Source organism: Dermacentor variabilis, chromosome 1 (assembly GCF_050947875.1).
Source record: "Dermacentor variabilis isolate Ectoservices chromosome 1, ASM5094787v1, whole genome shotgun sequence".
NCBI classification, from domain to species: Eukaryota; Metazoa; Arthropoda; class Arachnida; order Ixodida; family Ixodidae; genus Dermacentor; species Dermacentor variabilis.
In genome coordinates, this window is record NC_134568.1 from 133,238,121 (window position 1) to 133,382,299 (window position 144,179).

At 47.9% G+C, this 144,179-nt stretch overlaps 1 protein-coding gene across 1 annotated transcript; it reads left to right on the forward strand.

The window, feature by feature from the left end:
- Nucleotides 1-21,910: 21,910 nt before the first annotated feature.
- LOC142584828 (LIM/homeobox protein Lhx9-like) lies at nucleotides 21,911-92,574 on the forward strand. Its single transcript, XM_075695114.1, has 5 exons — nucleotides 21,911-22,264; nucleotides 68,573-68,868; nucleotides 85,379-85,785; nucleotides 87,443-87,654; nucleotides 88,589-92,574. Exons 2-5 carry the CDS (start codon nucleotides 68,639-68,641, stop codon nucleotides 88,799-88,801), a joined length of 1,062 nt encoding a protein of 353 aa, XP_075551229.1. The 5' UTR covers nucleotides 21,911-22,264; nucleotides 68,573-68,638; the 3' UTR covers nucleotides 88,802-92,574.
- The last annotated feature ends 51,605 nt before the right edge of the window (nucleotides 92,575-144,179 follow it).

Sequence of the window (144,179 nt, forward strand, 5' to 3'; positions counted from 1 at the left end):
TGGTAAAACAACTGCAGTTTTTAGGCATTCCGAAATGTCGTCATCTTCCAAAAAACTATTTAGTATATGAAGGGTAATACCTGGTAGAGTATTGAAATTCCTTCGGGTGATGTGTAATGATATCCCCTCATATCCAGGTGGCTTATTAGGATGGAAACTGAAAAGAATTCCTTCCAGATCACACGTCAAAATTCTCGGAAGCAAACCTGACGCAGATATGGATTGCACTAGCGACTGAGTACTTGTGAATAGAGATACAGCTCTTTGGGACGCTCCTACAAAGTGCCTGTTGAAAGCAACAGCCACTGCTGCGAGAGGTTGTTGAAAAGAATCGAAAACAGACCGTTTACTCGAACTCACCGCTCCGAGATGATTTACCAAAGATCCCGTTTTTGTTACATTATTTGAAGATTGCCGGAATTTAGGGAAAAAATTAACGACGTTTGGAGCCACGCAGATGAGCAACAACTCTATTTCTTGCCAACTTGTATTCTAATCGCTCTGCTTGGTTTCTCGGATTTCTTTCGCAGCGTTTGCACAGGCTATCTCGGCACGAAATGGCGGCAAGAATTTCCGTGCTCATCCAGCAGTGGCGCTTTCTTATCGGCTTAGCTACCAGAGGAGTGCATAATTCAAATTTTTACATTTGCATACAGAACCTTTCATACTCTTTGCCCGACGAATTTTCTTTGGTTAGGGATGCCCAGTGAAACGAAACTATGAGATTATTAAGCTTGGATTGATTAACTATAGGGCCAAGGCATTTGCGCTGCCCAGATGCAGTTCCGACCAACGGCGTTCCCGTGTCGGGTAACACAAGACGGCATGCTACAAAGTCGTGCATGGTCAGCCAACCCATGTAGAATAGTACATGCCCTAAATGAACAGTTGGGAGCTATGACCGCTTTGTGATCTAAGCAGGATAGCACTAATTCCGCTGTAGTAGGAGCAAAGGCTATAATAATAATAATAATAATAATAATAATAATAATAATAATAATAATAATAATAATAATAATAATAATAATAATAATAATAATAATAATAATAACAACATTTTTAACCGCTTTGAAAAGTTTCGCGTCATCAACATATAACAAAACTGATTAGTTTTGAGTGACTGCGAAAAACAGCGAAAAAAGAAGAGGGCCCAGGACAGACCCTTGAGGAACTCCACTCGTGACCGCATAAAGTTCTGACGACTGACCATTTACGCTGACATGGCAGTACCGGCCACGTGGGCAGTTTCTCATCAGCGCTATGACAAAGTGGTGCAGATCAAGTTGTTTCAACTTTTGAAGGAACATTTTGTGGCATACATCATCAAAAGCATTACTGAGGTCAAAATAAATGACATCGAGTTGTCCTTTCTTATAGACTGCTTGAGAGGCATGCATCATGAATTTAACGAGGTTGGTAGTTGTGGCGCGTCCCAATACGAGACCATGCTGCTGAGGAATGATAGTATTTTCAATGGAGGATGAAAAAGTGAGTGCAGAGTCGACTCGAATAATTTATATGCTGCACACGGGAGAGAAATATGCCTGTAGTTACTTGCAGCACTTTTTACCCCTGACCTAAAGACGTGAATGACCCGCGTTGTTTTCCAAGCCTTTGGGAATATGTTCGTCTTTAAAGCGGAATGAAAAATACAAGTAAGCACTGGAACAAGCAAGGCCCCGCACCTCTTAATCAAAGCAGGTAGAATTTCATCAGGATCACACGAAAAAGACGGTTTTAAGCGTTTGATGTTCTTAAAAACAATTTCCTCTGAGAGCTACAGACTTGAGTCCAGGGAAGGGTGATTTGAGAGCTCACTAACTCCGTCAAGGTACCCTTCACCGTACACACAAACCCGAAGTGTAGCGCGAAGGCACCCGCGACATCTGGAACAGGTTGGTTTTCGCCACTAAGTAGAGAGATATCTTGCTTCGTGTTGTTGGGGGACTGTTCACGAACGTGTCTACAGAAAGATTTTGAATTTTTAGAAGTACTAGCCTCCACATGTGCTATATAGATGGAATGATCACGCTTATAAAGACGCTTAGAGAGTGCCCTGCACATTTTAAAATCTACATACCAGTGTTCCTGATTTGCACGCTGTGCCTCCTTGTGAGCATGGTCTTTAAGCTTTAAAGCTGCTTTCAGTTCAACAGAAAACCAGTGGGGAAGTTCAGGGCGTTTAGCACTTTTTAGTGGTATAAGCTTCTTCATTCCATCGTGAAGAATATTCGTGAATGCCGTGACTTCGTCATTGACATCTCTTAGTTCTACGACTGAGTGCCAGTCCGTATTATTGATATATCGCTAAAGACACGCGTAATCTCGGCTTGAGAAATTAAAAGGCCGAGGTGTCGCTGTATCCTTTAATCTCCTGCTACGAAGTATCGCGAATTGTAATGTACCATGAAGCGGGGATGATATTTATCCTACTTGACAAGGGGAAAATCGCCACTGGACACATTCGCATCTTCTGCGTTACTAAGGCGCAGATCTAGTACATTGCCACAAGAGTTCCCGATATGTTTAAATTGGCACACAGATGTAAAAGATATAAAATCAAGTAACGAGTTGCGCTTGGCAGATAAGTAAAAATAACGGGTTTAAATTTTACCAGTCTTCCAGGAAATACCGGACGTAATGAAATCAGCAATTTTGAGCATCTTATGGTTAGCATGGGGGGGCCGATATAACATGTTCAACATTTGCTAGAATACTTATGTACATTTACTGTGACAGTAGCAGGTTCTAACAGCTGAAACAGTCATCAACTTTTCGAGAACTTGCGATTCCCACAATATCACCTTAGTGCGCTGCTAAATTCTCACCGTCGGCCTCCGAAATAGACGCTACAACTCTCAGAGTCTGGGTGCTGCACAAAAGCCCGAACAAATAACTGCACGTTGAAGCTGAGCAGTAGCGCGGCGCTTGGCACTTGAAGCTTTCAAATGCGCGCTACCGCGGGCTCACGAGTTCGGTACTCAGCGTGGGTGGTTGGCAAAGTTTTCGTTTTCTTCGACATATGGCGAGGGTGAAGCTGAGGATGAAGAAATATATGCTGATGTCGGTGCCTTGAATTATTTTTACTTTACGGTTATGGTAGACTTCTCAGTTTCATAAAATCATGCAGGCTCTACAATCTCCATTTTTCGATTATAGCTTACCTATTATAAAATTTTGATCTGTTTTACACTTATCTGTAACCTACCCAATTCTTGGCCAACCCCTAGAGTGGATACGTGCCAGTAGATCACAAGGATCTACATATATATCTACATCTACGATGTTGGCGCGACGGAAATTAAGGACAGCAAACCTTCTTTCGAGCAATCGCAATCACGGTCGCACACTGAGCCACAACGTAAGCACAGATTTAGGGGCCGAATTCACAAAGTTTTTCGTTCTTGACTGCCCTTTCCTATCGTCCACGGCTTCCTTCGCTAATAATATATGTACGACACCGCGATTGGTTGACGTCTACCCTCACGAAAAGGTCTATAGCGTAAGAATTTTTTTTTTTATGAACACGGGCCAAGAGTCTGATAACGCATCTGGGATGCCAGCCCCGAAAGCACTATTCAGTGCTTAGGTAAGGGACCCCCGCACGAACATATCGGAAGAAGCGTGAACGGACAATTTCATATTCAGTATCAATAGCAGCACCCACAGTCCCACGAAATCCGAAAAAAAAGAAAGCACAGAATGGACGCAGCATGACGAGAAGAAGACAGAAAAAAAAAACGAAGTAACTGCATAGGTCAAGTGAATTGGTGCTCAGGGCCAGCCCATGGCACTGCTGCCCATCCTGCAGAGACTACAAGGAGTAGGAACTGCTGTGTGAGGCTAAACTTTCATCTATGAAAAAGAGGAGGGTGTTAGGGAGTTTTTGCAAAGTGCTGAGGTGAAGAGCTCATTGAGTGCGTCTGTAATTCACTGAAGTGAGGGTGGGAGACACAGAGGCACGATAATTGCAATGGCATCACCTGCACCTTCACATCGCATGGGTCGACAATCGCACAAAATTCGGCACCGCAACACGCGAGCAGCTGCGATCGTAGCGCATTACACAAGGCAGGTCGCGGCCAACGCCGTTTAATTGGTGTACATATACTCAAACACTATTAAAAATTTAATTATAGAGTTTTACGTGCCAAAACCACTTTCTGATTATGAGGCACGCCGTAGTGGAGGACTCCGGAAATTTCGACCTCCTGGGGTTCTTTAACGTGCACCTAAATCTAAGTACACGGGTGTTTTCGCACTTCGCCCCCATCGAAATGAGGCCGCCGTGGCACTCAAACACTATGAAAAGGTTATTTAAAACGCTATTATTTGTATTTGCACCGTGTAGTGGCGAGGAAAACACTGCTAGACAGCTGCGAAACACGCTCTGTTGCAGCTCATACATTTACTCTTGGAGCAAATGTAAACGAACAACACGTCTTTACTTCCTGGTGGCGAAGGTGGCGAAGCCACACGTAGACCATGATGTAGCAAAACTCCACTTTTTAAAACCTTCAATCTCATGAAGAAAATGTGATCCCCACGATGCATGAGGAATATTGAAATGACGAAAAATATTGAGCTGTATCTCGATTAAAGAATATTTTAAAGTAAATGACGTGGAAAGAAGTAACTGCGCAGATGAGTTTTCTAATTCCTTTAGAACGCACAAATGACTTACATGTCACTGCACACATTGAGGCACTGATGCAAACGAAGGACGCAGGGAAAGTGGAAGTTGCCGGAGCTTGTGTGCAAACACGACTCCGCATGTCGGACGTCATCGCACTCGTGAGTCGATTTATTGATGACTATTCGGGTGCCAAGGAGGCGCCACATGCGCGTTGGAAGGCCTATAGACGCGATCTGTTGTTGATGCTTTCGCAGGTAAAAGCTACAGGCTTATTCCTTCCTCCGCAGTTAACTTTTCCTTGTCATGAGTTTTTCGTTTTTTTTAATCTATAAAAGCCGCTGACTGAACAAAGTAATTCTAAACACCCTCACCTCACTATACCACTTCGTAACTGCACTTGGCTCACGCCTGCAGAGTCACCATGTGTGTACGTAAAGGGCTCCACATACATACGCATGTGGTTCATGCAACGTGCATTTAAGGGTGATGCACCATGCATGCATTTGGTTTCACGGAGTCACAAGAGCGTTCCTGCAACGTAGCCAGCGTCACATACATCTGTTGAGGCTTCTTAGTGCTCTTTTTTCTGCGGTATGTATGGAACAATACTATTTTCTTTTAGCTGTGTAGTAGAGAACCACGCTGCTATTTGCCTACCTTCTTCTTCTTATAGAACAAAACGGTATACCCTGTAAATGAGGTTACTGAATGATCAAATGTCCTCCTTCCGAAGAAAACCAAGGTTTTAACAAGAACTTTAGTAGCACAGAAAAAAAAACGTGGAGGGCGATGGAGACCAAAGGCTAAGTGTTTATTTGGGTCAAGCGATGTATAGCTACCTTACCATGCGAAGCCACCTATACTGTTGTATACGTAGCGCCTAATACCAAACACTTTCATAGTTCTGCACTGACAGCTGTGTGAATCGATATCCGACATCGCTGCCTTCAGTCGAGCACTTGGTCCTGTTTCATTTGCCGGAATGTCACGCCTTCAAAATCCAAAGGTTGGCGGCATTCGTTGCACACCTTTAGCACCATTGAGCGTCAACTTCGCAGGCAACGAACACGATCTGTATACTACAGAGCTCTTATTAGGTGTAGCTTCCTACCTTCCTTTCAATCCTTAAAAAAAAGATGAAGGTATGAAATCCTAGTGCTGCTGTAATACCACAGCCAGACTCACTATTGGACACTAATTCTTTTGTGTGACGCTGCTCCCTCATTTTAGTGCTCCTTAGATTGATGCCTCGATCACGCGAGCGAGCGCAGCTTTGTGTAAACGGCTTATGCCTACGAGTGCGTATGAACACACAGGCCCCTCATTGGGCAATTAGTGACGCATCTGCTTACCCTTGCACTGTTTACCTCCTCAGCAGGACAGCCACCGTTGGTGCTCCTGTTCGGCCTGGATATGCATGGCCTTCCATATCATAGCGCTTGTCAGATAACCTAAGAACAACGTATACAAAATGCAGGCTGAAAAGAAAGAATAATGCGATCTATGCTAATAGACTATCCTTGGCATCTTTGCTGCGCATTTCCTAGGCTGGAATTGTTTGCTTATTAAATCAGAAAAATGAAGAGCGATCTTATTTCTTGCTTTCGCGCTCAAACTCAAGCCCTCATGATTCAGCGTACAGATTTCAGCGCACTTTCCAATGTTTAGCTAATTATGTGTATACTACCAGGGTTGGAGCAAAAACTGCAAGCAATTACCAAAACGTGCGCAGTAGAGGCCAAGGGACGCGAAAGTTGGCCTGAGTGTAACACGAAGCGTAGAAGCTATGAAAATTATTTTTCCAGCGTCGTATGGCTGTTATTTGTACACGTGACTCTAGGAATTTTATTTCTTTCTCTTGTATTCGCAGAATAAATCATGGGAGATAAATCGAAAGCAAACACTCGCTATGTTGAGATTACATGCCCGTTAAATTCAAGCGGGACCATACTCATCGCCTGCTGAAGCCCACCCAGTGCAGTGATGACGCAGTCCAAATTTACGGCATTTACGGCAGATGCAAAACGAGACAAGGAATTGGGGTGTTGCAAGGTGAAAATGCCAAATGAACCGTATACAGTTAGCCCGTAAGGAAGAGAGCTTTGTTATAATTTCATCTGAGATAAAGAAGGGTGCATGGACTCTGGCTCAGCGACACAGCACACGAAAAAATATATACTTTTGACAATTGATCCAATGATTAAAGGACGCTTAACTACTGGCACCACCACATACAGACACAAAAGTGTATAGTCATTGTGGAAAAAAGTAAAAAGAATTAAATTACGGGGTTTTACGCACCATAACGCAATCGGATAATGAGGCACGCCGAAGTGGGGGGACTCCAGAATAATTTCGAACCCCTGGGGACCTTCGACATGCACCCTAAGGATGGCGCACGAGCGTTTTCGGATTTCGCTCTCAACGAAATGCTGCCGCAGGGGCTGGCAATTGAATCCGTGGCCCCATTCTTAGCAGCACAACGCGAGAACTACCAAGCCACCACGCAGGGTACAAAAGGCACTGTGATTGATATGCTTTATCTGGTTTGATGCGCAGTGCATGCAACAGGCAAATCGGAGCGGTCGTACATGCCCTAGCCCTGTACGTGGCAAAAGAAATCCTGCGTGCGCAGCTCAAGTTAACCTGTAACCTCTGCTACCTTGTTTTGACGGAGAGTGCGTACACATTATTTACATGAAGCATTGCTTCTTCTGCTTACAAGGTTAATTGCGCTTCCTACAGCGAAAAAGGCGTAAGCAAACATTAGTGCCTCACGCCGAAATAAAAAAAAAAGAATGGCCAAGAAGTGTAACAAACAGCTTATAGATGTGATGTTGTGGAAAAGGGAAAAGTACGCCTAAATGTTAGCGACTGCGCCACTCTCATAAAGCAAAATAAAAACAAATGCGTGCAAACTGACTCCGAAAGAGGGACCAGCCAAAATCAACACAGACATAGCGGCGTGTGGTCCCGCCAGGGCAGGACCAACTGTTGCGGCCGGTCGGTCCCCACGGATGCACCGATAAAACCGAGCGACGGGGTATCACACGCCGCCCATTTGTCTGTGACGAGTCGGCTTGGCCGACCCATTATGCATTTCGGCGGCGCGCGAGGAGGCAGAGGGCACGAGTGGCGCGCTGTGCAGAACAGCGTCCGCGCGGGAGAAAAGAAAAAAAAAAGCGAAAGAAGAGACAAAAACAAAAGCTGCGCAGCTCGACGCTCAGGTACCGAAAACTAACTTCCGTAAAATAAAGAAAGGAAAGCGGACAGCGCGCGTCGCACAACTGGCCTCGAAACGCACTCGCCAGGTGAACGGCGCGCGCGCGGCCGTGAAACCGCAATGCATGCAGCCTCCCTTTCTCTCCGCTACGCGCTCTTTCTTCCTCCGTGCCGCAGAACAACCTGAAAGCGCCGTCGAATGTGCCGCGATAAGCAACCACGCGCCGCCGCGTCGTCGCCGACACTGATACATAAAAAAAAAGGGGGGGGGGGAGCGTGGATGAGGGGGAAAGGCAAAACAAAAGGAGACCTGACAGGAAGGTGCTAAATGAAAAGAAGGCTTCGAAAGGAAAGGCCGGAGGTTGCGGGCGCAGTTTGACGCAGGCTTTTCTTTTCTCTTTCTTTTCTTTTTTTTCTCGCCACGGTCGTCATACACCGGTGCACTCTTCCCGTTTGCCGCTGTTTATTTCCTTTAGTAATCGTTCACGGTTTCCATCGTTTTGGCGGCTGCAACAGCCATCTCCCGGAGAGGAGCGCGACGCGCCGGTGGCGCTCTTCCGAGTGGTGCCGCTTCGCGCACACACACCGGGGGTCTGGTGATTCAGTTCGCCCCTCTCGTATTTGGATTCAGCGTAACGTGGAGAGGAGGCGTGTGGCTGCACCGGCACTCGCAGCGGTCGCTTTCGTGAACTAGCTCATGGTGTTGGTAGCAGACGCTGGACAGGTGGTTTTCTCTCTGGATTTTTTTCTCTTTTCTTCTTTTTTTTTTTTTTTACTGCGCGTCACGTACGCCAACTGCTCGTCTCTAGCTCCTTCTTTGTTATTATTTTAATCGTCTGAGTTTCACGGTTGCTGCGGTATGCTCTCCCTCGCGTTTCCGGCCCTCAAACCAGACCCCCGTGCGGTTGCTTGAACCAGAAGTGTTACTTCGCTCACTGGCTTAGTCTCCCGCACATGCACTGTAGTCGTGAACTGTCCGTGATCAGCTGTGGAGCCGTTCGGGACCGTACGCCCTGCGGATGGCCGGTGGATTAGGCGAGGAAGGAGACGGACCGAGCCGCTTGTCTCTTACAGAAACCGCGCGAACCGGGAACAGACTCGACGCTGCGAGCTTCTGGACAGGGCGCGTACCCGCTTCCCCGCCCCCGCCACGCAGTGTCAGGGCAGAGAGGTTAACGAGACATGACTTCCGGCCCACGCTCGTGGGAGCCAGCGCTGTGCTCTCCCGCAACGGGTCAGCTTCAGGCGCTACTAGCACGCCGCTGCCGGTGCGCCTTCTCGCGCACCGTCTCGCAGTGCCGCCAGGGGAGACAGACGCGGCGGCCCAGTCCTCCGCGCGTCAGGCGCGCCCGCAATAACATAGCCGTGTGCACGCACACTTTGAGGGCCACTAGCCACCGAATATTCATTCATCTTCACAAAGACTTTCAAAAATCGCACCCTGGAGCTTCCGGGGAACGCTCTATAGCATAATTATACTATACCACTGAGGCCAAGGTTTATCAATTTCACGCTGAAAGTATGCTGCTATTCAACACTGAGATATCGGAGGAGAAGCACAGAATGATTCTGAAACAATAGGAGAAATCAGAGTGGGATATTTCAAGGGTGACGATTCAGCGGAGTCGGTTGGAAACACTAGCAGGGGGCATTCGTATTTTCGCAGTGGTTTTAACGAAAGTACCAATGATGATAGCATAATGACGATCTGCAGGAAGATAAATGAGATGAGGGGTATATACACTCGACTAACTACTGCTTGCTGTAAATGAAAAACTGCCCCCCCCCCCATATGTTCCTTCTACATTTACCAGAACGGCTCCTCGACTTCGTATTAATGGGTTGGCATATGCATCAGGTCCGTAGATGTTATGACTGACGCGGTAACTTTCAAGCAGAGCAGACAACAAGCGAACATGCTTCCACGCGCGCGCGAGCGGGCGTGCATGGTGATAGTAAAATTTTGGTTGCAGCAATGGTGATTATTCGAGTGACAATGATAATCTATTTGTGCCATAGATACTGCGCAGAACAGTGCGATTCATACTGCACCTGATAACTTGCTCTCTGTGGTTGTCGTTGCTGTGTATTTTTGGCTCACCAAGTGCAACTTTTAATAATTGCTAATACGACCTGGAAGTGTACCGCAACAGCTGCCACCATGCATGATGGATTTCAAGAAAGTAAAAATGTAAAGAGCGCAAGCTGCAGGACAACATTCAATCTTTATACGCGGCTTCGAATACTGTGCTATAAATTATTTCCCAAGCACTATCAAGTTTCGCTTCCACATCATAAACCTTGTGGCCGCCTACATAGCTCTGGAATAGGTGTCGCTCGTTACGTAGTAAGGTAGAAAAACAATATCATATGCTGTCTCTCTTCCTTAAAATAAGGCCGGTCATTCAGGCTACTGCAGCACGTACGTTAAATATTTTTACAGCGAAGCTGTCTACGGCTAGGATCTGGCGGATCCCCTCCGCACGTAGACCAACAATTATTCATCCGTGGGCCGATCCCGAAGATAGTGCAACACCGGGCCGCCCCGCGGCAGAGGTGAAGCAGGCTTAAGCACTCCCCATGCGTGGGCCGATCCCGAAGATAGATGTGCAATCCCAGGCCAACCCGCGGCGGAAGTGAAGCAGGCTTTAAGCAATCCCCATACGTGGGCCGATCCCGAAGATAGTGCAATACAGGCGGACCCGCGGCGGAGGTGAAGTTCGCCATTAAGGGGCCCACATGCACAGCTTCGCTGGTCATCCTTCTTCACAGAGTGGAAGGGCACTGAGGTTTTCTTTTTCTTTTTACCGTGATGCGTGCAAAGCTATAAAAAATGAAGTGACCAAATAAATAAGAACTCTAACAAACACGGCAAGAAAACCCAGTCCATACGCTATGTTATGTCGGTTCATATTGTGTTTACCAGTTCTTAAATTCACGATGAACGTTTCATGGCACGTGAAACGACATACACCGATGGCAACATATGTGCTGTGCTGTCTTTGGGAGCGCGTTTTTCTAGTTTTTGGGCTCTGTACTCCTCTCTTCCTACTCTGCACATGAAAGAGACGGCACATGCAGTGTATACGCATCTAAAATGTTTATGTGCTCGATTTCAGATCTTGTGTGTGCTTTTCTGTAATGCTCATTGGCAATGCGGGGAAACTGAAGATGTGGGAAATTGCGGCCTGGGTAAAACCGAGACCAAGCCGGATTGCAATGTGCGGGACTCAGAAGCATTCGGCTCACAAGTATAACGTCATATTTATAACACACTGTGCTTCCAGCTAGAAAATTGGACGTTTACATGTTTCGTACACTTATGTGCCCATCACCTGCCATCCTCCAAAGTGCTTCAAGCGCAAGGTTATCAAGTGCTACGGCGACATTTTCCCCACTGGCTTCTGATTTAAACGAGCGAATACATTAAAGGCCACCCATAGAGAGGGCAAGTTACTGAAGGGCTGAGCGCAAGCACGGACCTATGCAGGAACGAAAAGGACAACACAGATGCTGACTATTGTTGCGACGCCTGGTTCTTCAACCTCGACCGGCGTTACTGTTGGGTAGCGTGGCGGTGTCGGCGGGCTGGAGGCGTCCGGTAGACCATGGCGATCAGGCAGGGACGAGACGACTTCTAGTGCGAAATTTGCACGGTTTATTCAATGATTGGTGAAAGATAAGAAGAGAATGAAGTGAAAAAGTACATTGCGGGGCCCTTTAAATAGGTCCACTAAAGTCGTAGGCGGGATCTTGTTCACGTCAACATCACGTGACAGGCACTGAGTCTGGTTGTGAATGGGCAGCTGATCCCTCCTCCCTGATGAGCTTGCACTGCCCCACCTCTGCAGGTGGCAACCCTGGTGCCTGGTCGGGGATGGGGCTGCTGATCCATGCTCCCAGGTGAGGTGATACGGGCTTGCTTCCACAGGGGGGCAACCTGCGGGGCCTGTTTGGTCCGCGGGAAGTGTTGACAGTTCGTAGAAAAGAGGTCTGGTTGTGGATGGGTAATTGATCCATTCTCCCAGTTGACGTTGTAAGTACTCGTCGTGGCTTGATCCTTTCTTCTAGCCGACTTTGGTTCGCGGAAATTCTCCTGTATAACTTGACAGTTCGAGGAAAGGGTCCCTCTAAAGTCCCACACACACAAAGTGGCCTGTAAGCACTGCGGGGTTCAAGCCAGACGGCAACTCCTCGAGACAACCACAACAAATATGGAATTCACCCTTCGTTTCGATGAGGCATGGTGGTCGAGCATCCTTTTTGCACGGGGTGCTACACGCAAACCGTAACACTATTAACTGAAATAGTCGCGCGGTGGCGGGAAAGGAAGGAAGGCACAAAACTTACCTGCGCATGCTCAAGGAAAGGCAGCGCGAGCTCGTCATTCATGAGAACATGCGGGCACTCGCAGAAGATTCCTGTTTGTCCAAGATAATCGAGGGCTGACTTCCACGTGTGCCACCGCAACTAAAATGATGCGCCATGATTCGGCCATAAGGCGCGCCTCTTTGTGCTTCTGAACAGAACTCTTTGGTCTACAATATTGGCAGTTGGCTCATTATGAATGAAAAGAGCGCAAGAAGGAAAACGAGGACAGGATTGTAGGCCAGACGAGCCCTATTCCGGTCTCAAATATTGTCCTATTTCCACCTTTGGCACTCGTTGCATTCATTCACCAACTCTGTAATTGATGGTCGGCGTTTTCGCGGTGCTTTGCGTTACTACTTGTGTCCGTGTTAGTCGACGGCCTTGAGTAACCTAAATTCCCACTAACTTGTTGAACCTTTAGTCGTACTGTAGGAGAGACCAGGGTCAATCAACTGCAGTGATCAGGCTCTTACTGACACAGTTGTGGAAGAAATCGAGGGCGTTAATGTAAAGAATGAGGTGAGTGATGCAAGCCGTGATGTAAAGGAGAACTAGACAATGTAGTCGCTCTACGAAGAGAATACGGATCATAGTACTCTTTCTTCCGATGTTCTGTATAGATTTTAGTGAAATTTCGGGTTACCTTTTAAAGAATTCTTGCAGATATCGCCGAATTTTTGCGGTGGCTCTCCACAGTTGTCATGTTCCTGAAATAATCATCAGCAGCAGCAGCATGAAGATGAAGGCATCATAGATCAAAACGTAGCGTTTCAATGCATCCGTCCTTCCCAATTCACCAATATGAAAGAACTTTAAGATCCAATGATTGTCTCAGGAAATTATCATGGCGTTAGATCTTATGTCACGGATATGTATTCACAAATGGCGATGCAAACGTCCCTGTATCTGAAGCTCAATGCAGAGGATTTGAAAGAGAGAATGAACAAACAATATAAGATAATATTCCTCACGACTGATCCCACCGCTGTCTTCTCAAGGCTTCCTCTTTCTCTTCGTCCATTCTACAGAATTGTCCGGTGTGGCCTTCGAAATACGCGCGCAGACATCCCGCTTTCCGATTCAGCGTGACGCGCAAACCGCCGCATAACTTATAGGTCGCAAAGGATGCTCAGTGGTGAGCGCGTCCGAACCCCGGGGCACACGTTACATCAGAGGCAGGAGTCCGAAAACGAGTCGCATAAGCGAATGTCGCTTTTATATATACTATAGCGCGCTGAGAAAGTCATACTGCAGCGATGCGACAGCGGTCTTGGTTGTTCTCGCTTGTACTGCGGTATGCAATAGGGGTGGCAGTTAATGACAGCGATTAGCAGATTGACAAAACCAAAACCCTCATTGCCCATCACGCCATTATAACGAACAAGTATGAACGAACAGCGTCAAAACCGCTGTCACTCGGCACGCTTTAGAGCATTACGGTTCCGCACAAACGGGTATAGTAATACAGAGCTTTAGTTTAGGGGAGGCAAGGCGTTGAGACCCGTAGCGATTGGGTGCGTTTGCGTTTGGGTACGTAAGCAGAAACAGGTTATATGTTAGTGGCCCCAAACGCAAGCCGCACTGAGGTCGCATGCACTCGCAGCGCCATCAACGTCTGATAGTTCCTGCGTTATTTTTTGAAATATGAAATCAAGCATATGAAGTAAAGTAAAATGAACTATTTTTATTAAAAGCAGTTAATATATGTATAAAAATGACGTCTGTCGACACTAGGCAAAAGATTTATAAGATAGTTGTAGTTTGGCATCTCGTGCAGCATAATCAGTTGTGGTCTGTGTTTTGTTTATTTAGAGCCTCCTGCGAATTTTGACATGCCGCCGTTGCGGCGACAGTGTGCCGGTGTGCTCTGCGACCAGCTTCTTTACCACGTCGGCCGAGAAATGCACACGTGCACACGTCCTCGCCTGCGCAGCCGTGTTCACCGTCTGTGTAGCGGGACGGGCGGCTTGACTTGGCTGCTCTCGCTTCTCGTAAGTTCTCGTACACCGCGAGAGTCACGTGGGTAACGAGATCTCTTAGGGGCAGCGATGTTTTAGGCCGCCCCAACAACCCAAGGACGCAAGTAGACGTAGCGGTCTTCACATGCGCAGTACCGTCGCCCCTATAGTTCTTGCGTACGCAAGCCACTTGCGTCCCCTTAACTAAAACTCTCTAATATGCGTTCGTGCTCGCGCGCGTGCGTGCGTGCGTGCGTGCGTGCGTGCGTGTGTGTGTGTGTGTGTGTGTGTGTGTGTGTGTGTGTGTGTGTGTGTGTGTGTGTGTGTGTGTGTGCGTGCGTGCGTGCGTGCGTGCGTGTGTGTGTGCGTGTGTGTGCGTGTGTGTGTGTGTGTGTGTGTGTGTGTGTGTGTGCGTGTGTGTGTGCGTGTGTGTGCGTGTGTGTGTGTGTGTGTGTGTGTGTGTGTGTGTGTGTGTGTGTGTGTGTGTGTGTGTGTGTGTGTGTGTGTGTGTGTGTGTGTGTGTGTGTGTGTGTGTGTGTGTGTGTGTGTGTGTGTGTGTGTGTGTGTGTGTGTGTGTGTGTGTGTGTGTGTGTGTGTGTGTGTGTGTGTGTGTGTTTTATATCCCGGGCTCTTTCAGGGCTCTTGGGGCAAAATAGAAATTTTGCCCCAAGTGAAGCCTGGAGTAGTTGCTAATTCATTTGCACTAAATACGCAGTTACACAGCCTACACAAAGGAGGCTGATATGCTCTATGTAGGCGTTTACAACCACATGCTTTTAGCAGCGTTCTATTATTGTGTACTGGCATATTTTAAATACTTGGCTCAGGTTAGCTGCATAGGCACCTTGCGTACGTTTATTTTCTTTCGTCGTGTCGCGACAAAAAGAAAAGAATAATAGAATAAGACGCTAGGAAAATGCTTGAAAGTGATCATTCGACCAACTATATATAGTTCACCATAACACGACCAAGGAGTAGCCGTTAATTTGCGGCTCGGCAATCAATGTTGTTTCTTTGAGCCAATCAACGACTAGCTGAAGGCTCACTATAGGCCTACGGAGAATTTCCAAAGCCGCACGGGCTTTGTTAGCCTTGGCTTCACGAGCTGATTCTAATGTGCGGTGGAGCTTTGCACGTCACTACTCGGATCACTTTTGGAGGACTGCTATGGGCACCTAAAATACTCTTGGGCACTGTTAGATGCTCGTTTAACGTTCGGCTGACTTTATAGCTGCTGCTACGGTTCACTTTGTGCGGCCATGAATAGAACGGATGCCAAACGCCTGAGACACGGCGTGCCTAATCGTCACGCTCGTCAATATGAAAGGGCTTGTCCGTCGGGTGCGTGCCACGGGATCATGCACCAGTGCAAATCCTACTCTCCTCTGTCCTCCATTCACCACCTCTGCGCTAAGGATTGGTCTCCTTCCCATGCACCTCTGTGTCAGCTGACCCGATGTGACCTACGCTCACCACCTGTGCGCCATGGAGTGGATTCTCTCCGTATTCCTCTCTGTGCGCTGACCCGGCGTGAACCACGTTCACCACCTCTACGCCAGGGAGTGGTTTCTCTTCTTATTCGTATGTGTGGGTTAACCAGTGTGCTAACAAGGCCCTCTACCAGGGTGCAAGAAAGAATGAGGTTGCCCGGTTGGTGTAGGTATAGAAGGCCAGCGAGACGCCACAGACACATCTTCTCTGACCTTGCGTGCAGGACCACGAACGCCGAGCGTTTATGTACTTTTTTTCTTGGAGCGCACCGCTGACCTGTAATGATGTATTAAACTTCTGTTATCTCTTTTTACATCACCTCGTCTTCACTACCGAACCTTTTCCGATGGTCGACCTGGCTCGAGCTCCAAGCAGACGCTGTTGAAAGTCGCCGAAACCCGTCCCCGTAACAACTATAGTGGCAGCCTTATTACTGCGAAATAAAAGTTTAGTGTAAGTCCTTTCCGGTGAAACGTTAGGACCCGCAGTCAGAGGAGCCCACTTACTGAATTCAACCCGATGTACGCTAAGTTAATATGTCACTTTAGATTTCTGATGACTTGCAATATTTCAAACTGATTTCGATGGAACCACAGCGGCAACAAAGTTGAGGTCGTCCACAGCATAAAGGCCATGCCTGCCTGTTCTACACGGCAAGCACCCTTACACGCAAAACAACCTCACACCGAAATTATATGACTCTGTGAAAAAAAAAATATGAGCCATTCAAGTGGATGACCAGCGAAGCTGTTTAGCACAGGACACGGAGGCGACATAAAATTTTGAACAAAGTTACGAACATATATTTATTGTCCTGGTGGGTGGTCATCGTAATGATAGGTATGTACACACATTCACGCATCACCTCTGTTATTAAAAGTCTCCGTCACGTAACACAATGAATGGCTCATACCCCATTAAGCAATGGTTCATACCACCGTAAATAAAAAAAATTAATGCGGCCTCTCCATTACGACGACAGAAGAGAGATGAACTCCAACGCTGGAATTATGAGCGCCAACGGAGCCAGGTGTGAAAGAAAACGACGATGTTCGAGCCATTGCTGCTGCTGCTGCTGCTGCTGCTGCTGCTGCTGCTGCTGCTGATGATGATGATGATGGTGGTGGTGGTGGTGGTGGTTTCCTCTTGCCGCTGAATGGCTCATACCCCCTTAAGCAATCAGTGGCAACGGAGCCAGCTCTGGAAGGAGACGACGAACGCTTGAGCAGTGGCACTAGCGCGTTCGCGCAGTTGCGCCGAGGGGCGCCAACGAACTAGTTCACGGGTTTTTCGCAGAGGACGGATGACGGAAATACCCTAGGCATATACAACTTCGCTGCAAAAACAAACAAATAAAATACCGTCCATCTTGTGCCGAATACATCTCTAGCTTTTCCATCCACTCAGGCAACTGAGTTCATTGACCTTTTGATAACACTCATTAGAGTTCATATACACTAATATGTTCCCAATCATTGCGATATGTGAGCTTAACGTTTCAAAACCAGTCAGACTAGCGGGATATGAAGCTTTTATGTCCAAAACATTTGGCTCATGCAGCAAAGTCATCCTTTGTATTCGTCGTGAACTCAGCTACCGCCTCTACGATGACAATCAATATGTTTGCCTAACAGTTAAAAAGGGCAAAGTCATGTTTATACTTGCAGGTGTTTATATATCGGCTTAAAGCAATTTTGATTCCAAAACATTAACAAACATCTTGATGGTGTGTCCTGCTCCATGGGTCATCACTGAAAATTTTAATGCGCGCAATATGGCATGGGAAGCACAAGGACAAATTCAAGAGGACAAAGACTAGCAAAATTCGCCTCCAGCCATGGCCTTTCACCGCTGAATGACAGCAGCCCAACATTCCTACGAGGCATGAATTATGGCAGCTGTCTTGACCTAGCTTTCGCATCTAACTCTTTCACAAGACGTTTGAAATGGTTTTTGGGTAACGAGACCCACGGGAGTGACTACATTCCCACGTACCTTATCAAAGGGATGCCCAGGTTCTTCCCACGGAACACCACTCAATTGACTGGACTACTTTTTCCTCTCCTATGGAAGATCCTTGCCGAGAAGGCGTGTCCTCTGTACTAGAGGAAGCAATCAAGCGTGCAATGCGAGAATCCACGCTCACGCTCACGGTTTCGTCTAAGCACACGTATTTGTATATAGAGTTGGAGCGGCTTCGTGCACTGCCTCGCCGCCGTGAGGAGCGGCGATACCGGCGTACGAAATCCATCCATGAGCTTAGAACAGCCAGGCGAATACAAAAAAAAGTCAAGTGTCGCATGGATAGATTAGCTCTCTACGTCGGACAATGTTTTGCCAGTCACTAGACCCCAGGAAGTCACTTTCCCCCATCTGGAGAACCGTACGCGGTCTGCGTTCCTTCCCTGAACAACGCTTCCCATTCAAAGCACTGGCGCTCTTCCAGAGGTGGCTGGATGTTGAGGCTGCAGAAGACTTTTGAGCAAGGATCGCTGGCCAAGCAACCGGTCCAGGCTCTCTTGCCCCTACAGTGACACCCCTACTTCACGTGCTTGCCGCATGGACCTTCTTTTCAATATGGAGGAACTTGAGGCGACTTTTGCTCTATGTAGGCGTTCTTCATCCCCAGGCCCAGAGGAAATATCATAGCGCGCTTTGTGCAACCTGAGTGAATGCGCTGGACAGAACTGTTAGATCTCTAAAACGTATCCTGGCAAGGTGGCATGGTTCCACAAGAATGGAAGACAAGCCGCTTGGTCCCTCTCCTGAAGCACGGCAAGTCTCCGCATGAACTTACCCCATACCGCCCAATAGCGCTTGCCAGGTGTGTGGGGAAAATAATGGAAAAATTATCCTTGCCTGCTTAGAGTGCTACCTTGAACACTACAACATGTTCCCAAATTACAGCTGATATTCGTCGAGATCGCTCGTGAATAGCCAGTGTGGTAGATTTCGTTACTTTTGTCCAGCGTCAAAAGTAAAGTAAAGTATTATCTGCAGTTTGTTCTTAGAAGTCAAAAGGGCATACGATAACGTATCTCACGAGGCTATTCTCGATGATCTTGATATGGTAGGCCTTGGGGGCCGAGTTTTTCGATGAATCTCTAATTACGTATTTATAAGATCGTTATTTGTGTGTACCGGGGATGGTAAAAGATCATGACACTACACCTACCGAGGCCTTTCTCAAGGCGGAGGGCAAAGCCTCACCTTATTACACCTCACACTCATTGCTATCGTTGAACATCTGACAGCAGCGATCAAGATATCAATGTACGCAGACGACATATGTGTACAGTATACTTCAGGTGTGACACGTCCTCAGATACGTGCAAGACTTCATAAAGCTGCAACTCTGACAGCTGTAGACCTCCGTCACCAAGGCCTCGAAATCTCGTCAGTAAAATGTGCACTAGTGGCATTCACTCGCAAACCATTGACACCCTATGCCATTTCAGATCATTTCTTATGAGAAGACTCACAGATTTCTTGGTATAATCTGTGACAGAGATCGCTCATGGAGCCCGCACCTGACCTACTTGAAACAGTGCCTGACAGTTTACCGTCTTTTCAAGTTTCTGGGCGCGAAGACTTGGGGAATGTCAGTGCACGAGATGTTGCAGTTGTACAGGGCTCTCTGTCTGGGCTTCATGAGATACAGTTTGACCGTACTGACCAACACTTGCAGGACGTGCTCGTGCTCTACAGGCTATTCAAGCTCGGGTTCTCAGAGCTTATCTTGGTTTGAGCTTGTTCTGGTATGCCGACATTAGGCACTTTGCCAGAGCCCCCGTTCCCATCATCTTGAAACACTACCGTCAGAAAGGCCGGAGGCATTATTTTGTATTACGATTTCGGATTATTGCGCCCGACTTCCATCAGGCTTCACCCCCGCAACTAAGTCATCGATTCCTCCATGGTGTTTGGCTTGACCTGCCGTGCACCTAACCCCCATACCAGGAATCAGAAAAAACTCTGAGCTATCATGACCTCCTCTTAAGCAACTAACTCTGCTCCTTTTGCACGAGAAGTACGCCGACCACGTACATATTTATACAGACGGATCAGCAACTTTCCGGTGTTCCTCTGGAGCCGTGGTTTTCCCAGTGAGAGCCACCGCCATCAGTTTCAAGACCTGTCACCCAACGACATCGACGGCTGCGAAACTTGCAGCTCTCCCCGCTGCACTTCGTCTTGTCAGCCAAGAACAACGTTGAAGATGGTCAATATTCGCTGACTCGAAGGCAGCACTGCCGTCTTTACTATCATCCCTGCGGCACGGACCACATGGACAACTGGTATTCAAGATTAGAAAACTAACATATACCTTGATCGAGATAGGCCACCATGCGATATTTCAGTGGCTTCCAAGTCACTGCGGCCTCATAGGTAACGAACACGCCGATAACGCTGCTCGGTCGGATCTTCAATGTGACGAAGAGGAGTCGATACCGTTACCAAGAACAGATGCCGTTAGAAAATTTAAAATGCTCATCCGGGATATCGCGTTCTCCACTTGGAACACACGAAGTTTTCAAGGTAACCAGCTGCACCACAAAGCTTCTTCTCTTCGCCTTCGCATCCCAGCTGGACTGTGCGGATGCTAAGCTACCCTGCTTTGTCAAACATGACTAGGAGTAGCCTTTACGAAGTCCTTTGCTTTCCGAATCGGTTGGGCAGACAACGCCTCGTGTGATGACTGTTGTAGCGAGGAGTCTTTTCAACACCGTCTTTGTGACCGTCATCGCTACCATATACAGCGGCGATCACTCGCAGTCGCGATAGCGCGCTTGGACCAAAAAACATTAAAAGAGAGAACCATTTTAGAATGCCGACATCACAAGCCATCGCAGCTGAGGCCGACGAGGGCTCTGTTGCAGTTTTTAAAGGCAACAGAATTCGACAAGCGTCTGTAGCCTGAACTGATGTTTACAGTGCTACAAGTGCTACTTTGCTGTGCGGTGATTGTATGCAGGGACAGGGACCGACTGTGACTGTGTATCTGTGCTCGCTTTATTTCTGTATCTCTTCTTTCTTGTCACTTTACCACACCCTCCCATGTCTCCCAAGCATAACGTAGCAAACGGGACCTTCCCTTCTGGTTAACCTCCCTGTCTTTCCTCTTTCTTCTCTCTCTCTTTTCTGATTACTGGTACATCTAAGCTCCTTACTCCTGGACATAATTGGAATCCTTCCAAAACACGGCTCCAGGGGCGTTACTGTATATACCACTAAAAATCGCGATCCCAAGAACTGGAGGTAAACACAAGGAACTAATTTCGGCTATATTATTTCTTGGGCTGAAAACGTGCAGGATCATGAATGGTAGATTTGCTTAAATACGATGGAGTCTGATACAGAAGAGTCCGGCAGATATAGCGCTGTTGGGCACCAAAGAAACATTATTCTTGCTTTTGTTTTCTCTAATAAAAAGAAACAATAAAAAACTAATGGTACTTTTTCCATTTTTTTAGGTATGTGCGGCTTCATAGAATCAATAAGCGATTGGCAAGGTGTAATCTGGCGAATGACGACCAAGACTTGCAATGACTTTAATCTTCAGATGAACTTTTTGAGAGCTCGGCATAGTTCCTTCGACGCGTGAACAGAAGACCATGTTGCTTCCTTCCGGAGCCAGTTAAAGTACGCAAATCAATACAAATAGAGAAATAGAGAACGCGCCCATTTTGCAAATGGTCACCAACGCATCCCAGTGTTTGAATCAATTTGAAATAGCGTTATTCGATGCAACGAAACCGGGACGGCCGTGTCAACCAGCGGTGCAGAGGAAGAAGTGCCGACGGGCCTGAAAGTACACTGACACGGACGTGCCAGAGGAGGGAGATAAACATAACCACAGTCGGGCTTTGTGCACGCAAAAAAGGCCGTGTACTAACAGACAGGCAGGCACGCACACGCGCGCGCGCGCCGAGAAATGAAGTGGTGGCATATGCAGTCTGCACCCTCCCCATCCGAGTGCAGGGTAAAGAGGGCCTCCCCCTCGGCCCTGCAAGTCGGGTGGGGGTGCAGCAGCAAGCAAGCAGCCGCAGGAGCAGAAAAGCAGCGGCGGGCGCAAGAACCTCGAAAAGCGGCAGCGCGCGCACAGAGCCGCTCTCCGCGCGCCAAGTGGGCGGGGGCCCCGTGGCGAGAGTCCCTCCTTCGCGGCTCCCGCGGCCCCACCGGCAGGCGGTGCTTGGGCCGAGCGCGCCGGCGGGATTTTATTCGCGACCAGGGCGCTGCCGCGGCCGCTTCTCCCGACTCGCGCGGCCGCCTTGCTGGATCCGCCGCTGCTGCCGTCTGCTGCTGCTGCCTCCGCCAGCGCTCGCTCTCCCGTTCCGCCGTGTAACTGCTGGTAGTGTGGGACTCGCCTCTCATCTTGCCTACCCATCCCCTCCGCGCAGCTGACACCCATCATCGGCATCGATCGCCAAGCGTTCTTCTCTCCGCCGCGGACTTTCGCCGGACAGGCCTCGGTGTCGTCGTGTGCCGCGCGGTGCGCGTACGGAGACTGCGACGAGCGCATCGTCGGCCCCGACGTTCGCTGTGCCGCGACGCAAGGGGGAAGCGCTGGATACTTCGCCCCAAGGTGGGCACTGCATTGGATATTCATTGCGATGCTCGGATGTTGTCACTGTGCTTGGTTTCGCGCCGCTCGAGGGACAAACGAGGCAAGCACGGAGGCACGGGCGTTCATCAACGATGTCTCGTCGCTGCGCGCTTTGTCGGGTCGCTTGTCTCTTTTGTTCCTCGCTTTTCGTCATCTCTTTCATCCCCGCCGACGTTGCACCAAGTGCTATAAATCCGCGAAGTTGAGATGTGCGCAAGCGCTCACTAACAGCTGTTACAGAGCGCTTGTCTTTCTCACCTTTCAAATGCTTCACGACCGAACGATGTAGCTGTAAGTCAAGGTAAGCTTTCCCTTCCGTATTTAGTTTTATTTATTCAGTTTTCTTCTTATTTAAGTTTATTTTTTCCGCAACCTCCCATATCCCCCCCCCCCTCCCCGCCGCTTTTATACAGACGGAGCAAAACGGTATTGCGGCTACCGAAGCCTTTCAACTGCGCTCTCTACTGAAGTTTGGTAGAGGGCGAACATTCGTACTCGTACTTGCTCGGCATTGAACATTTACGCGCTCTTTTCACGAGCGTGGTGTAGGCGTACGCTGTTAAGGGGCGAGCGCATAGAGGACGCAACCATACATCGTAGAAGGCATCAAGCGTTCAGTTCTGCAAAAAGACAAAAGCTTTGTGCGCTTATATAGATGAATTAAGAGTTGGAGTTTCACTGCTTTCGACACCCCGACGAAACGCTATAGCCTTCCCTGCGAATCAGGATGTTTTTTTAATGCTCCTCCGAATTCATGTATTTTTCGAGAACCGAACGCTCGCCCAAAACAACACGACGCACTGTTGACGTTATAAAGCCGACTAACAACGAACATTCATTCGTTGCGAAGTTGGAATTTCACATGTGTATGATGACGACAGGGCCAAATCACTGTCCCCGAAACTATACATGTGCCCTTTAGGTGTCATTTCAAAATGAATATATATTTTTTCGTCGATGACATCAATGTCACTAACGCACAGGATCATGCTTGCCCCCGTTGCGCTCTATAGGCACATGTTTAGCCCTATTACAACGCGCACGTAAGGCGTGCATGCTAAAGTGCATGCTCATGCACGCTGTGAGCGCCATGTATCAAACAGCGCGCTCTGCATGGTATAGGTGTCTGGAAGCTTTGGGTTAAATGATCTTGCAGTGTCCGGGCTTCAGCTCTGGTGTGCACGACGAAGAGCAGTTGCCGCGCCTTCTTGCGTACATACGCTCCAATCCGTCAACTTAAACACCCGTCGTCGTACGAGACATTTTAGCCGTAATGCGCTCAACGGATAGCTAAACGCACATAGCGTCCGCGCAGCAATGACCTTATCGTGCATAATAGACATACATAATAGACTATTTGGTAAAAGCGTTTGTACAAGTTTATGTCTCACTTTTACCTAATTCGCACCTGTCAGTCAGACAGGGATGGCCTTTGTTGCTCATTCATTACTTTTCAGGGCATCGCGCGTGATGACCGAACCGGAAATCTGTGCTAGTCGCAAAGGACTTTGCTGTATGATTACTGTCTGTCTTAGACCGGTACCTTGGTTGCCATCTCAGTGGCTATCATGACCGGTGACTAGACCCTACACGAGGGAACAGTCACTTGCATGCGAAACCAGCTTTGCGCGCATCCGCGCCCATCCGGGCATATGCGTGCGCCCGTTGGTATCGTAATTTTCATGGCATCTGTACATTTATGATGTATTTATGCGAGGCGAAAATGGCGTAACTGTAATTATAATTAGAGCTCTGAAAAATGTAGTGCATTCGGCCCTCTGCTACGGTGTTTCCATGCGGGCGGCTCTTCATTTCCGTTACCATGTTGCAACGTCTCATAAAGCGTGTGAGCATCAACGGAGACCCCTGTACAAAGCACGACTGTGGGACGGAACCAAGCGCCAAAATTTACAAAGCTTTGGGATCATAAGATCGTTTGCTGGCTGGTCGGCCGCATTCATTAATAATATGCTGGCTGTCAGTATTGGTTCTTACGAAATTAACTAACATATGAACTTTTCGCGAACACGGACCCAGTTTTCCATTATATTTAGCAGCGGTCGCACACGGGCCTCCCTCTTCGCTTTCGCATGGTTTCTCTTCAAGAATAAGATGTTTGTTCTGAACTGGGAGCACAGTAACTGACGAGGGCGCATGCAATAGAGGGAATACAGTATATTTGTAGATTTGATGTAGCATGCCCGGCTGCGACAGATATCGGTGATCAGGAAGACGTGACCTGTGCAATCCGTTGACATCTACGCGGCAAGAATAAGCAAGAAGGTAAAGGGTGAAAACAAGCAAAAAAGATAAATTGGTTACTGACACTGGGCTTTTCATAAATTAGGTAGTGATACAAAATTACAAAGTGATCCTTCGCACTCTTCCCCTAAACAAAAGAACGCTTCAATCATTTTTGCGCCTTTCACGTCTAGTCTGCAACATCTTATTTCGTATTGTTAGGGATAACCGGAAATGGCACGCATTAGAAATATTGAAGTCGGAACAGACTACAGCCGTGCGGCGTTTCACTGGGATGGAAAAAAAAAGAATAATGACTGCTGCCAAATTTACGCGCTTTCTTCATCTCTAGTCGCGCTTATACGTACTTCTCTATCTCGTGATGCATCAACAGCTGCATGCTTACCAAAGTGTGAGGTGAAAGGCTTTTATCCGTTGCCCTCTTCCTGCTCCACATTACAACGTTTAAACCCTGCGGCTTTTAGTTAAGGTACAGTCAGAAAAACCACTCAGCATGTACCGTTACCACCCTATGGCAATCTTGGTGCCACCCTTTCCGTACGTTAGCGGTACACATGCGCACGCACAAACTGCGTGTATATGTGCCGTGCAAGCACGGTAGCAGTTTAGCGGTACTGTGGTAATCAAGGTAACTTAATTGCGGAGTTTAGCGTCCGGAAACTGCACAGCGTGCTATGAGGCCTGGACGCCGCATATTGGAGGACTCTGGATTAACTTGGCGGTCCAGTTACTCTTTTAAGAAACCGCTGTTTTATGCCTTGAAGCACGAAAGTAGCTGGAACGCCAATGCATTTCGTCGGACACTTCGAAAATTAATATCGCGCAACTGGTACTGTCGAGAGAATTCGTTCCAAGTGAATGCGCCGTGCGAACTCAGCGGCTACAATTCGTAGATTGAAAGATGTGGCGTAAAGTAATTAATTGAAAAGTCAATTAGCGTAATTATGCTAATCATTCAATTGAATATTTTGATTTCTCGTAGAAGTAACGGTTGCCTCATCGAGTAATTTAGATCAAGGGTTAGCATTGCGCTATCTGCCATAGGCAAGCTTTAGGAAATTCGGCGCAGCTAAAAAAAAAAAAAAAGAAAAAGACACCTGTGTACACACACACGCCCGTTTCTGCATTGCGCCCCCACCGGAATTGCCCGGAATCGAACCGGCGACTTCGTGCTGCAGAGCAGCGGCGCGCCTTCACCCCTGAGCCACAGCGGCGGGTAAAGGTAGGAATGGTTCGCAAAATATTTACATGAAAAAGCATATTTAACAAATGATAAAAGGAAGCTTTGGTACAGCGCACGCCTCTTGCTCAGCGGAATGACGAGATATGACGAGCCTCCATGGAGGCGACTGCGCTGCCTATATATCCCACATGGGCGCTCCTGACTCGTTGATGAAGGCTGTTGGGCTTTATAGATTGGCCATCTTCGAAGGGGTGAGACAAAATTAAGAGGCAAAAAAAAAAAAAAGCAACGGCCGAAAATAAGAAAACGAGGGCTCTTTATTGTCTGTTTCTCCTCGTACGCTGTCTTTTACTGCGCTTAATTTCGTCTCAGCTCCGGCCTCGGTCTTTTTTTTTTCTTTTTTCGCTCTAACAAAAACTACGGCACTGGTACCACGCATTCGAAGGTTGTCGATAATTTGGCCGACGAGGCTGTACAACAGTGCGCTGCTAATAAGGAGTTTTATTAAGAGGAGCGCGAGAGCATAGAACATGCTTTAAATGTGGGCGCAAGGAAGACCACGCGGAAAGAAGGGACAGAAAGCGAGTTGCGGCTCTCAGAGTTGTCGTCCGCTTAGTTTTTCTTGCGCCAGAACCACATTTCAAACATGGATCAACTAGCCCAACATCGCATCCTGCTTATAACATGTGCTGAGGGCCACGGCTGCCAGCATGCGCCGGACGTTAACCACTAAGGGGCATAAAGCTCTAGAACAGCATTTCTCCTTCACGTTCCAACCGCAAAGGTTTAGTGACCGAAGCGCGCCAAGCCATATTTTGTCAAGTTCGCAATGCCATATACGCTGGCCTTATAAGGAAGAAAAGAAGAATGTCATGTTGCCATGACACATTTATTACTGCTTTATTGTATACATGGTGCTAGCATTTGTCGCTCTTGATATTTCCCTCCGAGTCGGGATCGCGTACGTCCAATTGTTTGAACCAAGGCTATCTACTATATTGGAAATTGCTGTCGAGTTTTTTGTGAAAATAGGTCCCCTTAAACTTGGGAACGGCCAGAATCGTTGAACGATTCAGGCCACACCTAATTGATGAACTTTGAGCAACTTGAGTGCAATCGTCGATTGATTCTCTCTGCTCGTACATTGTTAGCCAGCGGAGATGAGTTCAAGTCAGAGGCTCGATGCAGCGTATGCATCAGTTGCGCCGCTGAACGCACCTTACACTGGAATATTCAAGGCCATATTTCCACGTTTCGATATGAAGAATCATTCGAAAGAGCTGAGTTACGTATAAGTATGTCCAACTGGGCGCTTTTTATGTTTTTTTTTTTCTCGCGAGAGTTTATCTTCAGCGGCCGGCACCTCCTCTGTTGTCTCCGTCACTGCCCGACTGACTGGCCGGCGTCGGCTCTTCAGCGGCAGTCACATGGAACCTGGAAACCGTGTTCTGTGTGTTTGCCGTTTCGAGCACGACAATATCATATTTAGGGCGGCGCCACCAAGCGAAGATTGCGTCGTCAGTATACATGAACGTGGTTAGACGCCCTAACGTGCTTGCCGCATTGTGAACACTCCTCGCGCACGAAGGACATATAGTCAGTATGCGTGCTCCTTTGCGCAGCGATGCACTGTGAGCCCACTCAGAATCCAAACAAAGTCAGTGAAGTCCAGCGCAAGTCTTGCATTCTGAAGCCGCACTTGTGGGTCGGCACCTGGGGTCGAACGCATGTCCCATAATCTATACGCGCAGATCGGCAACCCTCTATGTGCATTGCGCGATGTGGAGCGCGAGAAAAAAAAAAAAGAAAAAAAGCATCCTCGTTTGCGCATTGCATTTCGGGAGCAACAGCAAACACTGCGCTCATACAGAAATAGCTGACGCTTTCCAAATGTTGGGAAATCAGAGTGACTGCTGTCTGCGCAGTCAACGACGAGCAGGTGAATGTTCACTGTGAAGTGGCGGACAGATAAGTACTCAATAGTTCCGCGAAAAGAACAGCGATCATCGGAGTTCTCACAGGACCCCGACAGTCGACAAGTCTCTCTCATCACTGCATCCTTATAATGACTACAGCGGAGGTGACATCTAGGGAATCGGCGTGAGTCCCGTAGCCTGCCGCATGCCACGGCCTCCCGGAAGTTTATGTTTGCAGTTCCAGCTGGCTGTTTTCCCGCGTAATCGCAATGCTTCCAAGTCACCTTGACGCGCAGATGTATGGAAACCGTCACGTAGTGTATGGTTCACATACATGAAATAAAGAAGCATTTTGACGCTTAGGCCTACTTCCGTATGTGAGATAGACCTACAGTTTTTGTCAATTTGCTCCCCTCGTGTGACTACTTACGAGGCTTTGCATGGATATGGACCGCTGCAAGACATACTTATAGATCGTATTTTGATGTAGCTTGCCATGGGGGAGCTATTGAGAATATGTTCGGGAAATTATCTCTATCTTCTTTCTTTCATCAATTCTCTCTCTCTCTCTCTGTATATATATATATATATATATATATATATATATATATATATATATATATATGTGTGTGTGTGTGTGTGTGTGTGTGTGTGTGTGTGTGTGTGTGTGTGTGTGTGTGTGTGTGTGTGTGTGTGTGTGTGTGTGTGTGTGTGTGTGTGTGTGTGTGTGTGTGTGTGTGTATAAACGAGAAGAAAGGGGGTTAGCAGAGGGGTCCGATTTTTATTAGTCATATCATCAGAAGCCAACAAACACTGAAACCAAGGACAACATAGGGGAAATTACTTCTGCTTAATAAATGAAATAAAGAAACGATAAATTAATGCAAATTAAAGTGGATGAAAAAACTACTTGCCGCAGGTGGGAACCGAACCCACATGCGAAGGTTGTGGGTTTGTTTATTCTGGTTTATCCTGGTTTGTTTTATTCTTTTTAGTTCTGACGCTTTAAAGGCCACCTGCTCTTCAAGCTTACACTATATTATTTTACTTAATTGTGCATTTATGTGACCACCTTCATTTTGTTGTAGCACTGAAGCTCACCTGTGGAGCGTTGTAAAACTTGCACGGGATGCTTTAGTTCGCTTTTATTACGTTATCTGAGCAAAAAAAAAAAATGCAAGAAAAATGCAATATACAGATGTGCCACAAGGTATATTGGTGGTTCTCAAACATATTAAAGCAGCGATGTGAACTAATGCGCAGCGTTGAAGCTGTTCAGGAAACTCAAGATAATGTGACATTCTGTGTGCTTGTATACAGGGTGTTTCACGTACCTTGTGCCAAGGGATATAAAAAAGGAAGAAAAGAGTGGTTAGCCGCAGCTGAATGAAACTATTGGCATATGGTTTACCGTCACGTAGCGCTCCTTAGAGTACTTATTTTATATTTCGCCTAATTAGTGAATTATCTAAGATGAGTTACGCAAAATTTTTATTATTCACTTAAGGGCAAAGTGAATTGCGTTGTGTTGTTGAGGGGGTTCGGAAACGACCGATCCAATTTTTTTGTGGCAATCTACATGCTGTGTGACGATCTTTTTCGGCGTTTAAAGAAAGCCAACGAAATATGAAATAAAACCACGTGACTGCGCTAGTGCGCTATCGTATTGCAGCGATATCAACTGTGGGTCGAGCCTATCGCTTATAAGGGACGACGGCGCTTCCTTTTCCGTGTGCCACCGTCAAAGATGCTGACGCACGGTGAAGCCGATGGCTAGACTCGCGGCAGCTCACTTCTCCACGGACCGCGCGCGAGCGGTTCTTTCGCAGGAATCACGATTGAGGGCGCTGCAATACGATAGCGCACGAGCGCAGTCACGTGGTTTTATTTCATATTTCGCGGGCTTTCTTTAAACGCCGTAAAAAAAAAATGGCCACGCAGCATGTACACCCGTGAGCAAAAGTACACGGACCACAGGGTCGCCACAAAAACTAAATTTCTTTGTAACTAACATGCATAAACTGAAATTGTCGACTACACTGGAAAGTTGACGACGTCAAATTTCGACTGCAGTGCTCAATTCGAAGCTGCATTCACAGACAGAGGAAAAAATCGGCCTTATCAGGCAATGCCTGCTCCGTATACTTTAGCTAACGGCTGTACGTTGCGACAAAAAAAAATGAATGATCGCTTCTGGACCCCCTCTACAGAGAGAGAGAGAGAGAGAGAGAGAGAGAGAGAGAGAGAAGGGATGAAGGAAAGGCAGAGGGTTTAACCAGATAGAGTCTAGTTTGCTATCCTACACGTGAGGAGGGTAATGAGGGAGTGAAAACTCCTCTACAACGCAACGATACGCACTTCGGCCCAAAGGGAACATTAAAAATTTTGCATAATTCACCTTAGTTAATTACCTAATTAAGCGGAATGTAAAAGATACTCTAAGGAGTGCCACATGACGGCAAACCATATGCCGTTGGTTTCTTTCAGCTGCGGCTAACGACATCTTTCTTTAAATCCTTGGCACAAGTTACGTGAAACACCCTGTATAGTCAGAGTAAGCGATTGGCGCACATTGGACCTCAAACGCCTTATAAGATACAAAATCACTCAGCCCGCATGAAAGAATCCAGCATAATGCCTCTGAAGACCAGTGTCAGAGGAATGGTCAGTATGGCGGGAGAAAGAGGAAGACAGGAACAGTGAACGTTGTGGAGTTCTTCATCATCATCATCATCATCATCATCATCATCATCATCATCATCATCATCATCATCATCATCATCATTATTATTATTATTATTTTTTTATTAATTTTGCTTAGTTTTCACCCTTCTCTACAGCTACACCAGCACTGTGTATGAATTCAGGGACCTAAGGGGCTGAGTCGTGCTCCTCAAAAAGGCCGGAGGAAATAGCGACTGTTTGCCGCCGCAGTGTCCCTCTTTCACATTAATAAACTTGAATTCGCTGCCGCCGTTTCGATTCCCTGGTGAACAGATGTCTCGAGAACGGTGGTCGATCGCAGAGATAAGACGTAGCGGTGGGCATATCTTGTACGCAACAGGGCATATCTTGTACAGACACGCGCGCACCCGACGCGTGGGCGACTCGCGAAGCGTGAACTTTGACGACGAATATCGCGTCGCAAGACTCGAGAAGCCGCATTACGTCAAGCGCTCTTCCGCGAATTGTACGCCCCAATCAAAATTGAATCGAAAGCTGTTCTCGCACGATGTATGCGGTGCCAGCCAACTACGACGTTCCGCGCGCCAGAAGCCAGCGGCCACGTGTACATGCGCAAACCGCGGGGCCGGGTGAGCTCCGAAAGGTCATTTCATCCAGATGAAGACAACTTCCACCCGGAACACTTCGTGTTACGAAAGCCTCGGGGGCCAAGTGTTTACTTGCCAGATTCTGACGTGATTATTCATTTCAACAATTCGAGCGCAAGCAACAGCTTCCTTTCGTGCGATAGTGAAAGCGCACCGGCCGCATGCATGTGTCACCGCGGCGGTTGACACGATGTCTTCAGCAGATGTTTCAATTCCGGTACCGGCTGCAATTCTGCAACATGTTCACGCGGCATCATGGCGTCGGCAATTCTATGTACAAGAAGCCATGAGGGTGTCGTGACCCTAATTCGCCTCCCGTGGATAAGCTTTTGTCGTTGCTGAAGGCAAGCGTGATGGACAAGTCACATCGCTAGTGCGCGCCGTTTGAGGTGGAGGCAGCTGCAGTGTTTCAACAGGGCTACATGCATGCCATATTGCTTTGTAATAATTCTTTTTTTTTTATTACGCTTCGCCGCTTTATCCCTCCTCCGTCGTGTGCGAGGAGGAATATATATGGCTCCTCAGGCGAGCATATGGTTTTCGCAGCTATTGGTATAATTGCATTGAAATATACGTTCTTCTTTCTCTCTCTCGGCAGAGCTGTCGTAGAAACCGCTGGTGCCAGGAAATAAAAAAAAAAGCTTCAGAGACGACGGTACACGCGGTGATCATATTTAAGTTTTCCGCAATTTTTTAAAATATCGCCTGTCGCAGATGGCATAATTCTAGTCACTGAACTAAATTATTCAGAGAGGCAGACATTACTTGCACGGTAAATCAAGAGACATATTCTACGAATTATTTACTTCTTGGCGCATATGGCAATTTACGAATTTTAGCTGCTGAGCTTGCAAAGCGTATCCAATTACAATTAATTTCCATAGTGACATCAGTTTGGAGATATGCGCCATCAAACTCGCCGTGAAAATGCACTATTGTTCCCACTCACATTTTTTTAACAAAACACTCTAAAAGCAACTGGAACGCCCATGTGTTTCATCCCCCAGTTTGCATGGGACGAAATACATGGGAGTGGGTTCGAGATCGACTTCTACCAAAGGTAGTGGGTTCGAGTGCCTTAACTCTATCTTGATTAACTGTGCCGCACTTAACTTCCCCTTAACTAACACCCCAGATCATGGGTTCGACTCCCACCAAACGTCGAGGGTTCGATTACTTTTTGGACCATCGGTGATCACGCCAACGCCTATTAATATGTCGAATTTTCCGCCTCATGAGCCATATAATGCTTTCGCATTAATATCTCGAAACTGGTGTCACACTGGAAACTCATTTCAAGCGGATACGTCTTGCAAACTCAACGGCTACAATCCGTAAATTGCAATATGTACCATAAAGTAATTAATTAAGGTGTTAAATAGTGCATTCGTCTTACTTAGTTGAAAATAGGTTTTCAATTCTCGTGCTAGTAATGTCCGCCTTTTGGAATAATTCAGCTCAGGACCAAGGACAACGCTATCTACCTCAGGCGAAATTTAAAGATTCCGTAAAACTGAATAACGATCACCCCGTCTATTGTTCTTGCCAATCTGGCAGCTGCATACCATCGAATAACCAACTGAATTTGGTTCTCTTCTCTCCCTTGTCACGGTCCGCAAACCGGCGTGAAATGCGACTAACGAAATGCAAACGATGAGGAGTCACGGGTGGAGCTCGTCGCATGCACTCCGGGGCGATGGGAAAGTTCTCGATTGCCATAGCCTGTACTTGACGCAGTGCGCTCGTATTTAGCAAACTCGCGCTGTTGATATCAGAGGCCGGGAATTTCGCTCAACTGCTTCTAACTTCTCAAAACGATAGCTTTCTCTAGTAAAGTCGCGTTGACGTTCGCCAACCACTTACAATTACTGGATCGAAAGAACAAAACATGGCGCTAATGACTTTATCGTTTCTGAAATGCTAATTGACTTGCATCGGTACACTCTGCGAACCGGGCCCCGCAACGAAAACTTGGCCTCAACGCTGAAAAAAGGTGATGACGTGCGGAAGAAAGAAAAAATGGCGCAAGAGGACTGAACGCGTTTTTGAGAGTTTAAAATTTATCTATTCAGGTGCTGACAGCTAGTGAATTGTGGGTACTTCAGCGGAAGTCACTTTTGTATCCTGCGAGTGTGATAATAAAACAAAACCTGTCAAAGATAATGACATGTGGAAAAAGCCCGCTGTAACAGCACTGCGCATTGCGAACGTAAGTATTGCATCGGAATCCTCCGCAAAACATGTTCTGGCTTCTGAAGAGTGCCCTTCTTTCATCGTCAACTGGCGATAAACTGTAACTACACAGCAGCCGCCACATTGTCTCGGTGCTCGAATGTCGGTGATTGGTACCTAAACCACCTGGCCTGATCGTTTAGACGTGCTCCATTTTTGTAACGCTGCGCTGTTCAGATAGCTGTCAGGTAGTATAGGCAAGAGCTTTCTTTACTTCCAACACGACGCGTGACGTATAATAGGCAGGACTTTTGGGATTTCTTTTTGAAAAAGTGAATATTTAAAAGAAACAAATAGAGGAAATGATGCCAGGTTTGTTGCTACAATTGACACAAGTGCACTGTCAGATTGAAAAGCGACGGAACTTTTCAGTTTTATGTACAGAAGAAAAAAAGAAAAGGTGAGAATAAGGAGTGCGGCTTGTAACACATGGTGCTTGGGGTCACGCGTGCCCATGTGGAACACGTGCCCATGTGGAACTGGCAACGTTTGTCGACACTCTCAACAAGTACGTGGGACTCGTATAGGACGCATTTACTTGGCCCTCCCTTCTTCTTCCGCGTTTCCGTAACTCATTTACGGACTGTGATGAATGAGCTCACCTCTCTCTCTCTCTCTCTCTCTCTCACTTTTCCTTAAATACAGTTTTTCGCCTAACGGCCGTGGAACGTGCTCCCCTCTATCATTGAGACGCATCAACGAATGATGGCTTTCAGCTTTCATACCACTTATGGAATAGCGCGCATCGTTAGGCCATAAGAAAGCGCGATGTATACGTCACGAAGGACTGGAACGGAGAATAATGGCTAACAAAGGTGTTGTGAACTCTTTGACAAAATGGCGCTATCGTGTTATTGCTCTCATTATATATATATATATATATATATATACACTTCGTTGTCAATAGTTGTAGACAACGTCGACGTTGTCTACAGCTATTGACAACGAAGTGTGCGGCAAGGTTAACGGCGTGTTTCTGAGTCTAATTCTGTGCTCCTCTTCACGTCTTGTTAGTACTTGTGGAAAAAAAAAAAAAACTTTTTTTTTTTACGAAAGCGAATTCATGCACAACCCGCAATGCGCAGTACCAGCCCCTCGGTTTCTGGCTATCCGTTAAGTTCCGAAAAATTCTGATCATTTTACTTGCGTGGACAGCACGAACGCTTACGGACTCCTCAAAATAACTTTCAGGATATGCTGTCTTCTTTAAAGGTATCGCGCGGAAAGAGCCAGTAGCGGTGTCGCGCTGCATAAAACGTACTACGGATCGGCGAAAATGATGCCGCGAGATCGAACGCGAACCGCGTGTTTCGCTGACCACTGCTACAGTACTAGGTCCTCCATTTTAGAGGCACAATGCTGCGCTTCTTCCGGGTTATCCATTTTTACAGCGATGCTGTACGTGGCTAGCCGATCCGTCCGTCCGTCCGTCCGTCGCCTGCACGCCGAAAACTCCCCCGGCGCAACCCCATGTGTAGGCACGAAAAAGAAGAAAGAGAGAGAGAGAAAGACACGCCATTGGCTGCACCAGCTGTGACGTCATTGCTCACCGTCGCAGCCGAGCGTGCACGCAACAGTTTCTCTGTGGCTCCAAAATGGGTAGGCCGCGCATCACACGTACTCATCATACGTAGGAGAGGCAGCTTTCGATCAGCAATGCTGCGAGCACAAGCGGGAACGAGCTCGTCTACGCCATGCTGCAGCCCGGGCACGGGAACAGGCTCGTGCAGCCGAGCGCAACCAGCTACTGCGTACCGAGGATCCGGCGGCCTACCAATCCGTCGTTGAATGCGTTGAATGAAGCGTCGGGATTAACCCAGTGATAAACACCGGGGCCACACGTTTCAACTTCGCTGGTTAACCATCTGTACGGCGTGCTTGGGGCGCTGATTTTTTTTTTTCTCCCACGTTTCACAATTATCGACGGCTATCGTGATGTAGAAATGCCTTCCGACAATCCAAACGTGCGTGCACCCCTCCTGAACGAGTTAGGAAGAACATGGTGGACGAGACTGGCGGAGAGAAGGAGGAGGCACGGGCAAGCAGGAAGATAACGCCACTTAGCCAAGGAAACAAGCATATCGAGGGAATTCAGTTGATATGAAATGTCTTACTACTATGAATCATCCGCCGCGATAGCCCATTGGTTATGGCGTCGCGCTGCTGTCAAAATGATACCGGAGTTCACCCCCCCCCCCCCCCCCACTGCCCTTCAGCATGCCTCATAACCACATATCGCTGTTTTCGCGCGCAAAACCGCAGAATTTCATTAATTTTAACATACCCCGAGTCGCACTGTTCAGGTGACATAAGCAGGAGCATTGACACGTAAGCAGTAACGCAGATTACATAGGTCTGCGTGCGTTTCTTTTTGTGAGTCTGGGCTCCTGCATGTACCACTTGAGTTTAGTTCATTGGCCTCCGCCGACTTCCTTTAGCGCGGCCATGTTATAGTGAGTATCAGTGAGTGAGTAAAGTATCCATGTGAAGCAGAACCCATTATGCAACGAGTCCTTTTCACCTGGAATATTCTCCCAGCTATACTTAATAATAATAATAATAATAATAATAATAATAATAATAATAATAATAATAATAATAATAATAATAATAATAATAATAATAATAATAATAATAATACCCTGTCAATCATCGGCACCGCTCGTAAAGTATCCATGTCATTCATGTACTTTGCGCGTGAATGACACGATGCGTAACAGAAGCGGTTAACTTACGATCGCAATAGCTTGGAGAAGCGTCCGTTTCTACGGATGCAAATATGTCTCGTTCCTTCTTAGTTTATATATATATATATATATATATATATATATATATATATATATATATATATATATATATATATATATATATATATATATATATATATATATACTTGTGCACCGCTCAAGATGCAGACTTCCACGGAACACATGGGCTGCAGTTCCAGGAAACATATGAGGCCGATTAGAGTATAAAGAAGTTTCATGTATTCATTCTTATCGCGCTGATACTACAACACTTTTGTCGGGTTCCGTAAGCTCGCATGGTCACTTTGAAGAGTTCTATTGCAGGAATCACCGGCTGGGTGAACTTCTTCCCGCAAGCGGCAAGAATGTCGATATGCAGGTCGCGTCCTTCCACTGAGTCCTTTCTTTTGCCGTTTCCGCAACGCGATAGGACGCCATCCGCCGCCATGCATGAGAGTGCTCAGAGGGGAAATTTCTCTCAAGGGATGCGAGTGATGGCTCTTACTGTGCGTTCATTAAACTTTGCTTTGAGTAGCCATTGTCATGTCTGCAGGCAAGGTGAGTTCGTTGGAGAACCAGCGGGTTTGCGGCAGCAGCTAATGCACCACCATCAGCTCAGCCACGAATAAACTACAGAGAAACGGGAAAGGACGGTTGGGAACTGACTGCTGTCTGGCACCATTGTCTTCCCTGTTGATATTAGCATTTAAAAGTTTGCAGGTGGCTCTGAGAGGCAAAACTGTTCAACAACTTACCGAACAGGCGTGCATGGAGAACGTACCAGGGAAGCGTCTAAACACAGCATGGAGCTGGAAGATCCTTTGGTAGAAAAAAAAGATAGCAAAGGCAATCGCACTGACTTGAACGATTCTTCTCGCTATGAACTCACTAATTGCGACACAGCAGATTGTCGCAGTATACAGGCAGTATCAAGTACACCGCCATCATTTCAACAGCCACTTGTTTTCGATGTACACAATGTCGCCTTCTGCTATACCGCACGTACTATATTGCCTGTTGTGGATTCCAACATACGCTACCGCTCTGAAATCCCAATTTTCTAAAAGAAAGAAAGAAAGAAAGAAAACGAACGAAACGCCACTGGCGACGCAGTCGTGCGGCGATAGCTATAAGTGGGTATAGCGCGTGCTGATCCTAATTGCACATTGCAGCAACAACGTGAGATAGATTCCCAGTCCCGCTGGGGGGAAACAAGAATGGGATAATAAGGAGTTTCAGAAATAGCGTATCAAAATAACGTGAACTCGCGTTCAGTCGTTTCGTACTCGCTTTGCGTTCTTTTGTAACACGGCCGATAGCGTCCCTCAAGTTGACGTTCTCAGTTTCTAGGGCTCTCTAACGATGTTGGGAAGACGAGAGGGTAACAGAAAGGACAGGCGGACATGGGGAAACCGCAGTTTCAAGATCCAGAAGTCACGTCGCATGCAGGAAAAAAGAAAAGAGAAGAATTCGGGTAAGAAATATTTCTCGTTATGATGGGAAATGGCTCGTATGTTAGCCCCCATGTTTTAAGCTTACAATAGCCGGCTTCCGACTACATACTCGCGTTGCATCGTTCGTCAATTACAGACGCCGCCGCAGTGACTGCGCGCCCGCGGTGTCGGAGCCGAAGTCGGTCGCTGCCGCGTTCGCGCGCGCTCCGTTATTTCCGACGGAATTTCGCTGCGCGCGTAAATCACGCCGTGTACACGAAGGAAGCCTCTTTCCACAACACTTTAAACGTGGCAATATCCCCCCCCCCCTCATCATTGTAACTAAGTTAGCGCGGCTGCGCCGTTCTCACGTTATACACATTGTTTTCAGGCCGATGAGAGCTGCATGCGCACCGATGAAGCGCGGCCATCTGGGAAATGAGCCGGTGTCTCTCCGGACGGGCTCTGAATGGCGCACCGCGTATGGCTCATTGTCGCGTGGGCTGCGTAGGCACAGCGAACCGCTCTCGGGTCGCAACAGCTGCCCGATGGTAGCCGCGCTCTGCCAGCCGCCGATATATCCACGTGTGCGCACCCTCGGCGCGAGGCAACGTACGCTCCCACGTGGCTACACATTTATACACTGTGCTTACCGCTTTGCACTGTCGCGGTGAAGGCGGACGCCGAACTTCTTTTTACCATGTGAATTTACAAGAAAAAGCATAGTTATTGAAACTTCGTCTCCTCGCGTCACGGTAACGGGAAGCTGAGCTCACTCACTGAGTGTGCGTAAACAAAACTTGCCGAGTGTGAGCATATAGAGCACCGCCGAACATTTATGCGTTGTGGCAAGAAGGTTTGCATTTACAAAGTTCGATGATAGGATGCAATGAACATCCGGTACTTGCACATGCATGTATAGGCCTATAGGGGCTGAAATTTACTACATATACCAGTAGTGAAGCAATGAAAGGGGCTAGTTGGTGAACGTTCATGGTCATATTGCGCTCAGTTTTACACAGACGATATTGAGTGAAGGACGGACGCGGACGGGATGTGGACGTCCGTCCACGTCGCGTCCTTCACTCAATATCGTCTGTGTAAAACTGAGCGCAATATGACCATGAATATACCAGTAGCGTTGAATTCTGGGGTTTTACGGGCCGAAACCACGATTTGATTATGAGGCACGCCGTAGTGGAGAATGTGGGTTGATTTTGACTTCCAGGGGATCTATAACGTGACACAGGCGTTTTAGCATTTTGCCACTGTCGAAATGCGGCCTCCGCGGCCGGGATTCGATCCCGCGACCTCGTGCTTAGCAGCGCAACGCCACAGCCGCTAAGCCGCCGCGGCGGCTACATCAGTAGCGTTACGCACATGCGCGTGAAAGTTTGTATGCATCAGCCCGTAAAAGTCTCATCTCATGCCACAGCATAAAATTTAGGTGCTATTTTTGTGATACACAGGTCTTTAGCGCACCGACTTGCTGAGAAAAAAATAATCAAGCGTGAGTTTGTCGAATTGTGCTCCATCAAAGGGACGCCGGCTCTTGAAAAGAGCAACGAATTGAACTAGAGCGTGGAGAAGTCGCAGTAATATGTGAGGAGACGTAGGCATACAGCTTCAATCCCACTTGCATAATTGCGCTTGAACTGTGCGCTCCCGCATGCGGTCGCTCGTCTGGGAGCACCTATATGGGCTCGCGATAGCATCCTGCAGCACGTGTCGCAAATCTGGGTCCATATGGCATCCTCAATAGGGGGCTGTGCCGTGCCCTCGCTGTTTTTTAGACCTTGCCACGCGAGTCCGGCACAAACGTATGGCGCGCACTGGACGATCCGATTGATTGCCTGCGGACGAAACTCGTCGTCTGAATGAGGCCATGCATTTCGCGTCCGCACCTTACCGAAGCCCTGACAGCAGTCATGCCGAGAGCGTTGCTTCTCCCTGTCACTCGGAATAGAGCCCGCTTGACTTTCCCTGCAGACGTGATCGTTATGAGCGCGTTGGAAATTTCGGATTACTAAGTCGAAAAACGGCCAAAGTTATTCGACAGTAAATAAATGACATTTCAGTCCTCCGCTTGTTTGCTACATGACGATGATACTGCGACCAGCAAATGAAGGGTATTTTGAGTCTTCAGCGCTCGTAATTGTCACAAACGGTTTTTCTTTCTTTTTCTCTGCCTTTCTTCTACACACTTTACCACAGGTGGTCTAAAATATATCCAATGTCAGTTTTCAAATTACTCAGACAAGCTTCGATCTCGTAAGAAAAGCTGAGGCGCATTTTCTAAGCAAGGAGGCTAGAGCAGGAGTATACTTTTTACAGAAGCTATATACAGTGGCAACGAAAAACATTAGCGACCAGAGCGGCCAAATTGCGGTGCACGCGCGCGGCTCTACTGTGCAAAAATATGCAAGGGCACAGAGTGTGCCAGACTCTTCCTATGTTTTTGTGATCGTCGTGACGTGGAACGCGACGTTGTTCGGACAGTGTTAAACCGGTTGGATCATACTGACTTTTTTGACAGATAAAGGCACAGGCTTACAAAGCAACGTGGGCATTAAAACAACATACAGGCTTACAAAGCAACGTGGGCATTACGGCAGGTTATTAAATGGGCTCGCCTCGGTGACCGACTGTAGGCGTAAGGGAAGGGCCTACGTGCTCGCGCTGCTAGTGCCTCGCTCCCTTTTTTTGTTGTATATAGGCACCCGAGGCGCATTTTTGCCGTCGGCGTCGCCGTGATGTTTCGTATAAAGCCCAAGGGCGATAACTTCGTCGCAGCGCGTCGTAAGCTGTATGTGCTAGCGAAAGAACGTGAGGGAAGGAGACGATCGCGACTCAATCTGGCGCGCGCGAAAGAGGAAGCGGAGAGCAAACGCGCCGTCTTCCGTCGCGCGAAAGGCCGTGGGTAGATGGTGGGGAGGGGGGGGGGGGCGGCGTTGTGCTCCGGCAGCAACTGCGCATTTCGCGACCGGAAGCAAGTGGAACTGACGACCGCTGCCCAATCTCGCGCGCCATATATATGGTGGAAAGCGGAGAGGCAGCGTGGGAGGGAGGGGGAGCGCTTTCGACTGCGCCAAAAGGTGCGTACTTTGCACAGCTGCACGCAGTCGCGTGCGCCGTGTCTTCAAAGGGATCTGCAGCGGGGCTCCTACTTTTGTTCACGCCGCTTTTGCGTTGAAGCTAGAGGCGGCACGAAGCTCGCTTCGCTCGCTGCTGCTGCCGCGCTTGCTGACACCGGCGCTTTGACAGCGAGTATCCGCGCTCAGCGAATGTGATATGCACATGTTCATGTTTGCTTGTGAGCTCTGACATCATGCTTGTTAATTCAGTTAGTAAGCGAATGTTTCCAGGTTTATACGGCCCATAAGATTACTATCCTTACTTCGTATGGCTGCTACTAATTTGCTATCGTAGTCGGTGCTTCTTGGCTTTTTGGGCGAAACTGTGGCCTTTTCTTTCTTGTTTTCATTTCAACCCTGAAGTCCCTCCGTTCCCCAGCATATGTGATAGCAAACTGGATGCTCGCCTGGCTGACGTCCTCACATTTCCCTTCTCATTTTCCTCCTCCATCTTATCTTTGACACCGCTGTGGCACCGCCCTTCTATGCAAAGTAGGCAATGCATATGCGAGGAAAAAACGGCGCCGCCCGAATGCCGACGTTCTGTTAGGTATGCTTTAGTCACTTTCACTTTCCTCTGCTCAGCGTATGATCTTGCGAACAAAAGCTCCGTGGGCGTTACGAAAATGCCTTGAGGCCTGTCTGCTGAGCCTACAGGAGTACTTGCTCAAAGCACTATGTGTAGTAGCAAGGCTCATGTTCAGAGCGAAATACTCGAGAGAGGACGATGCGATTTTTCGGGAACAGGTGCGGCGGCGAGCTATGCAATCTGCGTTTTCTCGCTCTTCAACGGCAGTTTTCCCCTCCCTCTCCCCTCCATCTTAGATTTCCGTGGCCCCGACGTCAAACGACGGATGCGCAGATAGGTATTTTGTGCTGGCAGTTGTTCCCATCGCTGAGTTTGATAGAGACAGATGAGGACGGATGCGCCGCGGGTTTCGCAAATGCGATCAACGGAGGAAAGCGCAGATTCCAGAGATGTCACTTTCGTGTCATTGCCATGAAAATGGCAGCTTACAAAGGCGCTGCACTGTCGTCTCTTGCGACGGCAAGCGATGGGAATCTCGGAGAGGTCCAAAAATGAAGAACTATATAAACTAAACGAAGAAATTCAAAGAAAAGAAAATACAAATGTGTTAGGACTCGTCCGTTTCGGAAACTCCTTTTTTTTTTTTTCAGCCAAGCTGTTAAGGGCTACTTTCCCCACTATTGTGTCTGCGTGTAGAAAAAAGGCCGACGATATTGCAATGCCAGGCCAACCCGCGGCGGAGGTGACGCAAGCCTTAACGCCCCCCATACGTGACCCGATCCCGAACATAGTGCAATGCAGGGCCGGCCCCCGGCGGAGATGCAGTTCGCCATTAAGGGGCGCACATACACAGCTTCGCTTGTAATCGTTCTTCACCGAGTGGAAGAGCACTGAGCTTTTTTTGTTGCTTTTTCTCTACCTATCATTTTGAGATAGGCGGGCCTACTTGTGGACAAGGTTACCATTTTTTATATTTATTAAAGAAGAAAAAGAATATCGCTGTTTGTCTGCGGAAAGCATAAGGCGAGTAATGATAACGAAAATATGGCACTTGAAAGCTAGATAAATATATTCTGAATGGGAAGAATTGGCGACTGAGAAGAGCAAATGTGACCCAGTAATTTTTGTTAATACCACGCACGATCGCATGGCACGATTGTTGGGAAGCTGGTAATGTGTCGTTCTGGTCCTGTCAGGCAGTTCTCTCCCGAAGTCGGCTTGCTCACATTAATAAAATTGGAAGTGGTGGAAGCTCGAAACACATTTTGGCATGCGGCAATATAGCTTTAACAGGTTTGTTTTTTAACAAAATTGAAAGCTATAATTTTTTGGTTCTGCCCCCTTTTTCTATTACCATTATGAGCGAGGTGCGTACTTTGCAACAAGTGCGTACTTTGCACGGCTGCGCGCGGTCGCGTGCGCCGTATCTCGATAGGCATCTGCGGATGGCTCAGACGTTTGTGCGCGCTGTGCTCTCGCCGCTCTTGCGTTGAAGCGATAGGCCGCACGAAGGTCACTTCGCTCGCTGCTGCTGCCATGCTTGCTCGCACCAACGTTTTGACAGCGAGTGTCCGCGCTCATCGAGTGTGATGTGTTCATGTTTGCTTGTACGCGCTGACACTTCGCTTGTTAATTCATTTAGTATACTAAATGAATTAGGCAGTGTAGACATGGAAACATTCGCTTATAAGCGAATGTTTCCATGTTGATACTACCGATAAAATTACTATCCTTACTTGGTCTAGATGTTTACTAATTTGCTATCGCAATCAATGCTTCGCCTTTCGGAAGAAACTGCGACCTTTATTTTTCTCTAACGCTGTCAGACTGAACCAAAAGAATGAGCGCTAAGATTTGACCTTTCGAAACACAAGGATCGTTTCGAGCTCTAAGCACTCAAGGAAGAAACACAGAATATCTGTACATGACTGTGTCTGACAGAGCGAATATAACTCTATCGATAAATCAGTCACGCAATCAATCAATATATTGATGGGGTGATGAAAATGTAATGATCTCTCAGCACATGATACGAAACACACTGATGGATGTGCGCACAAATACACTATAGCGTAAGCCTGACATCAGCTTCACATCTTCAGGGTAGAGCAGTCGGCGCTGTAATGTCATAATCACCTCGCCACATTTCCCATGAGGCAACAAAACCGACTTCCGTAAAACAACGAACGACGCAGAAAGCCTCGTGGTGGCCCATGCTATGGCAGCCCAGGCAGGCGGCTCACGACGCAAACAGCTTCGAGTGAAATGGGACCGCGCGGTGTCTCTGATCGCCGCTATCGCGTGCCGAAAAACCGGCCGTGAATCGTCCGACTACGGCGAGGTACGGAAAGGGAGCGCGATTCATCACTTGCTTGCCGGGTGAACGCGCTATCGCCGCCGAGTAAGAAAGCGCTCTGGCGAGCTTCTTGACGAGAGCGGCCACTAAGCTGCATTGCGCTCAGTTTATACTTCGAGCTTGGGATTACTTAGGTGCGCTCAGTACTGCAGGTCCTAAGCCCTTATCTAGTATACCGAATATGAGCTTTCTTACAGTTATTACTGATCGTGTCTGGTCGTATATACCTTCTCACACTTTATATAAGTAGGATCGAAGGCAAGCATTCGAAGAGGCAAGCTGCGGCTCTGCCTTTACAACTACGAAATGGGTCACTGCCGCGATCAGGCTATGTTGGCAATGTCGCTTGAATAAAACAGAGCATTAGCGCACGGATCACTGACAAAAGAAAAGGACGCAAACACTTGTGTCCGTTCGTTATAATCAGTCCTCTGTCCGCTAGTACGATGTTGTTTACAGTAACTACAAGAAGCAAGCGCATCTCTGTACGATTACCGATTGTTCCCGCTTCTCGCAAATGTAAATTTAAAATAAAATGTACATCATATTCTAAAACTGCACTCAGGTAACTATGTTCATAATGCCTGCAATTTGGGTCCGGTCCCCGGAGGAAGCGCCGAAATCAAATTATATATATATATATATATATATATATATATATATATATATATATATATATATATATATATATATATATATATATATATATTGTAATTTGAATTTGAATTTGAACCACGGATATTCGAAAAGTGGTTAACCGCAACTGAATGAAAACGTCATGTGGCGCTCCTTACCCTATGTTTTCTATTGCGCTTAATTAGTTAACTTAAGTGAGGTCACTTATGCAAAAATTTTAATATTCCCTTTAGGGCCAAGTGTGTTTCGTTACGTTGTAGAGGGCATTTCAAAACGACCGATCCAATTTTTTGTGGCAACGTACACGCTGCGTGGCGATTTTTTTTTTTTTTGCGGCGTTTGAAGAAAGCCGCAAAATATGAAATAAAGCCGCGTGACTGCGCTCCTGCGCTATCGTATTGCAGCGCGCTCGACCGTACATTATGCCTATCGCTTATCAGGGACGACGGCGCATCCTTCCCGTGCGCCAACGTCAAAGATGTTGACGCACTATGAAGCCGATGCCACCATAGAGCCGCGGGGCCGCTCACTTCGCCACGGTCCGCGCGCACGGTTCTTTCGCAGGAACCGCGGTTGAGGGCGCTGCAATACGATAACGCATGAGCGCAGCCACCGTAGTGCTGTTTCATATTTCCCGGCATTTCTTTAAACGCCGGAAAAAAAAAATCGCCACGCAGCATGTACGTTGCGACAAGAAATTGAATGAGTCGTTTTCGAATGCCGTCTACAACGTAACCAAACGCACTTGGCCCTAAAGTGAATATTTAAAACGTTCATAATTTATCTCATTAACCAATTAAGCGTAATAAGAAAACATCCCCAGGAGCGCCACATGACGGCAAACCATACGTCGTGGGTTTCATTGAGTTGCGGTTAACCAATTTTTTTTTTATGGTTGGTGCACGTTACGTGAAACACCCTGTACACGATGTCGCTGGCGATGTCGATTGCTGAAATACGAAGCTTATATTACATTGATTCACAGCCGCCTAAGAGAAGGTGCACTTGCATGTTGCTAAATGACGCGAGCACTATACGTCAGGCGAGTTGGCGCGAACGCGCCAAGTTCTAGGAATACCACCTCTTCCAAGATTGCATATATACCATTAGTCGCTGGGGCTTAACGTTCTTGCGCCCATCAAATAATGAATTCGGCCCAACGAAGCATGCCTGTCATGTCTTGACAAATGCAAATGTAACATCTACAAAGGTCGTCGCGAAGAATGTCTTCCGAAGAAGCTGCGCACACTTCCTGGGAATGTCATTTAGAGCCACGCAGCACTTCCCGCATAATTCCTTCCGCCAGTGTGCACGCCGCCTTGCAAGCGTGGTTGTTCCGGATATACTTGAAGTACATCATCTCGAGCATTTTGACTCCGTGATATTCTTGCAATTGCTGCCGAGATGCTTTCGAGCACGTAACACTTGTAAGCGCAAGCTGCGGCGTCATCCCATGCAAACACATCCGCATCTGTATGCTCATGCGTTTCCGTGCGACCTGTTTATTCTGTTTATATTTCTGTTTGATCCACTTTTCTTTATTTTGCTTCGGTTCCTTTTTTTCCCCTCGCTCGCTCCATATCTCTGGCAAAAGGTGGCGAGGAGGTTAAAAGATATTAGCCGCCTGTAATGAAACCGCATTTATTTCTTAAGTTGGTAGAGATCAATTACAAGCAGTGCGCAAACGGACGACAACGACTAACGAAGAATACGGGAGGAGCGTTGCGTCCGGTGTTCTTACTTCGTCGTTCTGGTCCGTTTTGACGCTGCTAACAATAGATTTATTTATCCTCCTAAGCATTATTTGCCCTAACTGCACTACAAAGAAAAAGAAGTAATTATGCAAAAAAAAAACGACGCAAGGAAGGAAGCGGGTCACACTGGCGAAACAACCACTTAACGATTCGGTGAGGAAAGAATAATATGTCAACACTGTTCTTCTTTAGTAGCGCAGATAAAACTGTTGCTTGTGGAGTACTGGATCGGGACGTTCCGAAAGTAAGTTTCGTCATTTATCCTCACACGGAAGCATTATTGCTAAAAAAATACACCATGGTATCATAAACGATGCACCTTGCACTATTTTTCCACATAGTCGCCACCAACATTGAGACATTTGTCATAGCGTGCAATCAATTTCAAGAAACAACTCTGGTAAAACTCGGTGCCCTGCGATGCAAGGGATTGTCGCACAGCCTGCTCCATCTCAGCATTGTTTTGGAAGTGACGTCCCAAGAGTGCGGCTTTCCATGCAGGGAACAGGGGCCCATTCATACCGGATAACAGCATGCATGCACTTGCATTGCCGACCACTTTGTCAGTACTCGTCAGTCTGCCATCGTGATTCGTACTCGCATAACCTCGGGCACGCCGGTCTGCTGCTACTCTCTCTTCTCCAGCGCTCTGCGCATGCGTCATTCCTCCTCCACTGACGCCCATTCCGTCGTTGCGCCCGCAACGGGCGTGGATTCTTATGGCAATTGTTTGTTTCACCTGTTGTACCACCTTCTCTTTAAAAAAAATGACGAAACTTACCTCGGGAGCGTCCCTAGCATTTGTGGTGAAGTCTCGCTAGTTAGGGTGTTGTATACGTATATAAGGGCGCATCACGTGATTCCAATGTTTATGTGCATTTTAATTAAAAATGAACGGTTATGTTTTGAGTTTTAACGAAATTCAAAGCGACCCTTAATCACGTCAATCGCGCACCGCTATAGACCTATGCATTCTACGTGAAAGCTGCGGTTAACCGCAGGACTTACCCACTTTCTACGAAGCAGGTGAATTCCATAGGCATTGCCAGAACTGCATATTTATACATTAGGCTCCTTTTAAGACGAACTCGAAGGGACCATGAAAATTTGTTCGTCTTATGAGAAGTTCGTTTGATCAGAAGAATAATTGGCAAGATGACCAGGCGCACCCAAATGTCTTACTTCAAAACGGTAAATGAGGCACACTTAGAATGGGAGAAAAATGTCATAGAAAGTATTTGTTTAGCTGAACTTAATAGAAAACTGTTTTCAAGTGCTACATTTGCTGGGTTTCATCCAGACCGTCATGGATGCTCGGCGCTTCTGTGCAAATCGGCGAGCAGCCGCAAACGATGTCATCTCACCTAATGACCTTCAAAAATCATTCCGTGCCTTCGTGCTGCTGGAAAAAGATCACTAGGGAGTTAAAGCAGGCATCTGCCGCCTCACAGGTAATCAATGCAGGCTCCCAGCTAGCGAAAGTACGAATTAAGGAGCGCGCTGAGCACGCGGCAAAGCACTGCAACCTAGAGGAAAGTCTAGGTGACGTTGAGCGAAGTAAGGAAGCAGAAACGAGGCGAAACGTCGCGGAGGTGGAAGGTAGGCGGAGGCGCGCTGGGTTGACCTCTTCGAGCAGTTGCTACAGGTCTCGTTTGCGATACGGACGTACCGAGTTCGTCTCGTGATAACATCGTCCTCGAGCCCCGTACGCTGTGTCACTGTGTGTGCAAGTGAAGGCGTGCGACGGTGAGCCGACGATTTTGACTCAACCTCGCGCATGCAAAGGCGGAACGGGGGAGTCTGGAAGCGCGCCACCTTCCGTCGCGCGCATGGCACCAGGGAGGGGAGAGAGGGGGTGCTGTAGTTCGGCCGCGCGCGGTCGCACGGGCTTTATGTGAAGGCGATCTGCTTTGGGGGCACAGTCTAGGTGGGCCGATGGCTCATAGCTTTGTGGGCGCTGTGCTCTCGCAGCTCAGTTTGCGTTGGAGCGATAGACAGCACGAAGGTCACTTCGCTCGCTACTGCTGGCGCGATTCGTCACGTCATGTTTTGACAGCGAGCGTCCGCGGTCATTGAGTGTGATGTGGTCATGTTTGTGCACGCTGACACCATGCTTGTTAATTTATTTAGTAAGCGAATGTCTCCTCCGGCGGCTGCTGCGTATGGCATGGCCGCGCCAGCCCTGTCTTGCATACGATCTGCGACGCGGACAGTCTGGGCGCACCGAGGGCTGATAGCTTCGTATGCGCTATACCACCCATACGTTTGCGCATCAGCCGCATTACGAAGTGAAACGTCACTGTCTCTTTTTGTTTCCTCGTTTTGTGTTCGTATCTGTCCACGGGAGATATGCGCCGCAGGCCTCCAGCAGGGTGCCTTGATGCACGCGCCCTCGGGCGCGGCGTATCGAGGCTGTTTGGATCGCACCGCTGGTACGATCTGTTGGGAACTCGGCGCTGACGCCCGTGGTTGTACCTGGGTCGCAAGCCCCAAGGGTAGCGTTGGCCTGGCGGCCTGGGGTACAACTGGAAGCATCCGAAGGTCCCGGCAAAGCATGAGTCGACTGGTAACAACGAAACAACTTGTTTATTTTAACATCGCAAAGAGTTGGCGGTCAGGTTTGACCGAAGTAGAGAGACGGGAGAGCACTTCACTCAACAGAAGAAATCGGAGCCCTCCTTTTTTCGTCCGGGGCAGCTGTTTTTATACTCTCGCAGTTGAGGGCAAGAAGGAACCCCTCAAAAGACGAGCACGTGAATGTACAATGGGCTAATGGTGACGCACACTGTCGTAGCGCTGCCGTAGCACCATGTCGAGCACGATCTCGTAGCACCCTGTTGTAGCGATGCCGTAGCACCATGTCGAGCACGATCTCGTAGCACCCTGTTGTAGCGCTGCCGGTCGGGCACAATGACTGTAATGAGAGGATGATCCCTGCTTTCGCAGCGCCTGGTTCCGGCACAATGACTGGAATGCGAGGGTGATCCTTTGCGGTCGCATCGCCGCAGTCGCGCCTGGAAACACCTGCCGATGAGCGTTGCGGCGACGACGATCGGGCCAAAATGTCTGCCGCCCCGCCGCAGTCGCGCCGGCAAAACCACGTGTCGCAGGCGAAACGCAACAGACCGCCCCGCCGGGGGAAGGAGATCCCGATGGACAGGGGACTGCATCCGCTGTCCGGAGGGATGTCGCTCGATGATGCTCATAACCGAAGTCGGGCGTCCCTCGACGTTTCTTGAGCGCAGCGCACAGAGAAGGCCTCGTTCTCTAGTTCAGGTTCGCACGGGACACTGCAAAGTGACTTCGGGAGAGTTCACATTTTTGTTCTCGTTCCCGGCAAGCGTTAGAACTACGCTGAAACTCAACCGCTCAGTCAGCAAGCACGGCACAACCCTCACTAAGCCCTGCCAGGCTCTTCCCCCTTTTTATACCACTGCCTAGTTCCTTACAGTAGTCTAGCATCACTCAGAACGCGTCCACAAATTGAAAAATTGCACTAGAAAGCATATCATCACTTTGAAACACTAAACAAAAGCAATATGTTAAAAAAAATCCTGCCTCAGGAAGAAAAACATCAGTAACAAACAATTTTGAGGCTGATTCCTACGTTAGGGGCTTCGACTTAAGCCATCGGCGTTACCGTTGAGACTCCCCTTTTTGTAACGCACCTCAAAGGAATATTGTTGTAAAGCGAGGCTCCAGCGCAGGAGGCGGCCATTTTTGGGAGAGATGGTCTGCAGCCATTGGAGAGGGCAGTGATCCGTCTCAATGATAAACCTCGAGCCGGCTAGATAGCATGACAATTTCTGAACGGCCCACACGAGACACGCACACTCTTTCTCGGTGGCGCTATACGCCTGCTCACGACTGGACAGCTTACGACTAGCATACAGGACGGGGTGTTCTACTTCTCCATTTTCCCGTTGGCACAGTACAACGCCCATGCCTCGCTCACTAGCATCGCACTGAACAACGAACCCTTTTGTATAGTCTGGCGATCGTAGCACAGGCTGGTTTGTTAGGGCACTCTTTAGGGCGCTAAAAGCTCTTTCCTTTGTCTCGTCCCAGACGACTGTTTGAGGCTCTGTTTTTCTTAGAGCATCCGTCAGGGGAGCCGCGATATCAGAGTACCTAGGGATGTACCTCTGATAGTAGCCGGCGACACCCAAGAACGACCGAATATCGGTCTTGGTGCGCGGTTGCGGAAAGTCTCGCACAGCGGCCACTTTTATTTCAGAGGGGCGGCGACGACCCTGACCAATCACGTGACCGAGGTAGACAACCTCGGCCTGTGCTAACTGGCACTTAGGAGCCTTGACTGTCAAGCCCGCTTCGCGCAGGCGGGTTAGCACTGCCCGCAAGTGTGTCATATGCTCAGACCAGGATGCGGAGAATATCGCTACGTCGTCTAGATACGGTAAAGCGAATTCTTGCTGTCCCCGCAACACTTTATCCATGAGGCTTGAAAAACAGTATGGCGCGTTCTTCAAACCAAAACTCAACACTTTAGGACGGAATGTTCCCATTGGTGAAATGAACGCCGCATACCTACTAGCCTCTTCTGTAAGTGGAACCTGCCAATAACCCCGGACAAGATCTAGGGTGGAAATAAACTGAGCGCTACTAACTTTCTCAAGGCGCTCCTCGATGTTAGGGATCGGATAAATTTGATCCTTAGTGATGGAATTAAGCCTGCGGTAGTCGACGCAAGGACGAGGTTCCTTGCCCGGTACCTCAACTAAAATCAAAGGGGAGGTATAATCACTCTCACCTGCCTCAATAACACCGAGCTGTAGCATTTTCTTTACCTCAGCCTCCATAATATCGCTCTGGCGGGGTGACACCCGATACGCCTTGGATCGTACTGGCTCTGTGGAGGTAAGTTCTATATCATGAGTAAGTACAGAAGTCCTACCAGGCCTCTCAGAGAACAGACCTTGAAACTCTTGTAATAGCTGGTGTAGTTCGGTTTTCTGCTCGGGCGACAGCGGTGCTTTACTGATAAGGTCACTAATGACTTGACCGGTGTCTTCCCTGTTCGTCACTGAGCCTAGTCCCGGAAGCTCGACCGGAAGCTCTTCAGGAACGTTTACCATCATGCACACCACTGCTTCCCTTTGTCTATAAGGTTTGAGCAGATTACAGTGGTAAACTTGCTGTGCTTTCCGCTTTCCTGGCAGACTTACCACGTAGTTAACGTCCGACAGTTTCTGAACAATTCGTGCTGGGCCCTCCCACTGCACGTCTAGTTTGTTGTTTAGCGATGTGCGCAATATCATGACCTCATCGCCCACCTCAAAACGACGGGCCCTGGCTGTCCGATCATAATAAACCTTGGCCCTCTGCTGGGCCTTTGTCATTGCTTCACCTGACAACTCCTGTGCCCTTCTTAAGCGTTCGAGGAGCTTAAGTACGTACTCCACCACGACTGGGTCGTCGCCCCTACCTTCCCACGATTCTCGAAGCATGCGAAGCGGAGATCGAAGCGAGCGACCGTACACCAGTTCAGCTGGCGAAAACCCCGTAGCCGCATGCGGCGCGGTCCTTAAAGCAAACATCACCCCAGGCAGACACAGCTCCCAGTCAGTTCGATGTTCAAAACACAACGCTCTCAACACGTGCTTCATGACGGAGTGGAGCTTCTCAACGGAATTCGACTGTGGGTGGTACACTGAGCTGTGTAATAGCTTTACCCCACACCTTTCGAGAAAAGTTGTCGTCAAAGCGCTAGTAAACACTGTGCCCTGATCTGATTGGATTTCCGCAGGGAAACCAACTCGCGCAAATATGGACAGTAGTGCATTAACTATCTCAACTGAGCTGAGTTCTTTAAGCGGCACTGCTTCAGGGAACTTTGTCGCTGGGCAGATCACAGTCAAAATGTGTCTGTACCCCGTGGCTGTTACCGGCAGAGGTCCCACAGTATCAATAACGAGCCGTCTAAAAGGCTCCGTTATGATAGGTACCAATTTCAACGGCGCCCTTGATTTGTCCCCTGGTTTGCCCACCCGCTGACAAGTGTCACATGTCCTCACGAAATGGTCTGCGTCCCGAAAACACCCTGGCCAATAGTACTCTTGCAAGAGACGGTCCTTAGTTTTCTTAACTCCTAGGTGTCCGGACCACGAACCCCCGTGTGACAAGCGCAACAGATCCTGACGATAGCATTGAGGCACGATCAGCTGATCGAACTCCACTCCTCTGCGGTCTAGATACTTCCGGTACAGGACTCCAGCTCTTTCCACAAAACGCGCAGTTTTCCTGGCGATACCTTCTTTGACATTGCAGCGCACGTTTTCCAGGCTGCCATCCTTTTTTTGCTCGGCTATCAAAGCCGACCGGCTGACTTTTAGCAACCTATCAAGTCCGTCTGACGTAGGCGCGATGAGCAAATCAGTAGATAGCTCTTCTAACTTTCCCGCGTCGGGCGTTTCCTCTCCAGTATCTGGCGCCTTTAACGTTACAGACTCAAGTTTATTCAGTTCGGGCGTGCTCGGAATATCAGCTTGCTGCGCCTCTGACCCTTTTTCGTTGTTTGATAACGTCGGCCCCGCAACTACCGCCTTTGCAGCGAGCTCCCGAACCTTCGATCTGGTTAAGGCCTGAACACTAGCTTCACCAAACAAAAGCCCCTTCTCGCGCAGGAGGTGATCGGACCTGTTTGAAAATAGGTACGGGTACTGGGGTGGCAGCATAGATGACACTGCCGCCTCCGTCTCAAGCGCTCCGAAAGGTCCTTCAATAAGCACTTTTGCTACCGGCAGACACACGCTATGAGCTTCCACGGCTTGCTTGATCCATGCGCACTCGCCCGTGAACATATGGGGTTCTACGTAAGACGGGTGAACTACATCCATCGTAGCTGCGGAATCGCGAAGCACTCGGCACTCTTTCCCGTTCACGAGGAGGTCTCGCATGTAAGGCTCGAGAAGCTTCATGTTCTCGTCAGTGCTGCCTATTGAAAAAAACACAACTTTTGGTGTTGTTTCCGGACACTGCGCCGAAAAGTGACCCGGCTTCTGGCACGTATAACACACGCGCGCTCGCCTCATCTCGAACCGCTTTCTGCGTTTGGCTGCCGCCGTCTCTTTACGTTTGGTCGGACTGCTTTCACTCGCATCCTCACTACGCGTGTCCCCCTTTAATCTCATGGGTGTGAACTTTGGCCTCTCAAACTTCGAGCCAAATTCACCCTTTTGACCGTCCTTAGCTCCGCGAGCTCGACGCGTCACAAACTCCTCGGCTAGCTCAGCGGCTCTAGCCACCGTACTCACGTCTGGCCTATCCAAGACCCAGTATCGCACGTTCTCCGGTAACCGACTATAAAACTGTTCTAGCCCGAAACACTGCAGAACTTTATCGTGGTCACCAAACGCTTTCTCTTCTTTGAGCCACTCCTGCATGTTCGACATAAGCCTATACGCAAACTCTGTATATGACTCACTTCTGTCTTTCTCATTTTCCCGAAACTTCCGACGGAACGCCTCCGCAGACAGCCGGTACTTTTTTAGCAGACTCGATTTTACTTTGTCGAAATCCTCTGCTTCCTCTCTATCCAAGCGAGCGACTACGTCGGCCGCCTCGCCGGGTAACAAAGTGAGCAAGCGCTGTGGCCACGTTTCCCGAGAGAACCCCTGCTTCTCGCACGTTCGCTCAAAGTTAACCAGGAACAAACCAATGTCCTCTCCAAGCTTAAACGGCCGCATCAGGTCAGTCATTTTGAACAATACTCGTTCGCCTGCACCGTGTGCCTGACTTCCATTACGAGCGCGTTCCATCTCTATCTCGAGACGCTTCATTTCCAAAGCGTGTTGACGGTCACGCTCTTCTTTTTTCTCTTGTTGCTCTCGCTCTTTCTGTTCTTTAAGTTCGCGCTCCTGTCTTTTTGCAGTCTCCCTCTCCTCAATGGTCTCAAGGCATTCCGACAGCTCGTCATCCTCAGCCTCTAACTCAAGAATAGCCTTTAGCAGTTCTGGTTTTCTGAGTTTGTCCGAGACATCCAGACCCAACTCTCTTGCAAGCTCCAACAATTTCGGTTTGCGCAACGACTTCAAATCCATGGCTGCTCTGAATGCTGCTTTCTCTACTGCCTATTATTGTCTTGCCGCAAACTAACCCGGCAGCAACGACAACCACAACTACCAGCTCTGTTTCTGACACTAACAAAAGCCTGGCAAAGCTCAGAAGAAGAAAGTCCCGCACTCACCAAACCTCGCAGGCAGGAATTCAGCGCAGTCGTTCCGCTGCAGGCAACCAGGCATCACACAGGGCTCGTTGCACTGCTCCCGGATCGTCGTTGAGCTGCTCAGCATACAGTCAACTGCATCTCTTCGCTGCTGGCCTCCGTTGTCGCGATCTCACCGCTGGCAGACAGTTGTTTGGAGTCGGAGGCGATCTCACCGCTGCCAACCAGATGTTTGGATCGCACCGCTGGTACGATCTGTTGGGAACTCGGCGCTGACGCCCGTGGTTGTACCTGGGTCGCAAGCCCCAAGGGTAGCGTTGGCCTGGCGGCCTGGGGTACAACTGGAAGCATCCGAAGGTCCCGGCAAAGCATGAGTCGACTGGTAACAACGAAACAACTTGTTTATTTTAACATCGCAAAGAGTTGGCGGTCAAGTTTGACCGAAGTAGAGAGACGGGAGAGCACTTCACTCAACAGAAGAAATCGGAGCCCTCCTTTTTTCGTCCGGGGCAGCTGTTTTTATACTCTCGCAGTTGAGGGCAAGAAGGAACCCCTCAAAAGACGAGCACGTGAATGTACAATGGGCTAATGGTGACGCACACTGTCGTAGCGCTGCCGTAGCACCATGTCGAGCACGATCTCGTAGCACCCTGTTGTAGCGATGCCGTAGCACCATGTCGAGCACGATCTCGTAGCACCCTGTTGTAGCGCTGCCGGTCGGGCACAATGACTGTAATGAGAGGATGATCCCTGCTTTCGCAGCGCCTGGTTCCGGCACAATGACTGGAATGCGAGGGTGATCCTTTGCGGTCGCATCGCCGCAGTCGCGCCTGGAAACACCTGCCGATGAGCGTTGCGGCGACGACGATCGGGCCAAAATGTCTGCCGCCCCGCCGCAGTCGCGCCGGCAAAACCACGTGTCGCAGGCGAAACGCAACAAGGCACCCTAGCCTCCAGAATCGGTAGCGGTGGCAGTCACTCCGAATGTTCGTCTTAACCGAAGAGCACATCTGAGGCGGTTCGTTTTAAGCGGATATTTTGTGCCACTGAGTCTATGAAAAACTAATCAAACGTTCCCATGTTGTTCGTGATATGCGATAATTCGGCTTAACCGAGTTCGTCTTCACGAGAGTTCACTGTATACCCTGAACGCTCAGGCTTACTGCAGTGACAGGGGGCAGCTGCTGTTAAAGGCTTCGCGCTTGTCTGGCAGCAGATTCAAAACTGATATTGTAGGCGGCTTACTGTGAGGTAATGTAAACCTGCGCCACTATTTCAGCTTTTCGCTAGGTAGAACCACCAATAATGTTCCCGAGCTTTCTGCACCAGAAGGTTACAAAGTATGGGAACCTGAATTGGTCTACTGCGTTGGTCGCACCCTTAGAAGGGAAGCGTGCGCCCCGTGGATTTGTGTCTTTGGGTCCAGGCTGTGCGTACATTAAGCTTTTCGTAAATCCCAGGAAACGTTTCCTGTTAACAGTAACTTTTCATATAGTATGACGAATTTCTGGTCATCGTTAGCAGCGGCTCAGGCAAACTAGGGCGGCCGATTGTATGCAGTTGGTGGGCTGAAGCATTGTAAACGGCGAGCATTTGCGACGTTGAGGATAGCCTCAGAGTGTATTCTTGTAGCAGAGTGTCAGTTACGGCATTAATTCTGACACAACTGAAATATATTTGCACCAGCGGCGGTAGCTCAGTGGCTATACGGCGTTGCGCTGCTGAGCGCGAGGTTGCGGGATCGATGCCTGTTGCGGTGGCCGCATTCCAGTGGGAGCGGAATAGAATTCATGTACAGTGCATTAGTGGTACGTCAAAAAATAAAAAAATAAATTGGAATCGCCCACTAAAAAGTGCCTAAATCAGATCGTGGATTTGGGACGTAAAACACCAGAGTTTTAATTTAAATATCTCTGCACATTACACGCTACCCTAAATTTACGCTCACACACAAGGAAGGATACGTCCCTATATTCGTGAGTAATTATTGGCTATCTTCTTTTGTATGGCGGCTTTATCTTAGTGCTTCGCAGTATTACGACAGTTAAGCGGCGGTCATACGGCACTCATACGGCAGTCATATGAGAGGTATACTAAGGCCATAAGACAGCCAGTATAGATAAGTTTGTAACACAAGGCGGGCTGTTCCTTCTCCTGTGCATACTCCTTATTTTTTTACTAATATACGCCGCGTATGCCCAATATTGTATTTCCTTATAATTCGCCCAACAGATTGCCGTTTGAGGGAGTGGTGACCTCAACGCTATCTGGCTCTGAAAAAAAAAGAAAGAACTATGCATAGATAGTTAAATCTACATGTCTTTCTGTGCCCTGCAGCGCCATCTATAGAAGTTAAACGAACTACAGCAGGGTGCAGAGCGAACAATAACATTTGCATGTAATGGCGGTGTACATGCAGATAATCCGGTGCTACTGGAGCCGAGCGCTCCAATTTGTGCGCGAGCTTATTTTGCCGCCGTTATCTATGACGCATACAAAAGCGGGATAAACCGCATTTAGGCAGCAAGGGCTTACCTTGCCCATCTTTGGCGGCATGTCCTTTCTATCTCTCGTCCCAATTTCGCGCGTTTCTACAGCTGTTGACAGAAGTTGACACCCCTGGCCGCGGCTCCTCGGGATTCTTACTCTCGTATTTATTAATTGTCTGGTGCAAGAGTACTCTTCTAGCATGCGAATGCCTTTGGACCAGTTCTGAAGACATTAGCGATTGTTATAGGGAACTGTTAATCTCATTCACCGGCTATATAAACACACTGGCGCCTGTTTTTTTATGTTCTTACTTTTAATGTTCTCTCTCTCTCTCTTTCCATGCTCACAATTCACCTGCGGGATTGTTTTGCGCACATGCTGTTTTGACTGCGCGACGTCCTAAAATACCATTTTGCGTCGCCAATTTTCCCGTGGGCTTCCCTTTGTATTTTGGCGAGAACACAATTTTTAGGGCTTGATCGTGCCTATCTTCAGTTTGTGGCGATATTCTTTAATGATTCATCTCACGTCTCATTCCTTTCTCCGGCATCGCGGCTACTGAATGTGAACTATAGTATATAAGATGGGGTTTCCATATATTTAGAAGCGTGCGTTTTCTTTGACAATGCCATCACAGTGAACCGGCGTTGAGGCAAGATACAAGAGCACAATTAAAAAACAGTTTACCTATAGCTTCAATAAAAAAAAAAAGTGGTGCAGCGAGAATTCCGTTTGCACATGCTATCTTGTGCGGCATCCCACCTCGCTCCTGGAAATTCCCATCCATCATAGGCACTAATGAGTTTATGACAAACGGTCGCTCACACACGCTCTATACAGGCAACATGCTGATCGACAGGCCCAATAAAGAGAGTTTTGATTTTGAGCGCTTATTTTTGGCACTTCGGGAATACGAAACAAGAGTCATGCGGCAATACGAAGCCAGGGTCATGTTCTGTGAGCAGATGGTGAGGAAACGAAAAGAAGTAAGCAAAGCCAGTGCGAGAAAGTGCAAGAAAAAATCGCCGTCATACTCACTAAATAAATGCTAACATGATGCTTGTCACAAAAGTCACTACCTACTTGGTAAGTGAAGGTAGCAAAGGGATTGCTAGTACTCTTCACTACCTGCTGAAACTATAGTAAACAGCACTAACTTAGTAATAAGTAATATACCTCGGTAGTGCACTTACTGACGCAACTGAAATATAAATACGAACAATACAATGGGGTGCATTCTGTTTACAAGTGTCGCTTGCATTGTCATAGGAAGTCGGTGGTATTGTAAAAGCATAAGAATGTAAAATAATACATAAGAAAAAAAAAGAGGGAACCGCGTCTTTTCGCTACATATTAAGCAGGTCTTATTGGCATACATAATGCTTATCAGGGGCCTTACGGCGCACTGACTCTGGGTAATTATGTGCGGCATAATTGCATCGAGCAACTGTAAAGCACGAACACACATACACAACAGCGACAAAGGCGCCACGCCACACATACTCCAACCTTTTCTTTTTTTTTTTGTCATCGTTTTCTCGCCTCTGTACCTCTTCAGTTTTCTTACGCACTGATAGATATCCTTGTCCAAGAGTAACTTGAAAAGTATCTATATAGCCCTGGTTTCGGGGAGCAGATATTGCTCCAGTAAGCACCCATGTGTTCGGATAAATGATCAGTGTTTTGTACGAATATTTCTATAGCCTACCATCCGCATATATGTGTGCTACGACATCGCACGTAAGTATTAGTCTGGCATAATAAACAACACTACACATTAAAATTTTCCGTACGACTCACAATACCAGCATAATAGACAACGGCCAAACGAGGTAGTAGTGGATTAGTGTTATTTAGCTGAAAATTATAAGGAGCCTTTCATGCTAGTAAAGGCAGCACTTCCTAGCTGTGCTAGCCTCTGACTATTGCGTAACTAGTTAAGGTAGTAAAATACATAGTAATCTAGTAAACGCATGCGTTTACTAGCCATTTACTAGCGATATTTTTGGGAGTGCACGTGTGTAATAAACTGCAGGTATACCACGTAACGAAGCTGCAGTGCGGTGAACCATTCCTCCGCCAGGGCCAACCATCGTCTTCATCGCGCGTTGAACGTATGAACCCATGCGCGGGGTTTTAGCCTATGCATCTGTGTAGTAGTCTGGTGGTTGTGGATGTACCAGCTTAAGCACTATAATGCGAAAGGTGGAGGTGGGTGAGTTGGGGGGCAGGAGACAGCCTGAACGGCCGACAAATAAAAACTGGATCGACCATTCTTTGCGGCTGCTTTGCGCCACTACTGTTCTTCCCTCTTTGCCTTCTCCCATTGCAGAGTAGCTGGCAAGATGAATGTGTCTCAGGCCGTCGACCTCTCTGCCCTTTTTATCATTAAACTTTAATCTCTTGCAGCGACTAAGTTTCAACTTGAGGCGGTGCGCGCACGGAGTTAAGCGCAGTTTGCGTGGAAACCTGTGCCGCACGTGGCGAAAGACAGTCATTCGACGCTGCGCGGGATTTCATGAGTCCAAGTTTTTGTCATTTTTCACCTGACATTCAGAAACGTATGGCGCCTGCAAACTCTGGTTTTGAATATCAGGTGTGTGCGTGTGCCTGTATGTGTGTCTATCTGTGCCAAAAAAAAGTTCGCCTATGATAACGATACTCTCTAATGCGAAATTTGAGCGCAACTCTATACGTGTTTTCAATGCTTGATATTGGCTGGCGCGCACAATTTATCTCGTGCAGCACGTTGAAAACGGAGCAAATTGTGGCGCGACTTCCTTGCTAATCGCGAGATCGCGAGAGGCGGCGCGTGCGTGACGCGTGGGCGCGATTCACAGCAGCCGCCGCAGACAGACCTCCGCTCATGCAGTGCTTTGTTTCCATATGTCTTACGCGCGCTACTCTGGCGCCATTTCGTAGCTATCGTCGCCGCAGAGCCCGTCTTGCGCGGCACTACGCTTTTCTTCCCTCGCTTTGGCCTTACCCTCTCCGCTTTCCGTTTCGTGGTTCATCTGCACCCTCCTCCTCCGGTTTTTCCTCGCGCTCTCTTCGCTATCGCCACCGTTCATCACCCGCTGCGCTCCGCCTTCGCTCTTTCATTCTTCGCTGTGCTCCTTCACTCGGTTTCGAGGGACGCCGAGGCACACCGACATTCAACGCAGGAACGGGCGCCTAAGAGCTGCGCGCTAATAAGTTTGAGGTGCCAGCCGGCCCCGACCCTGCTCCATGCTAAAATTCCTAAGGATATTTCCTTTCGAACTTCCTACTTCACTAATCGAATTTTCTAACACCAAAAGTATCTGATGGTAAACTGGTTATCTCTCTTGTTTTCTTTTCAACGAAGGCCAACCTGAGTATACAGAATCCTCTCTCTGCGCGACCTTGCCATGCAACGTTGGCAGGGAACATTTAGAAGAGAAGGCGATAATTGAGCTAAGCAATGGCGCATGTCTTAACAACAATGAGCTATAGACGAACATGTATTTGCGCCAGCGTCATGCTTTCCCGTTGTTCATACATATTTATCAAATATACGCGCCTTTTCTCTTCCTCCCGAGTTTTAAGCACGCTCGAAACGAATGTTGCGTCATGTAGCAAAAAATATTAAAAGTCCTGGATAATAAAGCAAGTGAACAGATACTCATTTTAAGCAGACTTCCGATATGCAGCGCATATATTTAGTTACAAAAAAAAAAAGACACAGCAGAAACGAAACCGAAGATGTCTTTTGGTGTTCGCGTGTATGTCTATTTTTGTAAAACTGGCAAAAAATGTTACGTTGAGCTTTGCAATTGCAAAAAAAACGAGAAAAAAAGGGAGGAAAATGGCGATTATCAGTGAAAAATTAGACATCTGTAGTGTCGCCTTCTGGACGGCTTGTTGATTGTGGGCTTGCGTGCTTCTTTGTGAATTTACTCGGTATGGAGTCTCAATGTCAAGTACAGAATGATTTAGGCACTGTCAAGTACTTTTCCGCCATGCTTTCACAGAAACCTGCTGCTTTTTTATAGGAGCCGCACTCTCGTCGTTAGGTCTCAGTCGCCGGTCACCATATGTACTATAAAGCGAAGTGCTGTGCTCAGATAAATATCCAGTTGGCCAGTTCAAACAAAGCGCTCACACCTTTTAGTGAAATGACCAGGTGTATTCCGCATATCGGCTTATGTACACGTGTCCACAGCGAGAAGGTAACCATCACGAAGACATTTCTGCTTTCTATTCTTGAGGTATTCTTTCTGCAACGCAAGAGGGTTCTAAGTTACTTATGATTCATCACGGCGAAAAAAAAATTGTCCACGGAAACGCCGCTGTTCTCGGATAGATCTCCAGATATTCCTCTACATACGTCTTTGTGTATACGTCATACTTGATGCTAAGGCTCTGCAATGCTTGCCTTCTGAACGTCTGTTATATTTTAATATAAGCTACTGCCAACATGTGTCAGCGCTAAAATTGGCATTATGCCATTTGGTAAACTTAGACATTTGTCACTTTCGACAGCTGGCGACTGACGTGCACCGGAGGCTAGTCTCGGAGGTTATCGGTAGTTTGAGAAAGTCCTGCTATTGGATGAACGTTCAACGTGGTTTTGTTTCATCGTCGTGCCACGTCAGTGAAAAACTATGCCCTCTTGCCTGAGAGAAAAAGGTCACAGTTTCGCCGGAAAGGCGAAGCATCATTGCGATGGCAAATTAGTAGATAGTTATCCCGACACTTATGCCAGTAGTTCTTGCAGGCACTGCAATTACTTCGCCAGCTTAAACCATATGCTCTGGCATTGCGTTGCGAGGCACAGAACAAATCAATGAGGACAAGTGGCTCTCCGTTATCAAGAGCCCCGATGCCGTGGCGCAACTATGGGCTGTCCAGAGGACCCACGATGCGGTGGTCGGGCGTGGCCTGACTGTCCCAGCGTGGGAGCGGCCCGCAGCGCGCTGAGTCGCGTACCTCAGGACTTTCATTAAAGTTTTGCATCCATCCATCCATATACGAAGGAAGGATAGTAGCTTTATCGGCCTTGGAACTTCGAACTTGGAAACATTCGCTTACTAACTGAATTAACAAGCATGGTGTCAGCGCGCACAAGCAAACATGAACACATAACACTATAGACGAGCGCGGACACACGCCATCAAAGCACTGGTGTGAGCAAGCGCAGCAGCAGCAGCGAGCGAAGTGACCTTTGTGGCGGTCTAACGCTTTAGCGCAAGAGCGGCGAGAACACAGCGCTCACCAAGGTATGGACCGTCTGCAGATGCCTTTGATGAAACGGCGCGCGCGACCGCGCGCAGCCGTGCAAAGTGCGCATTTGTTGGCCGAGTCGCGCTGCCGCGCTGCCTCCCCGCTTTCATCCACATATGGCGCGCGAGATTGAGCCGCTTGAGCCGCGATGGTCAGTTCCCCTTGCGTCCGGTCGCGAAATGCGCACCTGCAGCCGGACCACAACGCCGCCGCCCATCCCGCTCACCCCCCGCGGTCTTTCGCGCGACGGAAGACGGCGCGTTTGCTCTCCGTTTCCTCCTTCACGCGCGCCAGGTTGCGCCGCGATCGTCGGCTTCCCTCGCGCGCTTTCACTCTCGCATACAGCGTACCACGCGCGGCGCCTGTGTTGTCGACCTTAGACTTTATACCGAATATAAAGCGACAGCGACGCCCACGACAAAAATGCGCCTGGAGTGTCCATATAATTGCTATCAGAAAAAAAAAGGAAACACAAAGACGCCGGTGTGAAGGAGGTCTAATGCCACGAGTTCATCGGTGCCAGCCAAACGCTTGGATGAGCCACTTGCGAATCGTGCGATGCCCATCGGAAAAGGGAGTATCTCGAAGGCGAAGACGATGTGTTCGATGAGGCGACGAAATTATTGTTAAGTTTATTCTTAATGAGTAAAACGGTGCCTGTGACAACTGAATGAGTATCAAAAGCACCCCTGCCCCACTCCAAACACAAACACCGAGGTGGAAGAGATCTCTCTACAGTTACAGCTCGGGATAGCCTCAGAGGTATTCGTCTGGAAAACAACCGAAATAGTGTGTAAGATGCGTGCAACTTCGTATTCTTATGTTTCCCTCAAAAAGAAACTAAAGGGAAGACTGACGTCAGTGTATAGACAACCAGATCGCTCTTTCTAACCTCAGGATTTTTTCGGCATTAGAAAACTGGATTGTGAATGGCGGAGAGAACCAGAGAGATTGTGGAGAGAAGGAGAACCGGAGAGAAGCAGAGAGATTATGAACCGCCGGAGTAAAATATAGGAAGTGCGAACAATTTTTTTTTTTTTAGATTACACTGTCCAGAAACTATAGGGTCGGGGTGATTGGAATCAGCATGGCCGTACTTCTGTGCATTTTCATGCACGTGGTCCCTTTTTTTTTCTTAGTATAGATAAAAGTCCAGAGAAGTTACTAGGTGGAATTTTCGTTTACTTTAGCGAGAAGGAGCATTCATGCTTCTATTCCTACTGATATATATATATATATATATATATATATATATATATATATATATATATATATATATTGTAGTAGCCATTGCACCTTGTCTTTACTTTTACGGTGTTTTCTGGCATAACAAATCTCCCTTGGTAAACTTCGCCTGTTGGCACTCCACAAAAATAGTTTATCGATTTCAGTCAACTTGGTGTCCTCTCTGAGGGTGTCAATTTTCCCTGCTTTCCCTTTCGAAGCCTATGTCACTCTACTCTCAACTACACGCATTAAAGATTGAAGTCACATTGAATGTAATATTAGAAAACTGTTTATCAGTGATGTGTGGTGTTTTACATACATTCATACGAATATTTCAAAAAGTAGTGTTACCCCGAAAACATCACCGCAGAATTGCGGAGAACTGAGTCGAGCGAATCTCTAACAAATTTTTAACGCCACGTTGTTGCCCAGCACGCCACTTACCGCTGACTGCGCTATTGCTATTTTGTTTTGAACCTCTAGCGACTTTCTGGGAGCTCTATCCGACGTAAACATTTGCGACAGCATACCCTTCAGGGATTTAGAATCGTTGCGCTGGCTGCCACCCTTTCTTTTTTTTTTTTATAGTGCTGTTAGAGTGGCACACATTCCGCAGTTTGTCAATATCACACAAAAATTATGCTTGCGCAACTGTCTTTGTGTAAGTACAACTGAGCTTGTGGGGTGGCAATTACGTAAAGTATGCTATGTAAAAGTTCAAAGCCACAGTGACCACGCACAACTGGTATCAGCGCAGCATGCAAGTTTTAACTCTTACAGCAATGTTGCTTGGCGTCATACGTTATACTGTCATTGAGCTACTTGGGAAGACGAAAGTTTATGACACGATGGTTGATTTTCATGGTGGAGCGTGCAACCGTCCTAATCAACGGCTTATAGTTTTCTTTGTTTTGTTTATTTTACAACAAAAGCCCGTGGGGGGACTATATGCCTTCATTTGACCGGATCTCATAAATAACTGAAAATCTCATCGGTGTTCCTCCTCTTCAAAACACACATTCGCACTCACGCAAACGCACGCACTTCATACATACATACATACATACATACATACATACATACATACATACATACATACATACATACATACATACATACATACATACATACATACATACATACATACATACATACATACATACATACATACATACATACATGCATGCATACATACATACATACATACATACATACATACATACATACATACATACATACATACATACATACATACATACATACATACATACATACATACATACATACATACATACATTACAAATTATAATGGGAGGTTCGGAGATCCTGCAGGTGACACAAGCTGAAATCATCGCCACTTCCAAACGGGCAAGGGCGTTATACGATATACGACCTTCGCTCAATTTTTTTTCCCCCTATACCTGGGTGCGTGCCTGCGTAACCGATATTACTGCTTTAACAATCGGCCTGGAGCATTGCAGAAAAATCTTGTTGCAGGGCATGCGAAAATACCTTCTTTCAAGTAAATTTGTTGTGGCACCACGTTTTATTCGAATCAGCATACTTTTGCAAGGCGTCATCGTAGGAAAGATTTCTACACCAAATATATTCTGATTGAAGACTCCACGCCGCGCTTCAAAACGCGATGCGTTTTCTTTTTTTTATATGAGATAGATAAATCAATTCTGCGGAAACACGCGAAATCGAGGAAGTTTCACGAAAGAAGAGAATTCGTAGCTGCAAGCTACACGCTGAGATTAAATCTGAGATTATTGATGGTCGCGTCTGGGAGGCGTGGCGTGGCGGACCGATCATAATAATGCACTGGTAGGTTTCTGGCCACGTTGCTCCCTGGTTGTTCGAGTGGTACCAGTATCTGGGTCTTCGCACCTGTAGTTGTGATTTCCGTCGTGACGCCATATCAAGCGCTTGCCTGACTACCACATCATATTTGATAGCTGATATCGCTTTGCGATATCAGTTATGTCACATAAAACAAAGTGAAACTGGTCATTCCCCGGTGAGATTGTCCACCCACTCAAATAGGAAGAACTATTTTTTTTTCTACCGTGTTTCTTCTTTTGCTTTATTTGCGGTATACCGGGTGTTGACTCGGTACTTTAAAGCGTATATGCGCCTTCGACGAAGCCCGTGCTCACGTACCCACGCCGTCAGGCTCGTGGTGGAAAGCAAGAGCAAACACGACCTGTCGCAAAGCCGCATGCGACCGGCGTCTCGTCCGTTTATCTTCAGCCGCGGTGGGGGCGCCGAGGGAGAGACAGGTTTTCTCCGAACCGCGTCTCCAAACGGCGACGCTGCCATTGCTCTCTCGCCGTCCGCCGCTTCCTTCAGCGTCCTCGCTGCTTTTGCTCGATTGCGCGTCGCTCGTCGTCGTTTGTTAAAAGGTTGTCAGCGGCGCCCTGTCTTGTATAGGGACCGGAAAAGAAGCCGCCGGCTGCGCAGCATAAAGATAATGCGTCGCTCTTCCCCCTTGTCACTTCGCCCCCTTGTCACTGTCACCTAAGCGGGGATCCTTTAACAAAAGCACGATGCCTTCCCCTATGCTGCCCGATAGGTTATTTTGCCACCCCCCCCCCGCCCCCTCCGAGCGCTTTATTGACACTTCTTAAGCGGCTGCGATCGCGGCTCGATGCCCATGCGGCCTACCTCGTAGTAAGGCGATCCCTGTGAACCGCTCTTACGTATTTTCCTACCTCCTTCAGTTCTTCCTTTATGATTCGCATACCTAATCCGCAGATCATCTATCTGCACGCGCATTGCGTCCTAATATCGTGTATGGACTGAATCGTCTTTTTCGACGTTGATATGTCGGCTTTTTTTTTCGCGTTACGGTCTCTTTTTTTTTCTATATTGCTTTGCTAACAGATTCCCTCACCCCCGCCCGTCTACTAAGCTTTTCCAATGTCGCATGGCTTCACAGTAATTTGTGCCCCATTCTGGAAGAACCTAATTATAGACGATCACCTTACTGTGCGTGTCGCTAGTGCTTGTCAGTAAGTCGCGGAAGCTTTGCATTAAGTGCAGCTGACGGTGTGCAACGTAAACTTGAGCCAACATCTCTAATTGGTCTGAGATCGTTGCTCTGATTCCAAGTGGACTGCCTGATGTTTGTAATGCCCATGCTTCTCACTCCTATTCTAATTAAAGCAAAACGTTCATTGACTAGTTATCGCTACAAAAATGTCAGACGACGTTTTTTGGGTGCGATAAAGCCTGCCGATATTTCCTTCAACAAACCTTTTGCTCATAACAGCCTTGCATTTAGTTTTTAAGAAACTTGAATGGGGCTTCAATGATTGCGAGTAGAAATATCAGATTAAGGAATTACGGAATCAGTCACTGTGAAGGGGCCTTTTTTCTTCTTTTTCTTTTCTCCTTTTTTTTAAAGATGTCGACCACCTGTCAATCGTAGCTCCCGAGTCATCTCCAGTGGATGCCCAGTTCACATTAAACGCGCTAAGAACGATCATACGGTGTAAGATAGACATTTAGAATGACCGCAAGTTATCGGTCATGTATCAACGGTCTGGATTATACCTGTAACAGCGCCCAGCAAGAGTAGTCTTCCTTGTGGCAGGTTGGTATAAGTGTCCGTACATAGAGCGCACACCCCGCTCACGTACGGACGCACAAACACACGGACTCAGGCGTGCGATCGCAAACGGCGCGCAAAAGTTGTGACGGTGACGGACAGTTCTACTCGGTGCCTCAAGCTTGGAACCACTAGAAGTATTATACTGGGCGATCATTTTTTAAGCTTCGCGGAATATTTAAAAATATCCTGTCGCAGACAACATAATTCTATTCCCTGAGCTGTAGTATTCAGAAAGGCGAACATTACTTGCACTCTCCTTAAAAACGCGTTCGCTAAAGCTGCCTTCCTGACAGTTGAAGGGCCTATGCGGAGAAGCCCGCTTTGGAGATTTTCCTCTTATTTTACAAATTACAAGTGACGTCCTGCATATTGGGTGTGTTTTGTGTATGCAGTATGGAAACTTCCCATTACGGCGGCAAGTGTGACACAAACAAATTGGCGATACAAAAATAGACACTTACCAGGCCTGCATCGGCCGCAAGCGAATCTAAATCCTCTCGACCTTTTCGCCGGCAATCTGCCGGCAGCAAAAACAGGACATCAGGTGCTAAGCATGGGCTGATAGCACTTGCTTTAAGGCGCAATCATTGTTCGCTCACGCGGCAAGCCTAACGCTCATGACGAGTGCAGCGTCCAGCATAGAGAGAGTCGTGCGACTAATGCGGACTCGGCGACAGTGCTTGAAGTGAGAACACGCGAATATATAATATGCCTGGCTATCGAATTTAACACTGTAGTTGCACGTTATGAACGTGAATCGCTGAAATGGTTCTAGAAATCCATTCCTGTCATCTTTCTCAATTTGCAGCGTTTTTTTCAGTTCAGGGGCCAAGTTCACAAAATTTTTTGCTCGTGGCACTGCCACGGGGCAGCATCTAATAACTGTCGGTAAAAGGAGGGACCTATAACGTGGAAGAGACATGCAGAGCGCTGACTTCCGACTGCTTTTGATTTGTCACAGGGCGCGCATTTATAGTCGGAACAGCGCAAAGGAACATAGTGAAATCGAAGGTTTGACGACATGCCGCTGGTGAGTAAATTTACTCCAAAGGCAAGAGAAGGACGCCGATGAAAAGATGTGGCTAATAAGTGTTAGACGTTTAGGCTTCAACACGGAAGCCTTGTTTACAAAACAGGAACTATTCGAAACAGCGAGCTTAAGTTTCATGTAATAACCAACCTAGACATCTCGCATATTCTTGTTTTCTAAACAAGATTTCTGTATCACAGCCGAAATGTCTGATACTTACTCGCGAGACCTCTTATAACCGGCGTACTTTCCTTTGAGAAGTAACACAGTTCAAACCATGTTTAAAAAACAGTATTTTCCTTTTGAAAAATTAGAGAAAAGTAGCGTTTATGTAGGGTTGCTCACCAAGTCTATAAACACCGCTTTTCTCTGTTCTTTTTTAATGAAATCGGGAGAATGAAGAAGAATGAAATCTTCCATTTTTTGTTTCTTTTTTGTCGTCTGCCCCTTATCTTCTTCAATAACATAGCTTTCTTTGAAAAAAATGTTTTACTTGGGGTTATTAGAGGATGACGACTAACCAACTAGCCCGAACTTCCGGTCTAGTGCCCGTCATTACCGTTTACCAATGTCCTACGGTCTTCGCTATGTTTGCCATCCATGCACTGGTACCTGTTCTTAAGCACCATATAAGCCTGCGAATCGATCGCGTAAATACAGGCGCAGTTTTGTTTGATACCCGGTGTGCAAAGAAGAAAGAAAGAAGGAATGAAATCATACTTTGGCGATTCCTTTGCCTCTGAACTCATTTGATGCGAAAGCAGCATTCTTCCATAGCGAAGACCGCCATCTAGTTGCTTTCTTTTTTTCTTGTTTGCTCGCTCGTTTCTCTAATTCTCGCGCTTTTCCGCTATACGGGTCACCGAGAAGCGAGTCGTGGTCGGTGCCAAGTGATCTGTGCTCTTTGCTCTGACATTTCGTCCGAACTGCGGCGTGCGCAAAATGCCATTCGCTGACCATGTGACGTGGCGTCGCTCGCAGGGGCGGCGTGCGTCTGCTTGTCTCCGGCGGCGGCGGCGTGAGCGGAGGCGCGGCGCCGAAGCCGCCATGCCCGTGATCAGCCCGGGCCCCGACGAGGCGGCGGCGCAGGCCCTGGCGCCACCCAAGCTGTGCGCGGGCTGCGGCGCGCCCATCGCCGACCGCTTCTACCTGCTGGCCGTCGAGAGGCAGTGGCACACGCACTGCCTGCGCTGCTGCCACTGCAAGCAACAGCTGGACTCCGAGCTCACCTGCTTCGCGAGAGACGGGAACATCTACTGCAAGGAGGACTACTACAGGTCGGTGCATGCACTTGGCTCTGGGAGGTAGCTCGGTGCTTGTAATCGAGCTAGCGGGGTTTTCCGTCACAGCATAGTATATAGCACTCTCTCGAATTAGCCGCATGTGGGAAACTAAGTGTGCTCAGAATACGAAGTGACCAAAACCGCCGTGGTAGGACTCGGTTAGTTGTTTCCCCGTGTTACTAAATAAAAACGAATAATCGGGTTTTACGTGCCAAATCCACGATCTCATTACGAGGCATGCCGAGGCATGCCAGATTAATTTTTACCAGCTGGGGTTCTTTAAGGTGCACCTAAATCAAAGTACCACGGGTGTTGTTGCATTTCGCCCCCATCGAAATGCATTTAATTTCCGTGTCATTTCTTTGTGTGCGGTCTCCATAGTATGGTTTAGCGCAGCGCTGCGTGTCTTCTGATGGGACGACGTGGCGCAAGTGCGAGCGCGTTTGTAAAAATGAAGATGACGGGCGACCCGAGACTGCTTGCCTATACCTTCATCCCTGCAAAGGACGCTTGTTTCGAATCCGAACCGTAGTATGAATGGTGTATATCTCCCACCGCACACTGGTTTCGAGCGTTGCCGTGGCTGCTTTTCTGCCTTCCAATACAAGTAAACACGTGCCTGTGTGAGGGTTAACGCCCACCCTGCCTTTCCTCGACCCGATTTGTTCTTTTGCTAATCGCACGAATCTTGAAGGTGCAAAATGTATCGTTCTATGTCCTCTAGCTGAGGCTTGGTGTTGCAAAGCACTCTATAAGGAGGGTCAGACGGCTGAGAATGTAATAGCGGCTCATGCAGGACACGTTGGGAAAAAGAATGAGAGAAGTGATACCATGAGGCAAGAAGATTATTCTACTCTTACGGAAAAGAACAAAACTTTGAAATGAACAGAACTTTTTTAAACTGACTATGAGTTGGTAGCACAAATTTTATTAACTATAATGTGATCTCGAGGCCTATGTCTTCCGAGCTAGATAGCCAGCCAAGGCTCTCAAAGCAGACATCAGGCGGACGAACGGGTGGCAGCAATTGTTCTCTGCCGTGACCAAGCACCGAGGGACCGGTGGGGCAAGCTTCCCAGGCTCACCAGGCGCGTGACACGGAGGGGTCGACCACCATGTTGATTTTGCGTGACCCCGTAATATTATTACTTCAAATTAACCTTTAAGTGCAGTTCTTCGATAGTTCTTTTAGAGTTACACATATAGAGAACAAAACGTTTATAACATCGAATATGTTTAAACCACTGTAGATGTCACAGTGCCAGTATTACCCGGATTACGAAACGGCTAGCTCTGAACAGTCGCCCTGTGTTCAGCACAGCAACAAATTCGCAATAAGTTGTCATGTAGATCTGTATGTCAAAAATTAAATATCTCTACAAAACTGCTAGGGCGCGATCGGAAAATAAGACGCCGTTTAACAGAATAAGAAAGCCGGAAAGTGTGCTTCTCCCACTGAGAAGGAGGAAGAGGATTTTTGCTAGCTGCAGGCGGATCTGGCTTTGCAAAAGCTGCTGGCAGTCGCTCCGCTCTGCCCGCGCCCCACTTCTCAAGGTAGGTAGAGAAAGAAATAAGCCCGGGACAAGACAAACAGGGAAGACTAACGACGACGACAACGATTGACCGAGACCCAACAAGCTACCGGCCTATTTCCGCATAATTTCATTTCCCCACATTTCCACACATGGAGATGTAGTGGATATCCCGAATCGCGCGGCTGCGCTGCTCCGCACATCATGATTGGCACACACAAGGTGGCGGTCCTCCCGATGGAACAAAGCTTGTGCGCACGATCTGTATAGCAATCATTTTTGTCGCATCTCCTTCCGTGTTTTTTTACGTGAGACCGTTAGCTTCAACAATGCTTCGAGCGGGATGTTGGTCGCCTTGCGCAGGGCAATTAAAGATATGTGGGAAAACTCTTGGACTATTTGTGAGGAAGATTTCACAAATACCCCAACGAAATGGACATGTACTGATATCAATGACTCCCCGTGTTGTGTGATGCTACACTTTAGTAATGGTTGCACAAAGGTTTGCCCTTCCTGCCGTGGATAAGGCCTCGCTGGCACTGAAAGCTCTAGGGGAGGGAACTGCACTGACCTCAAGATGATTCTCCCCCTATTGCTGTACAAAATCATGCGAAATTCATTTTAATAACACTCACTACGAAAGTTGCTATGATGCTAACTGAAGACATAATAGGAAGATGGGGGACGAGGGAGGGTGGGGGAGCGCTGATAAGGTCTGCATTCCGTTTTCAGCATTGTGCAACCGCCGGAGCACTGGTACAGCAGAAGTGCCACAGAAATGGCAAAAACACAGGTCAAGGAGAAGTAGCATGCCTCGAGATTAGCATGGCTGCGATAAACAGCGAGAAATTTGCATACACAACAACGTAATTACTAAAGAAGAATTGAGCTTCTGAAAATCCACGCAACAAGACGCAGGCTAGAATTACCTCATTGGTCGTTATGAAGCGCATTAGCGGCTACCTGGAAATGTTCTTGACCAGACCCCGTCGGAAACTTCCAAAGTATGCGTGTACGTTGATGCAGGAGCTCCCGCTTATCACATCGACACGCCCAATTTGGAATCCGCGCAATACGAACCATCGGCAGCAGAACGTTCGGGCCCTTCATTCTGTACTATTGAAAGTATCGTTAATCTCTAAATGAGATGTTTTGCAGGAAAGAAGACCTGTCCTGAGTGTGTGTGTTTATCTTAAAGCGAAATTTAAACCCATGGAGCTTCGCGGTTTAGTAACTTCTGAACTTAGCTGCCTCCCGTTAAGAGGCATTTTTTGTTGGCATGATATAAAGATGACTTTTTTGCGCCTGGTTGCGGTGCCGGCTACCCTTTATCTGATCGAGAATTAGTGATTTAGGCGTATCCTCCCATGCAGTCTTGTACATAACTCTGGCGCTCTTGTAAATGTGTGTGTGTGGCTGTGAGAGAGAGAGGGCTCTTTATTAGAAACACAGATAATTTTGCCGGCGCGTATATAACCGCTGGCATGCTATCTTGTAAATGTAACTTGTACATATCTAGCATGCATGTATACTGCATGCGTATATGACACGTATCTACGTGCCCTATTCTACGAAACAGTCTAAACAACACAAGATTAAAAAGACACTGTCAGAACAACTGGGCGAACAAAACAGCACGACCACTTAGCATAAAAAGTTCAGAATTATAGTTATGGAAATAAAGCTCTTTTAGAAAAGGTTTTAATGGTGCATGCGCATTCTAATCTAACCTAACCTGAGCTAATCTAGGACATTTGCCTTGTCCTGCGGCGCACATAACTTCTAAAACACGAAACTTGCTGGACTGAAAGTATGCAGCGTCCCTGTCTGTTGCACGTGATGCGTGGCAGCTGAATGCTCTGCCTTATAGCTACATGTGTAGGGCTCTAAAAAAAGCTATAATTGTAAATCGTGCGAGGGGTTCAGAAACACTCGTCGTGTAAGCTATTTTTACTCTGCTGTGCCCCTTTAGACCGACCATGCATTCACTACACGTACCTTATCCTTCCATACTCTATTTTTGACCGACACGTTGCTGTTTTGCACATTTTTTTGTGCATGCCATAGTATGTTATTATTATGTGCCCTCAATGTTGTACTTGACTCTGCACATCATTCATGTTAGTGGTTTTGAACCTCGAGTACCAAGAGCAGTAATTCAAATGTAGCTGCACGTAACGACCGTTGTGTTACACTTACAGTCGCCGATGCACGCGTTGAAACCTGCACGAAAATAATAATAACAAAAAAAAACGTGTTTTCGAAGCCTGCGGCTGATCACCGCGCTTGTCGGTACGAAAACACGTGAAATGATCTGGCAGGCAACAGCTGCGAATATATGCCAACGAAGTCGTAAAGTTCGCACTGCCGCGTTTCCCATCGTGTGTGCGGAATGCCCCGACGAATGAACTTGGCCGCGGCAGCCTGTGGCTCTGGAGATGCGAAAGCACCTTGCAGAGTATGTTGAGGCATGTTTCGTTGTTGCTTGCGTTTTAACGCACTCCTCCAAGCCTATCAGAAGAGGGGAGGGAAAACAAGAGGTGAAAGGCAGAGAGGTTAACGAGATTAAGTGTCCGTTGGCTCCTCTGCACAGGAAGATGGGGTAAGGGGCAGGAAAGATAAGTAAACAAGAAAATATTTTTTTTTTAAGGAAAGAGGGAACGCAGCAAAATCTATCGGTGCCACTTTTTTATAAGGTGACGTAACTGCCGCTGCGTTCGTAACTTTTTCTTTTCATTTTTTGCTTTCATCAGTTAATCAAACCTCGCTTTCAATATATGAAGTCGCGACTAATCGAGTACGTTTCAAATATTCAAAAAGTCGTATTGACAAAACCATTGCCTGAGAGCTTTAGGCTACAAAGAAAGTGCGTCGGAGTGATCTTCTTTCAATAACTGGCGGCATCGAACGGAAAGCGCGTGTGGTTTCGGAGCACGAACTACCTGTGCTGAGGTAGTTTCGAAGCTTTCACCCCGGAGAACATAATCTGGGCCCGAACTTATCAACACTGTCGCTGTCCAAATTAGTTCACCGGGATGACAGCCAACAACCCGACAGTGGGAAAGGCGACCTTAATTTTTTTTTTTTCGTTCTCGAAAGGCATGATAAAGACGAGAATCCATATGCAATTTGTTTGGGCAGCTCTAGTTGAATAAATAAAGACTTCCCGTGATACTATCTGTTTCGAAAGAAGTTCATTGCCTCGTTGTCAGCCTCACTTCTTTGTCATTGGCTTTAGGGCTATGGTGAATGCTAAAAACTTACTGCGGACTGCCCATTTCCCTCTGGTCTTTTTTTTTTAAGTTTATGGGGTTTTACGTGCTAAAACTACTTTCTGATTACGAGGCACGCCGTAGTGAAGGAGTGCGAAAATTTGGACCACCTGGGGTTCTTTAACGTGCACATAAATCTAAGCACGCGGGTGTTTTCGCATTTCACCCCCTTCGAAATGCGGCAGCCGTGGCCGGCATTCGATACCGCGACCTCGTGCTCAGCAGCACAGCACCATAGCCACTGAGCATCCACGGCGGGTCCTCTGGTCTGCGTTTAGGTGGCAGACAGGCCATATCTAGCATGCTGAAAGGGTGCATTCAACCGACGGAAAGACGGAAGACGCCTTTGCCGACGAATAAGTTCTGCTTTATGCCCACTTAGGTTCGGACTCAGACAGCCGTTCTATGCTAAAAAAAAAAAAAAACTACGTAAGTTTGTAAGGGTGAGGGACGGGATGTTTTGTGCGTAAGCATTCTGTGGCGAGTACCCCAGCAAAATTTGTCCGTCCCGTGACGCCTTACATCTGCAAAATAAATGCATAATTGGTCAATTTAACACTTGTAATTGTTATAATATTGTAATAGAAGATGATTGGTAGCGACGGGTAGACATGCATAAGCTAGCTAAATAAGTAAGCAAAAGCGAAGTAGCAGCCGAGCCAAAGAATGCTTACAAATTAGTCGACAACTCTGATAGTTTCTGTAGCATTTTTGTTTGTTGTTGGCGGAGAACACGATAGCGAAGGCTCCGGCAATGTGTCAATTTTGTCTTGCAAGCTAAAGGCGTTGCCGATTCGGCTCCCTTGTTAGCGTTGCTCGGAGGAGTGAGTGCATGCACATAAACACTCGAGCGGCTACTCCATATGTTATAGAGCACCCCTTTATCCGCCGAGATCAGCAAAAGTATAGCACGCCGCCTTCGTGCCTTGGCCGTTCGTGCAGCTGCTCGCGTGTAATGCCCTCTGGAAAGGTGCGTGCTTCATACGCACGTGGCTGCGTGCAGTAAAGATACCGGCGACCTGTGCCTGGTGTACAGCCAGGTGTAACATCAAAGGTGCAGCAAACTGCTATGCGCCGGAGACAGAACGGAGCGAACACTCGCATTCTCGGCGCAGCTGTTCGAATGAATCGAGATTGCGGCCTTATCCTGCAGGGCTAATAATCTTGTCAGGTGCGGGTCCGTTCATGCTGTCTGCTGGTGGTAAGTCTGCGTACTGTGCGCATCGACAGGGAAATTAAAGCGACAGTAAGATAAGCAACACAAACGACTGCAGTCGTGAGTCTTATCTGCAGCTCTTTCAAAGCCGGTTTGTTTGCAGTTGTTGCGGCGTATTTATTTTTGCCGAGCAGTCTCATGTAGCGCACGTGCGGTCCCGTTTTCTCGTTTGATGTTTTCATTATCGACTGACGGGGAAAATGTGTGGCAGCCATTCGTTTCGCTTCCGCTATGGAGCGCGTCACCCCGGAGGCATTGTGACGCAATTGGGACAGACGTATGCGATGGACAACCGTCAGACAGACTGATTTGAGCGCCCGCGGTCATGTGCTGAAAGTGTTGGACGACCTAACAGCTCAAATGACGAACACGAGTAGTGAGTGAAAGAAGGGCCGCAGTATAATGGCACGACTGTTTTCGCTTGGTCCTATTAACCGTGTGCCATCCATGTGCGGTCTACCTAGGTGACAATTAAGACAGAGGGCCATTGAGACCATTTACACAGCGCGAACATGGACAAATATATATATATATATATATATATATATATATATATATATATATATATATATATATATATATATGTATATACGTTTCTTTCGAAAGGCGAAGCATCGACAGAAATAGAACAGTAATGCTCGTACTTCTATATGCAGCATAAATTGCAGTAAACATTCGCTAACTAGTTAAACACTAGCGTCACGCGCCCAAAGCACACACGCACACAATTATCTCGATAACACCGAGCAATCGCAATGACGACGCTGGCGTGATGACGAGCGCGGGCTTCTACGAGAAATCAAAAGGATTAATTCAGTAGGTAACATAATTGCACTAATTAACGTTTTATTTAGTTACATTACGGCACATAATGCAACTTACGAATTGTAAAATGGTGAGTTAGCATGGGTGTATGCACTTGGACAATATCTCAGGATGCGTGACACCAGTTTTGAGATATTAATTTTCAAAGTGTGCGATGAAATACATTGGTGTTCCAGTTACTTTTGTGATTCAATGCATAAAACAGCGTTTTGAAGAAATGTAAGTGGAACAAGATGGAATTCTCGCCGCACGTTTGACGGCACATATCTCGAGACCGGTGGCATCCTCAGAATTCGTTCCAAGCGAACATGCTTTGAAAACTCGCTATAATTACAATTCGTAAATTTCAATACGTGTCGTAAATTAAGAAGTATAAAAAACTTAATTCGTTCAATTTTGACAATTGGACAATTACGCATCTGACTGCTCGTGGAAGTAAGGCCCGCCTCATGAAGTAAAAGTGCGAGGGTTAGAATCATGCCACCTGCCACAGGTGATTTTTTTTTAAAATTTGGTGCAGCTAAAAAAAAGCTCATATAAATCCTAAACCAATAAAAATGAAATAGAATCGTGACTTTATACCGGCCAAGTTGTATGACATCGGACTTTCTGTTCGCAGATGTCCGGCCTATTATTAACAGCAGGTCTTCAGTTTACCAACATAGAAGAATAGCAAGTCAACCGACAAACTACATTTGGAAAGTATCCACTTACCAGCGGCTCAACAAGGAACAAATGACGAGGGCGTGAGCGCCTCACTTCCTCACCCTTTGAACAAGAAGACGATAACGCCTCTTCTGTTCACGTCCTCTTCTCTTTTCCATCGGTGGATTTGTTCTTTTAATTCAGCTAACTTTGCAGCGAACTGCTGAAAAGGCTGCGAGCTCCCACAAAGCACGTACCGCAATAACCAAAACAGGTCAGCCGCTGTCCGAAGGGCTATAACGTAGGGATGTCTCAAGACCGTGACCTGGACAGTTGTAACGAGAATGATCCGATTTGTAAAACTTACATAAAGCAGAAATTGTCATATACAGTTAATGTGAAAAATATCCCGAAATAATCGTTCTCAGTGCACTTGATCATGGGACTTCGGTTTACCAAGAGCTTTGTTAATACAGTGCATCCCTGTGCATCCACCGACTTGACATCAGCGTTTAGGACTTCCTGGTCACGTCTGCTAAATTTCATCTCAGGGATGACTTAATGCCGAGGGGGACTGTGGTGCGTATCGTTTGCTTGTACACATGAAACAAGTTGGTGATACTGGTACTGGGGCATTTTAAGGGGAAAAGCGCCCATTGCAGATGCTCGTATTGTTCCTACTTGTTCTCTTCGAGAAGAAAGCTCATCTGGCGAATACAACTGCGATGGTTTAGCTGTAAAATCGCTGACAGCCTAATCGCTCGCTGTTGAAATCGCCGCCTGGTATGGTTGGAAACTGTGCATCGATAAAACGCAACGGCTTCGTACTTCTCTTGAATAAGTTTGGCATTGTCCAAAATATTCACATCAGAAGTCGTTCGACGTCACTTAAGCATGCGCGCTTTCGCCTAGGATCAAATGCATCTTGCGGCCCCTGGCATCTCCGGGTACACGTTTCTGCGCTCGCAGGTACTCCTGCGTGCAAGCGCCCGCTCATTTGTTAGCCGATGTCAGACGGCTTCACGGGCAGTATTCGTTCCTGTTGGCGCACGCTCTACGGTCTCCGGACCGAGGAACGCGCCCCCGCTGCCACCGCCGACAGATACGTGCCTCGCCGCAGTGCCGACCACCGAGTAGTTGGGCGTCCCTGGCGCCCACAGGACGGCCGTTGCTGCAGCACGCACGGGAGCCGACTCGGGTCCGCGGACCCCCTCCGGGCGAACGACGGCGCGCATCATCCACTCGGTGACCACCAACAAACTGGCCGCTTCCTGGAACCCGTAATGACCGGACGGGTACCGCGCCCGGCACTTCTTTCTGTCCGCGCCGATATAACGAAGACATCACGGGTCGCTCGTAAACGACGCGGCGCAAGCCAACCCGTGGGAACCCGCCATGGAAGCGGCGGCCGGCGGTGGAGAGCACGCTGCGCGCAGGCCCTGGGTGCATCGACGGTTCTTTGTGCGCCCACCACCGGCAGCCCTTTTTTTACGACCGTTCATCATGGAGAGGCCCCCCTCGCGCCTCCTTGCGCTTTACGGCGGCCGACGGGGGGGCGGCAGAGAGCCCGTGTCTTCCTTTCTTCGTCCACTTCACCTGCTCGCGCATGCAACGCTCGCCCGGCATGCGTGCGTGCGAGTCCGTGCGCCCGTGCGTACGAACGCGTGCTCGCGCACGCACTGGCTCTTTGGTGCCTCCTCTTTAGTGCGTTCTGCCCGCGCGCCCCGACTTTTTCCTCATTTGCGCGCTAGTCCCTTTCTGGGGCACGCGGCTCGCTCTTCTTCGCTCGGCGGGTACCCCGGGGCTTTGTTGACCCTTCCACGGGCTGTTCACTAAGGGCTGCCCATTGCTGGAGGCTCTGCCGTCTTTATCGACGGAGACACCTTCGAAGGATCCCTCATTTTCGGTGTCGGGGCTACCCGCCGCGCCTAGCGTGGTGCCGATGTGTCACGATACCGGCGCCCATGGAGAAAGGTGCGCGCAGGTGATCATCGAGGTATTCTGCGTGGGAGGCCGACGCACAACGCTTCGCTAACAAGGTTTAATGCGTGGGTGGCTCTTCCTTTAAACGCACCTCTGGTGAAATATTGTTGGTGTTACGCTTTGTTGTTGTAGGTGAAGAGACCAACGCGTTCCACAAGGATGCTTGTCCCTCGAGTCAGACGTATGCGCGAAATGCGGACGCTTTCAGTGCCCTTGTGTTACTTCCTTTCTGCGGCGAGAGGCCACGAGACATGCTGTGCTTTTCCGCTGGAAAGAACTAAGGGGCGCTGTTAGAGACAGTGTTAGCGATTAAAAGTGTTCACATGCTCAGTGTAACTGCAAACGTAGAATGGTGTCGTCAGCTAGCTAATATCGCGTACGGCAAAGCAAGAAAGAAAGACACAAGGAACCTCCTACAGAATACCAAGATGAACTCACTATACTTTACGATTAGCTTCACCTGGGAATATACATACGTCACAACATATTATTCTGTCGCGGCAGACTGCAAGAAACAAGGCAAAGTATATGTTCTTGGACGCTGGCATTGTTAGCGGTGATTAGTTACGACATTGTTTATTAAACAAGCATAAGTATAAAGAAAGAAAGAGCTATAAAGAAAGAGCTGCCGTGACTGTTATGCTGATATTTAAGTATGTAGCATATCACCAAACATATCATCCACCATCTGACAATCAGAAGTCTAGTAAGCCATTGATACCACCTTGGTGTCTTATTAGCCCCAGGTACATTTCTGTGTACCAGGAATCGGGACAAAGTATGAGCTGTCGTCGCCTGTGCTGAAACAATTGTGTCTGCTTCTTCTGCACGAGAGGTATGCGGACAGTGTACATATTTATAGTGAGGGTTCCACAAACATCCAGTGTTCGCCCGGTGCTGTGGTTGTCCCAGCAAGAGCTATTACCATCAGCTTTAGGACTGACCACCCGATGAGATCGACATCTGCGGAACTAGCTGCTCTTCGCGCTGCACTTTGTTTCGTCAATCGGGAATCACCGCGACAATGGTCAATCTTCAGTGACTCAAAGGCAGCCCTACCTTCTGGGCTATCAGCTCTGCGTCGCGGGCCATACGAACAGCTGGTATTCTATATTAGATGCCTACTCCATACATCACATGAGAAAGGACACCACGTGACGTTTCAAATGGCTGCCAAGTCGCTGCGGCGTCATAGGGAACGAAGACGCCGATAATGCCGCTCGGGCAGCTCTTGAAGACACACAGGAGCCATATCACTTTCATGGTCCGACGCAGCCAGCACACTTCGAGTGCTTGCACAAGAGATCACGCTCTCTCTATGGTGCACACCAAGCAGCCAGACTAACTGGGGCGATCGTCAATACCACCTGCCCTCTTTGATGCATCTCTGTATGCCAACTGGACTCCGCCGAAGAGAGGCCACTCTGCTTTATCGCTTATGGCTAGGGGTCGCATTCACGAAATCTTACTCATTTCGCGTTGGAATGGCCGACAACGCTCTCTGCAATGCCTTTCTTTGCGAGGAAACGCTGGAACACATTATGTGCGACTGTCCTGAATATAATCTTCAGAGACAGTCCCCGGCGTCCGTTCTAGCGCACCTTGACATTAGACCATTCTCAGTTGAAACGATTTTCACATGTCGCCGACAGAAGACATCGCAGCTGAAGGAAGGGACTACTTCGGTTTCTGAAAGAGACGGGCTTGGACAAGCGGCTGTGACAGTGATGTCACGTACCGCACAAGAGTGACGGACTGTAACTGACAATGTGTGTGCTGTGCTATTTGCTATTTCCTCCCCATCTTTCATCCCCCCCCCTTCCCGCTCCCATGTGTAGGGTAGCAAACCGGTTGAGCTAAACTGGTTAACCTCCCTGCCTTTCCTTCTCCACTTTTTCCTTCCTTCCGTCCTATTAAAACGAAAACCGATGAGAGATTAGGCGAACTACGACTAGGAGCAAATATATATTTCTGGCAACGGCGCAAGAAAACCACGGACACAGACGACGTAAAAGTACAAGTAAATGGATGGGGTCTTCATGCGAAGCATACCGGTTAAGCTGTGATGCTCCTTCTCACGCGAAAAAAAAGAGAAAAAAGTAGAGCAACTCGCACAGAAATACAGAGGCAAGGTTATTGGATCCTACCAGCTGATAGCGACAAATATCACTCTGTTTATTTTAATTTCTCCATAAATGTCTGCTAGAAATGTTATACTGAATGCCGTAAACGGGGATGCTGAAGACCGCTTCAGTGTTTAAAAATTCACCAGTTCAGCTTAATACGAATTCTGAGTATCGTTTGCGACTAGATGCAGATCAGTGTGTAGAGCGAATATGAAATGTCACAGTGTTTGTTCAGAGGGAAAGAGAGAGAGAAGAAAGGAGACAGAAAGGGAAGTTAACCAAAACGGCAAATACGGTTTGCTATCCTGCGCTGGATAAAGGGCGAGGCATAGAAAGATAAGAAGAAATTATATATATATATATATATATATATATATATATATATATATATAGAGAGAGAGAGAGAGAGAGAGAGAGAGAGAGAGAGAGGCAGGGAGCACAGCCACACGATTGCCGCTGGTTATGATCACCGCACAATATCACAGTCAAGGACCATGTGCAGCCCAACGAACACTAGTTCAGACTACAGCGGCTTGTGCAGGTCTATTGTTCTTAAAAACTGTAGCAGTGTCTTTGTCACCCTCTGTTGCGATATATAATCAATGGTCTGTGGTGTGGGGATTCCAATATGGTTTGCTGTGATAATGATTTTTGATCAAAGCGAGTTTTGTGGTCGACGATTTAGTCGTATGTCAATGTACTGACGGAGGTGGCTTTCGCTGGAAAAATCACGGATCCAGACCAACCTTGGAAACTTGATGAACCAGCGCTATAATTACGTAAATTATCTGCCTACTTCTCATGTAAAGAGATCACAGGGCTGTTTAGGAGCAGGAGATGAAAGCTCGAATTTTTTCTTGATTCCTGGTAGGGTGAGATTTACTCCAGAGAGAGAGAGAGAGAAAGAGAGAGTGAGGAGGGCAAAGAAAAGACAGGGAGGTTAACCCGAGATTATCCCCGGTTGGCTCCAGGTCGAACCATATAGCCTTGTTGCGGTGGTGAAGCCTGATGGAAGGTCGTAATAATTAGAGATCCTATAAGAGTATTGGTGGAAATAGAGCAGGGGAGATATTGATGACTATTGAGCGTTACAAGCACGGGTTGTAGAATACAGCGATAGAGATTTTAATGATAAAAGAAAAGATCAATGAGAGTTTGGCAAAATGCTTGACTGCAAGAACCTATTAGCTCAAGCAGGCTAGATGTCTATTGGTCGCCATGCTTTTTTCAAAGGGGATGCCAATAAACATAATCATCATCACGGCTCCTTCCCATGTGTCACGCGAAGCGCAGGAACGCAGCCACATACACAATGCAATTTTATAGCTCATGTCGAGCAGCTGTCCTAGCTCTGCCCTTAAGAGCGCCAGAGACTCTTATCAGACACCTTTGCGCCGGCATTTCTTCTTTGCGGGCAATTCGCATGAACCATTTTTATTGCATGTGATATTACACAGCCGTAGTTCGAGCGCAGCCACTCAACCGAAAGCATGCAACAGTAGCGCGGCCAGTTGCCGCGCAGTGCTCCAAGCATCGAATCATAGGGCAGGATAGGATTTTTGTTTTCTTTTCAGCTAGCGTTCGCACATTAGTTTGAGCCAAGGGCAACTATCGCTATAGAAATAAAAAAAAATATTTCGTTTTGCATAATGCGTTGCTTTTAAGAACCACTTTGTAGGTCGTACCTCAAACACATATACATGCAACCCTAACGGCCGCCTCTCTATAACGCCTCGCTGGTCACAGCCATGACCAGCCAATGAGGCGTCGTAGTCGTGCCCGTATAAAAGCTGGCGTAACATGGGTTGCGCAAGCGGGTTCCGCAGTGACGTCTGCGGCAACACTCGTGAGCGCAAGCAGCGGAGACGGCACCGAAGCAAGGCGTTCCGTCACCTTGGCCCAGAGAGAGAGCTCATGGGGGACGCAGTGCGCGACGCCGCCTATTGTAAGCGGGTTAGGCGCCCGCCTCCCTTCGGTAACGGATCATTGCTGCACGTGCGTGCCTCGCTTGCCGCCTCAGCCTGCGCGAAGACAGTTTGAGGACAGTGTCTTGCTGAGCCCGGGCGTCCCCGCCGCGCGAAAGGTGCGCTGCTGTGCGCGGCTGCCAAGCTTTTGTGTCTCCAAATCTGCCATCCATCTGAACGCAGGAGGTTCTCCCCTCTTTTCCACTTCGTCCTGATGCTGCCGCTCTTTTGAGCTGCCTAATGACGGCGCGCTGAGCGGCAGCTCGTCTTGGCACCCTCTTGCCGCGGCGCGCTTTTGGGCCACTGACGCCGCCGCCGCCGCAGCTCGCTCGTGGCGACTGTTCTTTGGGGAGCCGTGCGTCCTCACTCCTAGCTCACTTGCGCTGTCCCGATGGAGCTTTGGTTTAGGAAGAAGGAGAAGCAAATGAAAAGAACGAGAAAAGAAGGGGGGCTGGGGTGGGAGCACAGCCCTGAGGGTGTCATCGTCTTCTCTTTCTTACTAGCGTACACGCAGACCTTTTGCGCTGCGGGATCCCTCTCGCGGTCGCGTCCCTTCTCCTGCTGCCTTCCGCTAGGGTGCTGTGCTGCTTTCCGAACGAGTGTCCTCCCGTTTCGCTACGACTGGAGACAATGGCACAGCGGAGACTTGCCGGCGAGGGCTCAGGCCACGTTTCTTTTCTTATCTTGTGCGCGCTTTTGAGTGGTAAAGCCGTCCGGCTAGAAGTCAGCCTCTTGTCTCGTCCTCTGAAAGCAGCTTTTCTGCGATGGGTGCGGGAGTAAATTTTAGCGAAAGTGCTCACTTGTTTTTGCCGTGCGCGCTCTCTCTCCTGCTCGGCTTGGCGCCACCACTCGAACGTTGAGGAATCGGTGGCCGCCAAATGGACACAGAAGTATCGGTACAAGTAACAAAAGAAAACAAAAAGAAGAAACGAATGTACGGGCTCTCCCTGTGTAGCTTTATGGACCCTCGTGTATAGCGTGTTAGCGTGGTGAACAAGTAGACCTGGCTTTCATGTTCCCCGCATCACTCGTACGTGCAATGAATGAGTGGCGTAGAACGTTATAAAAACAGCACACAGGTCGCGGCTCTGGCGGGGTTTTGCTTTTAGCACTTCTTGAAGGGATGAAAACAGACGGTGCCTCTGTTCGTCACCGCGCCGAAGCCGAAAAGCGAACAGAGAAATGCGATAGGATTTTTTTTTCTAGATAACTAATAAACAACAGTGCTAGGACAGGTCTCGGTGTTGCTACAAAATTAGTTGCAATAATCGCTGCAGTTCTTATCCGGTAACTGTCATACTCAGGAGTGTTGCAATGAGGCCGCTTTAGAAGATATATTTCTTTAGGATCACTGCGACGAAGAGTCGAAGCTGTCCTATAGAAACTATCTAACAGTATACAAATAATCATCCTTACGCGCCTTCATTGAAAGTCGCTGTGTCCAAGTTGTCGTTAAAACGTGCCGCTGCCGCCGAGCAAATCGTTTTCTTGTTTATGTCAACGCCGTCTTCAGTACCGCCTGTTTTGCGAAGGAGATGACGGGTGTCTCGAGCATCAGCCACGGGGCAGCGCGCCTTGTCGCTAAGCGCAATCGTTCCGACAACAGCTGAATGAGACAAGAACGATACAAGAACTAAAACAGAGCGAGATAAAGGCAAACAGGCGGCTTAATTGGCCTCGGATACGCCACGATAGACAGGATACGCTCGGCGAAAAAAGTGCGAGAGCCAAGCTCCCGGACTTCCGTCTCCGCTGTTCGAAATTGAGCCGGAGGCGAGTTCCTACTGGCAGAGATAGCGGCTTCCGGTTTACGGAGCGGTGGCGGCGTCTGTGTGTGCACACGCGTGCCTCTGGAATGGTGCAGTGCGCGCATTCATCTCGCGACGCCTGTAGACCTCGCTCGTCTCGGCAGGCGTGTGGTCCACCGGACGACGCTGGGGTCATTAGGAACGCCGCTCGAGCAGAGACTCGGCACACCGGAATCAAGTTCGACCACCTTCCTTTTGGTTCCTTATCACACGCCCGCGGATCAGCCGCCTCACTAAGTTTCTGTTTCATGGTCTCTCTTTTTTCTTCGATCAACATTTCTTGAACGTTGAATTTAGCCCTGTACGTCGGTGAACGCCTTCAGCCTTAGTTCTACGCACGAGTTACTGTTTTATCTCTTGCATCTTTATTTCGCTTAGTTGTCTATTTTTGTTTGTTTAGGCTAGCTGTGACTTACGGTGCTCGACCCATGCTCATACACCTGAACGTCAACGCACAAATGAGAGCTCGAGATACTGCGGAACGTCATGCGTGACTGAGTTCACTGGCAAATAAACTAACTTACGCAAATCATCTTGATATACAAAATTTTAACAACTCGAACTTTCTTAATGCATCTTGGGGCGAAGTATCGTGAAACGCTTCAAAAGTGTTGCTGTAGGGCCTTTCGGTGTGGATTTAAGTGTACCACGATTTCCCATGTATTTTCCCTTGCGTAGTAATATTTCAAGACAGTCAAACATACTCTTTAAACCCTTTGTCATGTATAGAGCAGCTTATCGTTAGAATGAGAAACAACTGCTTTGGATATAGACGTGCAAATGTCATTTCTTTTTTAAATATTTATTCTGTGTTTCTTTTATTGCTACAACTTCCCCAAAAGGTGAAACACTAAATATGTGTTCTATTGAATACTTCTTTCAATTCATTGTTCAGGACGAATATATGGTTAAGGAGGGTAATTACAGTGAATGTCGAAGTCGTTATAGCAGAGGGTGACAAAAGGCGGTACTACTTCGTCGAAAGATGGAACCTTTCCGGGCCACCCGGTACCCACGTTGTACCCTCCGTGATGTATATCTGTGATCATCCCCGTTTTACAAACGCTTGTAGCGTGGCTTAACAACGCGCAGTGTAGTAGTAACTGTGTCAAGTCGCTGTTTCTTGTCCACAGGCTGTTCGCCGTGAAGCGCTGCGCGCGCTGCCAGCAGGGCATCTTCGCATCGGAGCTAGTGATGCGCGCCCGGGACCTGGTGTACCACCTCCACTGCTTCACGTGCGCCTGGTGCAATGCGGCGCTGGCCCAGGGCGACCACTTTGGCCTGCGCGACAACCTCGTCTACTGCCGTACCCACTTCGAGCTGCTGGCTGAAGGGTGCCAGCCGGGGCTTCCTCCTCCTCCGCCCCCGCCGCTGCTTCAGGACGACGACGTAGGCGGCAACGGGGGCACCGCCGGGACCTGCAGCCCGCCGCTGGCGCCGGGAGCCCCGTACGCGCCTCCGCAAGGACCGTATGGCGTACGCAAGGGCCGGCCGCGCAAGCGCAAGCCCGGAGAACTGCCCGAGGGTCCGCCACACCTAGGTGCGCCGTCTCTTGCTGCATTTTTGAAAACTCTTGTCGCACTTCGTGCACACACGCAACGCGACGCAGTATCGCACGGATGCGTTTTGCCAACGGCACAATAAGTTTTGTTCGTATCGGTTCTTTCACCCTTGGGAGTTCACAAAGTACAGGCTTTTTGGCTATTTGGTTTGATACAGTTACTTGAACCATGAATGAGGAGATGGTGCTTGCCCTTGTCTATCTTTCTTGTCTGCGTCGCTTAAGCGCCTCAGTAAATGTAATTATCGCTTTACTCCGAATTAAATTTTTCTTTTTTATATATTATCATTCTTTACCTACAGCCCTAGCGAAAAGGTGTGGCCACCATCGCTGAGACGTGACAGCCCCCTATTCTTTGAAGCCAATAAGTAAGGGGGCGCTAATGACGGGACGTAGAAAAGAAAGGCAACCGCGTGTAGGACCTCATTCACAACTGAATTATGTTTGCTTTTAGTGGCACCTTTAGGTGGATGCAAGTTCTACTAGTTCATCTCGTATTGTCGACGCCAACACTGCAGCGTTCTGCTATACGGTGCAATTCTGCATGCAGAATTGTTTACGGCACCACACTTCCACGATGCGCGCGCGCACACTTACTTTAGTAACGATCGTCGGCGACGACGTTACTAAAGGTGTGCATTGCAGCATATTGCCACGCCGCTAGCGAAGTCACTAAGTACGACGACCTTCTACTGTTGTCGCAAGGCTACGTTTTCCCAGCCACGTTTCGTTGGCTTAGAAGCGTCGGGTTAATCTCGGTTTTGAGTAGAATTTCACCTTCTCCTGGCAGCTCCATCTCAGGGAACTACTCTTGCCGGTTACTAAAAACCGCATGAATGACTGAGCTGTAAAGCCGAGGAACTTATAGTATAGTTAGTGCTCAAGGTTGCTATGGCGTACACGAACCCGAAAGAATGCAATTGAGCCTACGTACAATGTGCATCTGAGCTTTGAGATTTTTTTTTTCTTTCAGATTGTGGTGCCACGTTCTCATGCTCAGCGGCATAGTTTAGTAGGGCTTGCTTTGGTGACATTGTCGGCTCTGATCTGGCGCTCTTTGGCCAGAACTCCCTTGCGCCATAAAAACTCACTAATCATCGTCATCTGCTCTGGTTGACTGAAAACATAAGCGAAAAGAGCTCATAACAGCCAGCACTATATGTGGGATGGCACATACCTTGCCAAGACCACTTAGACGCATGCACCTTTGATTTAATCAAGCTGCATGTGACTAAACTGTAACTAAATGATACAAGTGCTTGAAACACAGGACAAAGTACTTGGTGTTCAACGAATGTTCTTATTTTTTTTTCCCTGCGCACTCTTGTTTCCCGGAGGCAGTACAGTATCATTGTATATAACTTACAGTACATTCCTTGCTTCTTTCCTTCGCTGTAGCGCATTTAATTTATTATATAAATAAAGACAAAATAGATTTGGTCACTCTGTAACGTTGACAGCTACTCCTTTTCACCTAAGAGTAACAACAGTAAAAGTACTTTAAGATAAGATGAAACAACGTCATAGCCTCAAAAAAATGTAGAACAGAGTTTGATAAAAGAAAAAGTAAATAAAGTTCCCATGCACTCCTAGACGCACATTACTTCATTGCCCTTTCTCGCTTGTGACCCTGCAGGGCTCCAAGACCTGGCCGGCCTGGACAGCAACGGCTCGTCCATGCTGCAGCAGCAACAGCAGCAGCAACAGCGCACCAAACGAATGCGTACTTCGTTCAAGCATCACCAGCTGAGGACCATGAAGTCGTATTTCGCCATCAATCAGAATCCCGATGCCAAGGACCTCAAGCAGCTTGCCCAGAAGACGGGGCTCTCCAAGAGAGTTCTCCAGGCACGTGATACCACTCTGCACATTCGCTCTTGGAATACGGCCGCGCCGCCACGTGTATATATACTGCTCAGTTATTCCTTGAAGTGAACGAAACACGCGAGCACCTCCTGCGTTTCCAGTCGGGCTTTGTTGGTTGTGTGCATTGCACAGGAGAACAGCGCTGAATCTGGCGAAGACAAAGAGTGGCACAAAGAAGACAAACAAGGTGCTGCACTTTTAACATAAAAGCCTATTTTGCCGGCAGACCGGTAATATGCTGAACATCGTAACAAAACAAGAAAATACTGCAGTTATACTGCTTCTCATATCCATATAGCGCCTTTCCGGCGGTTTCTAAAAAGTGTCTTCTTTCTGCCTCGCTTCGTCTTCGTCAGGTTCTGCGCTGTTCCATTATACGAGCGTCCGCACGTGTCGTGGACGGAGCTGAAACGGGGCGCAGGTTTTAGATCTTGTCTATAGGTGTTCCCGAATAAGTACAGCCCATGATCGGCTTGGTAAAGACTGAAAGTAGTCAAGTATAGGAAAGGAAAGGAAAAAGAAGGAGGACGACAGTGAGGTTAGCCAGTGTAAAAACTGGCTGGCTACCGTGCGCTGGGGCGAGGAATGAAGAGAATGAAAGATGATAAAAGATCGGAAGAGATAAAATAAAGTGAAAGAAAAAGGACTTCAGGAGTAGTAGTGCACTGCGTTTGTTTATTAGGACAGCCATGCAGTAACAACCCAATAAGAGGTGCTTGAATTTTACTCAGTTCAGTTTCCTTAACAAAGCTGAGCTTTGTGCATGGCTAAACATACAATTTCCACTGAGCTTATTTTCATTTCGTTCGCCGCGGTCACAAGAGACTGATTTTTTTTCTTCTCTCGTTCTCTCTCTCTCTCTGTTTCTTTCTGTTTTCAATTAATGTTGTTTTGCTTCGTTGACCATAAATCGCAGGTGTGGTTCCAGAACGCCCGGGCAAAGTGGCGGCGAAACAATCTACGTCAGCAGGAGCAGCCCACAACTTCCCTTCCGGCAAGCAGTCCAGGAGGCACGAGCTCATTTTCGGAACCCAGTCCCGGAGCTCCCCTGGACTACAGCAACGCTCAAACGACCCTCGTGGTGACAGCGTCGCAGGAGTCACTCGGATCCTTCCAGGAGCTCTTTTGATGGCACCGGGGCTAAAGTACCTATTTATTGACTGCATCTGTCCTCATCACGACATCGTCACCTCGACCCACGCGCCGGCAGCAACAGCAGCAAAGAGACGCGCCCCTCCCTCAGCACCTCTGCAAAGTACTGTTCCAAAGGTCACACCGACGGACCTTGCGCGCCTCGACTGCGGCGTTCTCTGCCACACCTGGCAACCTCCTGTGGGACGCTCCCTTTTATGTGTGTGCTCTTGGCCAAATGCATTTACTGCACTCTACGTCACGGCAACTGATTCCTCGGACTGAGGCGGTTGTTCTCAAAGAACAGCAAATTATATGTGCAGAAAATTATGTGTGACTGAAGCTTTGACGTGGAAGAGACAGAGAGAGAAAAGAAAGAGATATTTAGAAATCCCATTACACGTAGTGTATGTGCTCTGAGAAAGTCAGTAGGCTTTCCTTCGCCGAGATTTCGCTGTGAAGTGTACAAGTATACCTGTGTTCTTTTTTATTTTTCTTTCATAAAAAAAAGAGTTGTACAATAACTAACTAATCGAAAAGGTCGATTTATTTTCAAAGAACGCCGGTCTTCAAACTTGTGTACAGTCTTCTGCTATAGACTTTAGCGTATGACATTATGCATGCGGCTTAAGAAGAGTCCTACGCATTATGCGATAGTGAGACATTAGACATGTGTCGAAGCGTTGCTAATAGTTGTTTTAGAGGTGTGATAATTTTTGTAAAATTTCGATGTGTCATATTTCGATATATCCTTAATATAGGGTATAAGTTAAATTAAAATCCATTTAACTTAAGGCAGTCATTCGATCGCTGGTAAGCCTCACGCATCCTGCCATATCTGGCTCTGTTTTGCGCTGAAACATTGCGATTCTGACGCTGAAAGTTCTGTTCACCTTTTTTACATGTGATTTTCAATTCAAATTCATTTGCTATAGTATAAAATCGGCGTACAACAAATGCGTTAGTGGGCATTTTTACATATTTGAGTGTGCAGTACAGACCAGCTGCTAGTTTTCTCTGTGGCCCAGAATGTAGTATGCACCATGTTGTGTTTGGGCAATTAATTTAAAACTTTATGCCGTTACTGAGTGCAACTCTTGAGATGCTGAGAGTGAATGGCAAGTTATTCGTACCGCGCCAGTCCAATAGCGAGAAAAACGCAATGTTAGCAAAACATTGACTGCTCTCTCTCTTTCTCTTTTTCTAAAAAAAAAAAGGAAAAGAACGGACGACTGCTATATATAGAAACCACCGGATGCCCCAGTAAGATCTGCAAGGACAGGGTCACACGCTGACGGTATTAAGGTATTATAGACGTTCCGAAAACTATCGGGACTGATGCATGCTAGCAGGGCGAACCTCGCTGAAAGGAGCCGCCAAGTGATGCACAGACGTACATTCCCTTGCCATTTACATAGTCATATACAAACGGACTACCGTCTTACTGACACCACAATGAGTTACAGTGCACCATGCGCCAGGTATTCTCAGAAAGAAGTCGTGAATACAGCTCAGGAGAATAGCGAAACCACATGTCCACAGCAATGCTCTGTAGAATTCACGCCATTATATACAATCACAGCTAAAATGTTTTCCATCCTTACGCATCTGGCCCTTCGAATACAATACATTGGGGAAAATCGCTACCGTGTTAGTTTGTACGCTTGGTGCAGTGAGAACGAATGCCCAAAGGGAGAACACGACCCTGCTTTCGCTGCACGTATAGGAAGGGCTGTTAACGTCCAAACTTGCACATTTTTCATCATCAGAGCTTTTCTTTTCCTTTTTTTTATTATTCGACTACCATCTTTACAGCAACCATAACGATGAAATCGGAGGTTTAGTAGATGAGAATGTGAGATTCAGACCTCTAGACCAAAGAGGCGGGCGGTACATTGCTTTTGCATCCCCTTCATTTCACTGTAAATAGCTCCACCGCCCTTCAGTGTTGTCCTGTTCTGTTTGGTGTACCGCGCATCTAGACAACTGTTCGTGTCAGATGTCACCTTTGTACGGAGAGTTTCACAGCCAATACTTGAAGTGGTTCATCAGATGAAAAAAAAAAAAAAGATTTGGCAAACTATTGCTTCCGAGCACTTTACCACCACTGGGGGTCATAAGGAGCGTTGTCTCTCGACATTATGCTACGCCCTTAAGAGTTTCAATCACTGCACAGGATGAAATTTTCCGCTGAGCGACGATATCGGAGCACGCGTGGGATGCGGGCTGCGCTGGCACACCTGCGAGTGCCCACGAGCACAAAGCCAACTGTTTTGTTCTCAGCCAGCTCTGCACTGGCTCTGCCTATCACAGTGAAAGGCAGAGGCAGCCGCGTGCCGCATACCTAAGAGAGAACATTGGACATGCATATTTTCCATTTCAACGCCACAGCAGCACGCGAAATTACGTTTATTCATTCACAGCTTGGTTATCGCATTTTCTTTTTATTGGCTCAAGTTCCTTGGCTCCAGGAGCACATACGATGACTGCTTCATCCAAAGAACGGTGAATGCTTGAAACTCTGGTACGTCGGGCAACCAAAAACGTCGCGTAAAAGTGCTGTTTACCATAATTTTGTACGACCATAACATTTTTGGCATTTTTTGACAACCAACTGAACGATTCGGTGAAACGCCGTCCCTACGACGTGTATGTTGTGCTTACGTATTGGTCGTCAGCGCACTTGTTGCACACAAGCTATTACGCTTATACTGCCCTGATATGCTCACGTGAAACGGTCCTTTCACAATGTCTCTCACTATTGCAAACTCCTTCAAACGACCCCTTTGTATGGTACTACAACATTAAACTTATACTTGCAAGATCGTTGTTCAGGATCGGCTCGTAGAACATCTCGTAGTCCTTGAATGCGAACGCGTAAAACGTTCGCATTGCTGTATTTATGTCTAAACTCGTAAATGGTTGTCGGAAATAAACGATAGTTTAGTGAGCAGCACTTTTGATAAGCGAAGCATGCATGAAGAAAGTATCCGTGCATAAGGCGTCAGGAGCCGAATTCACAAAGATCTCTTACGGTAGAATCGTTCGTAACAGTAAATTCTAGCTAATCCTGATGCTCGACCTATTACTCACGAAGGCAGCCGGTCGATGGCGAAGAACACTTACGAAAGAAAAGGTTTGTGAAAACTGCCCCAGATGAACTTGAGGTTCGAGCACGCGCGCTTAAAGGTGCGTCTCCTTCAAGCGCATCCACGAATCGCAACGTTAGCGCCAAACCTCCGATATTTGTCCAGCGCATGACTTCAGCGAAATGTGCTCGTAAGGCTGCCACTGATGGCAAATGTGCGCGTCGATTGCAGTGTTGCCGAACGCTTATGAAATTACCTTAATTTTCCTATTTCACTTGCCATGCACAAATCTGCTGACGAGCCGCTACAGCCACATGTATGACCTGACTGGCCACTTGTGGTCTTTCTGCTGTCCTCTGTATTTGCTAATCCTGTCTGTGTGCCCGACATCGTATCTGGTGTGTCTGTTCGTGCTTGGATGCCTGTTTGCAAGTATGTGTGATAAGGAACCCTGTGGAGTCATGTCAAAGCAAAGAAGCGACTCCGTCCTTAGAACCGTATGCGTGTTCCTGAAAGTAAAACATTGTCTTCGCGATCTCTATCTGAAACTGTTGCAAAGGTTGGTTTCCAGTGACACATTCGCCACCATTGTCAGTGTACATATCGTCATCATTCAACCGTCGCCTGTCATCAAGACTGTCGAAAGTGACGGAAAAATAAACCGCCAGGCTGGCTCAACTCACAGCGCCTTGATCCTTTCTTGGGTGTCCTCCCGAGAGGTTTCCTTTCCTTATTGGTGTTTCTAGCTCGTGCGTGTTCTTCTTTTTGTTTGTTTATGTTTAGGCACAAGTTGGGGGGGGGGGGCATAATCGTCTTCGCGAAAAAAATAAAGAACACAACCCAACAAGGACACCTTGACAGGACGTGTGGTTGTATTTTTCCCGCGCGTACAATTATGCTAACAGGTTTGCGCCAACTGGCCTTTAAGATATCTTTTTTGGAGGGGGGAGGGCACGTAGTTGGTATTTCTTTGTTTTCTTTTTTTTCAGTGACAATTAAAAGATCTGACTACCGTCATCTTTGAGAGACGCGCGTAATCATGGCAAGCTCGTGGTAAAGCGCGCACAATCATCCGAGAATGGATAAATTCAAATCGCTCTGCATGCCAACATCATCCAACTTATTTCTTCTTTTTTTTTCGTACACGTTCGGCCATTGCTGATTAAACTTCGATTTGTAAAATGCAAATTCAGAAAAGTGTGGTACGTTATCGAGCCGAAGCAATTAAGAAATGCTACATAATATCTCAGTCCAGCTAACTAACGCCACGACACTGCTTACGCTTCTTACCAGCCAAGAAAGACGAGTAGACAGTTACTTCGTAGAGACCGCTTGAACGGCAGCATGGTCGCACTGCGTAGAGGCAGAAGCGAGATCGGTATGCGTGCGGCTTCGCTACATCCTATTTATGTGCGCGTTCAAAGCAAGAGTAAGGTCGCCCCACGAGTTTGGGTGTGGCGGGACGCAACAGGAGCAAAATTACTCTTAAATGCTCGGCTTCCACAGGAGGAGCTGTACGCTACTAGTAAACCACGCAAGGCTTGCGGCTGCGAACATTTATGGGCAAACTAGACGTCTTGCAGTCGTTAATCACCTCGCCACCAATTCTTCGTGAGCGGGAGAACCCCGTGCACGCCATTTTTTCACGACTGAGGAACGTTTGCGAAAATGTCGAAAGCCGATTCCGTTGCGCTGCATGCATGGTGTTTGCCGCACTGCGTGCATTTTTTTCTGCGAAATGGGAGCGTCCCGACAAAGAAATTTCTTCCTGTGACCGTATTTTCTGGATTCGGTCGTGCGCATTTAAATATGTCACCATGACATACACAAACAGATGCTGCAATGCGCTATTTGTTCGGGGCTGTTATTCTTAAGAGAACAAACATTGTTGCTAGGCTCTCGTATGGCACCGTTCTACTGAATAAATTCATTAGTGTCTTTGCTGTCTGTTCCCCTTGTGACACGAGAACCTTTACGTGGTGTTAAATTGCCTAAACGAGCACAGCAGTTCGTGTAGATCTTTGGTATATGCAACAAGAAGCGTTTATCTTTTATTTATTTTTTCTCACTGTTTATAGATAGCTATGTGCGCTGAGCGCAAGGAAAATTTAGAGATTTAGCGATTGCTGTAAATGCTAACACTAACAAAAATAAGATAATGTCAGTCGACAACAGAACTGTGATAACGAAATAAGCCCCGCTTACGTTTAAAGTAAAAAAAAAATCGTTTTCCACTGGTAAAACGCTGTCAAATATAGAAACAGAGAAAGGTAACAGAAAGGTATCAACTATTTTATGCCTGTGTAACCGCTTGATCTGCGCCGGATGCTAGATCCTATATTCACCTGATCTCTACTTCTCGCAATTTACAATCTGCTCCATTGGCCGGAATTTGCAAACGCGGCGATTTAACCTTTTGTGAGAACGCGTCATTGAAGCGAGGGAGAAGAAAAAAAAAGAGAAAGAAAGAGAAACGCAGACAGTGCAGGAAATTGACAATGAAGCCGTGTTCTCCCCCTTCTTTGCTTGCTTTTTTTTTTCTTCAGACAGTTTCTATCGCTTCGCAAGTGGCACCTCTTCCGGAAGGACAGCTCAAGGCGTGTGTCGTTCCCGCAGCGGTTTCCGGTGCTTGTTGCGAGCTCCTTCGGAAATCCTCCCACGCGAAGCAATGGACGTGAAAAAGCTGGGAGCCGCCAGACAGCGTCTTCCTGATCTCCTCTCTGTCTCTGCATGCCGGGCACGGTCGCACCGCTGCGCGTCCCGTATGCGTGAACCACGCCGCGACTCAGCACCAACACGTGTATGTCGGGCCTGACGGAAGTGAATAAAAAAAAAAACATACGCCACGCATTTTAATTACGAGTGCTCGATGCAGTATGATTGGTCTCACTATAAGGAACCTGAGTAATGGGGTTTGACGTCCCGAAACTGCACAGTGGCTTATGAGACACGCCGTTATGGAGGGCTCCGAATTTACTGTCGGCTACCCGATGTTCTTTAACGTGCACCTACATCTAAGTGCGGGGGGTCTTTCTGCATTTCCATTCCCGTCGACATGCGGCTGATGCGGCCAGGAACCGAACCCGCAACTTCGTGCTGAGCAGCAGAACGCCATAGCAGCCATTGAGCCACCGAGGCCGGTATATTACACGCAACTGCACACGAGTGACGTTATGGCCAGTCACATAAAAGCGAAACGATAGCGGAGCTGTGCATCCATTTTATGCGTGGCGACGCGAAAAGAAGTAGCCGGTATTATAACTGTATTTTTTTTATTGAAATGATTAATAGGAGCGGTTGGCGCCTTTATGGCGGCACCGGCGACTCCTTGCCACTTAGTAAAGGAAACAAGTATGCGGAAAAAAGAGTGAATCATGTCACAAAATATGGCACTCAGTTGAAAACCAGATGTATAAAGGCAATACTGTCCAACAGTGTATGAATCACAATGTTTTGCGCATGAGTTCAGTATACACGTGCATATATAAAGTCAGATATTTTGAATGTCCAGAATACAGAACACAAGTAATTACACATGCCGTAAAAATCACGGCAACCACATAAATTAATCTTGAACACAGAACAACATTTATATCTCTAATTTAGCTTATTAGGATAAACTCAAATTTAAAATTTCCCGAAAATGTTTGTCTCTTCGTAAAACTTCTTTCAAATCAAGAAGTGCTCTTTTCTGAAGGTACGCTGTTGGCCATGAACCAAGTATCTTTTTAGTTTGAATGGTCTTCTATCAAAAAGCAACAAATTTGCACGCCATACCCTTCTTGGTGAATCATATTTACTGTATCCCAGGAGAAGATGATGCACATCTTCGTCTGGATGACCACAAGAACAGTGCGGACTAGAGGCACGCTTTATCCCATGTAAAATCTGTCGCGTAAATACAGTACCAAGCCGGCAGGCAGTGCACTAATGTTATGTCTATGTTACTGACCGCAAGCATCTCTAGTCGCCCTAGCCCCCATTCAAGAATAATAAGCAAAAGAAACAAGAAACTCAAAACACGCGCAACGGCGTTGTAAAAGCACTTTAGTTCAACACAACTGCTCCCAGGAACGATAACAAAAGAGGAGGTAAAAATGGTGTTCATGTTCGCGGTAGAAACACTTAAAGTGATGTTTGTGCTGCTATAGACCGAACTTATGCAACTCGGTAAATAAGTTGGTGAAGGCGCGCTTCTTCGTGACGGTTAACTTTTTATACGTGGCTGCTCCAATACAGGCTTACGACGCAAGCGGCGTTAATTGTATACACATTCCTTGCTGTCATTACTTATTTATATACGATGACGCGATGTTATTTGGTATGTTTGAGTTCCCACCGGCAAGCATGAAAGGGGTGACGACCTTCCCTCATGTATGTGCAATAGTCTATAATAAGCGCGAGCATTTGATGCGGTCACGCACATGCGTTGCGGAGCCAGGGCTTCGACTTGATTTTGAGTCGTGCTTAGTCAAGCTCTGTTGCGGATGGAGCGAACGCAATCCCACCATGCCAAGTATATAGTGTCAGTCACAACGTGGCCATGTGAACTTGAGCGCTGTTGAGGTCTCGGCTGAGAATTCAAAGGCATTTAATAGTCAAATCTTTACATTTCCACTCAAGCCGTACTCACAAGTGCGTATACGCAGGCAACACACGAATTAAGGTGGTTACTAAACTACAACCTTCTACAGCAGCGGGGCTGTTTGCGGATTTAGCCCAATATCTGAAGCACAGACAGGCCCGTTTTGTTAGTTTGCCTAGTTTAAACAGCGACGCTTTCGTCGGATGACTCTATACTTGACCGACGAGTAGCAAATATTGCGCGACGGGGCAATCTGCCATCACGCAAAACGACTTGTTGGCCATTGTATACCTTTCGGGTGGAGTGTATAAGGGACAATTAAACCTTCTTATTGAAATCAATTTACCAGCAAGTGTACGATATTTCTGCGACCCGAATTGGTCGCACTTGCCTTATCTGCTGAGTTTGTTCCTCTCACTTCGTGCACAAACTGGAAGCGGAGATGCCCGCTCGTACATATGTAGTTGTTAACGGGCCACATAAATCCACATAAGTGTTTTAGGTCCAACAAGTTTTGCGGCACAGAATCATAGCGGATATGCTGTCAACTGATACTCAGTTAGTTCTCAACGCTCCAAGGAGATAAATTGTGTCTCACCACTCAAAAGGACGCGTACTGCTGCGAGTGTCTATCCTGTAAGTGATGCGCGCAGTGAAGCCTCACAAGATTTCACTGCGCAACTCGTTAACGAGTTAAGGTACGAGTGGCCGAAAATAGAGGGCGATACTGAAGTTAGGGGTGCTTGGCCATCATTATCGGGGTCACCAGGGGGGACGGAAAAGTCGCGTAAAGCAGCAAGCCCGTGGATGCGCAGGGGCTTCGAGAGGCCGCGCGGCTCTATTTTCGTTTTTTCTTCGCCTGCACGGCTGACGGCGCCTATAGGGAGCTGCCTCTGGATCTCCTCACCAGGATGACGCCCGAATATATATACCGTCAGCAGAGGCCTCCCCCCTCGTTCCCCACCCCTCCCCCCACCCTCGACCCTAGCCGAACATAATGTCTGTCGTCGCCCTCTCATTTCTCTCATGCCGCAACGCCGCTACATTACATGCGTAGCTCTTCGGGGACCCGCGCAATTTTATGACATTGCCCTATGCGCTCATCATCCTAGGTTATTTCAGTTCTGGTTGCCGAGCTTTTTCTACCACCCGCGGTGGTTGCTTAGTGGTTATGGTGTTGGGCTGCTAAGCACAAGGTCGCGGGATCGAATCCCGGCTACGGCGGCCGCATTTGGATCGGGGTGAAATGCGAAATCACCCGTGTACTTAGATATAGGTGCACGTTAAAGTACCTGGAGTGGTAGAAATTTCCGGAGCCCCCCCTACGGCGTGCCTAATAATCCGATCGTGGTTTTGACACGTAAAACCGCTTAATTATTTTTTTTTCCAGTGTTTTCTGCCAATGCAGTTTCCTTTTGCTTTCAGCTTCTTTGCTTCAAGGCTGGGACAGAGGCGCCTGTATGCAGAGCAAGAGAAAGTAATGGACCAAACAAGGAAATCGTTGCGTCTTTATTAGGACTCGCCAATAGGTTCGACATGCCAGCAATAGTAATAAGTTAACTTTGTCACATCCACATGATCTACATAACAAGACTGTGCTGATGTCTGCAAGGATGGTCCCTTTCAGTATGAAAGTTTTACACCCCGTCTTCATCATACCCGCACAGCATGAGCGAAGAGAATTCAAAAAGCACTCCAAAGAGAAACATTAAATCAGTTTAGTCTCGTAAATTAGTCTTTCAAAACTCTATTTTCGTTAACTTCGAGGTAATATTTTGAATATTAAAAGAGAAAATAAAAGTCGAAGTTGATTTTCTTTTTTGAGCCGGAACCGCAGTATGTATATCAGTGGTACGTTAAAAATTTCATAGTGTAGTACATGTTTGGGGTGTTAAAAGTTATGGGGTTTTACGTGCCAAAACCACTTTCTGATTATGAGGTGCGCCGTAGTGGAGGAGTCGGGAAATTTCGACGACCTGGGGTTCTTTAACGTGCACCTAAATCTAAGCACACGGGTGTTCTCGCATTTCGCCCCCATCGAAATGCGGCCGCCGTGGCCGGGATTCGATCCCGCGACCTCGTGCTAAGCAGCCTAACACCATAGCCACTGAGCAACCACGGCGGGTGTTTGGGGTGTTGTAGCACAGTGAAAGTTGCTGTAACGTGCTAGTTCTGTCTTTAATCTTCTTCAGAATACAATACAGTGAATAATTACCTATAAAAAATTAGCTACACCCTTGGAGACGCCGTCAAAGTTCGTGATGATTCGGTGAGCTGGTGTGGCAATTTCAAGGTGGCGTCGCCACCCTTTCCTAGTTTATGTACTTTTTGTGGCTCCTCAGAGGAATAGTGGCATTTTTTTTTGTTTTTTTCTCTGTTGTGAGGGGGGAGGGGAAAGCTAATGTAGGAGGGTAATTGACAACTACAACTGAAATTAATTTTGTGTTCCATGTCCCTTTGAGCCGTTTCCCTTCACCATACACCTACAAACAGGTACAGCTCTGTGCAGTACTTAGTGATTTACGCCTCATGTGTCTACTCACAGTCAGGATTTCTCGATAGGGCGAATTCCGAGTGTCTCGCAAGCTTCGCTGTTGCGTCTATAGGCGATCAGCACGAGAAAAGTTGTTGATCGAACATTAATATAATAAAGCGCAAAGCGTTTACGCCAAGGGGACTTCATCGTGACATCGTACTGCCGTGGCTCCCAAGTTGTTGCGAAATCACAGGAAACGCCCCTGCAGGTGCCATTGCGCGCGCTGCGCACCAGAGTGATGCTCTGAACACTGAGTGGCGGCGCGTTGTTTTTTAAACAATCGCTGAGGTCGGATGTACATCCCAGGAAAACTTGGCTAGAAAATAGCGCGGAGAGCGTCAGATTATATGAGATGGACCCCGATATGCAAATTCCCGTATGCCGACGAAAAGTAACCGCTTCGTTGAAACCATTCATTGACTTCGGCGTGGCACAACTTCTACCGAGTGATTCTTGGGAAGGGTACTAAAGACTGTCAGCGCTGCCTGCTCATGTGAAGAGATTCATGAACGAATACGGCCCTCGACTATCGGAAACAGCGCAGTGTATAACATTCAACGCACTCGAACGATGATTGGAAAAGACAGGCATACTTAACATGTATTACTAGGTGCCGCACAGGAGTGTAAACACAATGTAACCGCAACCCACATTTATTATTTGTGTTCATGTTGCGCTCCGTATTAGGGGCGTCATACTCTTTGATTTTTTTTTTAGTTTTCTCTGATGAAGCTAGCTTTTGGCTGTCGTATATGCGTACATGATCTCATATGTATATCTTCTCATTTGCGCACCTGCTCATGTCACAATGTATCGTGAACTCGCGTAGGTGTTTTGGTAACTCTGCTTACGCGCATATGTAGGGATTCCGCGTGGTGCAAACTATGTGTTTGCTTCTGTATAGGACTGTATGCTCTAGCTCTGTCGACGCTATAACGTTGTTTCTTCTTACCTAACAATACTTTTAAAATTAAAATTGCTGCTATTATGCGAAAAGAAGTAGCCTTCAGCAATATCGGGTGGCTATACCTCTTTCTTTTCAGAATATTCCAGTATTAATAAAAAAATAAATAGCTCATCAGCTTTTACACTGCGGAAAGTAGCATGCGAGCCGTAAGAGGCTCGCTTGGGCGATGCTTATAGTATACTTTGGATATGAAGCCAGTGTCGTTCCGAAAAAGCTAGGGTGAATGGCCAACAGAGAAATAGCAGCACTCTACAGTACGTACACTAGCATACAGTTACTTCCGGAATCAATCCTATCTCAATCCCCTATATGCCTGTTTACTACCCTCGTTACCTCGGTAAAACGTTGTGTTTGTGGGTGTAGTGTACCTCCTCTGTATAATTGCACATGTTCTTATTTCTGCGTTTCCGTGCGTTCGCGAGTGATGGACTGCGCATCCCTTATGGATCTCATTAGTGAATTGTGAGTGTGTGTGACATTCAGTGTCTTCCTCCCTCTCGTCTTTCTATTCCCCTTTTCCCTTTTCCTATAGCGCAGGCCTGCTAACCAGACAATGTTCTGGTTAACGTCCCTGCCTTCTCTCTTTCTTTTTTCTCTCTCTTTCTCTTCGGAAGGATGTCACTTTCACTTCCCCCGAATTTTTCGTTGGAACACTTGCAGCCTTTTGAGCAAATTTCCGAGAACAGGAGCAGCCACGGCCCCGTATACGGGCGCCAACATGTCCTCCTTAAATGCATCCGAAGAAACGGTACGCCACTAGATAGTTTGCTTTCTGTAGCCAAGTACCGATACGCGAGGGCTGCTTGATTAGCACCAGCACGCACACTACTACCTAATGCAGCCATACGAAGCTCCTAAGCATGTACAGAGGCAATGTTGAGGCAGGCTCGCGTTTGCTTGGAAGCTTCAATGCAGCGAGCCACTGAACTTCTGTCATGTAGATTTCGCGCACGCACGCGCGCACGTCATTGCTCCCGCTGTCATTGCTGCCACGTCATTGCTCCCGCTCCCGCTGAGCTTACTAATTATTGTATCTTTAACTGTAATTTAACTGTTATTTAATACTCCTAGTCTTTCTATTGACGTTCACTCATCAATTAATATAACTTACAGAGCATTAATATGAACAAGGAATTGTTACTCTCGCTCCTAGAACAACGGCAACAACAACACAACATTAATAATACTATGATGAGTATTATGATAATGATGATGAGGCGGACGTACTGTTTATAATTACGCATCAATACTACTTTTCCTTCTTGGCATTGCGAACAAATCCCAAGGAGAGCGCAAAACATGCATATCTTTTTAAGTTTTGCTGGAGGAGTGACGTAAGGAGTGTTTTATCGTGAAAATGTCGTGCAATATTTGATTGTGAGGGTCGTCAGCACCGAAGGCATTAAACGCCTACTTCGCATCATCAGAACGTGCGGAATAAGTGATAAAACTTTACCTCAATCTCATCTTCTATTATTAGTCTTACCCAGCACAGGGTGGACAGTTGGCCTTCACACAGGCCACCTTTCCCCTTATTTCGACCCTCTCCTATACGCTTCGAATGCGTGGACAAAAACAATGCCGCAAGAACAGCGGCGCGGGCCACGATCTGCTGCGCTCGACTTTGCAACACTGGTCTGCGGCTAGGAAGGCGGGCGTTGCCTTTTTGGCAACAGTTCAATGTTGCTTGGCCCCTCGTTTCCCCTCCTATATGCGTCACTACTAGCGGTAAAAACACAGGTGAGCACGTTTTGCATAAGATTACAACAGCTCCCTGAGCAGCTGCGTGAAACGGAAATGACAGAGACGCAGCGAACTGTGCTTTTTTCAAAGCCAGCAATACACAGCGAAGAGGCGCGCTTCAGAAGAAAGTGCAGTGGTGTATATGCAGCCACCAAGTTCTTTACACTTAAAGATATATGTGTCTAAATATAGAATTTAAAACGAGGCCGAATGTGAAAGGCATCTGTGAATATTTCTGTCGTTCCCTAGTTGTGTTGCTTCCTGGCTTCGGCTAAGAAAATAATGTTGTACTTTAAGCACATGAATAAGAAAAAGCTACGGTGTATAAAGAAACACAAATAGTTCCATTCATACATATGCAGCACGTAAGAGCACATCTGAACTGGTGTATATACTGACTGACACTCAGGTAAGACGACACAGGTGAATAAATTTTAAGCTACATAAAGAAACATCAAAACAAGAGATGCACATATATACGTGCGTGCATCCCTGTCACATGTTGCTTCGTTGTCCAATGCTCTACAGGGCTGTATTTTGATCAGGTAGTTTCGGTGAAGGCAGGGCGCAGCGCACGTTTAAATGGGCGATACAGGCATTTATACGATAGACGTTCTTTTGGCGAACTCCTTTTTGCGTTCCTTCTCAGGACGCCACAATTCTGCTGTGAAACGCCTTTTTTTCTTGGACATGAAAACCCGATTGGCAGTTTGCGAGCGGTACACGCACACGTTGCAAGCAGCATCCCCGTTAATACGTATCCTCGTATGCAGTGCTTGTCGGCTGCACGTCTTCAGAACATTTAACCGGCTTTCAACCAGGTAACCTCGGGCTATACGCTAGATACAGTGAAAGACAATTCCACTCTGAATAAGTAGCTTACCTGTTATAAAGATTATATAAAACCCCCTTTTTTCTGGCGAAAAAAAAATAAAGAAAGAAAAGATCAGCCCCGACAGGGCGCCATTACACGCGTGTCGGATTTGATGTGCGAAGCTCTCTCACTCCGCACTTCTTTTGCAGCCCGCAGGAACAAGGACATGCGGAGGGAAGAGAGAGAGAGAGAGAGAGAGAGAGAGACAGAGATAGGCAAAGGAAAGACAGGGAGGTTAACCCGAGATTATTTCCGGTTGGCTACCCTGTCCTGGGGGAGGGGCATGGGGTTGCAATAGGTGAGAGAGAGAAGGATAAAAAAAGAAAAGAAAAACCTAAACACACACACGCAATACACACGAACTGTTTCTGTGGGCACTGTCACGCAGCCCACAAAGGCGTTCCTAGTCTTACGTAGTGTCACCGTAGAGTCCGACGTCCCACAGTGTACAGTCACAATTTGTCAGAAAGTCCCGTGTTTTTCAAGTATCGCAGCAGCGCCTTCATAGCAGATCGCGCTGATGTTCGCGTAGGCCAGTTTTCAAAGATCTTGTTTTCTGACATTGGGCGCTTGTCCAGTTGGTCTAGGGTGGCTGAGAGGACCGCTCTTTCTGGGTTAAAACGAGAGCACTGACAAAGAAGATGCTCGACTGTTTCATTGCACCCGCAGAAGTCACAAAGTGGGCTGCTGGGCATTCCGATAAGGAAAGAGTAGGCATTTGAAAATGCTACTCCAAGTCATAGACGGACTAGAAGGGTGCAGTCACGTCGTGGAAGCTCGGGTGGAATACGGAGCTGTAAATTAGGGTCCAGGGTATGAAGGCGTGCACTTGTGAAATCGGATGAATTCCATTGGGCTAATATCAGGTCACGCGCAAGTGCGAAAAGTTTTTTCGCTGTGTCGGCTCTCGAAAGAGGAAAGACTGCATAAGCCCTATATCTAACCAAAATCATACTGTGATATTGAGTATGACTCCATATGTACGACACATAAAATCTGTATATCCCCGTGAAGTCAGAGAAAAGCTCTAGCTGGGATTAGAGACATTTCTTACTATGGTGTGCCCTTGCGCAATGCAAAAGAAGCGATGTATCTCTAATTGTAAACCAAACGCATAGGCGGCGCTCCGTGAGCTTTATTGCAGCACACAGATTCCATCGAAACCCGCTTATTGCTGTAAGGACGAAGAATAACGTGACGACAAAAGAGTTCGCCGCCTGTAGCGATGCGAACAACGTGGCCGCCACGTCCACGCCAGTCCTCTCCCGACGCCCTCCCGCCGTTGACGATGACGGCGCGCAAGCTTCATTACACCTTCAACACTACCATCAGAATTTCATCGCTTTCCCTTCGCAGCCGGAGTGCCTCACGCGGTGCCGCCAATCCTCCCCTACGTCACTCATGCACCGACCGTGGCCTAGAGACCCTCCGGGCTACCGGGTGTCGCGCAGCGGCAGCTGCCAGCCCTTGTTAACTTAAAAGCCCATCGAGTCGAGCGATGCCGGACGCGAAGGAAGGCTCGTCAGCGCGGCGGCGACGCTTTGGAGCAGCGAAGAAAGCCCGCCGGCTTGTCACTCGGCTGCCGCCGCGTGCGAGCCGACGAGTGCGACTCCTGGAAGCGGAGTTTTGACTGCGCCGCGGTCGCCCGCGCCGACGACGAGATCCCGGCTCGAGATTGTGCGCCCAAGTGCCCGTCGTCCGAGTGCCGGCGCGCCTAGCGGGGTTCACGCGTGCCTGGACCGGCGGTGCCTCGCTGCGCGCACCACTGAGAGCGCTCTTCCTCTCGGCATACGTCTGCCTCGCGCGCACGATAAAATGCGCAATCAGCTGCAAACGAGGAGCAAGATGTTGTATTCAGGTTTCGCTACTTTTAATTAGCGCTTTCAACTAGAGAAAATTAGCGCATAAAATAATGACAAAACTTACTCAAACACGACAAGCACGATCGAGCGCGTTCGTCTGTTTCACATTCGGCAAATCGCTTCTACGGAAATTCGCAAGATGGAGGAAGATTCACGAAAGGAGACAAAAATAGTCATTCACCTGACGGTAGCATCAAGTTACTAAGGAGAACGTCCTTCTCCCTTCGTGCCTATCAGAGTATGGAGCGAAATAGTGCCAATCAGTCATTAAAGTTTTCACACAGGGGGATGGTAGATTTGCGCGCAGTCTTGCTATTTTCTATAATCCCCGTAAACGGTAATAGTGAGGGAATGTACAATATCTCCATCAGAGGAAGGACGTCATGCGCGCAAGCAAACGTGTACTTTCTAAGTTGAGGCCATCATGCCCTCTGGCCTCGTGCCCTCCTGCTGCGAACGCTCACTACAACGTAAACATTGCTGTCCGTGGACTCTTACACGCCAGTTGCGACGTGCCGAGTCTTTTCTGCCTGAGTGTGTAATCACACGTGCTTCCGATCCGCTTCAAGAGAGCGATTACAAGATCGCTCTCTTCAAACATCTCAAGGAGCAAGTAGGGGGCCGGGGGGAGTGTGGTTGGAGGGCAGCAGAGGTTTCGAGTGTAGGGAGGCGACGAGTCCGAAGCGGGGTGGCAGTTTATGACTTTTCCTTTCAAGAGGACGGGCCGCGCTTGTTGGTGACGCCGCCCCCGCCCCGCGGCCCGAACAAAGGATGGAGCGCGCGCCTGAGCAGCGCGAGATAGGCGAGCCGCGGCCATCCCGCGACCACCACGCGACGCGCACGCCCTCGGCCGCGCGCCGGAAGCTTCCGTCGCCCGTCCCGCTTAATTATAAAATCAGCCCCGCTGCGGCAGGACAATGCGACCGGAGGCGCGACAAGAGGAGAGCTCTCGCGACGGGGACGCGATAAGGCGCGTCGCGACCTTGGGCCCGCTTTCTTTTCTCCCTCTCCTCTTCGCCGGCCCGGAGCGCACGAGAAGCGAGTTGACACGGGCCGTAGAGGACTCCATTGAGTCGTGAAAAGAAGCCCTTTTGAAACAATGCGGTGTGCGCGCTGACCCTGAACGCGTGGCTGGCGCGGTGTTCCACTCCATCTGCGACAGCACCGCCGGCTGCGCGGACGTGAGCGTTGCGTAGAGGGAGGAGCGCTCTAGTGGAGGGGGGGGGGGGGACCACTTTCGCCCCGCGCCAGAGCCTCCGGCGACAACACACGCACCGCTTCCTTCCACAAACGGCACGCGCGCGTGCTCCGTTCCCACAGGACCGGAAGCCCCGACGCGAGTAGTGGCGCGCGCGGTCTCAAGGAGTGCGACCTGCCGCCGATGCCCCCGTGCCGCCACTGAAGAGCCGCAGCTCACGCCGGCACGGACCGGAAGCCGTGACCAGCAGCGAGGATCGTCGGTGCACCGCCTTGCCCCTTCTTGGCCCGGCGACGGAAATCGGCGAGAGGAAGGCCGCCGCTTGCGACACGATGGCATATTTTGCCGCCCGATTCTCACGATGATCGCCGGAAACACCAGTACAGTAAACAAGTAAACAAAATGAACGAAACACTAAAACATGGCTCCGCAGGATAGCAATATAGTATCGGAAATGCTCCGCCTGTACAAAGCTGCTAGCGCTAATGCGGACAAGACTCCGTATACCATCAAGGTGGATTGACATGAAGTAATGGCGATGCTCAGTGATTCAACTCACAACACTGGCCACCTTGAGAGAAAGAGAGAGACACCCATGCTCGGACTCAGGAGGCGTGCCGAAAATCAAAAAGGAACTGCTCGCATGTCAGAGTGAAATGGGTATGATAAAACAGTCAACAGGTGCCTGACTGAAATAATACCGCTAGAAACAAGGAACTGGTTGCAAAACAATCATGCAAACAATAAAGAATTCAATCAATTCCAACAGATAGTGCAGACCCTTTCCAGGCCCAAGCAGGAGTGGGTATATCAGTGAGTATGTAAACAGTAGAAAGCATAAAAATTATTCAAAATAAACGCAATCACTGTAGATACGCAAACGCTATAGTGTTAATACGACGTAGCAACGAGAAAAAAAAAAAACACTCAGTTCATTGGGATATATGAGAAATATGCAAGAGCAGCTGAAGATCGCGAAGGCGAGAATTGAGCCATTCTATGAAAAGCACATCTGGACACACAATATTAAATCTGGAGCCGATGTACTGAGTATATCCTAAACCTGCCCGCAGACTGCCGGTGCCATTGCTTCGAACTTTGAGTGAAATAGCTCACTTTTTTCGCTCTTCCACGTGTTGATTTCATGAAATTAAACTGCACCATAAAAGAATGGGCCTATACATAATTTACGCAAGGATAAGAAACCTATAGTGGAAGTATTTGCTTGCTCTAATTCATGACAAGAAACAGGCAAAAAAAAAAAAACAAGAACAAAAGAACTGGTCTTGGACACACTCGTGGTTTGCACACGTTTTTGACACACGACGGTAAAATCTCCATGCGACCTTTCATAGTCGATTGCGTACGTAGTTAAGCGCAATATTTAACATAGTTTCCTCTCACCGCTTTATACTTATGCTTAACGGACAGGAAACAAGCGAGCTCGACGCTGAGAAAGCGGTGCATTGCTGTTCTTTGGCGGAAATAGATGTATTCGCGCTGAGTTCGGTAGCGAAAGGTGACGACCACTTCTATCCGTCATTTATAGGCAGGTAACTTTAGCGCAGGGCTACTGGATTTGCGTTTCCTTCGCGTCCTGTAGTAAAGGTTCCAACGCTGCAGGAACAACTCTCCCCTTCGTTAGCAAGCGCGCACGAGTGTTGCGTTCTTTTTTTCTTTCCGTTTTTTTTTTCTTTTTTTTTTTGCTGAAGGGCACCGCTGACATAATGAACACGCCAACGACTGGACTCATCAGCCTCCGGGCCATGCCGCACCACTGCCTCGACTTCCAGAACTGATTATTGTACTTCGCGCAGGCGGTGACTGTGCATAAAGTGTAGAGTGAGTGAGAGCGTGCTTAACTACCCTCGTATCGCGAGTCCTGTAGTACACCTTGCAGGCGCATGGACACGTTCGACGAGGTCGCGCGAAGCGGCCGGGTTCGGAATCAGCCGCTCGCCCAATGGCCAATTCATCACAGCGACTCGCTTTGCGGCGCGCACTTGTGAGGAACGGCCTCGCTGCCGATCGCTTTCTTCTTTGTCGCCAAAAGCGCTCAAATGTCCGGAGTCATTCCTTCGCCTTGTCTCGGAAGCGGGCAGCCGCACGTCGTCGACTGGGCTTTTTTCCTCCCACCCCAAAACTTAGCCCTCGGGCGCCGCTAGAGCACTTCTCTGCGACTATGCCTGCTTTTCCTTTCTTTATTTTTCTTTTAAAAATCTGCAGTAGCGTACATGCCATAGCCAAGCAGCACATTCGGTGCGAGGGAGCACTCCGGCGCCTTTTTGTTCGGCGTTCAGTGGTTTTAGGGTCTCGGAGGGGGAAAGCGTTCTAGCATGTCTGCTGCTTGTTTTCTTCGGCGACATGTTGGCTCCCCGCGACGGCACTTGACGTTCCTTGGCTGCCGAGCCCGCGCGCAAGGTATCGACGCTGACTGCTCGGCCGTGACACCGCCATTGTTCCGTGACATTCGCAGGGAGCGTGACTCACTCGTGTTATATCGCTCGCGCGCATTAAAAACCCGTGACCGACAAAGCAGAGAAGTGTGGCTGATGTATACAAGACGTCGCTTATGCGGGCATACGGGCTACTTGGGATTCTGGGCACGTTGCCAGGTGTTGCAACTGGAGGCTCATTTGTGTGTTGTTTCTTGATGCTTCAATATCGCGAAGTTCTCTGTACACCGTGGGAACATGTAACATGTTACAACCAAAGCACAGAAACACGTCGACACAATGACAAAACGGAACGCAAAAGTGAGCTATATACGTGAACAAGGAGACTGTCTACAGTTGGAAGACTTCAATGCAACGTCACAATCTTGCGCCATTGGTACTTATCCCTAACACTGCAGTTTTTATCCACTTCCAATATAGTTTTATGCCCCAATCAAAAGCTAATCTACTTACAAGAAACGGACGGGCAGAACTGGACATGCAAATGTGTATATACTCAAAGCCACGCTATGTGTGGCCTCTGCAGGTTCTCTCGAAACGTAAGTCCAGAGGGATGCTGTCATCGAGTTGCGCAAGGCGCCAGTACTCATAATAATATCCCCAACTTACATTTAGTGCACCTTAGATCTAACGTTCAGTTGTCGCTGTTGGATGGATGGATGGATGAAAAACTTTATTGGGGTCCTTTGAGGCGCGCACTAGCGCGCAGCGGGCCGCTCCCACGTCGGGACAGAGAGGCCGAGCCTCTGCGCCGCGTCGCGGGCCCGTTGGACAGCCCCTAAGTGTTCTTCGAGGTCTCTCACTTTTAACCCCTTCGATCTTTCGGGGTCACATCATTTTCCGCCAATAGTCGAGCGAGCTCAGGTGACATCATTTTCTTCCAATGGTAGGTGCCCATGCAACTGCCGTTAAATTCGGCCCATGGGGTCGCTCCAAGGCCTCCACTGTTCAATGGGTGACTTGTCACCGGCATTGCCTCCATGCGTGCAAGCGCTCAGCTGGAAGAGACGGGTTGTTCTCAAACAACCTTCCAGAGCTGCAAAACAGCTTTGCTTGGGACCAAGATCAACTACCTGTAACCGTGCCAGGCTCCCGTTGCACTTTCGGGAAGAGTCAAGCAGGGGGGGCGGGGGGAGGGCAGAGGTCCGGCAGCGTGGTAGACGCGCCCCTGAGCACCATAAGTGGAATGCGACTGCGATTGGATGTGTTCAGGGGACTGAGTGATGCCAGGAAAAGGGTCCGTATCCAACAAGTGATACTAAAGTAGAGATAAAGAAAGAAAGGAGCACAGACATAAAATCACAGTCAGTCACTGTCCCCGCATACTGTCCCCGCACAGCACACTAGCACTTGCAGCACTATAAACATCTGTTCAGGCTACAGCAGCTTGTCCAATTCTGTTGCCTTTAAAAACCGCAACAGTTCCCTCGTCGCTCTCCGCGGCGATGGCTTGTGATGCGGAATTTAATTTAGAATACCGCAAAGTACTAAGTAGTACATAAAGTACAATTGCTGTTTGAAGGAGGAACGATAAATATTTGACGGAAATTACAATATGTCTTATGATCGCCGGTGGAGTGTTTATGAGATTTGATCCAGTAATATTTTCCAACCAAAATGCATCTTCAATCCATTGCGCGCGGTTCCGGAGTGGCAAGGCGCAATCTGAAAAAAGTTCAAAAGGAGGCTGGCAGGAATCCGCATTCAACCAAACACAAAGCAAGTCTACAGAACCCGAAGAATCATCAATGACCTAGCACGCAAGTCATCTGCTGGCGAAATGGTGAAGAAAAATAAAACTTTGTTTGTCAGCGTCACCGCAAATCGTGCCCCTAGCACAGGTGTAACGCGCGGTTGATTGGGGGAGCACGGCACACTTGCCACAGAGTTACATCACTAAATGTGCGTGCCTGCTAGCTGTTTGCGGTGGATGGGAAGTGCATGCGACGGGCATCCTCGGCGAATGGTGTCGCACGTGCGTATATCTCGGAGGCATCGGGCAGTAATAATCTAATTGGCTGAGCCGAAAGCCTGCACAATCAGAGCGGTGCGTCCAAATTATTGTCGATGAGACGAAGACACCGCGCAGTGGCGAGCAGATGCGAAAGAGTGGACGGGTTTGGCGAGCAGAGCTATCATCACCGGGATACGAGTCTCGCTAGCCATGGCTTTCTTGCGGTGATATTTTTCACCCTTCATCTTCCCAAATTTTGAAAGAATCATAGTTTTCTAAAAATGGCAATGCAGCAAGCCTCTGCGCACATGTATGACTATTGCAAATTAGTGCATAAGAAACGCAATAGCGAGTTGAAAATCATCAATCTGCGCAGTCGCAAAACCCCTTGTAGCCAGAAGGAAGCATAGGCAAATTCATCTACTACCGACAGTTCCCACGATGGCTGAGCTGTTATACTTGCAGATCACGTAGACTAGTAATTTTGTAGGAAACTCTATGTTACCAGCAAATTAGGGACCTTCGTTTCTCCAATGTAGCAGTGATTTCAGTAGAGATGGCGTCCAGTGGTTTCGTACTGTTGCGTTAATCGCTTAGCCGGCCGCTTTCAATGGCATGTCGACACAACACCTCGGCTACAGGCGTGGCTGCTTCCATGGCGTAATCAAAATGCTCCTCAGACACTTTGACGCGCGCGCCTGTGCGAGGCGTTACGCAATAGGTACGCATAATAGCACGTGCAAGCTTATGATGTACAAAGTAATTAAAGAATCATTTCGTGCTCGCCGACAACTTTTGTATGAATGGGGGACAAGCAATGTTTAGAACTCGTTTCGTGCAAGCGCAGCTTACATAGAATAAGTGTGGGATCTTGTGCTCCTAAGTTTCCTTTTTCTTGTTTTTCTTTTTTTCTTTTCTAGCACCCTCGAAGTTGCACTTCACAGCAACACCGTATACTTTCTCCCACTGACCGGTTGGCGCGCCGCATTTTGTTTCTTTATCGCTTGGCCTCCGTACTGCTTCTCAGTTACTTTTCGTCGGGGCTGTCCAGTCAGAACTCTACAGCTTTGTGGAAGCTACCAGCTCGCGTGACAGTGATACGGCATATGGGGTTCGTACGACAGAACCTTAACTGCCACGTTTACGTGAACGTGACTACGTCGGCTTGGCGAGACTGGAATGAGTTCGCGACGCGTCTGACTTCGAAGCGTGAGTGAGTGAATAAACTTTATTTGGTAGACCAAACTGCTGATGCCCGACGGTGGGCGGCTACCCTATTCAAGGTAGCCGTGGGCCTGTGCTGACATCCTGGCCCTGTTTACCAGCCGCAGTTGGTCCTCAGGTTTTGGGCTTGTCAGCTGTGAGTCCCACTTGTCTTCTGTTGCTGCTTGGATAGGTGTTGTCCACGGGTTCTTTCTTCCAGACCATGTGAAGAGTGAAAATCAAATGATTTTAATGATACCGACTATCACTTAAGGCGCTAGAAATGTGAAGCAACCATGCCTTGTGTTTTACGAAAAACTAAACTGTCTTGCGTTACCCTGCCTTCGAACGCGAGAGGTACGGCACTTTCTCGAGCAATTTCCTGGCAAATATATTAAAACGGAGCTTCCAGGAGCCAGTGGAAGATTATTATTATTATTATTATTATTATTATTATTATTATTATTATTATTATTATTATTATTATTATTATTGTTATTGTTATTATTATTATTATTATTATTATTATTATTATTAGTAGCAGTAGTAGTAGTAGTAGTAGTAGTAGTAGTAGTAGAGACGTAAAACTATCACAGACAGAGGAACGAAACAAGCTGGCTGGCAACAGCCACCAGGTCGGGCCCGAAGCCTGCCTGCACACACCTTTTCTATAGACCCTTTTCACGGCGATCCCACGGGGTCCGCCATGTACGCGTCCACTGTTTGCACCAACTTCCTCCGCTGCCTCTGTCTTTACAATGGATGTGCATGACGTCGGTGCGGCTCAGCAAACCTCCGTTTCCGCGGATATCATAGCGATGATTATTGGGTAGGCGACATGACGCTTTTCCTATAGCTTCAGACGACATGTAAGCGCTTTCGGAGCTCGTCACTCTTTGTCAAACGGCGGGAGCAGCGTATACGGTACTTGTACTATAATCGAGACCATAAATGTATTGTAAGCTGTCCGGATTTTCCGCTTATGAATTAAATCTAGATCAGTGTACTGTGCTCTTCGTTATTTATTTAGCGAACACTTTTAAGCAGCGGCTTGCAATGTTTCTGACTCCGTCAAGCTCCTCGGTGCTGTCACTGGCTGTTGCTTATTTTCTTCCTAATCCCTCGCGGGTGTGCGCAGTTGCGATAAACTTGTTCTTGCTGCGCGTACGACTTGGAACGTAGGTGTTCTGTACTTTATAAAAGCTTGTAGCAAAGGCGTATTATCGCTAGTCACTCGCAATTACGCGTGGATCGTCACGAAGCGTTCAGCTTCGAACATTCGTGTACTGTCAGCGTAGATGTCATGCATAACGCATGTTTCGGCGCAGTGATTCAATTATGCGCCCATTTAGTTACTTTTGATACATTGGCGATAGAGTGGGCGTAAGTTTTCGTGCGAGTTCGTGTGGATGAGTGCACAGACAACGTGCGAGAAACATACTACGCCAGGAAGCGGTCTTACTCCATTTGCCGCTGTGTAACGAGTGGTACTTGTTCTCACCGACGTTCTGCGGTTGAAGCAATTTCTTTGCAGGCTAGCGATTTTTTTATCCTCGAGGAAAGCCGTGCATCACGAAGGGCGGCCGGCAACACAGGCAGTCTCTATGAATCAGCGGTACGCCTGAGCTTGGTCGTACAGGTTCCTTAGCCAGTCACTATTCTTGTAGCCCTTTACTGCGGAAGTCTTCCCTCTATACCGCTCCACATTCTGCCGCATGAATGGAGAACAGTGTGTTAGCGAACGCCCAGTTACATTTCCGATAGCTGATCGTACAGTAGCAGGGCAGAAGCGGCAACGGTTTCGTATTCGTGCGCTCTCGCTGAGGCAACGCGTGCGGCGCGCCGCCGAATGCGCCATCTCGTTCCTCTAGAGCAATCTGCTCCACGAAAAGGGTCTATAGATGGAAAAAATAGTACTTAAAAAAGCAGCTGTGAATGGACAACTGGAGAGAAATTTGACGTGCTTAAAAACGTTGGTCACCACGCATGCAAATGCATCGTATTGCAGAGCTGAGTGGCGTTGCCGTCCGGTGCGCTCTAGCGAACGCCCACGGTATGAACAAATATATTTTAATAGAGAAACACGGACGAGCGGGGAAGCAGCGGTCGTGTTCAGTGTAGATGATTTCCAGCTGTGCTCGGCAGACGCAACAAGTGCGCGCCGATTGATAAGGGCGGTGAGCCGTGCCCAAGTACCCGAGCAGCGTCGGGCGGCAGCCCACCTGAGCCGCAGCAGGACGTATACTTTGCCAGAACAGTCCTTTTTTTTTCTCGTTTTTAGTGCTGCAAGGGAGAGAAACAGCGGGGGATTCAAATAAATTTGAAGAGGGGACTCTGCGCACGGGGTGCCACACAGGTAAAGCCCAGTCGATTCAAGTGTGAATAGAGAAGCACGCAGCTATATGTGGAGAGCACCACTGCATCGCGCTCTGCTGCTTGTGCTCAAACATCTCTGTCTCTTCTTGCCTCTTCTGCATTATCCGTAGATATATAGATCATTGTGAAGAGCACAGGATAGAGTTTCGAACCTTATCTTAGGTTTCAGGCTACTGAGAGGCTATATATACCAAAGACAGCGGAAAAAAACTACACGGCGAGAACCTATATTTTGGCTGCAGCACTGCAGTGACACGAGCTGGCCTGCCCTTAGGGCGTTACGTTTATAGTTATGCACCGACGTGACTAGTAGAAAGCTCTAGCGCAGGAGTGCGTTTACCTATGGGCCAAGTATAGACATGGGGGACCCGGATCGCGAGAAGGAATTTTCCGGACAACCAGAAACGGGTAAAAGCGGGCAATCTCAGGTCATAAAGGGCAACTTATCGAAATCCTTGAGAAATATACGATCAATTGACTATACCCGTACAGAACTACGGGGCTTAAATTTGAAGGACATTAAAAAGACCTGAGATCGAGCTATAAGGAGCGCGCAACGAGCGATGGAATGAGAAATAATAGGCGCAACGTTAACGGATAAAAGGGCGGAAATATGGATTACATAGGAAATGGGTGGAGCCGGTAATGTAATTAAGCTCAAGGGCAGAGAAGTGGAGTTGTGCCAATCATGCAATGCGTGGCGTTGATAACCGATGGTCTATATATTAGAGTAACAGAATGAATGTCAATTAAAAAAAAAGAACGCAGTCGAGGACTGTATATAGAGGATTAGCCGTGTGATGAGATTAAGTACAGGCATATCGTGGATTCGGCTCACTCAACATTGGTAAGCATAAATCGCCGGGAGCAGCCGTCCTAAAGTGCAGGTGTTCCACCCGTGAGTTTCGAAGTGTTCCTTGAAGGGTCCGCAGTAGTGCATGAGGAAGGGCATTCTACGACTGTTCGTTGCCTTTTTTTTTCCAGACGCGGAGTTGATCAACGTTTGGAGACACAGCCTTCCTAACTACGTAACAACACTCGGGCGGAACGATTGCCGGCGACGTACTCCGAGCTCGAAAACGGCCCGCTGGCGGGCCGTTTTATCCCGCCGACTTTGCTGCGCCTCCGCCTGTGAGCTGAGCAGGGGCTCGGCACGAAACCTTGCAGAAAATCTTGCGTGATCTTGTAACTGCAGTGCAGTTACAAGATCACGCCATGATGCTACCTTGGTGTCCGAGACAGCGCCGATGAATAAGGAGCTTCATGCAACAATCGTATGAGGAGCGTCAGACGCTCCTGTTGGCAGGTGCCAACCGCCACGTCAGAAAACGTGCCAAAGCTTTCTCGAATTCACAAAAGCGTGCTGGGCCCGGGGCACTCTCGTCAGCATTTCTTCCGTGAAACAACATCATTTTCATAGCTGTATATAATTTAAAGCTCCTTTATTCAGTCCAGAGCCCGTGTGGACATACGAGAAACAGGGGAGGACATCTTTAAAGAATCAGAAAAGACTGTCCCCGTACTGTTCGTAGAGGGCCAATCAATATCAAAATTTATCGTGAGCAAAACATCTCCGGGGTTAAAGAAGGACTCGCAGTGCAAGCAATAACATCTGCCGAAGTTAGCGGATTCTCAAACACAATGTTTTCGCACTGCATCATCCACGAGCAGGCTATCTGTGGGAAATGCGTAGGACATATGCTGTGTTTTGAAACCTCTTGCTGCTCATTTAATCAGCTAAGGGTAGATGAATCATCGCCAGGTCAGTGAATTTATAACAGCGACAGAATCTGAGTTCGTAGACGTAACGTATCGAACAGCAGTTCGATGGCTAAGCTGCCTCGAAGTTTTGTGCCGTTCCTTTAATCTCAGGAGAAGAAATAAAGACTTCGTTGTACAGAAAGCTCGCCCCGAACCGCTGCTCTCCAGTGAGGAGCGGATTTTGGAAATTGGCCTATTGCGTCGGCCGAATGAACCCCATGAATAAGCCGAATGTGAAGCTGCAAGGAGAAGTACGCGTCATTCATGACCTGTACGGGACTGGAGTTCTTTGAGAAGCAGGTGCAAAATATGAAATGGGAACATTTTCGCTGCTATTTAAGATTAGTGCCGAGGAAAATAGAGCATTTTCTTCCCTCAATTTGCGGCAAGAATCCTCGGCGATTAGCACACACAATTTTGGGAGCGGTTCTCTGAGCTTGACACCAGGGAGACAATTACTCCAAAATCCATTTAGCTGCGATGCGGATGCACTGACATGTGCCTTTCAATTAGAAGTAATTGAACTGCAGCCAAACTACATCTGGAATTACAAGTAGAAAAAAAACCTAATCAATTTCTAAAGTAACTAGGCTCTGAAAAGTTCCGAAACATAAAGCGAGTTGCCCATTGGTACATGCGAAATTGTCACAACCTACATTTGTAAGCAAGCTTCCTTCAGAATGAAAAAATCGAAATTCGAGATACAGGGCCAGCACCTGCCTTTTCTGCTTATTACTGGCTCGATCCTCAGGCTTGCCGCCACAGTTCAAGGAAATAACAAAGTCAAAACATGATGTCCACCTCGCCCCCCCCTCCCTCCCGCCCTCACCCTTTCATATCAGCGCCCGCTTGGCAACGGAATGCAGTTCCAATATAATGAAATTCGGTGCATTCTGTTTAGTGCTCAGTGCAGCATTTCGCTGTCCTCACAAGCTTCGCCATGTGTTTGTACAGTTGCTCATATTGCAAATACCTGAATATGCCAAGGTACATATATCAGTATTTTCTTCGCTCCTGAATATTTGTGGTGAGAATTGTACTCGACCTTTATTTATTGGCGTTATTAACTCCTTCGATAGTTTTACCAATCCGCTGATTTTGATTTAATATGTTGCAATTTGTATCCGTTCCAAATGGTACCGTTCAGATAGTACAGTGTCTTATATATTGTGTGTTGTAGTAGGAGGCCACAATCATTCGTAGTCGAGAAGTTCAAGTTCACGTAATTAGATTAAATTTGCTTCCCAACCTCATTCATATTGCGCTTAGTGCCTTCTTTGTGTGCCTTGTTTATGGGACCCCCTTCTGTATACCTCTATCTGTACAGTATTTTATGTAACAAATTAATTAATTAAATAATTAATTAATTAATTAATTAATTAATTGATTGATTGATTGATTGATTGATCGATTGATTGCACATTGTCACTGCTTACTTGCCATTTCGATTCAGCATCTGTTCCCGGTAAGTGCAAGGTTCCTAAGTGCTCTAGAAGGCCTTTATGCTCGTAGTTTTCTATGTCACAACTACACAACGTGTTAATTATGTAAGTAGGCAATTGCCCACATAAATCACTTGTAACCACCTGCCTCAGTTTGTTTTTAACCCTACTTGAACACCTGCGAGGAAAGGCTTACTTTCTGGAGATTTACAATTTGGTCAATGAAATATTGAGTAATTTATTAGGATCAGAGTCGAGGTTAATCTTTAAACCAGGTTAGTCGGTTCAAGCGGGCAAGAAAATAGCTTATCGTGCCATATAGAAACGCTTGTACGCACCTGAAGAGATCTATTGAAGCAACCTTGCCTTCTTAAATAGTTATGTATCCAGTAGGACAATGTTAATTGATCACAAATAGCATAACGCTAGATATAACAATTAAAGCCGTATGGGTGTGATCAGAGCGAGCATAGGAAGCAAGAAAAAAAAAAGGGGGGGGGGTAGGTTTCATAACACCTTGTGGAGGAACAATTCTTAGTTTCTATTTTATTGAAATAAGCCTACACTCCAACTTACATGAGTCAGCTTTTCTGGTTACTATTAATACGTAAACACTGTCAAAAATAAGACAGCGCTAAGACAGGGCATAGAGAAAAACGAAACAACTCGCGCTCTCTTTGTCCTGTCTATTGTGCTATTTTGTTGTTGACAATTCTCCAGAAACATGTCTACGCTTCTGCACTACTGAAACGCAAACACACATATAAAGGTCCACTCGCATTTGTTGAATTACCCGAGTTGCGACAAAGACACGCCTGAAAGACTAAGGGCGCTTGAAAAAATGTCAACGCTTCATACCAGACGATCTAAAATTTTGTTGGAGTTAAGAATGGCTGGAAACAAGGGAAAAAAAAAGAAAACTACTGCGTGTTACTGAGAAATGTGCTACTGTGAACTGTGGTGCATATACTTCGTGTGTTTCCATTAAGTAATCCCGCCCTCTCTGCTATAATGCCCGAATGAGCGAAATATAGATATGTCAAATAAATAAATAAATAAATAAATAAATAAATAAATAAATAAATAAATAAATAAATAAAGCTTGTTTTCCACCACGAATACTTAATATTATATTAAATCCATATATCTGCTGATACTAGGCGGTAGGAGCGAAATTCTAATCCTAAAATAGGAATTTTGCCTTTCTTTGGACGTTATTCAAGAAGAAAAACCCATCTAAGTAAAATTAAAGAAAATATTCGAAGAAAGCACGTCGATTAATTGAAAGAAAGCTTTTTAGTCTGCATATTACAGCTACTAAAGTTAGTAATTTACTTTCAGAACATTTATTTATTTATTTATTTATTTATTTATTTATTTATTTATTTATTTATTTATTGTCCGGCCCTGGTCAGAAAGCCTGGAGATCCCCTGCTCTAGATGAACGAGCTCGCGCTTTCTGCGGCGCGCCCAACGTTGCCCTCGGAGAGAGCGCGCACGAATGCGAAACCATCATAACCGCATCTGCCCCGAGGCTGAGTGATCAGCTGTCGGAAATGCAACAGGGTGATAGCTAACGTGCTGTGCTCCATTCATGCTACAAAACGTGGAACAGCATGGAGGCAAGACGTGTGCAGCAGTCGGCTGCACAAATAGTGACTGGCATATTAATGAATGGAATTAATCTGTATGGCCAAGTTCGCGTGCCGCTGCTACACAGGGACTGCCTTTGTTGCCGGGCCTTCGCGGTGCACGGCTTTCCTCGAGATAAACAAAAAAAATACTCATGCACCAGCGTCCTATCGCTGACCTACAACGAAAGAGCTTCAACCCCGGAACGCCGGCAAGAACGTCCAAGGCCCGTTACACGAAAGAGAGTAGCGCCGCTTCCTGGCATAGTAACTTCCAACTCACAGGCAAACTAACGCCCGCTCTGTCGCTAACGTATAAGAAATGAGTGAATGGGCACACATTTCAGTCTCTGCGTCCCGTTTCTAGAAGTACAAGCACCTTATACGCTGCTCGCACCGTGTGGACAAGGCGTATAGGGCAGGTCCTCCTCTGACACGTCCTCTGAAGCTGCGGCCAAAGCTTTGTGCTTCGTACAATGGCAACTGCGGGGGCCGTTGTGCTCGTGCTGGAAACACGACTACGAACACGCTCCTGTCAGGTCTTCCATTTATTCTAAGTGCGCTTTTTTTCTTTTTTTCTTGCTTTTCTTTTTTTTCCCTCTGTGTTTTTGCATTGTTTCCCGCAGCTCCTAAGACAAACCAATAACGCCAACGTTGCCCCTTTTTAATCACGAGTAGTAGTTTTCTGACGAGGTGTGCATGAAGGAAACCCCTCGCATGACTGCAAATGAAGCAGCTGATTTTGCGAAATGCCTTGATCCACGCGCCGTGCACTGCATCCTGTACTGCCGCTTGGGATGTGGTTATTGCACCTGGTTTTCTACCGTTGGTGCTTGATAAACATTTGCGGTGGTTCATCCTTCAACAATGCTATGTTTCTACCGTTCTCTGTGATGAGCTTCCGAAAAATTAGAAAATAAAAATAATCAGAAGAAGCCATGTTTGCTGCGCGTGCTAAGATGGACCCATCGGAACCACGCTGGGAAGGAAGGAAAAAGTAGAGAAGGAAAGGCAGGGAGGTTAACCAGTTTAGCGTAACCGGTTTGCTACCCTACACATGGGAGAGGGATTGGTGCGATGAAAGATGGGGAAGGGGGAGAGAGAGAGAGAGCACATAGTACAGCACACAAGCATCGTCCGGTAGAGTCTATCAATCTGGCATTGTACGTGATAACACTGTCAGAGCCGCTTGTCCAATCCCGTCTCTTTCAAAAACTGAAGTAGTCCCTTCGTCGCCTTCACCTGCGATGTCTTCTGTCGGCGGCATGTGAAAATCGTGTCGAGGGACAATGGTCTAGTGTCAAGGTGCGCGAGAACGGATGCCAGGGACTGTCGCTGAACATTATATTCAGGACAGTCGCACAGAATGTGTTGCAGCGTCTCCTCGCAAAGACAGGCATTGCAGAGAGCGTTGTCGGCCATTCCAATGCGGAATGAGTAAGATTTCGTGAAAGCCACCCCTAACCATAAGCGATAAAGCAGAGTCGCCTCGCTTCGGCGGAGTCCAGTTGGCATATAGAGATGCATCAAAGAGGGCAGGTGGTATTGACGGTTGCTCTGGTTGGTCTGGCTGTTTGGTGTGCACCATGAAGAGAGCGTCATCTCCTGTGCAAGCACTCGAAGTCTGCTAGCTGCGTCGGATCGTGAAAGCGGTATGGCCTCTTCTTGTGCGTCTTCAAGAGCTGCCCGAGCTGCATTATCGGCGTCTTCGTTTCCAGTGACGCCGCAGTGACTTGGCAGCCACTGAAACGTCACGTGGTGTCCTTTCTCCTGTAATGTATGGAGAAGGCATCTAATATCGAATACGAGCTGTTCGAACGGCCCGCGACGCAGAGCTGATAGTACAGATTGTAGGGCTGCCTTTGAGTCGCTGAAGATGGACCATTGTCGAGGTGGCTCCCGACTGACGAAACGGAGTGCAGCGCGAAGAGCAGCTAGTTCAGCAGATGTCGATGTTGTCGGGTGGTCAGTCCTAAAGCTGATGGTAATAGCTTTTGCTGGGACAACCACAGCACCGGACGAACACTGGATGTTTGTGGAACCATCAGTATAAATGTGTTCACTGTCCGCGTACCTCTCGTGCAGAAGAAGCAGAGACAGTTGTTTGAGGACAGGCGACGACAGTTCAGACTTTTTTCCGATTCCTGGTACACTGAGATGTACTGTGGGGCTGATAAGACACCAAGGGGGTATCGATGGTTTAGATGCAGCGGTGAAGCCCGAGGGAAGTTTGTCGTTGTACTTGTTGATTGTTTTAGAGAATGATGATTGGTGCCTGTCTGAAGGTAGTGCTGCAAGGTGGTGATAGGGAGCACGTGCAAAATGTCTGATGTGCGTTCTCAGGGCTTCCACCGTAATGTGAGTTCGCATTGGATGGTCCCGAGCAATCGCAAGAGTCGCCTCTGTTGACGTACATCTGGGCAAACCAAGGCAGACTCTGAGTGCTTGAGCTTGTACTGCCTGCAGAACACGAATATTTGTCTTGCAGGTGTTGTTCAGTACAGGTAGACTGTATCTTAAAAAACCGAGAAAGAGAGCTCTGTAGAGTTTAAGCATTGCGTCTACTGACATCCCCCACGTCTTCCCTGTCAAGTATTTGAACAACTGGGAAGTAGCTGTCAGGCGCCGTTTCATGTAGGCCACGTGTGGGCTCCAACAGAGGTCTCGGTCAATAATGACGCCAAGGAATCTGTGGTTTCGGACATAGGAAATGGTCCGCCCATTGATTGAGATGATATAAGGCGTCATCGGTTTCCGAGTAAATGCGACTAGTGCGCATTTTTCAGGTGAAATGCTGAGACCCTGTTTACACAAGTAGTTCGCTGTCAAAGTGGCCGCTCTTTGAAGTCGCGCACGTATCTGAGGACGTGTGACTGCCGAAGTCCAGACACAGATGTCGTCAGCGTATGTTGAAATCTTGATGGTAGTTGGCAAGCATTCAGCAAGTCCAACAAGAGCGAGGTTGAATAGCGTCGGGCTGAGAGCATCGCCTTGAGGAACGCCCCTGCTGGTATAGCGTCGCGTAGTTGGGCCATCGTCAGTTAACACATAGAATGATCTTGCAGACAGGTAACTTGCAATCCACAAAAAAACTCGACCACCTAGGCCAACCGTCGCAAGAGCGTCGAGAATGGCCTCATGTAATACGTTATCGTATGCCCCTTTCACATCTAAGAATAAAGCTGCAGATAAACGCTTACGGGACCTTTCGTGCTGGACATATGAAACGAGATCAACTACACTGTCGATGGAAGAGCGGTCACGTCGGAAACCAGCCATGGAAAGCGGATAAATCTTGTAAAATTCAAGGTACCATTCCAGGCGGCCAAGGATCATCCGTTCCATTATCTTTCCGACACAGCTGGCCAGTGCTATTGGGCGGTAAGAGGTGAGTTCTAATGGGGATTTGCCCTGCTTTAAGAGTGGCACCAGGCGGCTTACTTTCCATTCGTCAGGAACATTTCCCTCCTGCCATGAGGAGTTGTAAAGGCTCAACAATTCTATCCGAGCGGACTCTCCGAGATAGCACAAGGCCCGGTATGATATACCATCTGGACCCGGAGATGATGAGCGCCTGCAGAGAGCTAGTGCCGCTTCGAGCTCCTCCATTGTAAAAGGAAGGTCCATGCGGCAATCACGGGAATGGGGGACGTCAGCTCGGGCTGGAGGATCTGGACGAGCTGCTTGGTCTGCGATCCGCGCACAAAAGTCTTCTGCGACATCGATGTCTTGCCGCCCTTGGAAAAGCGCTAGCGCCTTGAATGGAAAACGCCGTTCCGGAAGGCAACGCAGACCTTGCACCGTTTTCCAAATGTGAGACAGTGGCTTGCGGGGGTCGAGTGTCTGGCAAAACGTTGCCCACCGTTCCGACGCTAATCTATCCATACGACGCTGAATCTTCTTTTGCATCCTCCTGGCTGCCCTAAGGTCATGGATTGATTTTGTACGTCGATATCGACGTTCCGCCCGGCGACGAAGCGCTCGAAGTCGCTCTAATTCTATGTCGAAGTCATTTCGCGTGGAAGAGATCGTCATCATGCGAGTGGCGTTTTGCATCGTCATTTTAATCGTTTGCTCTAACCCAGAGGGTAGGCCCTCGCGGCAGGCATCTTCCATCTCAGATTTGAAGTTGGCCCATTGAATCGTCCGAATGGTATTCCGTGAGCCTGATGTAGACGACATGCCTTTGATGTTCAGATAGGTGGGAATGTGGTCACTCCCATGTGTCTCAATGTCTGGAAACCACTTCACACATCTGGCGAGAGAGTTGGAGACGAAAGCAAGGTCGAGGCAGCTGCCGTATGTCACGCCTCGAAGAAAGGTGGGGCTACCATCGTTCAGGAGCGTAAGGCCATAGTTGTGGGCGATACTTGCTAATATTCGTCCTCTTGCATTTGTCCTTGTACTTCCCCATGCTGGATGGTGTGCATTGAAATCTCCTATGATGACCCATGGGGCGGGACAAACACTCAAGATATCCGCAAATCTTTTGGTATCGAAATTGCTGGAAGGCGATATATACACGCCTATGAGAGTAAACAAGAGTTTGTTCTTTTTAACTGTGATGCATAGATATTGATTGTCGTCGTGGGGCGCAATTGGTTGCAAAACATAGGTCACTTCACGACGAACAAAAACGACGATTTTGCTGCATGCACCGTTTGTTGATGAGATGATAAACTCGTATCCTGACAGTCTTATTGGTTTCGACAAGTTGGGCTCACAAATGACGATGAGTGGAAACCCATTGGTGTAGACAAACTGACGAAAATCTGAAATTCGTGATTTTAGCCCTCTGGCGTTCCACTGGATGACGGACGCTGCTTTGACTTCTTTCCGGAAGGATGGGGTAGGAGTAGCCATCTGTCTAGTTGAGGGATGCAAGCACTGGGCTTAAGGCGTCCAACACTTTAAGTGCGCTTCGAGCAGATGGTGTCCTCATGTCCACTAAAAGCGTTCGAATGGCCTCCATGAGAGAACGTAGCACCGAGATGACTTGACGGTCTGTTTTAGGTGAATCATCCATGGCCGGAGAAGGATCAGGTGGGGCCCCGACCTTCTGAGGTTCTGTCGCAAGGGAGCGGCTCGGTAGCGTAGGCCATTCCTCTAAAGATAGAGTCTTTTCTGTTTCCTTCGTGGAAGTGGTGGGCCCTTTCGCGGCGCGGCTAACTGGCACCGCAGAGGAGTGGGTACTGTCACTTCGCGCATGCGTCTTCTTCGAAGACGTACGATGGTGCCGACGTCGACGCCGACGCCGGACTACTTTGGCTGCCTCCCTGTGGGCCGAATTGTCTCTGGCCATTTGCTTGAGAACCGCGCGTTCCCTCTTGATGCGGGGACAGTCTTTCGACGAGGCCGCGTGAGGGCCGCTACAGTTAGCACACTTCAGGACCGTGGCACCGCAGGTCTGTTCTGCATGAGGTTCAGCGCAACGGGGACACAGTAGCGAGTTGGGACACACGCCCTTGACGTGTCCTAGCCTGAAACACTGATGGCATTGAAGCGGCTTCTGGATGAATGGTCGGACCGGATGTCGAAAATGTCCGACTTTAACGTGGGATGGGATACAATCCCCCTTGAATATTACTTTTACGCAGCGCGTATTCCCAAGGCGGCGCACTTGCGTAATGATCGTGCATTCGTATGCCGGCTTGATGAGGCTAGGTAAGTCATCATTAGGAATGGCTATGTCGATGTCGTAAATCACACCGGCTATGGATGTGTCGTCGATCGGGATAAAGGGGCGCATTTTGATTCCGCCTAGCTCCGTGATCGCTTGAAGTTTTCCAAGCGCGCTCGCGTTGTACACGTCTATGGCGAGTATATTCTTGCGTGGATTTATTCTTATATCTTTAATTTGATCCGGCACCGCACGTTCCAGAAAAATGGATAGGGCTTGCCTGTTCAGCAATCGTAGGTTGCTTGATGGCTCTTCCGGCATATAAATGATGACGTGTGGCCAGCGCGCAGGCCTTGACTTCATAGTCGTTGTGCTCGCAGGAGTTGACGGCGCTGTGTTGACGATTTTTCTTCTCGCCCTCTTACTCCGGACGGGTATGAAGCCGTCGTCGGATGAGTCGTCCGACATGGAGTACAGCTCGGTGTCTTCGGTGTCACTGGGGGAGCCAACTCGCTTCCTTGCGGTTGACGGCAGTGATGACGTCTGGCCAGGCGGGCCTCTAGCATGCTCCGCGTCCATGGCTGCAAGACGGGGAGGCGAGGCACCTCGAAAGCCGAAGATTTTACCAAAAATTCACAGAGCACAGAAACAAGTGTTCTGCCAAGAAGACACTTCGTCGTCTTCCATCGGAACCACGCTGGGAAAGTGAATATTCATGCCGATAATCTGTGGCAGTCACACTGTACATTGCCAAACAGAATTTTCGGATTCCTTGGATGATCTGCACGCTGTATTTGTATATATAAATCTACCGGTGCTAACATATGGAGCAGAAACTTGGAGTTTAACAAAGAAGCTCGAGAACAAGTTAAGGGCCTCGCAAAGCGCTATGGAACGGAAAATGTTAGGCGTAACGTTAAGAGACAGCAAGAGAGGGGTGGGGATCAGAGAGCAAACGGAGATAGCCGATATTCTAGTTGACATTAAGAGAAAAGAATAGAGCTGGGTAGGCCATGTAATGCGTAGGGTAGATAACAGGGGGATCATTAGGCTTAGAGAATGGGTGCCCATGGAAGGGAAGCGCAGTCGGGGACAGCAGAAAACTAGGTGGGGTAATGAAATTCAGAAATATGCAGGCGCGAGCTGGGAATCAGCTAGTGCAATTCAGGGGTAACTGGAGATCACAGGGCCTTCGTCCTGTGACGCCTTCGTCCTGCAGTGAACATAAAAATATGCTGATGACGATTGCGAGGATGTAGATAATGAAGATGATGATGACGACGTATATAAAAATCTAGCGGCACTGGCGTTTAAACCATGGCTGCCGTCGTTGGATCAATCTGCAAATGACCAATTGTAGAATAAATAAATAAATAAATAAATAAATAAATAAATAAATAAATAAATAAATAAACGTGTTATTGCGTTGACCATTTTCATCATGGACACTGAAAATAATAAGAAATGTGCCTGCCAAGACAGAAGCAAGAACAAATCCCTCGTGGTTCTCTAGATTCGGTGTGCTCCGCTTTAGAAATGCCCGTAAAACGAAGCACTTTTATTTTTCACCGAGCAAGGCGGTAGCGGGCCCTTTCCCAGGTAAAATTGGCGGACCTTTAACGAGAACACCGAGTGCGGCAGCCAGGCGCTTGTCGTCGCATCAGCGCCCCGCCGAGAGCTTTACGCGGGGGCGACCAGACCCCACCGGGCGACGCTGCTACCGGAGCACGGCCCCCTCCGGGTCGGCCGTAGACTCGGCGCAGCGCGAGCTCGCGCGCACACATAACACACGCGGGCTCGCGGAGGAAAGCCCGACGGTCACGATGGCCATCTGCCTCACCATCGGCGGTGACCATGAATCCATCTTGCTGTCCAGCCCCCTGACCAGCTTCTCACGGACCTGTGGCGCGACGGCGGCGACCCTCCAGGGTGGCGGCGGCGCCGCGTCTTGCACGGCCAGCGGTCCGCTGATGCTGCGCCGCCGGTGTTGCGGTATCGCCCTGCGTGTAGCAGCTCGCGCCGACGCCTCCCGCGGCGCAGCGGGAGATGGACAGCGCGATACAAGGCCGGGCAGACCGGGCCAGCCGCCGGCACATTACCACCGCCGCTTCGTGATATGCGGCCGCGTGCCTGCGCCATAGAGGCTTCCGTGGGCGGAGATGTGCAGAGCTGCCGCTTCGAAGCGGAGTTATATTGAGACGTCTTCTGGCACTGGGTGGGCCAGGCTATACGCGGTGATCACAGCCCATGCGTCATCTGCGGACCGCTGTGGCCGCTTGATTATTGCGGGGAAATGCGGAAGTGGGACTTGGTGGGATAGTATAGAACTCGGAACAGACGCTGGTTATGTCCGCGCTTTCAACGACGTTGCGCGCCCCGCTTGCGAGGTCTAATGGAACTCCAGATGTGGGCTCTTTTTCCGCCTGTCGCAGGTGACAAACGACTTGAATTCCGGTGCTCCGACAGTTTTAGTCCTTTGCGCTGTGTAAAGATAATACACAAAGCACAGAGCATGCGTAAGACGTTTGGTGGAAGGCCATAAATGTATTGCACTGTACGTACTGTTATGTTCAATAATTTACATGTGTCCAATTTTTGTTTGTGCAAATAGTTTTGAGTGCCTTTCCCTCTGACTTTTCTTGCGCTAATTTCGTAATTTACGTTACGTTTGAGGTTTTGCATGCAACTGCCAGAAGAAATCTATTCACATACGGTTACACAAATATTGTGGGGCCCTTCAAATTATGTTGGGTTTCGGAAGCGTTTCTGTGTGCGCGCGTGCCGTATTGCTAATAATAAAATTCAATTAAATTAAATTCAGTTTTGGAAACTTGAGGCCAGTAGTTTGACTTGGGGTAAAATTTCTTGAGACTGCTACTGAGGGGCTAGGGACGAACAGCAGTAGTATCAACGCTGGGGACAACAGGCTGTATAGGGCACATGACCCTGCCGTTAAGTCACTGCCAAAAATGCTAAGAGTTCAATGAACTACGGAAATTTTAATGCATTTGCCTTTCATTGTGACCATATCAGACAAGACTGCGACATTTCCGCTTTCTTATATATAATCTTATCACTCCAATTCCAGTCCATTTTCTTTTGCTTCAAGGAGTGTTAGCTTCTTTGGTTAAACTTCACTGCGGTTTAACAGTGGGATCCTGATATTCTACCTACCGCTGTATCGGTATAGCTTGCTCCCGCATGCTGAGCACTAAACACGAGATTTTGGCGACCACAGAAGGAACTAGGCATTTAAATCGAAATGATTTACCTCTGCACGTTATTCATCGAAACAAGTCCACGGCCAACTTCCGTTTAGCTTCTTTTAGAGGCACACTAAAGAGAGAGAAAAAAATATTTTTCCTGTATTAGTAATGTACCCTTCTACAATACAAAAAAAGCCACTATTACTTTGAGAGGAGGCTTGATAAGCCAGAACCTTGCGCCACAAAACCCTATGCATCATCATCATCATTGATAAGCCAGAAAAGGCGCAAGAAGGATAGATGGGTTGTGAGGCCGCCTCTAACAGGCCGCCTCTGAGGCCGCCTCCATTTGCGTCTCTTAGGGCCCAGTGAATCTTTTATCAGTAAAAATGAAATACATTGTGTTGCACAGAAGGCAAAGATTGAAGATGAGAATTTTTTGGAAATTTTACTGAGTCAATCTGGACAAAATTTAAAAAATAACATGCTTTGAAATTTGCTACGTCACACTGATGCACCAGCGTTGTGGTTGCAGCACTAAATAAATAAAAAATTCGTAGTTCCGCCCGAAAGGCGAAGCACCGATTGCGATAGCAAATTAGTAGATAGCTGTACGAAGTAAGGATAGTAGTTTTATCGGCCGTGTGAACTTGTAAACATTCGCTTATTAACTAAATTAACAATGATAGAATGTGTAAGTGTGACTCGACGACGACGTAGAAAGAAAGAGACAAACAGAGACAGCGCTGGCTTTGTGTGTCTGCTTCTTTCTACGTTCTTGTTCAGTCGCTCTTGCACATTCTATCATGGATTCAAACCAACTAGCCCGTCAACGCGTTTTAACTGAATTAACCAGCACGGTGTCACGCGCGCACAGGTAAACATGAACACATCTCGCTCAATGAACGCAGAAACTCGCTGTGAAAATTCTGGAGTGAGGAATCGCAGCAGCAGCAAGCGAATTGACCTTCATGCATGTCTCGCTTTAGCGCGAACGAAACATCGAAAGCACAGCGCATACGAAGCTACCGGCACTACGCGCACTTTAGCTACGTCGCAGATCACTTCCAAGACACACGAGCTCCGGCAACGCGTCCCTACGGCGTCTGCCAAAGCGTCTACTACGGCGTCCGCGATTAATAGGCTGTTTCACATGGCGCGATTTTCAGTCAGCGACACAGCGAATTCTGCCGCTCAGCGACCGCCGCGACGTCGACCGCCGCCCGCAACAAGTTGGTCGCGCCGTCGCTGAGTCGCAGCGATCGGCGCGATGTGGGAGGGGCAATGTGTGTGACGAAACAAAGCGCTGTCAAAATAGGCGCTTTCCTGTTTTACCGCGCGTTGGTAGCTCTGTGGAGCAATGTCGCGCGCCAGCTTTAGCTATGTTTTAATAGGGCGTACCCACCAGCGTTTGCGGCTTAGGAGTTTCACAAACATTTCTTTTCTAAAAGGAGCTAGAAGCTGCACGCTGTCCAGGTCGGGAGAAGGACGCCGCTTCAACGTAAGGCACGTACCTACTTGATCGCCGCCATCGTCAACCTCTTCATCGCTACAAATTGCGCCAGCTGCTTATACATGCACACTCAATAGTAGCTTGTTCTTCTGCAAAAGCAAATACTCATCCAGGAAAAAAAGTTGTGGCTTCCACAGTAACAACGAAACTAGAGTGTACTAAACGTAACCACTCCACCGACGCCACACAATCCTCACGCTCATACTTGCGGTGTTATGCAGCGCTTCACCCACCGTATCTGCAAGCTGTCGTAAAGTCTCAACGCTTTTAAACGTTAAAAAAATGGTGTACCTATACTATTATCGAATAATAATAGGAAACTTAGGATATTTGACTAGTTTCCATTTATTTAACGATGCAGGCATGGCTATATCGTGAGCAGGGGGCAAACTTATGCATCGCTGCGACGGAAATCGCGCTGCCGCAAACACATGTGAAAGCTGTCAGTGAAAATCGCTCTGCGACGTGCGCGACACAACGATTTTTTTCGCCCCAATCGCGCCACGTGAAACAGCCTATTCGCGTGGGCAACGACGTAGAAGTCGCCACGGTTGACCCCACTCTCTACGGAGCGGCGGGCGAGGAGGACATCAAGGCATCGTAGCAGCCGCCGGAGAAGAATTCCCCTCCTACCTCGCATCACCTCCCTGCCTAGGGCGCCACAGGACAGGGCACGCATCCGGGTCACGTTGCTCGCTCGCGCACGCGAGATTGAACCGCGTTCGCCGGCTCACTCTCACACGCTTTCACTCACACGGAACCTCACGGCGACGCCGACGGCAGAAATGCGCCTGGAGTGTCCATATAATTGCTAACAGAATAAAAATATTTGACCATGACCTCCATTTGCTCTTCTAATTATCAACTTATTACCGAAGACAGAGGTTAACGAAGACAACGATTTCAAAGGATACTTTGTCATTCTAACTAATTTCTTGCTTCTCTTTTGTGCCCCTTTAAAAGCCACCCGCAGCTGAACATTTAATCTGCTGGCTAGAGATGAATTTCAAGAAAGAAAAAAAAAAAACGATTTCTCGTACTTCACCAACGCCAATACATTTTAATCCCTGCAATGGCAATGTTTACAGTGCATAGAGATAACATGTCTACTTGCATGAAATAGGTCAGGCGTATGCTTCTCTTGCCTACTGTACTTATCGCTCGTTGTAAATTTAATGTTTTGAAGGCACGTTTGCGATAAATACAACCGCACACAATACAAATTTACAAACTTGACCTTACGCGCTACCAGCCACGTAGGTTCATTTCAGGTACCTTTAATGCCCGTTTAACTATGATTTAAGATAAACGTAGCACGAAGTGCTGTTGTGATTACTTGCTCACAGTCATTCAAGCTTGTCTTTACACACAGAAATGCTTAGAGTCCATGCAGAGAGAATCCTTTGAAGAAACGCCTCTCTATTCGGTGACGACAGAAAGAGTCATGGTGTTATCAAAGGAGGAATAAAAGCGAAAGCACATAGCCTTCGATGGATCGACTTATACTCTGTCTACACGAGGGGATCTGTTGCAAAGCGCAGCAACTGTGTGAACACAGAGATCTCAACACAGGACGGTCGGGGTAAAGACAGCCTCCATTGTGGCTTCAAGAAGGCGGAAATCCCTGTAGCACATTGCGCACTTGACAAACAAACAAACAAACAAACAAACAAACAAACAAACAAACAAACATGAAGACATCAGTACATCCGTTGCTTGAAGTTTAAAAGAGGAGCCGTTTCTTTAGTAGTGTCTCTGATAGTAAGCTTCCACCACGCACTTTTGTCAAGATGACAAATAATCCGCCGATACGGTATCTGAGAGGCGTCACCCCCCCCCCCCCCCCCCCCACTCGGAAAACACATGGGCCCGTCCCCGGGACCGAAACACACGGGTGCAAGACGAAAGGGCGAGCACGCGCACCAAAACACACGGCCCTTGCCAGTCGCGCCTGAGAAGAGACAGTGCCCACCGCTGCTGCTGGCGGCATCCGTGACTTCCGCGTGTCGAAAAGCGTGGGAGAAATCTGTTGCTGGTGACGGGGGAGCGTGCGTATACAGCCTGAGCACCACGACTACCTGGCGGAGGCCGCAATGAGCGATGCCAGACGCGACCTGATGACAGAGCCCCGGTGAAACGAGACACCCGCGGGGCGGGGTACACTGGCGTAAACAGCTCGGGCCGCCACGAGCTGCATGCGTACGCTCGTCGCCGCCGATTACGGCGGAAGCGCCGAATGGCCGGGAAGGGGACGCGGCAGGGCGGCCTGCAGCCGTGGCTCGGCAAGGAACTTGGGCCTGCTGCTTGCCTTCCGGGAGAACGTGCTCGCTCCGCGCAGATAGCGCGGTGACGGAAAATGTCGTTGGCAATGCATTCCAAGTCCCCAGTTAGCATGAGTTCAGTCACTGAACAAAGTGGCTCCCGCCTAGACGTCCTCACCAGCTACACCGACCGCGGTGGTCCGTATCAACGCTACTAGAACCAACTCGTAACGTTGGTCCCTATCGCTGCGGAGTTCGTTGTCAGGTTCCCATTTTCTACCGAGGCCTGCAACACGACCGTCTCAGTGCCGTCGTCTGCGGTGGTAACATCATTTCATTAATCAAAATTTTCATAACGGTAGATATATCTTGTGGGCGGTGACGCCGTCAACCGAGTGTAAAAATCTCCTCTTACATTGAAATCGAACCATGCGGGCTTTCCACTTCAGAAAACCACGTTCCTACGTGACTATGCACGACTTTCTGAAGACTCGATCGGAGACAAGGCATCTTTGCGTAGATTTTCTTCAAATGCACAGAAAGAAGACGAACATTTGTGCACAGCATTGCATACACAAACACGCCCACTTGGTACCAAGGGGGCCGCCTGCGCGGGGTCCCTGCAGGATATCGCATCAGGCTTCGTTCTCCTGACGATCCGATGGAAAACTAATCGCTGCATATAATAGTCGGAATTACCCGAGACGTTTTCGCGCTGCATACCGTGGCTATTATTTATTTATTTGCTTATTCATTTAATGTTACATCATAGGCTCCAGTAGGAGCATTCAGTGATGAGGGGATTATACAACAAAATACGTGATGAGCATGAACAAGAACAAAGAAAAGTAATAGTAAGTAGAACAAAAAAAATATTCATCATTTTACAGTCTCAGTTTTTCAAATGTGCATACATATGCTCGCGGGGAAATTCGCGGTTACTGATTGAAACAATAGTATCTGGAAGATCGTTTCCAAAGTGCGATGGCTTGTGGCAAAGCCGAAGAATTGAAAGCTTTAGTTTTGCTAAATATACGTTTGATGCTGAGGTGATTATGAAGGCGCCTGTATGTGCGTAATGGTTTTTCAAGTGGCAGTGGGGATGGCGTTACGCTGTAAATATATTTGTGTATTAAGCACAAAAAGAGCAACAGAACAACGATTACTTAACGTCTGGAGTGGAATGTCTAGCTTCATTTTTGTTGTACTGGAATGGCGGTTATAGCTACATGAAATGAATTGAGCGGTTCTTTTTTGTACGGATTCCACCATTGATATTGAGTACTTTTTATGAGGCGACCAGATGGACGAAGCAAATTCAAGCTGTTGGCGGACAGAGGCTAAATATGCCAATTTGCGAGACTTTCGTCAAGAGTCGTGTTTTGTTTGCGGTAACTTCCCAAAATCATGAATCACCAACTGGCCTACACACGTACTCTGATAAGTAACCCATTGTTTGTGACGCTTTAGCACAGATGTTGGTGATATGCAATTTCCATGAAAGGTGGGATGTAAGATGCAAGCCTAAGTACTTATATGACACCGCACGGGGCAGTGAAACGTATATATGTGAAGTTAGCTTGGTAGGCTTTCCACAGGTTGAAATCGAGGTCAACTGTAAATCTGACATAACAAAGAAAAGAAACTGTAGATATGACATCAGGAGCCATTTATACGCGTAATTAGCCACACGTTTCTCTTTGTACACTAAAGCTTGAATGAAATAATGAGAGAGAGAGAGAGAGAGAACGCAGCAGCACTTGAGAATGCACGCTATCGTGCTAAACAGGGCCCACGCATAGAGCTTTCGGTTGGATCAGGCTTATCTCGCTACTAAGCAGAATGGCGGTGCTGATGGCGGCAGGTCGCATCTCACTCTATAGTGCTCAGGCACGTACCCAGGAGGGCTCGGGGGCCGCCCACTCCTCGCACATTCCTAAAGCGCCTCCAAATCTATGTTGAGACTTGACAGCTATTCCGCGGTCAACATTTTGCTGCCTTTTTCATTCCTTTTGGATGGCGGTAGTTATCGGCATCTCTTGGGGTGGGGAAGCCAGTTTTCTCATAGATTGGGTGCGCGCGATTAACTCGATATGCGTTCAGTTGTCCCCACCTATTCAAGGGTCACGCGTATCGCTATTGCTTCGTTAGTTCAACCTTCTTTGTTTAGAATGATCCAGGGATCAGAAAAGGGATTCGATTCTTAGTCAGCTCGTCTGTATGCTCGTGGAACGAATTGCGGCCGGAGAAAACGCCAGTTGCGTTTAACTTTTCCTTTTGCTTCATTATTTCCTCGAGGGACGGCTCGATGCGACGCTGGCAGATCCTCGCAGCCATATACCCGCGATATGGGTTAGATAAGGCGGAAAATCAAATCATGTGAAACAGCGTCCATCATCAAACCCTGAAATAACCATTAAACCCATAAGCAATATGAATGTCACCTGTTACCTCGTCTACTTTTTCCCTAATTGTACGGCACTTCCCGCGAATAATTGGCAACTGCAAACTAGAGTCGCAAGGATTTGAGAAATTAAGCCAAGGCAACAGCCAAACAGGACGGAAAAGCGAAAATTAAGAAATTCAACCATTGTTTGTGAAGATATTTATGGATCAACATCTTTTTATTTAAAAAGGAAGTAGAGAAATCGCCGCCGGAAGTGGAGAACAATTCCGTGTGTTTTGAATGACGCTTCTAAGTTATCAGTCGAACCACTTGACGTAGCCACTTTTCTACTGTGCTTATGAGGGTGTTTTTCTAACCTATCGCGGTGGGCGCAGTACGTCTAGAACCGCAGCATCCTACCCTCTACGCGGTTGTACGGAAGTGGCGGCCGCGCATCGTTACGCAACTTCCCAAATAACAGCACGAGTCGGTTTCGACACTTGGGGGAGCAGTAAACGAGGGAACCAAAAGAACTGTGATTGTTCCGAAATAATTAGTTCTCCATAATTATTCTAGAGCTAATTAAAAAAAACGCTACTATAGTCGGATACAACTTAGGTCTGCAGTGTAGCCCCGCCCAAGCCCTCATAGCCGCCAGCCACGGCTCCTCCGCGAGGCTGCAAATAATTAGAACTTCAAGCTTTCTCTCTTACTTAAAATAAGAAGTTAAGCACAAAAGTAAGATTATTAGCGCGTAATTCTATACGTTCTCCCTCGCCTATATTAGTGGAATGGCGAAAGCCTAATTCTTTATTGAACTGAAATGAAATGCTTGTTTCGCCGCAACTATTTAATATCAAGTTTCACTTCAGTTGGCAGTGAAGTTTCATGAGTAAAATGGGCTCAGCAGCGAAATCAACTTGAAGAGTGGAATGTTCAAACTCCATACACTTTGTCCATGTCTGTTTCACTTCTCATTGCTTTCACCGGTGAAAAGACTCTTCAAGAACAGCGGATGCTCCGGAGCTATCAATTACGACGCCATTTTGAAAAGGTAACATGATGATGATTTTGTTTGCTTCTGCGATTGGCTGGCGGAGTAACACAACTCCACGCGGTCCGTGTGCCTTGGTTGCTGACTGCTGTTCTTCTTAAGTTGTATTCTGCTGTAGAAATCTTTATTTTACCCTTTACACTTTGTTCTTGGCAGTGTTCTTCCTGCGCTTCTTTCCGGCACGGGTGCATTTTATGTGGTTCCTTGTTTGCCAAGTAAACGAGAGGTATCTCACATGCCTACCTGTGTGATACACCTTATTTCAGGTCTCTTTTGCGGGTTTACGCGTCTTTATGGCGAATGGTGTGCGTTATTCCTATCTGTACTAGTAAAGGTACCCCCCCCTTCATTTGCATAGAAAAGGTACCTTAGGTTGCACCCCCCCCCCCCTTTCCCGAAAAAAACATCCTGGGTACGTGCCTGATAGGGAGCCATAAGGTAATATATGTACGTATTTAGGCGAGTGGTGTTATAACGCAAATTACAGTCTATAGTACTAGGCCGTCGACTGTTGCCAAGTAACCGATACAAACGGATTAATTAAACAACATTTTCTAAAAACATTACTTTCTTACTACATTCATCAGCACCTCAAGTGTCGCAAATTTCACAGAAAGCAATTGCATGCAACTCTCTTATTGAACAAGATTGAAGCCGTAATTGTGCGTTACAAACGTGTCCCTTACCGAAAATGCGCGTTTTGCCTCGCAACTACAATAATAGCATATGACTAAAGGGAACACACACGTTTTACAGATGATCCTGTATATTTCATATAAGGTTATTTAATATGTTGTTAGGGGACATATGGGATCCTTCAGGGCAGGAGAGAGAGAGAAAGGTTTAACGATACGAAATGCAGAGAGGTCGGCCTGAGGTGCATTCCTTAGCCAGCTACTCTGCGTTGGGGCAAGGGGAAGAGGGAAAGAAAGAAGGAAGAAAAAAGCTCATGATGGCTGACGATGCTGAGGAAAGACGTAAAGCATATAGTAAGCTGTTTCGACAACTTCAAACCTACAGTCCAGGCCCGCGCTTTTAAAAAAAATCAAGTAAGGCCTGGATAGCCTTAAAACTCGATTTAACGTCTGACACAGAATAACGTCCTCCGACAGAGGTGGGCTGCCGAGGCGCGCAAGAACATTATTCAACTTCAGTCGCTCTTCCACGTGCTGAGGACAGTCACACAGCACATGACCTATGGTCTCTTTCACATTGCACAGTTCACAGTCTGGTGACTCGGTGCGTCGCATGAGGTGCACATACCCGCGCATAAAAGTCATCCCCAGGCTGAGGAAGTCGTTCTTAAACTATGTGCATTTGACTACACGCGGCCATTGACTACATTTGGATCCTAACTGCCTGATCGGACTGCTGTCGCATCCGCGATATCAGGAGATTCCGAATGATGAGAGATAGTGTTTTAACTCCGCGAATTTTTGTAGCTCCTTGTATACAAGCAACTATGTAGTATATATGCAACTGCCCAGTACGCTCATCATAGTCAGCTTTTGTTTCTCTCTGTAAGGGAGGGGGGGGGGGGCAATTTTGACACCAAGTGTACGTATGCATCAAATTCCTTTTATAGCAACTTCGTATCAGCTATAGTCTCATGAGCTACGTATGTACAATATAAAAAGTGCCAATAACTCCCGGGTGAAGCTCCGGAGTGTACAAGCCCAAGCTCTAAGGACGTGCTTAGGTCTCTGTATAGGCGCGATTTCCCAGAAGCCATTATCGCCATAGCGCATGCCTACAGGGTGTTTCTTTCTTTATATATATAGACCATACAGGCATGTAATGAAAAGTAATGAGCGCAGCGAACGCGCGTTGTTGCAGACGAGTTTCTAGGCGAGATGGATATACTTTGGCGCTAATAATGTGAGCTTCAGAAGAATAATTAACGGAAATAATTATTAACTTTTTTTATTATTGCATTGAGGGAAGTTGCCTAAACGGAAAATTTGGAGGCAGTGACATTTTCATGCAGACCGATCTTATAAAGAACCTTTAAAATCGCACCTAATTCGAAATATTCATCATTGACTTCCGAAGCTCAATCCAGGCGACATCGCAACTGAGCGCATCCTGCTGCGCGTCAGGCGGCAACGCCCCTTAAAGCAGTGTGGGGTGAAGCGTGGGTGAAGTTTGAATGATAGCAAGCCGGTGCAAATCCTGACGCGACACACAGCCGCACAGGCTTGCCAGGCAAAGCGTGCCGTATCAGTAGCTGCAGCGACTGGCCGACCCTTTCGGTTTGCAACTTCCTCGCGCTCCTCGTCACGGGGCGTTTCGGTCTGATAAGATAGCGGGGCCGCCTTTTCTGCGCTCACGCGGCGCTCGGTTTCGATTTTGCCTGGATTTACCATCGAAATTCGATTATATACATCTCAAATAAGGTGCGACTTTCGAGATTTAAAAGAAAGTGAGGGTAGAATAAAATGTAACTGCCTTCAAGTTCTCCATTGAAACAACTGCCCTTAAGGCTCTAATAAAAGGGGTAATTAATAAATTTTTGTTAATTAGTCTCTTGAAGCTCACGTTATTAGCGGCAAGGTATGTCAACCTCGCCTAGAAGCTCGTCTGCGATAACACCGAATCCGCTGCGTTTATTGCTTTTTATAAGTAATCGTGAGTGTCTAAGCAAAGACATCGTTTATTCAATATTAGAGCGGAGTACCTCTTCACGCTCTTGCCTGCTTGCTCACAGCTAGGCTGCGTATACGACCTTTCGTTGTGCGCTTGCTGCGCAACATGACTCGATGCCATCAAACTACAATTCTACGGTGGGACCACCACCAGACTTAAATGTCGCCATTATTGTTCTTACACGAAGTCCGCAGCTGACCCCGGCATGTTTTTGCCAATGGATCGGTCCCCGGTCTAGTTCAGCAGCGGCAGTGGTCAAAACGGCTAAATATAAGGCAATAAAATGGCACTTTATATCGGCAACGGCTGCCAAGCTTGGAGCACTGCGCGCGACACATGAATTTATCATTCAGGAAGCGCCCCACCCATGGTCTATCTTATGCAACTAAAAGGCAATTCTCCAGTGCCTTCACTTTGCTCTATGCCGAGGTTCCAGTGAGCTTGTCAGGAGAATTCATCACGGGCACTTGAGAAAGCGGGAGTTATCGGCTTTGAATGGCTACGAAGTCACTGTGGTGTTGTTGGAAAAGACCAAGGTGGATGCAGCAGCTAGATCTTGATACTGACAACTCCGTTGCTGTCCCACTTTCTAACACGGATGCAGCAACGGCTAAGCTTCGCCTCCTTGCCCGCGAGCTTACCACGGCGTTACGTAACACGTTTTGTGTCTCGTTTGGCTTGTGTTATGGCTCAGAGCGGCATTAGTGATTTCCTATCCATTTCCTATTTATCAAAATGGCCGTTTGTGGGTACGAATTTGTCTATACAAAGATGACTGTGCACCTTCTCTGTCATTGCTCACGCTTCAGTGCCCGCATAGAAAACAGAAAACTATTGGTCCATTGCCCCAGACGGTGTTCACCCGAGTGATTCAAGCATTTCTGCGCTCTGTTGAAAGAGAGATAAGTGATAAGGAAAAGCCAGGGAGGTTAACCAGGAGGAGACCAGTTGGCTACCCTGCTCTGGGCAAAGGGGTCTGAAAGATGAGAAGTTCACAGCATGCATGCATGAAACATACGCAACGAAGCGTTCTCATTGAGTATGTCACAATTGGTCAGATCGACTGGTGTATCTCACGAAACGCATCAGTTCTTTTGTGGCTTTGAACATCGCAGACGCACAAGGCCATGGTGCCAGGGTGTTCTGTAAAAGACCTTCCATCTCATTTCCATAAAGCTGTCAGAAGGGCAAATGCCTGCTCTTCACAGTCTGCTATAGGGCGCCAATTAAGAATCAAGATTGCCTTGTAGAATGTACACATTGTGAAGCGCCTAACCATGCACGTGTGACGAAGGCTACTCTTTTTACAGTTTCGTTTCTTTTTCCTCCCTTTTTCTGTCCTACGCCCTTCCTGTGGATAGTACAGGCTAGCCAACAAGAAATGCATTATGGTCGAATTCGTTGCCTCTTTCCTCTCTTCTTTTTCCTGGCTCTGTCAACTTGTGTTTTCTCCTTGTTTGTCTATTTTTTTCGATCATCTGTAAAAAAATACCCTCTCGAATTCCCATAAATCAATTAAATGCCTATAAAAATAAAGGCTGTAACCATAAAGTTTGGTTGATGCACACATTGCTCATCCTGTATTATCCTTCAAACTGTCCTCGTTTGTTTGCGCCTACCTACTCTGGCTTAGACAGAGAAAAGTATGAAGAGGTTAACCAGATGCCAGTCTGGTTGGCTGCCTAGAACTCGGGGAAGGGGATAAAGAGGTTAAATGAGAAAAAGAAGAGAGCAGTGACAACACTATATATGGTACGCACATGTGAAGATGCGCAGAAAGCCTATAAACGATCGCTGACACCGATACACATAGGATAACTGAGTATAACAGCAAAATATATGTAATAAACGGTGCGACTGACTCTAACAACGACCTCAATGGGTCAGAAAATAGGGCTTAGTTTCCCTGAATTTCCGTTCTTATGATAGCAAACTACATCGCCGTAACAAGCGTGCGAGCGTGTTCTATACTTCATCCCACTTTTAAAACTAAATCTGGGGTATTCCGGCGCGGAGCAACATTAAAGTTACATAAGTCGCCAACAGGATTGCATCTATGCTCTTTCTACCGACATGCTCTGTTTTCCTATAACGCTATCTTCGATTCGATACAGAATTTCGGTGGATAAATTCGAGATTCATGCATTTTAAAATTTTTTTTGTTGCTTATTGCAACAAAAACTATATTGACTCGCTTCTCAGAGCACTTACCGGAGTTATAAGAGAACGCTTGTCACGTCCTCAACATTGCGTCACCGTGATTGCAGGGCACCACGTACCTTTATTCCCACAGTCGCTATAGGATTTTTGTCTGGGTTTTCACGAGGCTACGATGCCATTATCAGCGTCCTACTCGAGCAAGAGAACACAATAGCTTGCCCACCTGGTTGCGATGTTGCCCCAATTCACCGCATATTTAATCAAAACGTCTCGATAACTTAGAACCACTTCATGGGGGGTGAACGAACAGCCCGAGGAAACGCCGCATGTGGTCCCCGGCTCCTCCCGCAGTTTGAGCTGCTTCTCATTTACACATGCGTTCACCAGCATGCTCCTTGCTCTGCTCCCGCGGCCAGAGACGGTAAGTTCTCACCCGACAAGCCGTCTCTGAGATCGCATGTGCCCGCTGGATGGAAAAGCCGCGAACGTCGCGGCCGCCGCCGTGGCGGCGGCGCATTGCACGCGAGCTGCGGCCAACCCAGAAGAGTCGCGGCGCCGCGGCCTTGCGTCTCTCTCGCGGCGTGCGGAAAGAATAAACGATGTCTGTCACGCTGATCGATGAGCCGCTGATCGAGCCAGATCGGTCGCCGTCTTCCCCGCGTCGGGGCCCCTGCGTCCGACGATGGGACGCCCCGATTTCAACGCTCCTCGGTGCTGCTCCCCCCTCCACGCAACCTCCTTTTCCCTAACGCATGGACTTGTAGTGGCAGCAGCCGACGTGCGGGAAAACTCGAAAGCAAGAAGGAAAGCACGCAAGAGCGAAGAGGCAGCTTCACTTCCTGCGCTGCTAGCAGGCGCGGTGCTGGTGAACGAAAAAAAAAAAAGAGAAAAAATTCCGGCCTCACTCGCGTGATGCCGCCACTGCGTTTGTCTTTTCTCTGCGCCCGTTCCTCGCGCGTGTGCGATCGGTCCACTAAATCATTCCTACCGCTGTCTCCGCCGTGAACGCGTCTGTGCTTTACGCGACCGGTTGCGGTGGGCCGCCGCAGGAGAGAGATATGCGCTTCGCCGCGGGATGGGTGCGCGTTACGCAGAGGCGGCGCTTTCGCCTCAATCTGCGGCTCATCGAGCGCGCGTCCAGGGAGTCGATGCGCTGCTCGATCGCCGGGCTTCCGCGGCGAGACGCCGCGCATGGGAGCCGAGACGGCGGTGCGCCTATGGAGATATATTAGCGCGCGGCGTCTGTTTATCGCGGCGGACGTGCCCACTATAGGCTGCCGGTCATACAGGCACGGCTTGACGAATGCGGATCGACAGCATCGATATGTGTCCTCCTCCGTGCGTTACTGGGTTGCGCCGCGCTTTAAATCTGTTTTCTCAGGCGCGGAGATTTCGCCCGTGATTCTTTGACGGAAGAGCGGAGCGACGGAGCTCCGTCTAAACCGCGATGGCATTCTGTTGCTCCGTCCCTTATCTAGCTTAGGTACGATCTTCTTAGGCTGCCCGAGTGGTAGACGATTGCCGCTAAGATGGGGCATAAAATGCGTTGCGCGGTAACTTTTGTGTTTCCCGCCGTACATGCCGAATCCCACACAGGACTTAGCATTTAATTAACATTCAGAAGAAAGAAGTTATCCCTGAAGGCGCCTGGTGGTTTTGCATGATACAATTGCGTCGTAAATAGGGGCTATAACATTCAGTTTTGCTCACGATAAGGGAGATCTCGTGTGCACACATTTAAGTCACCGTTCGTGTGCAGTTTCCGTATGACCATGTTCTCATCATGTTGAGGGGTCGGAAAAAAAAAAGGCCTTACCGAAGCGCTGCAAAAAAAGAAAAAAAAAAGAAAGCAGATTCCACGCACTTTGAGAATCGGTGTAAGTGAAGCTTTCTGTAATGTTTGAGTTAATTAACGGTAATTGGCGGGGAAGTTGATGGTGACTGTTTAAGTTATTGAGCGCTTGTTACAATACGAGAGTGGTGAGGTGATTTTTCCCTTGCGTGCACTACCTGTGCTTGTCCACGTAGTATACAGAATATACAAACAGACGTGTTTCCTTGAGGCGTTGTTGTGGGCTATTCGTTATAGCCTGATAGATGGTTAGCACTGTTTTTGACTGACACGGCGCATCGCATCGATGCATAAGTGTCAAAATTTAATTAAATTATGCTACCTTGCGTTCCAACACCACAATATGATTACCAGGCACGCCCGTAGTGAGGAATCTGGATAAATTTTCCCCACCTCGGGGGTTCTAAAACGTGCCCCTAAGTCTAAGCACCACAAGCGTTTTTGCGTTTCGCCTCGTCGAAACGCGGCCACCACGGTCGGGATCTAACCCGCGACCTTGAGCAACGCGATAGCCACTAATGTTGAATTCCAATGGCGGAGTCGGAGCAGCCGACGGACTCCGCGAGCGAGCACTCGAATCTGCAGTAGAGCAACGCCTCCAACTCCACGAGTGGAACACAACCTGCGCTGCCGGAGCAAGGCGGAAGCGAAACTTCTATCGCCGAGTTACCCAAGATACCTTGCGTGTGGTCATTTCCTTCCGCTGTTGGCTCCCAGTACCGCCGCACCGGTCACTTGTCTCTTCAGCGCCGTTCACCTGTTGCTTTTTTAAAAGTGCGGAATGGATATCTCGCCAAGCGTGTAGCAGCCTTTGCTTCCTCGCGAGTCGTGACCGGTGGCGCCTCCCAGCAGGCAAACGCGGTAAAGGAAATACGTCACGCAGAGTTCCGGTCCACTCCGCCGATTTTGGCGGAGCATCTTTTTCTGCTCGACGGAGTGACTCCCGCTCTGAATCCACTCCGACTCTCTCATTGGAACACCTTACTCCCGCCCTCACTCTGTCATTGGAACAAACTTGCTCCGAAACGAGCAGAAAAACTTGCTCCGACTCCGCCATTGGAATTCAACATAAGCTACCGCGGAGGAGTGTGGGATTGCTGGGCAGTGCCGCTTGCGGAGCGCCTTGACGCTCAGGCACTTTAATGCACTTTTGCGTCTGCACGCCCTGCGTCTGTTATCCTCCGCACAAATATTCACGATGTTTGTTTTTCAGAAACAGCAGAATGGTACCGTATACAGAACATTGAATTAACGTTTATCCACTTAGTCCTCATTAATTGCCACGGGTAGTAGTAGTCTTTCCATTATCTGAGAGTCCCTGAACGACGCATGCTTTCTGACGTCGCATTGCCCTTCTCCCGCGCCGTGCAGGCGAGCAGCCACGAGTGAAGAGTGGTTAAGTTGTTGTTCACTCGTTTCGGAACTGTGTCGGTGACTGAATGGGTAGCGCATCCGGTTCTACCTATTCTCTGCCTCCTCCCTCTGATCTGTCTGCTGGAGGAGGAGGGAAGAGAAAAGTAGAAGGCAGCGAGGTTAACCAGAATAACGTCCGGTTGGCTACCCTGCACCGGGAGAATTGGAAAGGGGAAAACAAAGATAACAAGGAGAGAGAGGAGGGAAGGAAAGAAGGAAATTGCGGTGAGTTCGCTGACGCGTGTGGTCTTACAGAAATTGCATTGATAGTCACAGATGGTCGCACAAACCCGTCGTCCTTAAGAAGCACAAAAGTGCATTCACCGCTTTATGGGCCGACGGGCGATGGGGGCGGTGTTCCAGTAGCACCTGCACAGAAAGCGGCCGATTGTCCAGTTTTTGGAAAGCTTTGGCAAGTTCTTGTCTCTCTGGGGCATATCTTGGACAGTGGCACAGCAGGTGGTCGCAGCAGCAGGTTTTCTTCGGTGCCACAGACCTCGCATGCTGCACTGTCAGTCACTCCAATTAATGTAGAGTATGCCTTTGAGAAGACAACTCCTAACCAAAGGCGACAGAGAAGCGCAGCTTCACGTCGAGGAAGTCCGAGTGGAGGTCGGAGTTGCGCGGAGGGGTTTAGTCGATGCAGTCGTGTAAGTCGTAAGTTTGGCGAGTTCCACTCGTCACTGTGAGACTGCGTGCCAGGTGTCGAAGCTAGAGTTACTGTATATGCTACCGTAGGTAGCAGAGTTGCGCGTAGGGCCGCCATCTTGCCTGAGAAGCAACCAAGTCTATGCGGCGAAGCCGCACTCCGTTTTTGCAGGCGACATGCCTAGCGTATCGTCGATCGACCGTGGGCGCTTTTGCATCGCTTGTGTACCGCTTTTCAGCCTAATCGCAAACAAAGTGCATCGAAACAGCTGACTGGATTAGATTGTGAAGAAAAAGGCGCTGCCCTTTTTTAGCGCGCGGCGTAAGATGCAGCGCGTATATTAGCTTTTTTTTTTGGACTTGCATTCACCTGTGCACTTTCTCCGCCCTAATAACGTATGGGCACTCGCGTATCTAGGATAGATTGTGTATTTTATATACGCCGGTCAGATGCAGCATTCGTGAACCGCGACGGTAACGATTAGATCGCACCGAATAAACTTAGGGAATATGGTGATGTTATATTATAGATTCCGGAAATCCTACAAAAAGTTTCGTGCGAAGAAGCTACTTCACAAGGTAGTATAAGGTTCGAAATAACATAGCGTATTAAAAACTGGACAAACTTTAGTAATTGAGGTAAACAATCAGATACTTTATTAACTTTCCTTCGCTTGAATACTGCTTGGCACTCAGGTTTTGTTTCAACAGAGATAAATACGCTACTAAGAGCAGTGCAGTGCTCTTTCAGCATGTAAACAGTAACAACAAGCACCGAGCCGCAACTGCCTCTTTTTTTGGCAATAAAATCACAATGCGAATTTCACAGAAAGAAACAAGAACACTAGTGTATGCGCGTGCATATATTTTGATATAGTGAGCTTTATCAAGTTGTGCTCTTTTACAAAGGGAACTGTACTAAATATAATGAGGCCCATAC

Excerpts from the sequence above, each read along its gene's own strand:
- LOC142584828 (XM_075695114.1), top strand. The coding sequence starts at position 68,639 with ATGCCCGTGATCAGCCCGGGCCCCGACGAGGCGGCGGCGCAGGCCCTG. Across the intron at positions 85,786-87,442 it reads CGAGGGTCCGCCACACCTAG|GGCTCCAAGACCTGGCCGGC; the intron begins GTGCGCCGTCTC and ends GTGACCCTGCAG. Across the intron at positions 87,655-88,588 it reads TCTCCAAGAGAGTTCTCCAG|GTGTGGTTCCAGAACGCCCG; the intron begins GCACGTGATACC and ends CATAAATCGCAG.